The 137358-nt window shown below is 43.1% G+C and overlaps 4 protein-coding genes across 14 annotated transcripts; 2 read left to right on the top strand and 2 right to left on the bottom strand.

Moving 5' to 3' along the window:
• Positions 1-18556: 18556 nt before the first annotated feature.
• On the bottom strand, positions 18557-75112 carry LOC135520205 (DNA-binding protein SATB1-like). 11 transcript variants are annotated; one of them, XM_064945582.1, is made up of 14 exons: positions 74893-75112; positions 61484-61728; positions 59398-59574; positions 57126-57252; positions 54129-54252; positions 48816-48927; positions 46396-46473; positions 43647-44140; positions 41370-41597; positions 39442-39513; positions 38788-39018; positions 22905-23114; positions 22677-22718; positions 18557-21196 (listed from the first exon to the last, which is right to left on the bottom strand). In XM_064945582.1, the coding sequence occupies exons 2-14, from the start codon at positions 61701-61703 to the stop codon at positions 20600-20602; spliced, it is 2712 nt and encodes a 903-aa protein (XP_064801654.1). In that variant the 5' UTR covers positions 61704-61728; positions 74893-75112; the 3' UTR covers positions 18557-20599. The 11 variants fall into 11 exon arrangements, with proteins under 11 accessions (XP_064801654.1, XP_064801653.1, XP_064801656.1 ...); XM_064945581.1 differs by lacking the exon at positions 74893-75112 and adding an exon at positions 63255-64271; XM_064945584.1 differs by lacking the exon at positions 74893-75112 and adding an exon at positions 63255-64271 and having other exon boundaries at positions 39442-39516; positions 41385-41597.
• A 37280-nt stretch (positions 75113-112392) lies between these two features.
• Positions 112393-115575, top strand: si:dkey-82o10.4 (uncharacterized protein LOC797793 homolog). Its single transcript, XM_064945579.1, has 5 exons — positions 112393-112973; positions 113163-113234; positions 113407-113533; positions 113784-113928; positions 115073-115575. The coding sequence occupies exons 1-5, from the start codon at positions 112539-112541 to the stop codon at positions 115155-115157; spliced, it is 864 nt and encodes a 287-aa protein (XP_064801651.1). The 5' UTR covers positions 112393-112538; the 3' UTR covers positions 115158-115575.
• A 1533-nt stretch (positions 115576-117108) lies between these two features.
• On the bottom strand, positions 117109-124731 carry efhb (EF-hand domain family, member B). The gene is made up of 13 exons (XM_064945580.1): positions 124548-124731; positions 124329-124391; positions 123928-124071; positions 123329-123509; positions 123099-123209; positions 122730-122859; positions 122511-122594; positions 122307-122374; positions 121983-122137; positions 119641-119848; positions 119294-119515; positions 117834-118015; positions 117109-117546 (listed from the first exon to the last, which is right to left on the bottom strand). Exons 1-13 carry the CDS (start codon positions 124614-124616, stop codon positions 117400-117402), a joined length of 1764 nt encoding a protein of 587 aa, XP_064801652.1. The 5' UTR covers positions 124617-124731; the 3' UTR covers positions 117109-117399.
• A 1531-nt stretch (positions 124732-126262) lies between these two features.
• rab5ab (RAB5A, member RAS oncogene family, b) lies at positions 126263-133815 on the top strand. Its single transcript, XM_064945578.1, has 6 exons — positions 126263-126430; positions 127388-127616; positions 127842-127993; positions 131989-132111; positions 132249-132342; positions 132453-133815. Exons 2-6 carry the CDS (start codon positions 127451-127453, stop codon positions 132566-132568), a joined length of 651 nt encoding a protein of 216 aa, XP_064801650.1. The 5' UTR covers positions 126263-126430; positions 127388-127450; the 3' UTR covers positions 132569-133815.
• Positions 133816-137358: the final 3543 nt, after the last annotated feature.

Raw genomic sequence — 137358 nt, 5'->3', positions numbered from 1 at the left:
TCCCGCTTCATTTTAGCACAGAATAATAAACCATCTTCAGGGAATTGCAGCGGCTCTCCCCTCTCCCTCTTCATTTGGATACGCCACTGCCATGTCTCCCCCCCATTTACGGCAACTTTCTTTTTTACTTAGTTCATTTTAAATGTTTATACCTCAGGGAACACCAGTGTGTCACTGTAGTTGGTGGCCGTGTAGCTGCGAGCACAATTAAAATTCACACACACTTCCGTCCTCATTCCCTGTATGCTCCCGCGCTGCTACAGTGGATGGCACCAAGATGGAATGTTGTACATTTCTGATTATATGATGAATATATTTAGTCTGGAGGGGCCCTCTGAACACAATTAAGCACCCAGAACCCATAAATTAAACACATATAGGATTTCAAATCAGAATGATAAAAGATTAATCCACCTGACCAAGAGGGCCCTGTTCAACTTGTATATTCATTATGGCTGCCTGTAGGCCTAGTTAGTGCTGTGTAAAACCAGCACTGTCTTTTCTAAAGTCAAATGAATTAGCTACACGACACATTAGGCTCTTTTCCATCTTGCCACAGAAAAGTTGCTCCATTGTGGCAGTGGCACTCTGAGAGATGGCGACATACACAGTAATGTGTAATGTTATTATTTTAAGAATTCATTCACTTTCACACAACGTAATTGAAAGACGACGACAGGCTTCTATTCCCTTGGAGAATGATAATTCAGTAATGGTTCAATGGTAGGAAATGTCGAGGCACAAAAGGCCTTTTTATGGCTTTACTGAAATCAGGTTGGGGAGCTAAATGCTGTGAATGTGTGTGTGTGTGTGTGTGTGTGTGTGTGTGTGTGTGTGTGTGTGTGTGTGTGTGTGTGTGTGTGTGTGTGTGTGTGTGTGTGTGTGTGTGTGTGTGTGTGTGTGTTGAGATCAGGTCTGTATTATTAGACCATGTCCTGTCCAGGATGATGGCAATGATATTTTGTTTGCAAAGTATACTGTTTTGGTTTGGGTTCAAGCAGAGGTGTGTATTGCCAGGATATGTCTGAAAATGGTTGCCCTGATTAGTAAAAGTATATAAATAGCCTGCTGTTCTTTGTCCTTCCACATTTAATACTGTCACGTTAGTGTAATTAAATGTTTACTGTTCACACTATTTTGTATAAAAGAGAGAAGCAGAACAACTAGATGACTTTCATTCTCTTATTTAAAAGATTGTTCTATGTATTTATCTACAGTATATACCACAATGATACGAACAAGCCCCCACTCCCTTTCTCTGTGAAGAAAACAAACAAAAAGTCAGTTTCCTTTCCACTCTCTAACCTACTGCATTGCAAATCTCCATTGCAGCCTGCAAATAATCAAAGTCAAATATCCTTCAGCCAATGTAGTTCCCCCCCAAAATATGTCAAAATCCACCAATAGCCCATGAATAATAGGCCTTTCTCTGATTACTGTTGGTACTGATAGACTTTACAACCAACCTCTAATGAATTAGGTGTCACACAAAAACATATACAACATATTTGAAAAAGAAACGTTAGAAAAACATGTAAATCACCAAAACACTGTTACAACTAATAGTATGCATCCACAACCCTTTACTAAACTGTACTGCCATACTTAATTGGCCACAAGATGTTCTGCTGCTAACTTTAAGACAACGACATTCCCTCAGTTGAGTGCAATATTGTAGGCTTCACATGGTTGCATGTCACAGATTTGACATAGGAGAATGAATTAAATTGGAAGACACAACATAACTATGATACTGTGCTGGTGTTACCTGGTGAGCTGATTTCAAGTCCGTGGATATGATTCTTTCTCCCCTCTCACTAGGCATTGGCTTACTGCATGAGTGGCACATCCCCATTCCCCTGAAAAACCCAAATGGAGCTGGTGTAAAGTTTTTTTTGTTGCATTGTGTGTAAAGGATGGCAGCACGACTTCTGTCTACATGAATCTGAGTATGAATTTGCTGCCTGTAGTGCAGAGTTTGAGATAGAAAACAACAGGCATAAGTTCAATGTCTCAACTGCATCTGTGCCACACCATAATATAATACAATACAATACACAAATAAAACCATTTGTAATTCTCAAATCCTGAAAAAGTTGCAATATTTGCATAGAGTTATATAGAAAATGAATGCAACAGGCACCAGTTCTCAACTGCATCTGTCACGGTTTTCTGTAGGTGAAAGAGAGTCGGACCAAAATGCAGCGTGTCTATTACGATCCATGTTTAATAAAACTGAAGTAAACACGAATCAATATGAAAAAACAATAAACAATACACGAAAACTGAAACAGACTAATACTGGTGCAAACTAGCACACGACAGACCTAAGGACAAAAGGACAATCACCCACAAAACCCAACACCAAACAGGCTACCTAAATATGGTTCCCAATCAAAGACAATGACTAACACCTGCCTCTGATTGAGAACCATATCAGGCCAAACACAGAAACAGACAAACTAGACACACAACATAGAATGCCCACTCAGATCACACCCTGACCAAACAAAACATATAAACATACAAAGCAAACTATGGTCAGGGTGTGACAGTACCCTGAGGGGCAGCTCGGGACAGAGGGGCAGCTCGGGACAGAGGGGCAGCTCGGGACAGAGGGGCAGCTCGGGACAGAGGGGCAGCTCGGGACAGAGGGGCTCTTCAGACTCCGGCAGTGCCGGACAGGCGGGAGACTCCGGCAGCACAGGAGAGGAGGAAGGCTCTGGCAGATCCTGGCTGGCTGGCGGTTCTGGCAGATCCTGGCTAACTGGCGGATCTAGAAGAGTCTGGCTGACTGGAGGATCTGGAAGAGTCTGGCTGACTGGAGGATCCTGGCTGACTGGCGGATCTGGAAGATCCTGGCTGACTGGCGGATCTGGAAGAGTCTGGCTGACTGGCGGATCCTGGCAGACTGACGGCTCTGGCTGCGGCTCTGGCTGCTCCATGCTGACTGGCGGCTCTGGCTGCTCCATGCTGACTGGCGGCTCTGGCTGCTCCATGCTGACTGGCGGCTCTGGCTGCTCCATGCTGACTGGCGGCTCTGGCTGCTCCATGCTGACTGGCGGCTCTGGCTGCTCCATGCTGACTGGCGGCTCTGGCTGCTCCATGCTGACTGACGGCTCTGGCTGCTCCATGCTGACTGACGGCTCTGGCTGCTCCATGCTGACTGACGGCTCTGGCTGCTCCATGTTGACTGACGGCTCTGGCTGCTCCATGTTGACTGACGGCTCTGGCTGCTCCATGTTGACTGACGGCTCTGGCTGCTCCATGTTGACTGACGGCTCTGGCTGCTCCATGTTGACTGACGGCTCTGGCGGCTTCTTGCAGACTGGCAGCTCTGGCGGCTTCTTGCAGACTGGCAGCTCTGGCGGCTTCTTGCAGACTGGCAGCTCTGGCGGCTTCTTGCAGACTGGCAGCTCTGGCGGCTTCTTGCAGACTGGCAGCTCTGGCTGCTCCATGCAGCTCCTTGCAGACTGGCAGCTCCTTGCAGACTGGCAGCTCCTTGCAGACTGGCTTCAAGCAGACTGGCAGGTCTGACTGCTCCATGCAGACTGGCAGGTCTGACTGCTCCATGCAGACTGGCAGCTCTGGCTGCTCCATGCAGACTGGCGGCTCTGGCTGCTCCATGCTGACTGACGGCTCTGGCTGCTCCATGCTGACTGACGGCTCTGGCTGCTCCATGCTGACTGACGGCTCTGGCTGCTCCATGCTGACTGACGGCTCTGGCTGCTCCATGTTGACTGACGGCTCTGGCTGCTCCATGCTGACTGACGGCTCTGGCTGCTCCATGCTGACTGACGGCTCTGGCTGCTCCATGTTGACTGACGGCTCTGGCGGCTTCTTGCAGACTGGCAGCTCTGGCGGCTTCTTGCAGACTGGCAGCTCTGGCGGCTTCTTGCAGACTGGCAGCTCTGGCGGCTTCTTGCAGACTGGCAGCTCTGGCGGCTTCTTGCAGACTGGCAGCTCTGGCGGCTTCTTGCAGACTGGCAGCTCTGGCTGCTCCATGCAGACTCCTTCTTGCAGACTGGCAGCTCTGGCTTGCAGACTGGCAGCTCTGGCTTGCAGACTGGCTCTGGCGGCTCCATGCAGCTCCTTGCAGACTGGCTGCTCCTTGCAGACTGGCAGCTCCTTGCAGACTGGCTTCATGCAGACTGGCAGGTCTGACTGCTCCATGCAGACTGGCAGGTCTGGCTGCTCCATGCAGACTGGCAGCTCTGGCTGCTCCATGCAGACTGGCAGCTCTGGCTGCTCCATGCAGACTGGCAGCTCTGGCTGCTCCATGCAGACTGGCAGCTCTGGCTGCTCCATGCAGACTGGCAGCTCTGGCTGCTCCATGAAGACTGGCAGCTCTGGCTGCTCCATGCAGACTGGCAGCTCTGGCTGCGCTGAACAGGCAGGAGACTCCAGCAGCGCTGTACAGGAGGAAGGCTCTGGCAGCGCTAAACAGGCGGGAGACTCCGGCAGCGCAGGAGAGGAGGAAGGCTATGGCAGCGCAGGAGAGGAGGAAGGCTATGGCAGCGCAGGAGAGGAGGAAGGCTCTGGCAGCGCTGGAGAGGCGAGGCGCACTGTCGGCCTGATGCGTGGTGCTGGCACTGGTGGTACTGGGCCGAGGACACGCACAGGAAGCCTGGTGCGGGGAGCTGCCACCGGAGGGCTGGTGCGTGGAGGTGGTACTGTGTAGACCGGACCGTGCAGGCGCACTGGAGCTCTTGAGCACCGAGCCTGCCCAACCTTACCTGGTTGAATACTCACGGTCGCTCTGCCAGTGCGGCGAGGTGGAATAGCCCGCACTGGGCTATGCAGGCGAACCGGGGACACCGTGCGCAAGGCTGGTGCCATGTAAGCCGGCCCAAGGAGACGCACTGGGGACCAGATGCGTAGAGCCGGCTTCATGGCATTTGGCTCGACGCTCACTCAAGCCCGGCCGATACGCGGAGCTGGAATATACCGCACCGGGCTATGCACCCGCACTGGGGACACCGTGCGCACCACAGCATAACACGGTGCCTGCCCGGTCTCTCTAGCCCCCCGGTAACCACAGGAAGTTGACGCAGGTCTCCTACCTGGCTTCGCCATACTTCCTGTGAGCCCCCTCCCCCAAGAAATGTTTGGGGCTGACTCTCGGGCTTCCATCCGCGTCGCCGTGCTGCCTCCTCATACCAGTGCCTCTCCGCTTTCTCCGCCTCCAGCTCTTCTTTGGGGCGGCGATATTCTCCTGGCTGTGCCCAGGGTCCTTTACCGTCCAGTTCGTCCTCCCATGTCCATTCCTCTTTGATTTGCACCTTGGGGCGGCTACACTCCCCTGGTTTAGCCCAGGGTCCTCTCCCGTCGAGGATTTCTTCCCAAGTCCAGAAGTCCTTATTACGCTGCTCTTGCTGCTGCCCGTTACCACGCCGCTTGGTCCTGTTGTGGTGGGTGATTCTGTTACGGTTTTCTGTAGGTGAAAGAGAGTCGGACCAAAATGCGGCGTGTCTATTACGATCCATATTTAATAAAACAGAAGTAAACACGAATCAATAAGAAAAAACAATAAACAATACACGAAAACTGAAACAGCCTAATACTGGTGCAAACTAGCACACGACAGACAAAAGGACAATCACCCACAAAACCCAACACCAAACAGGCTACCTAAATATGGTTCCCAATCAGAGACAATGACTAACACCTGCCTCTGATTGAGAACCATATCAGGCCAAACACAGAAACAGACAAACTAGACACACAACATAGAATGCCCACTCAGATCACACCCTGACCAAACAAAACATATAAACATACAAAGCGAACTATGGTCAGGGTGTGACAGCATCCACACCTGTTGAATAGCAAATCAATATAACCTTTAGTGCCTGACCACTGAGAATAAAAATAATTTGTTTTGTTTTACCACAGGAAAAACAGTCTAGCAAAAATGCTTAACATGCTAAGCTGCATAGTTGGCAAAAATGCTAAAAACAACAAGTGCTAGCTCCTGTTCAAGATGTAGGCTACTAGTATTATGGTAAACATTCCATTAAGCTCACATACAAATATAACTTACTAAACAAACATAATTTACAAATTATGTTCGCAAGGAACATATTAGGCCTACACTACTTTTAAGTAGCCTAGAAACAGAACAATATTTACATACTTTTAATGTCAGAAGCAGATCAGAAAAACACACACCTTCTTCCAATGGGAAAGAGGCGGGAAAATAATGTTAAATGGTGACGTAACAGTTCACGGAAAACGGACTGAACCATTCTACAATTCTTGGTCGTCATATTTTCTTATACCAGCTCTGCTCAACTCAGATGACTTGCATGGATTTTAGAAATGAATGATACACCAGCATAGTCATGGGTAAAAGAGTAAAGCAATACCACAACAGATGATGAATTCAGAAATACAGTAACCCAAAGTAAACTAGCTCATTGGGCCATTCCAATCTATATAAGATCACTATGCTGAATCAAAATAAAAGCAGCAGTCTTGGTGTCATACCTGTTCCTGTTGTTCATAATAATTAGGCCAGAGAATCAGCACTAACACACTGGAATTCATCTTTAAAACATACGCTTTGGTTATTCAGTCAAAGCAAAATCATACCCAAAACGTACCAATCAATAACACAGCACAGTTCCGGGACATAGTGTAAATGTGCTACAAGCGAGGGAATTTATACCAAATTGTCTTGGTTTTCTATACTATCTGTTATACTTTTCCCTACTAATTGAGGCCCCCTGGGAAACACTGACACAAACATTTGTTCCTACTACTTTAAAGTGGGGACGGAGAAATAGCGGCGGTCCATGCACTTACTATAAATTCCTTGTTTGTTGCATTATACATTGCTCACCAATACACATTTTTAGAATGGTTATTAGCAGAGTATACATGATCCCAGTTTTAGTTCCAAGAAGCTGGCAATTTCTTCAACCGGGAAAGTAGATTGTGCTGTTTTATTGGCACATTAAACCATATTGCACACTGTAGTTGGATAGTGGAGAGTGCTAAAACAATGACATCATATCTGAATTCTGCCATCTTTATGCACATTCCGTTGACAATTACTTGCCTCACAAAAGTTACAATATAAAAGATTCAAACCTTTTGCCTTCAAACACTTTGGAGCAGAGACCGACAACAGAAAATGGATTGCATCATATGCATGAGTCCAAAACCACCCGGTATCATAGAATTGACTTGTTTTACCTTTTTTGAGCAACCAACCAACATATAAAGCCTTCATACCCAACTTCAGTATAGGTGTAAACTACAGATTCACGATAATGGTAGTAAAGGGGGCTATACTGTACCTGCACATTACACTTTTCCCCTTGAAATCCACCATTAATTAGCTATAAACATTTCTCCTTTATTTCTAATTGGCTCCTATTTGTCAAGATACAGTTAAAGAGAATGCTTAATTAATTAAACATGAAAGTAACACCTTCTGTGAGTGTATGAGAATACAGATGCCCCTCTGAAATCCTGGCTTCCATCAGATTTGTTCTCTTTACCATGTTAATTAGCACCTCACAACTGTCCCCTTTGCAAATGAGGAGTAGGTGAGGAGGTTCGGGATTTGATGACTTAAAATGCACAGAGCTAACAAGTTGTTCATCCCCTCCACAGCTGTTAAGGCAATTTACCCGCCTCTACTCTGAAGGAGAGGAGCATAGGGCCAAAGGCCTGGAGCATAGGGCCGAAGGCCTCACAACTGTTACAGCATCTTGGGAACCTGAGGAAGGCCGCAGCTAAGTCCACAAATGGGCCACAGTATAATATCCACCTGTAAATGATATTCATCGATACCTTACAATTCCGGAATTAGATCCCAAAAATGTGTGCTTTTTTATAACTTATGTCACTCTAGGAAAATTGTGAAAAAGCAATAATGAGTGAAGGTGGGTGTTAAGACCACTTGATTATTTTAATGAGCTCGGTTAGACCGTGGTGCATGTTATATAGCCGTATACCGGTGCATCGCAGCGTTTCCCATCTGTCTCTGTGTAAAGATGGTAAGAGAAGAGGAGTATCACACCTTCAGACCTCCTGCTATGTGGGTTGCCTGGTCCAGAGAGGAGCAGGTCAGGACACCTGGAATGGCAGATCCCTGTCTTAACATTAGCAGTATCTTATAGTAATACACAGCTATTAATTGAAACCTACAGTAGCCCAGGTGTGTCACATCTAGGCCTACTCTGTCCCCTATACCCTGACACATCTAGGCCTATTCTGTCCAATATAATCTGCCACATCTAGGCCTACCCTGTCCCCTATACAATGTCACATCTAGGCCTACTCTGTCCCCTATACTCTGTCATATCTTAACCTACTCTGTCACATCTAGGCGTACTCTGTCCCCTATACTCTGTCACATCTAGGTCTATTCTGTCACATCCAGGTCCTACTCTGTCCCCTATACTCTGTCACATCTGGGCCACATCTAGGCCTACTCGAATTAGCATAATAAAAAAATCCACATCTTTTTAAGATAGAGATATCTGGTTTTTGCATTTGCTCCATCTCAATTCACCTCGTCCACCGATGTCAGTCTTTTGCAGGTGGCAGAGCCACAGCAGTGTTTGTCAGACCATAAGACACCCTGAAAATCGTTATTCTACTGAAAACGTCTGTAGCTTCCGAATGGTTTGGGCTTCAAACTAAATTGACCCCTCTCTGGAAAGACGAGACATTCTATGACTCCCACAAGCGTCACGAGACTCATCTGAAGTCGGTACCGTCGATGTGCCAACTTCTGTCTGTAGCGTCCGAACAGTTTGGGCTACATACTAATATGACTCCACCATTAGAAGGTGAGACTCTCACTAACAAGTTTGGCTCTACGACACTGAACTTTCTTATATCACTCAGATATAGGACAGACAAAATATATTTCCTTTTCATTTATTTTTGCCATGTATGAATATGTAATTCAATACAATTCTATGGGCTAATAGCAGTAAGGACAAATTAAATCCATCAAATAAGTTTTAAATAAGAAACATTTATACTTATAGGGGTCCTAAAATTCAAAGAGAAATATGGTATGACCATCTTAAAACAATTCCATATGTTAGCTTAGTAGAAACCTGTGAATTCAATGTGAAATCAACAAAAAATGTATTTACGTTAGCTTAAAGTTGGGCGAAAGACGAAATGCCCATGGGATTGATGATTTTTTGCAAATCTAATCAGTTTTCCACATTGATTCAACGGCATCATACAGATTATTTGGGTTGAAATGACATGGAAACAACAATGATCCAAGCTGTTTTTACCCACTTGGGTCATCACTCTTTCCACAAAAATATAACGTCCCCAGTACAACACACCACGCCAATGTGGGTTTACAAAATAACCTCAACTTTGAATATATTAACTGTAATTCATGGAACAAGTGGTGACACACTACAGTTAGATAATGAAGCGATGGCGGTGAATTGTAAGGTGACTTTTTGCGTGGAGTCTGTTTTGCTCACTGCCTAAGTGGAGCCATCGAAACGAGTGGTTACTGTCGAGTGGTGTTGTTCATCGATGAGTTATTGCTTTAAAATGAACGCGGGGAGACAGGTTTAGAAAAGGAAAATGGGTTCAATGATTACTTCAAATAACAAGAGGCCACTTGAGCTATATTCCTAGAATGTGAACAACAGGCCACAGACTGTGAATAGGGATGATTTGTTGTTCAGCGTAATGCTCTCCCTCACCGGGTGAACAGTAAGTACTGTGAGGTTGTTTGCCTTTGGAGAGGAGAACCACGGGTAGATTCATCCTCCCATCCCATGGTTTGTGGGTACAATACCCTGCTGACCAGAGCTTATCCTCTTAAAGAGACATGTTACACAATGATGAGCGTATAGTGGGCTGCATATGTATGCAGGGTGAGGTTTACACATACAATTGTGTATCGAGTCCACTTCCTCGTGTTGACAGAAAATGCGTTGTTTATAGACTTAAAAGAAATGGCTACGGTGGGTCTTTCAACTGTGTAGTTGCTGGGGAACATTTTAATATTGACTGATAGACAAGGTGCTTGGACTTAAACAGTAGGTGCTTGGAGTTATTGTATTCAATGTATACAATACAGACTATGGCATTGTGTGAGCTGAGGTAAGTTAGTGCAGCTAAGCTCTGGGCTTCAGTGGCCATTCAGTTATTCCACATCTGGAATGCAAGGTCTACACACTGAACTGCTGATGCGTCAGAGAATACACTTCACTTTTACAATGATTTCTGCCAAGTCTTTAAAGACAAGCTGCATTTTTTTTAATGCTCCAGGCATCTATCTGTCCGTGGCTCCATGTCTCGCACAGCAGACATGACTTGTCAACACAGAGGTGAATAGCCTCAGTGTGCAGAGGAAACATGGTTATGCTGTTATGACTGCTTCACTTTACACACAAACGTTGTTTTGGCTGGGAGCAGAGAGGGTGATAAAAGAGCGAGATGTGCCTGTCTGTCCTGACGATAAACCTCAATATTGTAACAGGGATCAGTCAAAGCCTAGACAATATACAACTTGCCACTGACCTAAGTTTTCCCAGGGCAATGGATCAAAGGACATACGGGTAAACAAAGTCAAACGTGTGACCTATAACCTGTGTTTCCTGCAAACACTATTATATCCGTAAATGTGACCTCTATGTGACCTTTTTGAATGACATTACATGAATATGTTCAGTTTATAAACTATTCACTGAATTATACGTTTCTATCGTCCCGAAGAAAGAACAAATTTGAGCTCTATTTAGTGGGGCATTTCTGTGGCCTAGTCATCACTGTTTAGCACTGAAAGTAGTCCTTCAGTGGACTTCGCTAAGTTATAGCAATGCCACCTGAGTGAAAACATGTTTAGCGCATACTGAAAAGAAAATTAAAACATGATAATAAAATGTATTATGATAATATGGAGCCTTGTGCCAGTTTTTCTAAGAATGCATGCATATTCATGTAAGTGTTGCTCAAATTAATGTGCTCAGAAAGATGCTCAATCCCCCTGAGCTGATCCTATGTTTAATCTGCTCTGCTAAAAACTGATGGGCAAAGGGCAAGAGCGCAGCGGGGGAAAGTAACATGGCGATTGATGTTATTAATTCTCAAACCCTATCCTTCTGTTTCCGCTCCTTCAATTCGGAATACAAAAACAACATCTAAAACATTTTGGCTTTGCCAAACGATTCAGCAGGAGAGGAGAGGGATAACTTCCTGATATACACTGGGCGAATCTGCGGAGATCGCTAATCATTAGAATAACTTTATTAGGCTTTCTGCTGCATTTCCTGTTTGATTTACTGCGCAGTCCCAGAGGCTTGTAGGTATACTGCTGAGCCAAGGAGGACTCCTCTGCACGAGGCAGACCTGGCTGCCATTGTTGTGCAGCAACCTGAGTATAACGTCCTTATTAATCTGGAGGTAAACGTTGCAGAAACATTACCAAGGCCTTAGCCGATAAATCAGCACCACCGGGCTTTTAAATACAGCACATGCATGGCTTGGTGTGTAAATGGTGTGTTGTTAAATGATCATCCTCCACTTAGACCTCAGTGCGCTCCTCCCTGGCTTCCCCATTACTGCCTACAACAAGGTATCCTCTGCTGTTTCCAAGGAACAATAGAGCATTGTTGGGTTATTGAACCGCATTATGGGTTGGATATCTACATCTTAAAATAGCTTTCAGTACATCAACAAATGACAGACAGAACAGGGCAACGCTAGACCCACATTGGGTGCCAGTGACACAAATCTCCCTCGGAAAGTATTATTAAGGTGACTAGTATCTCTACCTCATTCCCACAATTGTAAGGCCATAGAGGGAAAAGTGGAAGAAGCCATGTCGCTCAACGTAAAGCTTCTTACATAGCCAATGGCAGTGGTCGAGGCCTGAGGTAAGGAGGTAAGGAGGCCACTGAATCATCAGAATCTCCATTGGAATTGTGAAAACATTGTGTCTATTTTTTTATGTGTTTATGAGATGGCAGTGTTATTTAGGGGCATGTTGCACCAGAGAATGTGTTAAGAGGGTATAGTGACATCTGTCAATAAAAGGCTGTGGGGGGCTTATAGGTGAAGGATCTTAATTTGAGTCAGTTTGCTACAGCAGGAAAATAATCCTGCAGCAACAGGAAATTATTGTAATTAATGGACATTTCTACAGGGTTTGATACATTATTCGTTAGGGCAAATTCTGACATTTCAACATGTAAACCTGAAATACACTACAAATTTGCATTTCCTAATTTGCAGGAATATTCTCAGCAAACAAAAGAGTGATCAAATTAAGATCTTACATCTCTTCCTTTTTCTTCTTCTTTTATTTAACCTTTATTTAACTGGGCAAGTCAGTTAAGAACAAATTCTTATTTAAAATGACAGCCTACCCCAGCCAAACCCGGACAACGCTGGCACCGCCCTATGGGTTCTAGCTCCCCCTCCTACAAAGACCGCCCATGATTATACTCAAAATCCTTCAATGTGCTGGAGATTCCTGCCCAAACCATCCCACTGCAAGTGTCAAAGTATTAGCTATCTGTATTAAATTGGTCGGCCCTAGCTTTTTGGTGACCCTAAGCAAGATTTGGTTTGGGGGTTCCCCACCTCGCAGGTAAAACATTTTAGTGGTCCACCCTTGAAGGGCGGAGAGAATTTTGTTAGTTTTAAAGTTCATTTAGTGCAATTATACACATTTTGCCATGGGGTGTAGAGAAAGTTTTGTGGTTTTAAAGCAAATTTTCTGTAATTATACACATTTTGCTATGGGGCGGATAGAGAAAATGTTGCAGTGTTTTAAACTACTTTCATGCCATTCTACACATTTTGCCATGAATTATGCCATGTTCAGATGATATCTGAGTAAAAGTGACAAAAGAAATCCATGTGGGCACCCTGGAGGTCAAGACCCATGGTCACGTGCCCTGGGTGCCTGGTCGATAATTGACCATGATTACTACATGTTTAGAAGCTGGCTAGACTAATTTACCAATATAAAAATGTTTTGCTGACATGGGCTAATTGAGTGACTGTCATAACAGTTGTTGAAACCTTGAGTGAGTTCGGAGTCCACCTAGCGGCCGGGGGCCCTAAGCGACCGCTTATGCCACTTATGCCAGGGGCCGGCCCTGTGTATTATACTACCAATTTAATAGAACAAATCTAACAAACTCTGAAACTGAGACAAACAAGTAGAGCCCTCGGTCAACACCAGTGAGAATGGAGTTGGACAATATGTTGGAGATAGCATGGAACTACACAGGTTAGACCCGTGTTAAGGATGTGAAGATATTAAAGCTTTTCATAGGTCAATCAAGTCAAAGAACTGTTTAAACTGTGTGTACTTGAGTAAGTGTGAGGTACGCCTTCTGTCGGTCTACTATATGGACCAGGGTTGGGGTCAATTCGGAATTTCCTAATTCAATTCCATTCAAACGATGAATTTGAATTAAATTTGAATTGACCACTCCCCACAGGAAGATGCAATTTGAATAGAATTAGAATTAAAGGAAGCATAATTTAATTCATAGCAATTCAAACCAATTGAGACATTTCACAAATCTTTCATCGTAAGGATGTGCAACTTATTTAATGCAAAGCTCTCATCCCTGTGCAACTGGGTCCTGGACTTCCTGTTGGGCTGACCCCATGTGGTGAGGGTAGGCAACAACTCCTCCGCCATGCTGGTCAACTCGGGGGACCCCCAGCGGTGTGTGCTTAGTCCACTCCTGTACTCTTTGTTTACCCTCGACTGCGTGGCCATGCACGACTCTAGCTCAGGGAGGAGTTTAGAGCCCTGGTGGAGTTGTACCGGGACAATAACCTCTCCCTCAATGTCAACAAAACCATGGAACTGATCGTGGACTACAGGAGACAGATCAGATAGAATGCCTCAATCCACATAGACAGGGCGGCTGTGGGAAGGGTCAAAAGCTTCAAGTTCCTTGGGGTGCACATCTATGGTCCCGTAACATCGACACCGGGGTGAGAAAGACACAACAGCGCCTCTTCAACCTCAGGCGGCTGAAGAAATTCAGCATGGCCCCTAAGACCCTCAAAAAATTCTATAGATGCACCATTGAGAGCAGTCTGTAGGGTTGCATCACTGCCTGGTATGGCAACTGCACCGTCCTCAACCACATGGCTCTTCAGCGGGTGGAGAGGTCATCCCAACGCACCAATGGGGGCACGGTGCCTGCCCTCCAGGACATTTGCAGCACTCAGTGTCAAAAGAAGGCCAATAAGATTATTAAGCACCTCAGTCAGCCGGGCCACGGACTGTTCACACTGCTACAGTCTGGCAGATGGTACAGGTGCATCATAGCAGTGCCCAAGAGGCTTGGCAACAGCTTCTATCACCAGGCCATCAGACTGTTGAACAGCCATCACTAGCCATCTACCTGCACCGTACTTTGTCCTGTACTTTTTTGCACACATACAGTACTCCCGCACACTCACTCACACAAAACACACACACAGCTCATACACACAGAGACCCTGCACTCATATACACTACCGGTCAAAGGTTTTAGAACACCTACTCATTCAAGGGTTTTCTTTATTTTTTACTATTTTCTATATTGTAGAATAATAGTGAAGACATCAAACTATGAAATAACACATATGGAATCATGCATAAACCTAAAAAGTGTTAAACAAATCTAAATATATTTTATACTTGAGATTCTTCAAAAAGCCACTCTTTGCCTTGATGACAGCTTTGCACACTCTTGGAATTCTCTCAACCAGCTGCATGATGTAGTCACCTGGAATGCATTTCAATTAACAGGTGTGTCTTAATTTGTGGATTTTTTAAAACTTCTTACTGCACCACTCAGTTGTGTTGTGACAAGGTAGGAAGGTATACAGATATAGCCATATTTGGTAAAAGAACAAGTCCATATTATGGCAAGAACAGATCAAATAAGCAAAGTACAACGACAGTCCATCATAACTGGACACAGCTCAACATCAACTGTTCAGAGGAGACTGTGTGAATCAGGCCTTCATGGTTGAATTGCTGCAAAGAAACCACTACTAAAGGACACCAATAAGAAGAAGAGACTTGCTTGGGCCAAGAAACATGAGCAATGGACATTAGACCGGTGGACATCTGGAGTCCAAATTTGAGATTTTTGGTTCCAACTGCTGTGTCTTTGTGAGACACGGTGTGGGTGAACGGATGATCTCTGCATGTATATTTCCCACCATAAAGCATGGAGGTGGTGGTATGGTGTGGGGGTCCTTGCTGATGACACTGTCTGCGATGTATTTAGAATTCAAGGCACACTTAACCAGCATGGCTACCGCAGCATTCTGCGGTGATATGCCATCCCATCTGGTTTGGGCTTAGTGGGACTATCATTTGTTTTTCAACAGGACAATGACCCAACACACCTCCATACTATTTGACCAAGAAGGAGAGTGATGGAGTGCTGCATCAGATGACCTGGCCTCCACAATTCCCCGACCTCAACCAAATTGAGATGGTTTGGGATGAGTCGGATCTCAGAGTGAATGAAAATCAGCCAAAAAGTGCTCAGCATATGTGGAAACTCCTTCAATACTGTTAGAAAAGCATTCCAGTTGAAGTTTGTTGAGAGAATGCCAAGAGTGTGCAAAGCTGTCATCAAGGCAAATGGTGGCTATTTAAAGAATATCAATTATAAAATACATTTAGATTTTTTTAACACCTTTTTGGTTACTACAGGATTTCATGTGTTATTTCATAGTTTTGCTGTCTTTACTATTATTCTACAATACAGAACATAGTACAAATAAAGAAAAACCCTTGAATGAGTAGGTGTTCTAAAAATGTTGACCAGTAGTGTATACTCACACACACACATACACACAAACACACAGCCAACACTGCTGTCCCATGTACAGTGCACTCAGACAGTATTCAGACTCTTTCCCCTTTTCCACATTTTGTTATGTTACAGCCTTATTCTAAAATTGATTAAATACATTTTTTCCCACATAGGTCTACACACAATAACCCATAATGACAAAGCAAAAAAAGTTTTTTTGAAGTGTTAGCAAATTAAAAATTGAAATAGCTTATTTATTCAGACCCTTCGTGATGAGTCTCGAAATTGAGCTCAGGTGCATCCTATTTCTATTGATCATCCTTGAGATGATTGAGACAATTGATTGGTGTCCACCTGTGGTAAATTCAATTGATTGGACATGATTTAGAAAGGCACACACCTGTCTATATAAGGTACCACAGATGACAGTGCATGTCAGAGTAAAAACCAAGCCATGAGGTCGAAGGAATTGTCCATAGAGCTCTGAGACATGATTTTGTCGAGGCACAGATCTGGGGAAGGGTACCAAAAATGTCTGCAGCATTGAAGGTCCCTGAGAACATAGTGGCATCTATCATTCTTAAATGGAAGAAGTTTGGAACCAACAAGACACTTCCCAGAGCTGGCCGCCCGGCCAAACTGGGCAATCGGGAGAGAAGGGCCTTGGTCAGGGATGTGACCAAGAACCTGACCGTTACTCTGACAGAGCTCCAGAGTTCCTCTGTGGAGATAGGAGTTCCTTCCAGAAAGACAACTATCCCTGCAGCACTCCACCATTCAGTCATTTATGGTAGAGTGGTCAGACTGAAGCCACTCCTCAGTGACTGCCGCTTGGAGTTTGCCAAAAGGCACCTAAAGGACTCTCAGACCATGAGAAACAAGATTCTCTGGTCTGATGAAATCAAGATTAAACTCTTAGCCTGAATGCCAAGCATCACGTCTGAAGGAAACTTGGCATCATCCCTACGGTGAAGCATGGTGGTGGCAGCATCATGCTGTGGGGAGGTTTTTCAGCGGCAGGGTCTGGGGGACTATTCAGGATAGAGGGAAAGATGACCGGAGCAAAGTAGAGAGAGAGATCCTTCATGAAAACCTGCCCCAGAGCGCTCAGACTGGGGCAAAGGTTCACCTTCCATCAGGACAATGACCCTCTGAATGTCTTTGAGTGCACAGACAGAAACGGATTTGAACCTGATCGAACAACTCTGGAGAGACCTGAAAAAAGCTGTGCAGCGAAGCTCCCCATCCAACCTGACAGAGCTTGAGAGTATCTGCAGAGTGGAATGGGTGAAACTCCCCAAATACAGGTTTGCTAAGCTTGTAGTGTTATACCCAAAAAGACTTGAGGCTGTAATCGCTGCCAAAGGTGCTTCAACAAAGTACTGAGTAAAGGGTCTGAATACTTACATAAATGTGATATTTCAGTTGACATTTTTTATACATTTTGTTGCTTTGTCATTATGGGGTATTGTGTGTAGATTGATGAGGGAAAAGAACATTTGGATCAATTTTAGAACAAGGCTGTAACGTTACAAAATGTGGAAACAGTCAAGGCGACTAAATACTTTCCAGATGCACAGTATATAGAGACACACTTTCCGTTTCTCTTCTACTGCTGTAGATATACTGCTGTACATATCATTTATAGTATATATTTTCAGTTTATATACGCATAGATTGCATTTGGATGACTGATACAGTGTTATTTGGGTTGTTAATTGGATTCGTTCTGATCTTTCTTGATTTCTTGTTTTTAGTTTTTTATTATTTATGTACTTGTTTGACATTTTAATGCACTGTTAGGAGTTAGTGACACAAGCATTTCACTGCACCCACTATAACATCTGCTAAACTGTGTACATGACCAATGAAGTTTGATTTGATAATACACACACAATTTCAGATATTAGTTTGATTGTAACTCAAAGATGCAAAACAGTATTTTTCTTTGTCATGAGATGTTAGATAATGTTCCCTTCTATACTGCAGTATTTGATCAAATTTTTCAGATATTTTTTAACATATTTTTATGGGAAATATGAATTATTGTAGACAACCCATAACAACATGATCTTAGAATATTTCTAGACCAGTGTACTTAAAATTGTTTTAGAATAATGAGTATTAAAAATGAAATGTTTCAAATTTATGCTACATGTTATTGGTAACCATACATTATGTCAAAATACACATTTCTATGGTGATAAATGAGCCATTTGAATTTAATCTAATCTAATTTCATTCTATTCTACTTTTAATCCAATTCTAATTCTGCTTCAAGCAGGGTGTGGTCAATTCAAATTCAATTCTATTTGAATTAAAGAGCCATTTGTAACACAATTCAGATTTGATCCCAACCCTGGTATGTACACTCTTAGAAAAAAGGGTTCTACGGCTGTCCCCTTAGGCAACCCCTTTTTGTTTCCAGGGAGAACCCTTTCGGGGTTCTACATGAACTCTCTATAGAAAGGGTCCTACATGGAAGCCAAAAGGCTTTTCTACCTGGAACCAAAATGGAACCAAAAAGGGTTCTTCAAAGGGTTCTCCCATGGAGACAGAACCATTTTAAGTTCTAGATAGCACCTTTTCTTCTAAAAGTGTACAGTGTATATTAAACTACTGTGACCATTTCCCCTTGAATTATAAATAACCTAATGTGCTCAAAAACTCAAATCTCCGGTGATTGAAGCCCTTAGAATCCCCTTATGTGAATATGTGATTCAAGCATCTGTGCATTTCTCCTTCTTTGCTTCAAACACACACAATGTTACACTGGTCTTTATTTTGAAAAATGAAAAAAAGAGCAAAACCTCGAGGGAATCCAGCCCAGACTGGCTGGCACATACCCGAGGGTGTTAACAGGTAAATGTAATTTCTGTGTGGAGCAGACAAACACCTGATTTCACCTGGGGTTCAGGGAAAGGTCAGGGCACCTGTGCTGTTTTGACACGTTATCTCCCTAAAGAGGGCTTCGTTAGCACAGGAATTAACACCCCACTTTTATTTACTTTTCGGATCTCACAGCTACTTCAGACGCTCAGGAGAGTATCAAGATAAAAGATGCAAGAGTGGAGCTCATGTACAGTGTTTTTCAAAAGTATTGGATATGCACATATTGTTAAAAGTGTTAACTTTTGCATAGAAATAAAAAAAGGACAAACATAAATTGTGATACTTAGAAGTATTACACTTTTTAGGATAAAAAATGAACTAATTTGACTGAAAAGTCGTTATATGTTGATACATACTGTTGAATATGGTAAGTGAAATCTTCTTCTATAGGTGCAAGTAGAGTGGTCACATGAATGGCAAGAATCTGGGGTACAATACAAACAGTTTAATTGTGTAATTAACAATAAAGAACCACTCCTAGTTAGACAATTTCTGCATAAAGAAACCGAGAAACACTTATAAAACAGTCAGTTGTAACAAAATAACTGGTGTTCTCATTGAAATAAACTCATGAAAAAGAAACACTTTTTTTATACAGGATATTTATACAGGAATAGCTTGAATTGGATTGTTAACCAAAGGAAGACACATTGCAGACATCGATATTCACACAGATTGCATATGTTTTTCTCTCTAAGGTGTTCTATAGGTTAGTCATTTACCTAAGCTTATTTGCATGATAGTAAAAATTGCATACAACATTAATTGTGAAGCTTGTAGCATGAGTTGCTTGACATACAGCACTTTTATAGGCAACCTTTAAAGCACATTGTCCATTTAAAACGTTAAGACACTTTTTGTTTTTACTGCCCATCAAAATTACATTTATAAATAGAAAAGGATCATTGAAAAACAAAAAAAAAGGCTATGTAACAAACTTTCCCCAAAAAGTAATTACATCAGAAACACTGCATGAACTGCAAATAAATAATGTAGAAGACAACAAAAAACAGAGTTTGTGATTCACATTTTTAAACTGTGTGGCTGATTCAGAAAGTACAGTGACAAAGGTTTTGCAAAATAATCTAATCGGCAGTGCCATATAGTACAAGGCATTTATTGGCATAGTTTCTTTAAGACTGTATTTTTTTTTTTTTTACAGTTAATATAATGTCTATATATATATTTATATTTCTTCCTAACAAATAATATGTAACGATTGAGCTATTCTCGGCGACGCACCTGGGGTGCGGTTTGCATTCCATAGTTTGAGTGATCCGTAATCACCGTCATGTTTTTCCGCATTTTCAAAGAATAACTAATTTGCCAGCAGGCTTCCAGACTTAGTACCTCATCATTAAGGCCTTGTCATCCACTTGGTCCTCGATTTAATATGCATTTAAAAAAAATCCAGTTAACACCACATACGTAAACACCTATCAAAGTCCTATCAAACTCCATGGGGGCTTCTTATTATAATATCAGTAGCTCAAAAAGAAAGGAAATCAGTGTAAAACAACAGACATTAAGTGCAGTCAGCAAATATCCACGGCAACATACTTAGAATAATTTTTTGTGCAGATTATTTAAATGATGCATCAGTCTTTACAGTGAATAATACAAGTTTTACAAAATCAGAAAAAGCAATACTTATTCGTATTACTGTAGTCTGTGGAACTGGGGGGGTTCCAGTGTGAGAATGCTAGCATTGCGTAGCCTTTCAGTCTGCATTGATATATAAATGCTACTCGTACGCATAGAGTCCAGACTCTGCATTGATAAAACCACTACTCTTTACTCTCGCAGTGGTTGCACTGCGCTAGCCAGACCATTACCCTTCAGCATTGATTTCAGTCTCTGTGTGTACAGTCGCACTACTCTTTCAGCAGTGTTCAGACTGGGGGATGCTCTCTCTACTCCTTGGTCTCGTGGTCAGATTCTGAAAGGGCCTCAGAGCGGGCCAGGTGCTCCTCGATCTTGATGGAGAAGATGGTGCTGTTGGTCTGTGTGCTCTCTTCCAGCTCCTTCAGCAGCTCGGCACTGCCCTCCCTGAAGTCCGACAGCTCCTCCTCGAAGGCCGGGCTGCTGCTACTGCTGTTGCTGGGTTCCTTGGGCGGCTTGGCCGGGTGGTTGACGTAGAAGCGCTGGTTCTGGAAGAACTTGATGATGGTGAGCTTGGGCAGGTCCAGCTGGGCCGACAGGGTGTGGATGGCCTCCTCGTCTGGGTACATCCCCACGTCCTGGATGAAGCTTTGCAGAATGCCTAGGGCCTCTTGGGAGATCTTGCCCCCGCCGGAGCGAGCCTTGGTGCCCCCGCCGCCGCGGGCCTGGTCCTCTGTCTCTGCCGGGGAGGCGGTGGAGGGCTGGCGAGGAGGAAGCCGGGGGCCCATGGGTGGTTGCTGCTGCTGCTGTTGCATGGGCTGCTGGGACAGTGGAGGCTGGGAGGGGTGCTGGAGGGACATGGGGGGCTGGTGCTGCTGCTGTTGCTGGGGCGGTTGATGGGTCTGAGACTGTGGTGGGAAAAGGAGGGTGGGGGGAAACAAGAGACAGGATGTTATCAGTGAACACTTATCGGCGACTTAATAACGCCTTTAATTCAACTCAATTGAGTTGTGTAGAATGGGCCCACTGTGTACAGAACAGGCGCTCTGCTGGAGGAATTTCCATGCGATATCTTATTGAATGTAATCAGTTCTTGGGATTCTTTTTTCATGCGGAAATTGTGTCTTTCATTGTGGGGTAGAGGCACCAGTACTCACATACAAACCTGCACGCACACACACACACACATGACACACACACACACAAACACGTACAAAGACACTGAGATGCTGGGAATTCACACGGAACCTGTCCATTCTGATTGGTACTGTCGAGCTTATCAGACCCCATTCAAATGATATTGCCAGACCGCGATAAACAAACTCAATGTGTGTACAATTCAAAACGCGATCACCGCCGATTGCCATGTGTGTGAGAATGCTAACGATGGCTTTGCTTTGCCGTCAGTATCCCGCTAGTGTAAACACATGACACATTACTCCTAAAATGTCTCATTGTTTGAGTGGAGGGAGGGTTGAGTGGGCAACTCGTGCTCTCTATTGAACACGCAACAGTTATTTTCCCCCTGAGTCAGACACACTCCAATTGGAGTTTGGTAATGAAGTTTAGAAAACACAGCACTTTACAAATAGCTTATCAGCCAGCTGCACATCTTCACTCAAAGATCCCATTTTACACTACAACACACATATAGGGAGCTTTAATAAGGGAAGGTTAGCCAATGAGTGCCGGCTTCTCTCCACATCTGTGCGTCACTGTTTTGCAACAGGTCTCTCTTGAGAACAAGCTTTTTAATCAGTCGACTGACCTAGGTTGACAGAGGATCAACGCCAACACCAATAAGTATTAAGAAGTGTCAGTAGTTCCTCTATGCATTACAGTACTGAAACATTTTACTGGAAGCCAAAGCATTTCTATTTCATTAGTGGTTAACTTTTCTGCGAAGTATCCCAAATTGGTACATTTTTTAAACTTTTTTAATCTGATATTAGTCTCGATGAGAAAAATCTGATTATGGTATTTCTACACTGGTGGTTTTGTATGGGACTGGCCATATGTTTCTGGCTAACAAAATAACTGATCAATCAGCCATTCAGCTGCCACTATGTTTAATATAAGTATTTATGTTAATAATTCACAATTTTTAAAGTTTAACGTGAGTCTCAGGTTTTTGTATTCATTTGCAAGCTGCCTTTTTAAAAAGAAAAATTAAGTTAAAAGTAAAAGTAACTTTAAAAAGTATTTCATTAAAAACAAACATTTTGACTGTTACTCTGTTTGTGATTAATATAGAGCTAATTTGTAGAAATGTTCCATTACTGCTGGTTTTTACGAACACCAGATAATTACAATGTAAACTAAGGGATAATACCGGTTGCTTATTTGAAATCACAACATAAATGATAGAATATAAATTCTCTCTCTCACCTGTAGTGGATCTGTGTGGGACATATACATCAGATTTGGGTTCTGTGGGTACAGACATTAAAGTTGGTGTTTGTGCTTGTGTATCTCCTCTCATCTTCAATGGATGTGTATGCGTATCCACTGCACATTGGTACGTGTGTGTGTATATGTGTGTGTACATGTCTATGTGTATTTATACGCTTGTGTGTGGGCATGTATCTATTAATGTGCACGTCATTGGCTCCTCACCTGCATGGGGTCAGTGGACATGTGCATCATGTGCGGGGGTCGGTCGGCGTGGTGCTGCTGCTGGCCGGCCGTGCTCTCCTGTTCGTAGATGGCGTCACGCTCCGCCTGGGCCAAGCTCAGGAAGCGGCGAATCATGGACAGGTTCTCCCACAGCGTACGGTTCTCTGGGCTGGGGTCCTCCTTCCAACGCAGCAGCTCACACAGCCAGCCCTTTACCGAAAGGAAACAACAGAGAGGTTTAGCCTAACCCTCCACTTCAACTGCTGTACTCACGCATGAAGAAACCCTAACCAGGGGCGGAGATTATACCCTTAGCTATAACTTTTAGCCCATTCCTGTAACATGCCAATATAATACAATTCCAAAGGCAGCAGAAGAACACATTCTGTGACCATTAGGTATGACAACATACAAATGTATGTAATATATTCACAGTATGTAGCATAAATTGAAGGACCCATTTAACAGTTCACATGACACATTATACTCTAGCCCAGCAGAGGGCCATGAGAGAGAGGACTGTAGTTACACAATATTAATTTACACAGGGCATGTATCTGAGAAGCCACAGTCAAAGGCAGCTTGTGTGTGTGACTGTGTGGGTGCAGCTGAGCGGTACAGTACAGTAGAGACGGAGCCCGTCGATGGAGCTCTGTGATGAGGTCCTGTGACTCAGTTATACAGCGCTAGATGTGGAGGGAACTCAACTAGGCCGTATGAGGGCAAGGGGGTGATCACCATGACAGAACTGAAGCAGAGGGTGAGAGAAAATAGTGTGAGATGAAGAGTAGATAACGAGAGAGAGAGAGAGAGAGAGAGAGAGAGAGAGAGAGGGAGAGAGAGCGAGAGAGCATGATAGAGAGCAAGATAGAGAGCAAGATAGAGAGAGAAGGGAAGAGAAACAGACAGAAAAATAGGGAATTTTAAATGACCATGGCTGAAAGAGAGCTGTAACGGGTGAGAAGGCAGAAGGAGGGAGGGAAGGAGGGAAAGCAGCTTCATTTAGGGAGGGTGAGAATGTGAGTGTCTGTGTGAGAGAGAGAAAGAGGGAAAAGAGGGAGAAAGAGGGAGAGGGAGTTAAAGAGGAGAGAAGGGAGAGCGATGAAGCTGTTCAGCCGGTAGTCTGTCCTGGCAGCGTGACAGAGCAGTACTGTAATCTCCCAGCCAGTGAGCGGCAGCACCTTTCATTTCCATAGGATTACACTGCGCGCACACACACACACACACACACACACACACACACACACACACACACACACACACACACACACACACACACACACACACACACACACACACACACACACACACACACACACACACACACACACACACACACACACACAAACACATACAGGGGCAGAGCCACACCACCACACTGCATGCAGGAGATAACTCAGCATTTCTGTTGTCCCCTGTTCCAACTCCTCCCCTAAGCCACATCAAACCCAGGAGGGTTTTGGAGAAAGCCGGGAGCAAGGGAGGGAGAAAGAGGGGGACAGAACAAGGAAGAGAGAAAGAGAGAAAGAAGGACAGGGAGAGAGAGAGAGTGAAAGAGAGAGAAAACGAGAGAGAGGGGTAGAAGGGACCTAAAGACTGCGTGCCCACCTTGTTCTTCTGCCACATTTATTGTTTCCTTTTTTAATTTGCATGCAGAGGGATTTGGACCGCGTTACCACTCTGTCTGTTGGTTTCCGCTGATTCGGTATTGAGGAACACCCCTCTTTTCGCCCCCACATGCCACCCCGCCTCTTCAGAGACAGAACTGAACCACACTACCAAGGCACGATGAAGTAATCCAACTCAAACACTCCCCAAACTAGCAGGATTAAACCCAAAGTACTAAAGTCAGTCAAACAAAAGGCCAACATGAACCCCATAGTAGGTCCTCACATAAATTAACTAGCTAGTTAAAAATAACTACAGTAAAAACAAGAGGTACATTCTTAATATGTTGTCACTATGCTATTTATATTTTGCTGAAAACTTGTTGATAGAATGTTCTACGACTAAAGTAAAGGACGTTTGACACAGAGAAGTTTACATTTTGCCCCCGCAAAAACTGGTAAAATTATCACAAAATTGTAGCTAATGTCAAAATGGCAGCTTCCCTTAGTTGTCCTCACACAAGTGGACAGTCAGCGTTTTCCCTGGTGGTTTAAAGAGCTGAAGTTGTGTTTGTGTTTGTCTAATTGCATTGCTTCCACAGGCCTGGCAGAAGCATTGATGGGAGAAAGAGAGGTGGGAGAGCTGGTCAGAGGAGGTGGCACTTGGCTCTCTTGCCAGCAAACTCAGGGGGGAAAAAACTTGGTTTTGGTCAAAAAAAAAAGTGATGTGAAAACTTCATTTGGAGTGAGGATTTCTGTCTAATAATCACAATGACAATGTGACGTGGTGGAAAAATCTAAAATGGTGTTCCAGTTTACCATAACCATTGTTTCAACTTCCACTTGAAATTGTGCAGACTATCAAAGCTTTAGATAGACTGTGCAGAAATGTATAAGCGGCATCAATTGGTGTAATAGTTATTGAGTTGGCTGCACAATGCCTGTTGTGTTACTGTGTTGAAACAGGCACTTTCAATAAGAACCAAACATCTCTGTTGCTCTGTGTACTACGTCTATATTGTTCATTTCCCCCCGAACAACAGTGTTTGGATATGCCGTACTTACACTGCTCACCAACTCTGAACTACCTCGAACTCTCTCAGAGTTAGTGAAGCGCTCTCTATAAATAAAAATGTATTATTCATAATGATTAGCATGGAGAATGGAGCCGTGAGGAGAGTGACCACCCTGCCTGTTTTTTCGTCCAATCTGACCGTCAGCACAGGGGGCTGAGGGGGCGAAGAGGTGCAGAATGACAGAGTAGTAAACTCCTCAGCAGCAGGCTTCACGCAGCCCAGCAGAGCTCCCATTGTATAGCACAGTATAAATAGCAACCAGGCACTCTGATTTATTTCGCTCCCAACACAATGGCTGAATTCATGCGCAAGATTCACCCAACTATGCAGCGGCACACCGTACCATGTTTGTGTGTGTCTGCAGCAGTCACAAGCTGCCAATGAGAGCATAGGCCCGCTCTGTCAGGGAACAGCCCGGTATTCACCCCTCTTCCCTTCCCCTCCCTCCCTTCCCCCTCCACAACATGGACGCACACTACTGCATCAATAAATAACACCCTGCTGTGAAACCCTGTATGGAAAAGACAGAGAGAGAGAGATAGAGAGGCCTGCCTCCACAGTCACACGGCAGGGCCAACACCTATCTCTAATCTCATTTGGTCATTATCAGCCCCATCAGTCCACCACCGAAAAATAAGCCGGCAGATGTCGACCAACTCTGATTCTCTTTTTGTTACGGGGGGGGGATTATAACACAATCAAATTGAATATGGTGCTTTATACAATCATTGTCTACTCTGAAACAAAAGCACATTTGACCTTGTAGAAGCAAAACATATTTTACGGGAGGGGGAAACAAAAACAAAAACCTGTGACAGAAAAAGATTGCAATCCATTGTTGTGGCTGGACTTGTGGAACTTGTCAGAGGAGGGATTGAGAGCTGCAGAAAGCTGCAGAGAGCCAGACTCACATCTCTGTGTCCGAGAGGGAGAGAGAAATAAAAAGTAGGAGAGACAAAGCATTATTGTCTTTCCCTCCTTGAACCTGGCATAGGGCCCAGCTCCACTAGCAGACAATACTATGCAGATAAATGCAGCTGATAACACAGTATGTTCAAACCTGTTTCTCTTCTGCAAGAGCGTACACCTTAGAGCGAGTTCACACAGTTACGTGCACTGGGTTGTAAATACGGCACCATGCCCATCTGTTGACGGGAAATGCCGACCTGCTTGATGCTCGGCATATGTGAATCTCCCGCAACAATAATCAAAAATTGACTGTGGAAAACAGACCCAATGTTTTGTGTGTGTAAGGAAATCTTAATATGCAAATAAGGCAGGTCCGAGCGCCTATTCAAATAGTCTTTGGCGTGGAGAGAAGAGAGGGGTGGGAACGAGGAGGAAATGGGGTCGAGGCCCTTAATTGAACTCAACTATTCTTCCCCGGGAGAATTGGAGGTCTAGCTACCATGTGGCCATCCTGAAAAGTCCTACACTCTTAGCATGCATTCCCAGTGCTGACTAGAGTTGGGATGCCTTCTACCCATCTCACTCATTCCATAATTAAACAATGAGTAAAGATTTTGAAGCAAATAAGTACAGTAAGTAGTACAAATAAGTCAAATCAAATCAAATAGTATTTGTCACATGCGCCGAGTTTAAAAATAATAATAAAATAAAATACACAAGAATGAAGCTATATACAGGAAGTAGCAGTACCTGATCACTGTGGAGCTATATACAGGAAGTAGCAGTACCAGATCACTGTGGAGCTATATACAGGAAGTAGCAGGACCAGATCACCGTGGAGCTATATACAGGAAGTAGCAGTACCAGATCACTGTGGAGCTATATACAGGAAGTAGCAGTACCAGATCAATGTGGAGCTATATACAGGAAGTAGCAGTACCAGATCATTGTGGAGCTATATACACTAAGTAGCAGTACCAGATCGATTTGGAGCTATATACAGGAAGTAGCAGTACCAGATCATTGTACGAGGTATTTGAGGTATATATGTACATGAAGGCAGGGTAACGTGACTCGGCATCAGGATAGATAATAATAAGGTATTTGAGGTAGATATGTACATGAAGGCAGGGTAAAGTGACTAGACATCAGGATAGATAATATTAAGGTATTTGAGGTAGATATGTACATGAAGGCAGGGTAAAGTGACTAGACATCAGGATAGATAATATTAAGGTATTTGATAGATATGTACATGAAGGTATAAAGTGACTAGACATCAGGATAGATAATATTAAGGTATTTGAGGTAGATATGTACATGAAGGCAGGGTAAAGTGACTAGACATCAGGATAGATAATATTAAGGTATTTGAGGTAGATATGTACATGAAGGCAGGGTAAAGTGACTAGACATCAGGATAGATAATATTAAGGTATTTGAGGTAGATATGTACATGAAGGCAGGGTAAAGTGACTAGACATCAGGATAGATAATATTAAGGTATTTGAGGTAGATATGTACATGAAGGCAGGGTAAAGTGACTAGACATCAGGATAGATAATAATAAGGTATTTGAAGTAGATATGTACATGAAGGCAGGGTAAAGTGACTAGACATCAGGATAGATAATAATAAGGTATTTGAGGTAGATATGTACATGAAGGCAGGGTAAAGTGACTAGACATCAGGATAGATAATATTAAGGTATTTGAGGTAGATATGTACATGAAGGCAGGGTAACGTGACTCGGCATCAGGATAGATAATATTAAGGTATTTGAGGTAGATATGTACATGAAGGCAGGGTAAAGTGACTAAGCATCAGGATAGATAATAATAAGACTATTAAATAATAAAAATATAGAACAGAGTAGCAGCACCATATGATGAATATAAAAGTGTGTGTGTGTGTAATGTGTATGTATGTGTGTTTGTGTTGTGTCGGAATGCGTGTATTTGTTATGTGTGTGTGTGTACGTATGTAGTGTACGTGAATGTGTGTGGGTTTTGTGTGGGAGTGTCAATTTAGGGTGTATATATCGTCTAGTGAGTGTGCGTAGGGTCAGAGCAGATAGAGTCAGTGCAGATAGTTCAGGTATCATTCATTGACTATTTAGCAGTCTTGCTATTTAGCAGTCTTTGGCTTGGGGGTAGATGCTGTCTTAGAGTCTATGGCTTGGGTGGCTGGAGTCTTTGGCAGTTTTTCGGGCCTTCCTCTGACACCGCCTGATATAGAGGTCATGGATTGCAGGGAGCTCGGACCCAGTGATGAACTGGGCTGTCCGCACCACCCTCTGTAGGGCATAGCGGTCAAGGGCGGTGCATTTGCCATACCAGGCGGTGATGCAGCCAGTCGGTGATCAGGCCTTCCACCGTCGGGTTGTCAGAAAACTTGATGATAGTGTTAGAGTCGTGAGTGGCCATGCAGTCATGGGTGAACAGGGAGTACAGGAGGGGACTAAGCATGTACACCTGAGGATCCCCCGTATTGAGGGTCAGCGTGGCAGATGTGTTGTTGCCTACCCTCATCACCTGGGGCCGGCCCATCAGGCAGTCCAGCATCCAGTTGCAGAGGGAGGGGTTCATTCCCTGGGTCCCAAGCTTGGTGATGAGCTTGGTGGGAACTATGGTGTAGAACGCTGAGCTGTAGTCTATGAACAGAATTCTCACATAGTTATTTCCCCTCTTGTCCAGGTGGGAGAGGGCAGTGTGAAGTACAATTGAGATTGCATCCTCTGTGGACCTTTTGGGGCGATATGTGAATTGGAGTGGGTGTAGGGTGTCTGGGATAATGGTGTTGATGTGTGTTATGACTAGCCTTTCAAAGCACTTCATAACTACAGATGTGAGTGCGACAGAACAATTGTCATTTAGGCAGGTTACCTTAGAGCTCTTGGGAAAGGGGACAATGGTGGTCAGTTTGAAACATGTTGGGATTACAGACTGGGACAAGGAGAGATTAATAATGTCAGAGAAGACACTTGCCAGCTGGTCTGCGCATGCACCTTGGTATTCTGTCTGGCCCCGCGGCCTTGTGATTGTTAACCTGTTTAAACGTTTTTCTCACATCGGCCACGGAGAGCGAGATCGCACAGTCATCTGGAAAAACAGCAACTTTCACGCAAGGCACAGTGTTATATTCCTCGAAGCGAGCATAAAAGGGATTTAGCATGTTTGGGAGTTCTGCATGGCTGGGCAACTCACGGCTGTGTTTCCTTTTGCAGTCCATTATCGTCTGCAAGTCCTGCCACACACAACAAGCATCGGAGCCGGTGTAATAGGATTCCACCTTCCTCCTATATTGTCCTTTTGCGTGTTTGATGTCTCATCGGAGGTCGTAGCGGGCTTTCTTGCATGCGTCCATGTCCGTGTCCCATTTCTTGTAAGCGGTAGCTCTCGCCCAGTAGGTAAAGCCTGGTTTTTGCTTTGGATATGTTCTTATAGTAACTGTGGGGATGACATTGTCTACAGTGCATTCGGAAAGTTTTCAGACCCCTTGACTTTTTCCACATTTTGTTACATTACAGCCTTATTCTAAAATGGATTACATTTAAAACAAATCCTCAGCAATCTACACACAATACCCCGTAATGACAAAGCAAAATCATGTTTTTAAACATTTTTGCAAAACAAAAATACCTTATTTACGTAAGTATTCAGATCCTTTGCTATGAGACTCCAAATTGAGCTCAGGTGCATCCTGTTTCCATTGATCATCCTTGAGATGTTTCTACAACTTTATTGGTGTCCACCTGTGTAAATTCAAATAGTTGGATTGCCTTTGGAAAGGCACACACGTGTCTATATAAGGTCCCACAGTTGACAGTGCATGTCAGAGCAAAAACCAAGCCGTGAGATTTAAGAAATTGTCCGTAGAGCTCCGAGATTGTGTCGGGGCACAGATCTGGAGAAGGGTAACAAAAAAATGTCTGCAGCATTGAAGGTCCCCAACACACCCTGGGCTTCCTAGAGCTGGCCACCGGGCCAAACTGAGCAGTCGGGTGAGAAGGGCCTAGGTCAAAGAGGTGACCAAGAACCTGATGGTCACTCTGACAGAGCTCTAGATTTCCTCTGTGAAACTGGGAGAACCTTCCAGAAGGACAACCATCTCTGCAGCACTCCACCAGGCTTTTATGGTAGAGTGGACAGACAGAAGCCACTCCTCAGTAAAAGGGACATGACAGCCCGTTTGGAGTTTTCCAAAAGGCACCTAAAAGACTCTCAGACCATGAGAAACAAGATTCTCTGGTCTGATGAAACCAAGATTGAACTATTTGGCCTGAATGCCAAGCTTCACGTCTGGAGGAAACCTGGCACCATCCCTACAGTGAAGCATGGTGGTGGCATCATCATGCCTTGGGGATGTTTTTCAGCGGCAGGAACTGGGAAACTAGTCAGGATCGAGGCAAAGATGAACCGAGCAAAGTACAGAGAGATCCTTGATAAAAATCTGCTCCAGACCGCTGAAGACCTCAGACTGGGGCGAAGGTTCACCTTCCTACAGGACAATGACCCTAAGCACATAAGGCTGTAACGTAATAAAAGGTGGAAAACATCCAAGGGACCTGAATACTTTCCCGAAGGCACTGTATGCACTTATTGATGAAGGCCGTGACTGTTGTGGAAAACTCCTCAATGTAAGTATACAGCTATTATGTTTTGTGATTGTTTTCAAGATTCACCTGAAGTAATTGGTAACACAAGTCGAGTGAACTGTGAAAGAGCTCACGCAGATGTCTATGTGCACCACTGCATTATTTACACCAGGTCCTGGGGTTTACTCACTGATCCTGCAGGGGATTGGTCTGCACATGGAAATACACGGTAATACTCTTGACTGTTCATTACTCAACCATCTGACTCCCTGCAATAGAACTCATTGGACTGGGGCCTGACTGTCCACGAGCATTTGTACTGTAGAACAAATCTATCAATTAACACTCTTTAGAAACAACAAATTAAAAGTGATGATTTGTGTTGAAGGATTTGTACACAAAACAATCCAGTCAAATTGTGAATCCTAAGTAGGAAACATATTGCTCAACAGAATACAATGTAATCTGTTATTTAAATGCCTTATTTTGGACATTTATACAGAGTTTAACCTGTAGCTACATAAAAACATGCATTAATGTTTTGTCAAAGTGGAATTTCTTCGAATCGGTTGCCAGATTGGTTACCTAACCCCTTGCAGGAGTGTCAAGAGTAGAGTATGCATACATACCCACATCTTCTCAATCTGAAACAAACAAGGCAACCTGTTTCCCTGCATTCATTTTCAAATTGCAACATGGGAAGTCTTGACCGACACATTTCAGACTAAGGTATATGATGTCAAAGACACCAGCTGGGAAACATGTGATATCAGCGTTTACCGAGTGAAAGGTCATGCCCTCTCGCATCACAATGCGCCAGTTGCCAACAATAGCAGACTCGAAAATCTCCATTGCACATATGCTGCGGAGTGAAAGCATGATTATGCAGGAAACGTTCTCTTTCTCAGCATTTACTCTCAGAACAATGGCAATCGGTTCATCGTCACAGAATGTCGCAGTTGCAGTATGAATTCCTAAAATGGGAACACTTAGAACTGGGACAGAACGACCAGAGCAGGTGAATAAAAATGTAAAAATCCTCAAATACAGAACTTGACATATCTGTGCTCTGCTCTGCCAGGCTACAAAATAACAAACCAAACACTATGTTGTATGCCGGGTCTCTTTGTCAAACATTAGGAGGCATGTTCAGTTGACTGTGGAAAAAATATATCAAGCTATTCCAGTTTTGAGAACTATTAAATAACAGAGAGAGAGTCCAGTAAAATCTCTTCAACATTATAGTATCCCTCAGTTTACATCTTTTATGGAGTCTACAACAGTATTGAGGCAGCTACAGAAACAGGAGAACAAGTAAGAGAGTGAATGAATGCACAAAGGACCGCCAACTTACAAAAGAGGAAGAGAGAAGAAGAAAGTTTCAGAGCTAAGCAGCACCTGAACAAGGAACACACCAATCACCTACGTGGAGTGTTATTCCATCAATTATAAGCACTTGATTGATATTTAATTCAAAGCTGGAGTTTAATTGCTAATATCAGAGCATAATTAAGCTGATAAATCATGGCTGATCTTAGTGAATTATGGATTAAAATAGCAGAAAACCTGCAAATTGTGTATGTCAGCTAAAGCCGTATCTGTAATTGGTCTACAAGTCTGCTTTCAGATGGAAGGGACTGTTACATTTGCTCAAATCTCCAAATAGGGTCTCAATGAATGATATGTATGAGGGACGTCTTAACCCTCTGTATGAAATGAGAACTGATGTGGAAAGTCATAGCTATACAGTGTGAGAAGTCTACTTTGTGGCATCATGTGCGTAGTAAGAGAGAGGAGAGAGACAGGGTCTGAAGAGAAACAAGTAGAAGGAGAGAGAGAGAGAGAGAGAGAGAGAGAGAGAGAGAGAGAGAGAGAGAGAGAAAAATAGAAAGCGGGAGTACACAAGCACTCGAATAGGTCCTGATGTCTCCCCATGCAATTCCTCTCTCTCTCTCTCTCTCTCTCTCTCTCACACACACACACACACACACACACACACACACACACACACACACACACACACACACACACACACACACACACACACACACACACACACACACACACACACACACACACACACACACACACACACACACACACACACACATACACATCCCCACGCTGCATCTGCCGGAGCTAGTGGCTGTAGTTAAATTGAAATATTTCCCGGCGTGTGTCAGAAGCATGCAGAATGGTAATTATGACAGATCTGATTAGGCGGGCCGAGTCGGGCGGCTCCGGGCTGCAGGTGCGACCTTGTGCATTCCTGCGTGTGTAAATAAAATTAATTACAAGCATGGGGGCGCGCGGCGCGTGACATCGGTGTGCACGGGGGGGACTCCCACAGGGGGCACCCTAATGGAATATTTTCCCCGAGTCTAATAATACAGTTGGTATTGACTTGAGGTAATTAGGGGGATCATTAAAGCGCTTTTCCCGGCGTATTTGCCTGCCTGATCAGATTAGCCAGAATGGGCCTCAGAACAAGCCCTGTGTGGTCTGTCAGAGGAGATAGTGGGAACGGGCTGGGGCTGGAGCGAGGCTCTCCCCACACTGTTAGCCCGGCCTGGGAAGGAGAAGCAACGGGGGCGTGGAGGGAGAGAGCGACCTCAGACTTCGGACAGCAGGGGGCAAATGTCGGGGAGTGAAATGTGGGGATAGAGGTAGGTACAGTAGGTGTGATGGAGTTGGGCAAAAGAGCAGAGAGGAGGAGAGAGAGAGAGAGAGTGTGTGAATGAGAGAGAGAGAGAGGGGGGGGTGTGAATGAGAGAGAGAGAGAGAGAGAGAGAGAGAGAGAGAGAGATCGGGTGTGTGAATGAGAGAGAGAGAGAGAGAGAGAGAGAGAGAGAGAGAGAGAGAGAGAGAGAGAGAGAGAGAGAGAGAGAGAGACCGGGTGTGTGAATGAGAGAGAGAGAGAAAGAGAGAGAGAGAGAGAGAGAGAGAGAGAACCAGACAGTTGAGTAGTACAGTAGAGAGGTATGTGCATGCTCAGTGGGGGGAGGGGGGGTTAGAGGTGGTTGATGAAATGAGAGGCAGTGGGTTAGGTGCTGGTGGGGATTCCTCTGTCCATTAAACAATTACAAAAATGCTATTTTCAGATGGAAGAGGAGGAACTGCCTTTTGCAACATAATTCATACACTAAATTAATTATTCAGACATCTGGGTCTCCGGTTCAAGAAATTGTCTCTTTAATAATATAGAGGATCTGCCACCGTTTCCCTGGCAACCTAATAACCAAGCAACCGGATAAATAAATAAATCAATTAATAAACAGTCGTGGCCTTTATTTCACTTTTGGTGATGCTCTCTCATTTCTAATCTCCCTCAGGTTCGCAGTGAGAAAATCCGGAGTCTGTAAACAAACAATGGAGATTTTCTGTTGGCCGTTACACCACAGAAACAGAAGTGAAACTTTGGGAGGTGATTTATAACTTCACTCTGAATCAGCCCTATAACAGCACCACAGTCATATTATCCATGAAGGAAAAGGACTTCAAAAGTTATAAACCCCTCACATTTTTTATCTTTAGGTTCATGACTCATGGTGTAGGTGGTCAAGCCCAGTTTCTCCCTAGGCGCTTCCTGCTTCAGAAGATCAGATATTATTCAATTCTGTCAAAGCAGTGAGTCTACGTTCCAAATATCATCTCCCGTAACATCTGCCCTTTAGACTCAGCAGAGAGAGGAACCCAACATTTCTGGTGAGAATTGATTGACAGGTTTGGTAGGATGGGAGGGGTCCATGCATGAGTATTAAGGAGGTGGTTGGGTCATATGAGTGGGATGGATGTACAGCGTTCAAGCTGTCCCAGTCAAAAACAACAACACAGATTCCACTAACCCAGGATATGAATCATTTCAGAAATTATAGGCAGGGGGGGCAGGTCCAGTAATTCCACCACCCTCCTCCTCCCCTCCCTCTCTCCCACTCTCCACCTTTCCATTCCAGACCAGCTAGGCAGTCAGTGTCCTCCCCCCCTCCCCCCCGGAGAGCTCCGTGCCAGGCGGGCGCAGGGTGACAGATGGCACACACCAGCCCCCCCCTCCCTGCACCAACCCCCGGTGGCGCAGCGGCGGACCAGATCAGTGCCATTCTGTCTCATTAGAGCCTGGCTAATTAGCGTAGCCTCTTCCAGGGAAGAGAGAGAGAACGAGTGACAGAGAGGGAGAGAGAGATAGGCACTTGGTGGTGGCGTTTCTTTTTGTATTCCACTGGTCACTCTGTGTGTGTGTGTGTGTGGGGGGTATGAGTGCTAGCCCTGTGGCGCAGGAGCTCCCGGATCGCTTGTTGTGTGACAGCAGGGACTCTGATACAGACAATCACAGCTCCCTCTCAGGATGTGTGTCAGGCAGTTTAGACACCAAAGCCATGTCAGTGGCTCCCCACGGCTAGCCTCCCGCCGCTAGCCACCCATCGCTAGCTTCCGCTCCTTTAGCAGCCAACAACATACAGCTAGCTAAACACCCTCTCTGTTAGCTTAGCCAATACGGGTAGCCTCCATTTCTTTAGCTAAAACAGATAGCTACCTAGCCACCACCTCTACCGGTGCAGCTTTGTTAGCAGTGACAAGGGCTCTCATCAAAATCTAGCATCCATCTCTCCGAACGCTATAACTAAAGGGGCGTCACCTAATGCTAGCTGAGGATTCTGGCGGCATTGTCTCCTGTGGCTGGCTTCAAACCAATAGACTACATCATCAACAAAGGCTACCTCAATACTATAGTTACCCTCTATCAACCTGCTCAAACTAGTATACAGCACATCTCCCACAGCTGAATGTTGGCTCTACTTTGAATTTGATAAGAATGAAATTTGATACAAATGAAATATGAAGGGTTACTGGATTCTATCTTAATGTAATGTATAGCTGTACAAATTAATCAAAATAGGCTGCAGTCTCAAGATATCCTGTAGGCTGCATGACTGAACCTGATGCCAACCAGCAGCGGAATGGAGATTTTCAATTGTACTTACTCACTGCACCCAAAATGTTGAGGTTAAAAAGGTAAGCTAAATGCTACTATGAATATGAGAGAGAGACCTACCAGTTAAAGACTGGCAGAAAGAGAGGTCTGCTGTGGTTATGAGCCCTGAGAGGGGACAGGATGGCTGTGTTCCAAACCCCATCCCCCACACAACACACCCATGCACACCACACGCACACACACACACACACACACACACACACACACACACACACACACACACACACACACACACACACACACACACACACACACACACACACACACACACACACACACACACACACACACACACACACACACACACACACACAGTGTAAGCCAATCTCACACACTGGAGTGTAAGCCAATCTCTAAACTCCTGCTTAGAGCTCTCCCACTCAGGGGACCACCACTGCTCCCACCCTCTCCCATTCCACAGTCCTCTGCTCCCCTTCTCAGATCTCCTCCCCTCTTCTCCCCGCTCCTCCTTTCCCCTCCTCTCCTCATTCTATCTATCTTTCACAGTGGCAGGGCTAGACGAGGCAAATGCACACACAGACACACACAATAGCTGCCTGAGCCAAGCTCTCCTGTCCTCCAAACCCCCAACATTCGCCAGCTCTTTCAGGGTGGTGGGCAGCATACATGCAAGCGTGCGACCACCGAGAATTCCTGCACTGTGCCGGGGTGGCAGTGGGAAGAGGAGGCATGGCACACCAATCAGACACGCATGTGCCAGCCTCCGTATCGAGACTGAGCCTCCCCGCCCCCAAACCCCCGTTTCTCCTGCCAGTCTGCACCCCAATGGATGGACCCTTCCTTCACCACCACCCCCCACCACCATCCACCACCACCAGCTCCTCACTCCCTCGCCCTCGCCCTCCAACCCCAGCACCAGCAACCCCCACTGGGCTAAAGTGCAGGGCCTGGGTCTCTGGTTCTGAGTCTGGGCCTGGTGCGGAGTGGAGCCGCCACTGCCCCCGGTGGTGGTGTGGGCCTGGGCCGGGAGGGGCACCAGCTGCCCGGGGAGCGCCCATTATGAGATGGAGCCAGAGATAAGTGCTCTCCCAGGCCCCCTTTCACAGGCATAATTAGCACACTTCTTATCTGCTGCTCAATTCACATTCACACCCTCCGCCTCCATCGCCATGAATGGTGAAGCAGGGCGACGAGAGAGAAACTTAGGAGAGGAGAGAGAGAGAGAGAGAGAGAGAGAGAGAGAGAGAGAGAGAGAGAGAGAGAGAGAGAGAGAGAGACAGAGAGAGAGAGAGAGAGAGGGAGAGAGAGAGGGAGAGAGAGAGAGAGAGAGAGAGAGAGAGAGAGAGAGAGAGAGAGAGAGAGAGAGAGAGAGACAGAGAGAGACAGAGAGAGAGAGAGAGAGGGAGAGAGAGAGAGAGAGAGAGAGAGACAGAGAGAGAGAGAGAGAGGAGAGAGAGAGAGAGAGAGAGAGAGAGAGAGAGAGAGAGAGAGAGAGAGAGAGAGAGAGAGAGAGAGAGAGGGAGAGAGAAAGAGAGAGAGAGAGAGAGAGACATAGAGAGAGAGAGAGAGAGAGAGAGAGAGAGAGAGACAGAGAGAGAGAGAGAGAGAGAGAGAGAGAGAGAGAGAGAGAGAGAGAGAGAGAGAGAGAGAGAGAGGGGAAAGACAGTGGAAACCTGTTCACTCACAAATGATAATCCTGAGAAAATATTTTTTTTTCTCCAGCTCTTCTCTCCTCTCCTCTCTTCCAAAAAGTCTTTGAACTCCTGAACAAAAACAATGGTTTGTGCATCAAACTGCAATTTGCTAAAACAAAGGTATCTGGCCCTATAATCATCGCAATCAGCGGAAAAAAAACAACCTCCACAGATATTTCCAGATAATTTGGCCCCTGTTTAATCTATTTTCTTTTTCTTCATCAAGTAACAATTGTGGAAACATTTTCAACTCCACCGATATATGAACCCTTTAATAATAACGGCTTGCTCCGCATTTCTTTAATTAGTTTTAATAAGAGTTAAACTGATGGTAATTTTGCTCACACAAGCCGGTATTCAACGAGTGGGTTGTTCCCTGGGCGAGATAACAGGCTCCGCTTTAGCTCAGAGTCATTCAGAACACAGCTAATATAAACAGGTTTGTTTTGTGTTGAAACACTGTCTGCTGTTCGCTAAACCCACAATAAAGGAGACATATGTCATTATGGCGATAAATCACCAGTCGGAGAAGAGAGGAGAGTTGCACAATGTGGCGCTTCAGTTTTTGAACCCCCGAACTGGTGAATGTCTCCAGATCTGGTTTTATATCGTGTTTTATTCTTTTGTTTTCTAATGTTTCATCAACCACACTGGGAAGGAGCCAAAATGTCTCCTCGACAAGTCCAGGCATGAAATTAAAATATTAGCTCTGTAAATATTGATGTGTGCATTATATTTGAAGCTGGAACATCCACAGAACTGTAACTAATAGTTTAATAACATACGTTCTCAATAATATCGCCTGAGACATTCTTTTGTTCTATATTTTGTTTAAATGTTGAGTGCCAATTTCTCACAGAAATGATACAAGTTTCTCGGTTAACCCTCTTCTACTTCGTGGCACAGTGGAAAATAATACTTATTGTCTGTGGTGTTGTTCTGCAGGTCTGTGTGTCTGTACCAAAATAGTGCTCGTATTGGCCTCTGGCCTAGAATTGTATGTTATGTGTACCAAAATGGCAACCATAGTCATGGCCGTTACATGGTACCTGACTCTTGGAGGCGGCCACCTTGGCAAACAGAGCCTGGGAAACCTTGGCCCTCTTCATCTCCTGCTGGATCTCGTCATAGATGGAGGAGTTGATGTTGAGGATGCAGCTCTCCGTCTTGCCGTTCCACTCGCTGGGGAGCGGAGAGGCCTTCACCTGGGCAGGGTAAGGGGTGTCAGCAAAAGGGTTGGAAAACAAGGTGATGCTGCCGGGTTTTCTGGATTCGGGGATCTGTCCAGGTAGATAAAGGAGGGAAAGTGAACTATGTTTAAAACATGGGAGACCATTTCAAATTCAATTCTTTCATACATTTCATAATTTCTCTAATTAACTTCACTTAACATATATAAGAATATATAAGAAAACATATTGGTAACACTTTATAATAACGTTTATGAACAAGCATTAATAAACAATTGATGAACTATTAATAAATATGTTTTTATTCATTGAATTACTTATTAATAAGCTATTACATTTATAACTAAATACTTAATACTAAAATTCTAATTTCTAAAAGTGATACGAACAAATCATGCTACTATTTACATAAAATGTCACAACATACATTATTACGATAACCATGAATAACAATGTTATTGATACAGTACAGGAAGGGTGAAAGTGTCACAAAGAGATGGTTCATTTGCTTACAGGAGAGATGCCCACGGGGATTCTGGGGTTCCAGTCCTCAGGTCTGACGTTGTTACAGTCTTCTCTCCTGGGCTGCTGGGGCAACAGAGACATGTTTGTTTAGTTCCACCCTCAGAAAAGGGATTTAACAACACACACACGCACACACACACAACAACAAATTGTTAGGCTGTATCAACACAACGGTAGTATATTACATGTGCAATGACAACGTTAGTACACTGCAGTCTCATTGATGAAGCTAAACTGATCAGAAATCAGATTGCAGAGAGACACATGGAATTGAATCAACATTATTCCGTGGCTTGTTGTCATTCATATGCAAAGTCCAGAGGAAATCCTTTTAAAACTTGTGTGAATACTGTATTTTTTAAAATATTTTTGTAGGCAATAATTTCATTACTCAGTATTAATCTTATCAGTTTACAAACTTGCCCAAAACAATCAGTAAAAATCTCAAATAAATGTTTAACGCATATGCCTAGACATTTAACAGCCATTTTGGTGATTATGAAAAGATAATGGACCCAAAATTTGTGGTAAACTGGAATGTCTTAAGATTCCTGGGCATATTTTTTAACCATTTATGACTCAGTAGGCGAGGGGTGTCAGTGTGTGTACTGACTACCAACATTTTCCTTAGTAGCTGTAATTGCTAAGCCTTGGACATGCAGAGACCGGTGAGGGCATTGAAGCCCCCCAGGGGCACACATGAGAAACATACCACCGCATCATTTTTTAGGAGGCCTATAAAAGCCTCCCTGTCTCAGCTCAATTGCCACCCTGACTGATTTATGTGGCTAAATCTCCCAATGCATTACTTGATACTCTCTAGGAGCTGTCAGTGGGAGTCTGGCATATGTCCAGGCCAGGGCTAGTCCTACCATGATAGGACTCAGTCATATGTGAAGGGAAGAATAGAAAAACGCATATTAGGGCTGATGATCATATAATACAGTGATGTTTCATGTTCAGCAAGAAGTAAAAAACGGTATAGTAAATGGTGGAAGTTTAGATGTGACCTATCTAGAATCAACCCGTTATAACAAAACTACAAGGTCTGTGTGTCCTGTACTGCCCCATAAAATGATGCTTTTAGAATACAAACTGAAATCCCTGGAATTTGACTAACACAATTATTCAATCCAGAAAGGTGTGTGCACCTCCTGATCCACATGTTTGAAATGGACGACACTGAAATAAACAGAATTAGGGCCTGAACAGAGGTATGTCTGATAGCAGAAACATGGTCGAGTCTGGTCAACGTGTCGTTGTACGAGGGACATCTCTCTCTCGCTTTCTCTCTCACTCTGTCTCCCTCTCTGTGTCTGTCTCTCTCCCTCTATCGGCTCTCTCTCCCTTTTTCCATGTCCAGCTTTCACAGCCAACTGACTGTTGAGGAAGACCTGTGAACTGCAAAGTGTCCTTTTCCAAGTTTAAAAGCACTGGTTCAGAGTGTGATTCTTCCCTTTCCTTCCAGTTTTGTAAGGACGGCCACTGTGATCTGGCCATGCAGTAAAAAGGGCCTCCCTGTTTGGCCAATGGGTGGCACAGGGACATTCTCACTCTCCCAAATAAAAGGCAGTCTTTAGTCTGAGGCTGAACAGAGGAGGTCTTTGTCTGGCTCTCTCCGCCCCAGACACACTCGACCGCACTCAAAATGTGCTTAAGTGGAAAAGTTGCCACATACCTGTCCAATAAAGGACTTTGATTGTGGGAGAGACAGTGGAGAGCTGGTGGTCAGGCAGTTGAATGAGGAAGTGACTGACTGACAGACTGGGGGAGATTCACTAATCCACAGAACTTGTCGTCATTGAGTTGCTTCCTATTTTAAGAGTGGGGTGGATAGTGGCACTTGCTGTACAACTTAAGGTCAAAATAAATGTGTTTGTTCGTGTCCACGCTGCTCTGTCTGTGTGCATGCTTGCCTGTTCGTTCCATACCTGCACTGGCCGGGTGGGCGGGGTGCTGATGAGTGGTGCAGGTCCCATGGCCGAGGCAGCCGTCAGGCTCCTTTCCCTCTCGTCCTGGTAAATACGGTCTCGCTCGGCCTCGGGCAGCTGCAGGAAGTTCTGCATGGCCCGCAGGTTGACCAGCAGAGACTGGCTGGCCGTCTTAGGATCCTCCTCTTTACGCAGGATCTCAGACAACAGGCCCTGGGAGGAAGAGTGGGAGAGCGAGAGAGAGAGAGAGAGAGAGAGAGAGAGGGAGAGGGAGAGAGAGAGAGAGAGAGAGAGAGAGGGGGAGAGGGAGAGAGAGAGAGAGAGAGAGAGAGAGAGAGAGAGAGAGAGAGAGAGAGAGGGGAGAGGGGGAGAGAGATGGAGAGAGGGAGACAGAGAGGAGAGAGAGGGAGATGGAGAGAGACAGAGAGAGAGAGAGAGAGAGAGAGAGAGAGAGAGAGAGAGGGAGAGGGAGATGGAGAGAGGGAGACAGAGAGGGAGAGAGGGAGATGGAGAGAGGGAGACAGAGAGGGAGAGGGAGATGGAGAGAGGGAGAGAGAGAGAGAGAGAGAGAGAGAGAGAGAGAGAGGGAGATGGAGAGAGAGAGACAGAGAGGGAGAGAGGGAGATGGAGAGAGGGAGACAGAGATGGAGAGAGGGAGAGAGAGAGAGAGAGAGAGAGGGAGAGGAGAGAGAGAGAGGGAGATGGAGAGAGGGAGACAGAGATGCCCTATTTGTAAGCCCTGAGAAGACTCATACATTGACATCACTACAGGAACTTCATGTCCGTTGTGAACATTCTGTTTCTACTAGTAAATGAGGATAATGTAACTATTACAGCACATCGACTCAGTGAGCATCAGTGTAGCAATCAGTGTATCCGCTGTTCCTTTTCAATGGCTATGAATCCTGTCATTACGGGAATCACTGTATTATCAGGACTGTTTAACTGAGGCTTTTCATCCGCCATTGCAAACACACTGAGTGATCCATTTTCAGCTTCTCTTCTTCAATAGGTGTGTGATTTGGAAATAAACAAAATGATTTTGTAATAAACAACTTGACGTCAGTTCTGTTGATAATTACACCAACTACCGGAGCTGGAACCAGTGGCTCCGCTGTTTAACTAATGGTATGGTAGTTTAAGAAAACACATTGTGCTTGTGACTTAGTGAAACACTACAGAACAATGGAATAAATTAGCTTTATGACGGAGCCAAGTATGTATAACTAGATAGAGGTATCAACTCTGAATGGGGAGACAAGCTTTCATACTGACATTGAGTGCATGTCACAGGTATTCTGAAGATTGTGCGAGAATATGTGTGTGTGTGTGTGTGTGTGTGTGTGTGTGTGTGTGTGTGCAATTGTGTATGTGCTTGTATGTTTATTGCGCCCGGCCATCAACCCTTTCCATTAATCTCCCCAGTCAATCGGCCGCTTTTACAAAAAAGGACCGGCGAGCTCCCGTGTGTCCGCCCCGCTCTGCGTAGACACCATCACACACATTATTAACACGAACGGCAGAAACAGGAAGAGAAAAAAAAAATAACGCACAATAAGTAATACAAGAGGAGGCTCTCAAAAGGCACATTACGAACTCTTCATACCGGAGAGATAAGGCTGAAAGGAGAGGCTTGCCAATTTGCACAAAAACACCACTGTCTGCTTGCTATCCACTTAACTGTTTTTGTGGAGAGAGCGTCGGTACGCACTGATTCTAATAGATTCTTATCAAGAGGTTTCGCACACAACTTCAAAGTGGCGGAGGAGTAATGAGGTTTGCTGCCACCTCCCCCAAAATATGCAGAACATCTTAAGACATTATCTCTGTCAGGGCCCTGCTGTGCTGCCTGCCTGTGAAGTGAAATCACATGTCTTAGCGGAGGGAGAGCAAGCCGTGACCGCGCCTGATGCTCTGACGTTGCGGCTTGCCAGGTGTACGGTAGCTTTTAAATTGTTGTTGTTGTGGTGCTAGGTTGTTGTAAGTGGTTATAAGATTAACTGTTTTGATGATGGCCTTCGACAAGAATGCAGAGTTTGACTTTGAGGCACTACAACTCAAAACAATTCTGTCCTTGTGACAGATGTGTCAGAGCGCTTTGTCAGAGTGCTTTGGGGAAAGACAAGAGTTGTGTATTTTTGAATTTTCAGTCCTGGTAGCACATAATACTATCCTGAGATGTTGCAATCTTTCCCTAAATCTCCTATTGGCATCAATGTGTGATTTATGCCAGAGTCAGTGTTAAATTCTGCCCCTCCTCACCTGGGTCCTGTTGAAAGCCACGCGGGCGAACACGGCTTGGGAGATGCCGGCCCTCTTCAGCTCATCCCTCACCCACTGGTATATCTCCATGGACACCTCAGTGTTGCTGGCTACCTGGGGCTCCAGGGGCTTGGTCAGGGCATTTCGGTTGACCGGCGGGTGGTTGAGATACTGCTGCGACAGCGACTGCTGTGCCAGGAGCCGGTTGACGGCATACTGCTGGTTGAGAATCTGGGCCATGACCAGCTGCTGGTTCACCAGCTGGGGGCTAATGGGGGTGGACACCAGGCCTGGGTGGTGCAGGCCGGGGGGGAGCTGAGCCGGGCGGCCGGGGTTCTGGCCCCCACCATGGGACGGAGGGGGCAGGGGTGGAACCGGGGAGGAGGGGGGCTGCTCGGCCGTGTTGCCCGGGATGGGCTGTTGGGAGAAGGTCAGATGGTTGTGGTTGTGGTTGGGGCCCGGAGGAGAGTGATCGGACAGGCCATCCATGTCTGCTGGAGGAGGGGAAAGAGAGGGGAGGCAGGGGGAGAGGAGAGAGAGGGTTAATTTAAACACTTTGAATACTGGCTGAAGAGTACAGCAGAAAATGTCCAGAAAGAATATACCAATGCACACTGTCCAACCCACTCAGATGAGTAAAACAGACTTTGAAATTGAAAACAGTGCATCAGGCTAAATCTCTAAGAAACAAAACTTTACAGCCTCTGAACAAACCTGTGTCCCTGTGATAAGACCTAGCTGTTCAGACACTTGCCTGTCTAAAAATCCCCAGCCTAGATTCAGGCCCCAGATAAAGGGCCTCAGTGTGCGACCTGCAGGCAGCCCCCAGAGCCTTGGCAGCTCCCGAAATTAGTTTAGAACGTCCATGGCCCAATCATGTGAGCAATAAAAACAAGTGTGTGTGTGTGTGTGTGTGTACGTATGTTCGTGTGTGTGTATGTCTGCACATACTGGGAGACAGATAATCCCTGAATCGCTCTTTATGTCCCTAATTATAAAACAAGGTACGGAAGCTAGCCAATATGACATTTTTTTGGGACGGCCTAAATATAACCCCAGGGAGAGGAGGGGAGAGATGAGAGAGCGAGAGAGAGCGAGAGCGAGAGAGAGAGAGAGAGAGAGAGAGAGAGAGAGGGGGGGGGAGCTCTACAGTATAAGGAGCATCCTAGACATGACCTCTTCCATATGTCAGCCTGTTCAGGCCTAAGGAAAAATGAATGTACTATTTATGGTGTCTCTCTCATTTTGGGAATATTTAAGTCCATAATGGCAGCTTGTGAGTATTTTGAGCTCTGTCTAAATTACAAGTCTGTGGATGAAAATAATCATTAAAAAAAATCTAAGGGGATATCAAAGTGACTATGAGTGAATGTGAGGTTTTGTCAAACTGGATCTGCTAGAATCTGCTGAGGTTTTCTATCTAAAGAATTCATACAGATTTAATCATTTACATTCACTGAACTTAAAATAGTATCTCTTAAATAATCCATATAGTACCATTTACACCTGGATGTGTGCAACTGCCAACATGGGACCCTAAAATCATATTGAATCAAATAAATCATATTTCTGAGAGGCACCAATTGGTGTTAGGAGGAGAACATTTTCCACAAACTCAATATTTCAGCGGTATATAAAAGATTTGAGTGCCTGGAAGAGCTCCAAAAATCCACATAATAATCACAAATATAGCAGCATATTTTCTTAACTGTCAGGGAACATAAAAACTGGCCAAGACCGTTCTTTTCAGTATTTGTCGAAACAAATTATTAAGAAGGGGGAAAAAAACGTGGTAATAATTACATCTCTCCCATAATCCCCGGCATTCCCTGGCTGTGATGATTTGCTCTTGTCTCTCTACTCTGTGCTCACACACATTGCTGGGGGGCATGCTCACAAATACACACACACACATACTGAACGCACACAAACACAACATTTCCATGAAAAAAAAGAAGGGAAAAAAGGGTGTCAGAAAAGCACGTCCGGCCCTGGAGAGAAGGCCTGGTGGGGAATCCTGCTTCAAAAGAGCCCCACATTAAACACACAATGGGATGTGGGCTGAGGGAGGGAGGGAGGGAGGGAGGGGGAGGGAGGGAGGGAGGGAGGGAGGGAGGGAGGGAGGGAGGGAGGGAGGGAGGGAGGGAGGGAGGGAGGGAGGGAGGGAGGGAGGGGGAGGGGAGGGAGGGAGGGAGGGAGGGAGGGAGGGAGGGGGAGGGAGGGAGGGAGGGAGGGAGGGAGGGAGGGAGGGAGGGAGGGAGGGAGGGAGGGAGGGAGTCCAAAACCCCATGGATCTCTTGTCTCCTGCTGGATAGGGGGACTGCTCTCACACTTCAACAGAGTAGAGACCACTTTGCTGGGTCCCATAGAAGCAGACTCTGACAGCAGAGACTGTCGACCAGGGCCCTTCAAAGTGTTTAACCAGACGCATTTTCAATTACAGACAGTGTCTCGATGTAAGGCAATGTAACTACACTGCCCATGGTGGTAGACGTATGTTTATGAAACTACAGTGGCACTGAAGCACAAAGGAGAGACTAACACACTCCCTTTTAACAGTGCCCTCTATGCCATCGCTGCCACTCAACGGGCACGCATAGTAGGCATCCTTTCATGAATATTAAGGTTGAGAGTGTTGCTGTGGGCGACAAACAGTCACCTGTGGGGTGCCAGCTTTTGCAGGGACTGGTTAGGGACACAGTGCAGTGTGTGTTCCCACAGACGGTATGTGTTTAGCCTCGTGACGTACCTAGTGTGTTGGCACGCGGGCTGTCGTGGAGGACACACGTCCCCAGGTAGCCCTCCAGCTGCGAGGGTTGGCGCATGCCTGCACAGATGTGTGGGCAAGATGGGCAAACACACACACACACACACACACACACACACCACACACAGAGGACAAGACACACAGTGCACAGGTGAAGAGAGAGAAAGAGAGGGTTAACACCCCATACCATCTACATGATACATGACCAGGGGAAGAAAGGGTTAATGTGGACATAAGGGATGCCACAGAGTTGATACCCACTATGCTTCACCTCATATCCCATGTACACATAAATATCACATTCTAAATACACACAGGACTGCTACTTGAGATCCTACATTCTTTATGTACTCTTCCATAAACCATAAAGAATGCTACGTAAAATGTGTGTATGTACACAAGTGGATGGGTCGGGGGCCAGTGGTGTTACGTGTCCATGATCAGAACATTGTCCACAGGCAAAACCATGAAAACATTCTGCTTATATCTTGACCAGCGGCGATTCCTCAGAGGAGGAAGGGTAAAACTATACTTAATATATTCACATCACCAAATACCTGATTAAAATACACTGTTTTGTAATGAAGATCTACAGTAGCCTCATTAGCACTCTGTAGGGTAGCACCATGGTGTAGCTGGAGGACAGCAAGCTTCCACCCTCCTCTGGGTACATTGACTTAAATACGAAACTTAGGAGGCTCATGGTTCTCACCCCCTTCCATAGACTTACACAGTAATTATGACGACTTCCAGAGGATGTACCTATCAGAGCTCTTGCAGCATTAACTGATATGTTGTCCACCCAATCATAGGATCAGAAATCAAAGGATCTAGTACTGAAAGCATAAGCTACAGCTAGCTAGCACTGCAGTGTATAAAATGTGGTGAGTAGTTTACTCAAAGCGAGAGAAAGACAACCGTTTAACAAATTTGAACAAATTAATTTATTCAAAAATGTAAGAGAAGCAGCAGAGAGAGATAGCTAGCTATATTTTGTTGTATTTTTTTCACTTTCACTTTAACGTACTTAGCTAGCTAATGCAGTTAGCTAATTTAGCCTACTCAAACACCTGGCTCAAACAGAGAGGTCAGCCAGTGTAACTGCTAAACTGCTTGCTGTACACTGTACTGCGTGATTGTAGCAAGTTTACTAATGTGTTAATTCTAGTAGCTATGTTGACTATGACATTAGCTAATATGGTGACAACAATGTAGGCTGTGTGTAGCAGTTAACGGTTCTGGTATAAAGGTTTGGCTTGGAAAGGTTTTTTTCACCTGGTCACAGACAGCTGATGTGTTGTGCACTGAAGTCCACAAGCGAATGGAAAAGGTGAGAGGAGGGGAGTGCGTATATTCGAGAAGGAATTATACAACGAGCAAAGTGATGATGCTGTTTGTATGTGGCTGCTATGAAAGTGAACTGTGTGTGCGGATAATCAGGGGTATATTCACTCCGCCGATTCTGTTGAAAAAACGTTTCTTAAACGGAAGCAAATGGAACAAAACGGCGACAAATCTACCTGAATTTGTCCAATAGAAACTCTCGTTTGGAACTGTTTGGACTAATGATAACACCCTAGATCAGCTAGATGCAAGCAAGAGTGTGCAAGAAGGTATTGAATCACTGTCTTTCATCTTGATTACTAGTAGCCTAAACCTATCGATGTTACATTGAGCTGGGTGAATGGAATATGAATGACAGTCGTCTAATATGCTGTAATAGAAATAAGGCCAAGCTCATAAAAAATAAATCGTCCTCCTTAATCTTAAACAGCACCGACCACCACTGAATGTAATCAACATGAGCACTAGCTTGTATAGGAAGGTGGATTTCTACACAGTAGGTTGAAACCAATACTCTAAATGACTGTATATTAAACTCTATTAATATGACTGGTATAGTATTTCATGACCAAAACACATCAAATAGACAGTATCTGAATTATGTGACCTAATTTCCAAACAGGGACAAGGAGGACTAACTGAGTTATCTAAAATACAAAGCCAGCCTTGTTCTACTTTGTCAAGGAAAAACAGATAGACTTCAAACCAGATGATAGCCAGGAAAATCATCCCTATGTCATTTGTAGGTAACCAAAACAGTATTCATAAACAAAGGTCGCAGACCTCAATTTAGACTGTGATTTGACAGCTATTACTGAATACTAAACTACATCTGATAAGCAATAATAGATTACTATGAATGGATTCAGGAAAAAACGGTGAAAACATTGTGCACCTGAGCAGTGTACAGGGAAATATCTGAGAAGAGTCATCATTAGATGATGTGATTAAAATGTGTTTAATGTACCAGGAAGAGGGGGGGGGGAACATGGGGCAGACGTATTGGAATGGTGATTGGAGGGTCTGATAAGACAGTGTTAGTGTGACATTTTGCTTACCCATCATATCTTTTGTCTTCTTGAAATGTTTATACCAGCGCCCAAATTCCTGACACTTCGCCGCCGACACATTTGCATAGTAAGTGCTGTTCACAATGGAGGAGATCATACTCTGAAAGAGAGATATTGGTAAAGAGAGAGAAAACCTTCAGGATCTGCAATGTGCACCATGAGGGCATTTATTAACGCTGGTGTGACGTGCACTAATACTGTGTTTTCTTGTCAAAATGAACAAAACATATCGGTGCACAAACAACAATATTCTAGCAAAGACCATGTTTTATCAGTCATGCACAAATCTTGGTCTTGTCTTTCCAAATGTAAAACAAATCAAAATGAAATATAAGAGGTGTGTCCCTTTATAGCAAATGCCACAGAGTTTGAGAGAACCTTTCTGGGATGGCTTCACTGAATTAGCAGCCTTGTTGATATCAGGGTGCAGTACTACGGTAAAGAGCAGTTTGCTTTCAAAAAGTAAAATAACAAACAGACTATTAAAAGTTAGCATCTGGAAATCAGGCAATGTAAACAGATGACTCTTCTTTTTTCTCTCGCTCTCCACAATATGTTAAAAAACATCTTCAAGAAATATAAAGCTTTATATCTGTGCCCTCTCGCCTTCTCCACAATTGACTCTACTCTTCCTTATTTATATCTCGAACGCATTCCTCACAAACAAGGCACCGTTTTCTTTTCATTAAATGTTTTAACACCTTCCTGGCCTGCGGGTGAATAGCAGGAGGAATTGTTTTGATTGTTATAAATATTCAAAAGATGAAACCATCTGTTTTCAAATTACAGGTATGCCATCTTTATCATATCTTTAATATGAGCACTTGGGGACGGGAGGGAAACCTTCTGGCACAACAGCACTTCAGTGAACAACACACGGTGCTGGCAGCAGAGCCGCAACCACATCTCCCACTCCTCCTCACCGGAGATGGAAGACGAGGGAGGATTGAGTCTGCTGCTGTGGATCACTATGGACCTGAAGCTCACCTCCTGACCTCAACATCACTACACAACCAGCATACATTACAAGCCCGGTGAATGCGGAATGATCATTGAGGATGAGTTATTGAGGATCTGACAATTGAGGATTGGTATCTTCAATAGTGTTAACAGAAAATGGCACATACGGTACAATATATCAGCTGAACCCAGTCCATATGAATGCACTATTTTGGTGAGTACAGTATAGTCCGTATTGTGGCATAATGGGAGCTATTCCGTGGGCGTAGCATGTTGCATTTACAGTATCTGGGCGAGGCAGAGCCAGCTATAGCAGGGCCCACCCAAGACACACTGCCTGTGTTCCTCCATCTTTGACACAGATGTTCTAATAAACGGTCCTCATTAATCAGGCATCTCCCTCCATACATCACGCCCTCTCACTGGGGCACACACACACACACACAGACAGGTACACACACACGCAGGCACAGACACGGTACACACATTTGCCAAGTCGTGCAGATAACCACCGCCACCTCGCGCCCACGAAGCCTCTGCCAGCCAGCAGCCATCTACAGGTAGTGTTGGGTACTGTGTGGCACCAGGATGCTGCCGTCTGACTGCCCTGGGCCCTTTAAGTGATAGCCATCTACAGGTAGTGGTGGGTACTGTGTGGCACCAGGATGCTGCCGTCTGACTGCCCTGGGCCCTTTAAGTGATAGCCATCTACAGGTAGTGGTGGGTACTGTGTGGCACCAGGATGCTGCCGTCTGACTGCCCTGGGCCCTTTAAGTGATAGCCATCTACAGGTAGTGGTGGGTACTGTGTGGCACCAGGATGCTGCCGTCTGACTGCCCTGGGCCCTTTAAGTGATAGCCATCTACAGGTAGTGTTGGGTACTGTGTGGTACCAGGATGCTGCCGTCTGACTGCCCTGGGCCCTTTAAGTGATAGACATCTACAGGTAGTGGTGGGTACTGTGTGGTACCAGGATGCTGCCGTCTGACTGCCCTGGGCCCTTTAAGTGATAGCCATCTACAGGTAATGGTGGGTACTGTGTGGCACCAGGATGCTGCCGTCTGACTGCCCTGGGCCCTTTAAGTGATAGCCATCTACAGGTAGTGGTGGGTACTGTGTGGCACCAGGATGCTGCCGTCTGACTGCCCTGGGCCCTTTAAGTGATAGCCATCTACAGGTAGTGGTGGGTACTGTGTGGTACCAGGATGCTGCCGTCTGACTGCCCTGGGCCCTTTAAGTGATAGCCATCTACAGGTAATGGTGGGTATTGTGTGGCACCAAGATGCTGCCGTCTGACTGCCCTGGGCCCTTTAAGTGATAGCCATCTACAGGTAGTGGTGGGTACTGTGTGGCACCAGGATGCTGCCGTCTGACTGCCCTGGGCCCTTTAAGTGATAGCCATCTACAGGTAGTGGTGGGTACTGTGTGGCACCAGGATGCTGCCGTCTGACTGCCCTGGGCCCTTTAAGTGATAGCCATCTACAGGTAGTGTTGGGTACTGTGTGGTACCAGGATGCTGCCGTCTGACTGCCCTGGGCCCTTTAAGTGATAGCCATCTACAGGTAGTGGTGGGTACTGTGTGGTACCAGGATGCTGCCGTCTGACTGCCCTGGGCCCTTTAAGTGATAGCCATCTACAGCACAGGAGCTTATCAGTGTCCCCCCGGGAAGTCGCAGAGGGACGTTATCTGCCCCAACTATCTACTCCACTTTCCGTCATGGGAGAGAAACGCATGAAAAAGACACGTTGGTAAAATCCTGCCATGGCCTGCAAGCATATGCACACACATACACATAAACTAACTAAGACACCGTACACACACCCTTTTCCTGTTCCTTAGCTCTGATTGTGGCTAATATCTTGCCCCCCCCAAACATCTAAAACTAATTACAGTCAATTCCACACCAATTGGGTTAAGCGTCCCCACCCCTCCCCACACACACATGTACGCACGCCTGCGCACACACACGCACACGCACACATACACACCAATAGGCCCTACTGCTACCTCAACCACTAGCAGCCTTAGAGCAGAGCCCAGACTCACAAAGATGGCATTTGATGGCTTTTTGCTGCTATGCAACAGGACAGCTGCTCTGTCAGGGCCACCCAGTGGGCGAAGGAGGGGGGGCAGAGTGGCGAGGGGGGCCTCTTTTGTTGCCGTAGTTTCAGAGGAGCCTGGGGTGGACGGGAGTCAAACTTTTTAGTGAGACCTCATCTACTTTTCCTCTATTACATTGGAACTCCATCTGAGCGCAGTGAAATGATATTCCACTGGGAACAATAACAATGGCCACAGTGGTGAACACAGTCTCTTTTCTCTCAGCCCCTCCTCCCCTCTCTTGGAGTTGGAGTCTCTTCAGGGCATTTGTAGGCCAAACACACAAAGCATGACTCCCGCCACAAAAGAATGAACTAAATGTTTGACAAGACACAGAACAAAGGCGCCGTTTTTTCAAGATGGCCCACCCTCTTTCTTTCTCTCTTTGAGCCCTGTTCTGAGGTAGGGTTCATTCTCTCCCCCAAATTCTCTGTTTGTTAACCTTTCTCTCCCCAGGATTACCCTCCTGAATATCAAGGAGACACTAATCCTATAAAAGCTGCCAATCTTCCTTGCCTCCGAATACACCCTTTCCTCTCCCCGGGCGCTGTTGGCTTCCCAGAAGCCTTAGGAGCGCTGCAGCCTCTGTGGCTTCTCACCTGCCGCCCATCACATCCCCCTCAGGCACTCTCATCAGAGACCCTGAGCCGGAGTTTAATACTGATAAGAAACAGCGGTAGCCACGCAGGTCTAATACTGGGCTCAATGGCCCAAATGAGTCTTATAGAGAGACCTATTAAAAGCAACAACACACCTCTCTGTGGGTATAGCAATGCAGAACCCACTGTGTAACATTTTGAAGTCGGCCATCTGTGAACCCCTACAATGCGAGTAAAGGGATCGCTGCTTATAGTATATCAAATATGATATTTGGGATTGACAATGCACATCTCAACTACCATTTCATATTTCAGTTAGCCTGTAAAACAGACACTCTTACTTACTCAGAGCGTCTTACAATGAGTAAATAACAATGGCTGAACAACAGAGTAAAATCGAGCAGCGATGCTATCCTCTGAGCCTGCGCGGTTGGACCGCACCACAGAGAGGGGTTGACATATGGACCGTAAACAGGGTGATTACCGGGCTGAGGGAGAGAGGGAGGGAGCGGCGGCTCGGCTCAGCCTGAACACCGCCGGGGGACTCTTTACATCATCACCACGCTCTGCCCGGCTAAACACACACACCACGGGCCTCTGGGTGACCATACGGCAGCCTCGGTGAGGGGAGAGTCCACTGAATACCGCACTCCATAACACACACACTCCATACCGTAAGAGCTCACACACACACTCCATACCGTAAGCGCTCACACACACACACTCCATACCGTAAGAGCTCACACACACACTCCATACCGTAAGAGCTCACACACACACTCCATACCGTAAGCGCACACACACACTCCATACCGCGCTCACACACACACTCCATACCGTAAGCGCTCACACACACACACTCCATACCGTAAGAGCTCACACACACACTCCATACCGTAAGCGCTCACACACACATACCGTAAGAGCTCACACACACACTCCATACCGTAAGCGCTCACACACACACTCCATACCGTAAGCGCTCACACACACACTCCATACCGTAAGCGCTCACACACACACACTCGTAAGCGCACACACACACACTCGTAAGCGCTCACACACACACTCCATACCACTACACACACTCGTAAGCGCTCACACACACACTCCATACCGTAAGCGCTCACACACACACTCCATACCGTAAGCGCTCACACACACACACACACTCGTAAGCGCACACTCCCAGACGGCTCCTGTGATAAATATACGTCTGTTTCTTTCCTGCAGAACAGCTTCTGTTATGAGCTATGAAATATGACGAAAGCTGAAATTCTATAGAGTCAAGCTACTTGAATAGAGAGTGAGTGTATTACATAATGGTGAGAGAGAAAAAAAAACTTTAAAAAAACATATTTCTAGCCTGACGTATAAAGAGGAAAATCAAGATTATTCTGGGTTGGTCCATTGTTTACCCAACAATAACCCTGCATTCAATCAACAGTACTGCTTCTGCAAATGAGGGAGGAAGAGAAGGGGGGGGGACGTTTATCTATATGGACGACAATGGGTATTGATTTGGATTTTCTATGGCAATTCTCCATCGTGTTCCACTCTATCAAACTCTGGGCATTTGAAAAAGGGACACTGGCAGTCTTTGGCAAATGGAATAGTGGGGGTTTGTGGACGGCTCCAGCACCTGTGATAAGGGACATTCTTTTGCCAGAGAGCTCTGGTTCATGTCTTTGAGTAACTCCTTGAGGGCATTTCTTACTGTAGAGTGGGTCCACTGCTCTGGCGGCAGGTCCTCCAGTTTAGGACAACTGTGAGACGAGATAGGAGGTAGGAAGAAGAGATAGAGGGGGAGAGAGAAAGAGAAAGGGATGAGAGTGGGGGGAGAGGACAGAGAACAGGGAGATTGAGACAGGGGAAGGAGGAATAGAGAGAAGGAGAGAAAAGAGGGCAGAGAACAGGAGAGAACAGGAGGAGAAAGTGAGAGAGAGAGAGAGAGAGAGAGAGAGAGAGAGAGAGAGAGAGAGAGAGATGAGCACAGGGCCTTGCTTTCCTGCTGCAAGCGCCCCTCCAAGACAGACAGATTTCATTTGGCGCATCAAGCAGATGCATCTGGAGATTGCTCTCTCTCTCTCCCTCCCTCCCTTTTCCCTCGCTCTCTCTCCTTCCCTCTCTCTCTCCTGATTGTTCTGATTAGTTAATTACTTTATACAACACATCTGCTGTATTGATGCATGAATTATACATCAGCTGCATGTGGCGACTATTATTTCATGTTACTTCTACCTTCCTGGCTCGATGTGCTCGGCGAAACAATTTAAGGTGTTACCGGCTAGATTTCTGCAACGGGGGGAAAGGAAATAACAACATGCCACACGTAAAAACACGCATTTTTGATAAAAAAGACAAAGAATGTATGCGTCTATGCGATATACAGATGAATGTACTCTATTTACAGACAAGTGGACCCCCCTTTCAAACCAGATCTTTTTAATGAGGGGGAATTCGAAAGAGAACAAGCAGGTCTCCAGTGAGAGAGCCCCGTTCGCTTCAGATAAGGATCTCTCCATGTGATCAAGCATGCGCAGACGTCACGTGTGTGGGACATATGGCCGTGTTCGCATTGCATGCATTCCTGAATTATGGCAACGACAAAAGAAACGCGTGAACCACACACTCCACAGTTGGTATGGGTGTCTATTGAGTTTATGTGTGTGTGGTGGGGGAGATGGGTTGCTATTGTCTTAAAGGTTATAGGTACTTTGATATGTGTAATGCATATATAATAAACAGAAGGTAGATTGGTAGAAGTTAGAGGATTTAAAGATAGAGGGCGAACACACACACACACACAACACACAACAAACACGGCTCTGGTTAAGGCTTTGCCAGAACACCTTAAACGGCTGTAGCAGCTAGAGAGCCTCTGGGGAAAGCAAAGGAACAGAGGGGAGGAAAAGAGAGGAGGGCGAGTGGTGGAGACAGACAGCTATCCATGCAGACACACAAGCTTGCTGGAAATAAACACAACCTTCTGTGTCCTGGCTGGTGTGTGTGCAGAGGAGGAGGGAAAAGAGAAGGAGGGAGGGAGAACAACCTGTGTGTGTGTGTGTGTGTGTGTGTGTGTGTGTGTGTGTGTGTGTGTGTGTGTGTGTGTGTGTGTGTGTGTGTGTGTGTGTGTGTGTGTGTGTGTGTGTGTGTGTGTGTGTGTGTGTGTGTGTGTGTGAACAGCCCCCCAGAGGGTTGCATTAGCAGTGAGCTAGTGAGGGTAGGGCTGAGTGTGTGCAGCTGGCACAGGCCTCTACACCAGCAGTACCAATCTCAGTGTGTGTGTGTGTGTAGTCTGTGGCTGCTATGTGGTCTGTAAACAGTATGTGTGGGTTGTGTGGCCAGGTTGGTCATTAGAAATAGACGCCGATTTTGGATGTTTGAAAACATCCTGAGAACGTCGATATATGCCTTCCTCGGCTCTCACCAAAAAAATCTAAAATAAAGATTGCCCAGCACTGGGCGCGGACAGATGATGATCGGAGCTGGAGCTTAGACCACTGTGCTACTGCAGTTCACAAAGCCCGAGCAAGCCTTGAGAACACTGTGAATACTGATGATACCTGATGGTAATATTGTATCGTTTTTTTATTATTTTGTTGTAGCCCTTTCCTGCAATAGTGGCCTCATAGGTAGAATGCTATAAATACTTTTCATAATTTCATAATTAATATACATGCCTTTTTTTAACACCGAAAATCTGTGTATCTATTTCAAACAGTTTTGATATATTTCAGTCTTATGTGATGTATATAAAGTGTAAAATTGGGATGCAAACTCAAAGTAGATTTGTTTAAGACACTCTTGTGACCCTGATTTAACCCACTGCAGTAAAAGGTTAAGCCTCCCCAAACCATAGCCCTAACCTTAACTATTAATACCCAAACTGTTAACCTTTGAGTTGTTTCTGTTTTAACCCTGTAACCATGTGGAATAAACCCTGTAACCATGTGGAATAAACCCTGTAACCATGTGGAATAAACCCTGTAACCATGTGGAATAACTCCTGTAACCATGTGGAATAAACCCTGTAACCATGTGGAATAAACCCTGTAACCATGTGGAATAAACCCTATAACCATGTGGAATAAACCCTGTAACCATGTGGAATAAACCCTGTAACCACACACAATGAAGCATCAGAAATAGACATTCATCCATAACACGTTGAACTTCGAAGGGATACTATGACATCTTGTTGGTTTGGCTACTGACTGTGGTCAACGTAAATGGTGAGTACAGCTTTACAGTAGGTGCTATGATGAGCAAACCTGACTGCCATGCATGGTTTTTGTATGGACTGGATAGCTACCATTGCTATGTTCAGCCCATCCATCACTATCAGGTGTATGGCTGGATTCCAGGTATGTCTTTGCTGTTATGACTGCTGCAAGGTCTGTGGCTATTATGCTAATTTGAGCTAGTGTGGAAGCATAGAAAGCAAATGGTAGGCCTATGTGTTGGGTGTTTAACCCAAGTTAACTAGGTACGCATGCCACACTAGACTGGCATAGGTGGGTGGTGGGGTCAGGAGGGTGGTGTGGTTGGGTACTTCACTGGACTGGCATTGGGTGGGTGGTTGGTTAGGTGGGTGGTTGTGTGGGTGGGTTGATTGGGCAACAGGGCGGAGACTGACCTGTGCAGCTGAATTTTCAGCGTGACCACATGGTACACGTCCTGCAGCATGTCAGCCACGGTGGCGTCCGGCGCGTCCGTCACGTAGGACAGTGGGACCGGGTTCCACTTGCCCACCTGAATGAGACCTGCAATGGAAAGAGAAACACAAACACAATCAAATGGTAAATGTTATGTTTCTCACGTTTAGACACATACAGATAAACATTTAGAATAATTGACTGATTCTATATTTTACCAGCAAGGTCACATTAAAGTTGACATCTCCCCCCCCCCCCCCAATTGTGTTGCTGTATGATAGACCTGCCTGTAATAAAGGGCAGAGGCACCTGGAAGTAGCCCAGGTCTGTGTGTTGCAGTTGCAGTCAGCTGCAACGGGTCCCACCTTCACTCCCACTGAGTGTTCTAGCTAGAGGTTTACAGAGCAGAGAGGCCCTGAGAACTCCTGAGAGGCATGTAGTTACATCCTCTGTCTGGGATCAATGTCAGCCTACGTTACTGAGCCTTCAGATCAGCTGGGAAACTATTGGAGGCCTGGACAGCTAAGGCAGTTGTGTGTGTGTGGGGAGAGTGGGGGAGTGGGCAGTGTGTGTGTGTGTGTGTGTGTGTGTGTGTGTGTGTGTGTGTGTGTGTGTGTGTGTGTGTGTGTGTGTGTGTGTGTGTGTGTGTGTGTGTGTGTGTGTGTGGATGGATGGATGGATGGATGGATGGAAGAATGGATGAATGGATGGATGGATGAGAAGGGGGGCAGTGTGTGTGGGGTAGGTTATGGGAGAAGCCAAATCATAGCAGGGCAAGTTCTATAATTCGTGGAGCGGGCATGTGCCTGAGTTTATATGTGTGTGTATACAGTTGAAGTCGGAAGTTTACATACACCTTAGCCAAATACATTTAAATTCCGTTTTCACAATTCCTGACATTTAATCATAGTAAAAATGCCCTGTCTTAGGTCAGTTATGATCAACACTTTATTTTAAAAAGTGTTGAAAAAAGTGAATGTGAATGTCAGAATAATAGTAGAGAGAATTATTTCTTTCAGCTTTTATTTCTTTCATCACATTCCCAGTGGGTCAGAAGTTTACATACACTCAATTAGTATTTGGTAGCATTGCCTTTAAATTGTTAAATTTGGGTCAAACGTTTCGGGTAGCCTTCCACAAGCTTCCCAAAATAATTTTGGTGAATTTTTGCCCATTTCTCCTGATAGAGCTGGTGTAACTGAGTCAGGTTTGTAGGCCTCCTTGCTTGCACATGCTTTTTCAGTTCTTTGGCTTGCAAGCCTCATCCTTTTTCCTCCAAACATAACAATGGTCATTATGACCAAACAGTTCTATTTTTGTTTCAACAGACCAGAGGACATTTCTCCAAAAATGACGATCTTTGTCCCCATGTGCAGTTGCAAACCGTAGACGGTCTTTTTTATGGTGGTTAAGGAGCAGTGGCTTCTTCCTTGTTGAGCGGCCTTTCAGGTTATGTTGATATAGGAATTGTTTTACTGTGGATATAGATTATTTCGTACATGTTTCCTCCAGCATCTTCACAAGGTCCTTTGCTGTTGTTCTGGGATTGATTTGCACTTTTCGCACCAAAGTACGTTAATCTCTAGGAGACAGAACGCATCTCCTCCTGAGCGGTATGACAGCTGCGTGGTCCCATGGTGTTTATACTTGCATACTATTGTTTGTACAGATGAACGTGGTACCTTCAGGCGTTTGGAAATTGCTCCCAAGGATGACCCAGACTTGTGGAGGTCTAAAATTATTTTTCTGAGGTCTTGGCTGATTTCTTTTGATTTTCCCATGATGTCAAGCAAAGAGGCACTGAGTTTGAAGGTAGGCCTTAAAATATATCCACAGGTACACCTCCAATTGACTAAAATGATGTCAAATAGCCTATCAGAAGCTTCTAAAGCCATGACATCATTTTTTTTAATTTTCCCAGCTGTTTAAAGGCACAGTCAACTTAGTGTATGTAAACTTCTGACGCACTGGAATTGTGATACCGTTAATTATAAGTGAAATAATCTGTCTGTAAATAATTGCTGGGAAAATGACTTGTGTCATGTACAAACTAGATGTCCTAACCGACTTGCCAAAACTATAGTTTGTTAACAAGAAATTTGTGGAGTGGTTGAAAAACAAGTTTTTATGACTCCAGCCTAAGTGTATGTAAACTTCCGACTTCAACTGTATGTGTATGTGTGTGTATCTGTGTGTGTGTGTATGTGTGTGTGAGCGGGTCATCAATAGAGTGGGGGCTTGTGCCAGTCCTACCTTTCGCCTGTGCCGCCGAGCTGTGCGAGTAGCCCAGTGACAGAAGGGCCATCTCGATGAGCTGGTTGAACAGCATGTCTTTCCTGACCAACACAAACTCGGCGTGCTCCTCCTTGCTGTCAAACTCGATGGGGCTCTCGTAATGCTCCACCACGCAGAACACAGGGAGCATGTTGCCTGGAGAGACACAGAGAACACAGCGGGGGCTCAGACATGACAAATGGTGACCTTCAATGGGGGGATTAATATTACATTTAGACACAGCTGATACAGTCAGACTACCTCTATTCATGAATGAATGAATGCCAGTGCCATTCGTATTATCAGTGACAGCACAATGATAAATATTGTATTGTTTTTTATTAGAATTTCCATATTAGCCTTATTCACATTGATAGAACTGGTAGTGGTAGCGGTAGTAGATGTAGTGGTACTGTGATTTTAGTTATTCAAACATGATCAATGACATCATGATTAGAGTAATGATTTCAATGTCCTTAGTCATTATTAATGATATCATTATTCGATTTGAACTGAAGTCTAAATAAATTGAATGTTGTTCAGATGAATCTTGGCCGATCTCTGCTTTTAATCACTTGTTGACTGAGATCTATTGATACATTGTCAAGGAGTTCAGATCACATTAGACTGCTTCTGCCTCTGCTGCAACCCCATATCACCTTCCCATGATGCACCGCTCCAAATCCCAACACTCCAGTGCGCCCTGAGGTTTACTAGTCTGTGTAAACACTGCACTGCTATTAGGTAGAAAACGAGGAATCCTTGTCCAAAGACGTTGCACTGTGCAAATTTCAAATTATACCATTTGGGTTAAAAACGGCTTTAGATGTTTCGGTGACTTGAGTTTCGGAGCATCATCACTTTTTTGGTTAAAACGTTCCTCTATAGCCTTCAGTGGTGATGATATGCAGCACATTTTCATGGAGTTTGAGCATTTGCAATGAACAATATTTCTAATGTCCGGCATCCTGAAGATGCAAACATCTCTGACAAACAATCAATAAACGGGGTAATCACCAGCAGATGCCAGGGAATGTGCTGAAACGCTGCTTCTCTCCCTGATTTTAATAGATAGAGATCTAACAATAAAGACTGCTGTGTAGGTTCATTTGGGGATCAATACAGTCTTTGTTTTCTTGGAACGGAGAAAAGCCCATGGTAAATATTATTCAGCTCAAACAATGCCCACTGTGGCCATGCGAAACTTCAGCAACAGATGCTTCTATAAATTTCACAATTTCCTCTCGAAAAAGGCTAAAAATATGCTGTAACGTTCTGAAAAACGCGAGGACAGAGTGATGTAGGGCCGGCCTGAGGATGATGATTGGGGAGGAAAATGTAACTTTCTCAGCTGGTGTTTTGCAACAGATGAGACAGGAACCAACTACGAGTAACAGCGCATCAAGACACTCAACGCAACATTCTTTGGTTCCAAAGTCCCCACAAACACAACCGAACAAACAGACGAGACATAACGGCCAACCGCTAATAAACTCATGAAAGTCTGCAGGTCTGAATGCTCATATCTAGCCCCAAAAATTCATAAAATAATAACATTATTCATGTAATGATCAGGCCAGTAGTTATATAAGAAAGTTATTTCATCATCTCAAAATAAAGGCCCTTAAGTGGGGGACCTACATTCTCTATAATAAACAACAACAGGAGAGATAAACAACAACAGGAGAGAAACAGTGATGCAGTGCTATGCAGAATAACACAGTAATAATTCTCAAACGGCCTCGGTATGAACAATGGGTCTTCGTAGATAGGCCTAAGCGTGGGTGTGCGCAGATGACTAAGGGAAATTTAAATCGGTTTGCGCAGGAAGATGGAAACAAAACCATGGCACTTGTGAACCATGAAGACATTATAATTGTAAATACAGACAGCACACACACACACTTACAACATTCCACCTCTCTCACATCTTGCCAAAAACACACAGGCCATAATTTGGGCCTACTTGTACTGAGGGTCCTTTTGAAATGTCTGAGAGTAAATATATTGCTATCTCACACACCTACACACATAAACACACACCACCCTGACCAGTGTCACTCACCCCTCTTGTGGCAGTTCTTGAGGAGGTGTCCCGAGGGTTTGTAGGGTACCCCGGCCAGCTTGGCCCCCGTGCTGCCCAAGCGGGCCCTGCCCAGGGGGCTGCCGTTCTGTTCCAGCCGGGCCAGCTTGGCTGGGGGGGCCTTGGAGTCGCGGTCACCCATGCTGTTGACCAGGTCACAGTTCTCCTTCCCCAGGCACGCCTCGCTGAGATGGTCCATCATTCTCGGCACCTCTGCTCACTATCACCTGGGAGGAGATAAGACAGGGACAGTCTGGGTGTTCACTAGCTGGCAGAACATTAGGGGGTTTCATGGACATGTAAGGCCTTCACACAGTAAGCACATCATATTCAAATGCATGATATGAAGTATGCCAAATTATCTTTTTATGGTTGATTGTTTGGACTTTGAAAAGGTTAGAAAAAAGAGGGTGATAACTTGTCAACATGAACATCTATCTATGGGAAAAAAGCACATTAAAAACATAACAGTTACAACAATAACTGCCAATTCTGTGCTTTCATTACTTGGCACTCACAATGTTTCGTGCCATCGTAATGTTCCCATTTTTCAGAGCATGTATTATGTATGTCTGTCCCACTACGGATTCCCATATGGTGGGCAAACAAGCACATTTTTGTGCAAACACATTAATTTGCAGAAAGATTCCACTCTGATGATTACTGCAGTTCACAGCACAGGCCCACAAGCCTTGCAACAGTGAAGTGAATGCTGAGAGAGTAGAGCTAAACATATTCAGCCTGAGTCACTTTCAGAACACCCCCCCCCCCCCCCCAAAAAAAAAGAAACAAAATACCAGACAGGCTTTATGGGGAAAAAGCATAAAAAGGCAAAGGACCTGAAGAACATTGTTATGACAGAGTTGTATCACATGTGCCTAAACAGGACATGATATGAGGAAGAAGAATTGTGAGGGAGGTCTCTTTAAATTTAAGAGAAGACTACAAAATGTGAGGTAAAACTAAATGAAAGCAGTACCATTGGAAAGAATGCTGACTTTTTATACCTTTGAGCCTATCAGAAATTAAAAGTGCAATCAGAAAAAAGAATGGACAGAGGACAAGGTGAAGTCTGACATGCCAGAAACACCTGATTATTGAAAACACATTTTAATTGTAATTTAACCAGGCAAGTGAGTTAAGAACAAGTTCTTATCTACAAAGACAACCTACCGGGGAACAGTGGGTTAACTGCCTTGTTCAGGGGCAGAACGACAGATTTTTACTTTGTCAGCTTGGGGATTCGATAAAGCAACCTTTTGGTTACTGGCCCAACACTCCAACCACTAGGCTACCTGCCGCCGGCATACACAGCCACCGACTGCGGGAAGCACACAATCAACACCTTGACAGTCTCTCCAAACTGAGTGACAGGGTTAAACACCTAATACACACCATTTACTTAGCAACATTTGAATAAGTATCTGTTATGGTGTTTCATTTTTTTAAATAAAAAATAAGGCTACATTCCGTTGGGTTATTATACAGTGTTTACATTGTGTAATAGAAAGTTTAAAAAATATATTTCAACAAAAACTGAACAGGTCAAAATAATGTACCTTCCCACCAGAACATAAATGATCATGAACTATCTCATTCATGATATGCAATGAAGCAACTAATTGTTTAAATAGGGGCAACAGAATCCAGACCCGGATATGGTGGAGGTCCAGGGCAGGATTTCTGAATGACCTTTAAAAAAGACAAGCAAGAGTGCAAAACACAAGTTAAGTTACATTTAGGGCAAACCAACCTGAAACTCAGCACTTCAAAACTCGAAAGCATATAATGCAGTCTTGGTGAACGATGCCTTCTTCAAGTTTTGTCAAGGGAAAGAAAACTTCAATGTCTGATGCTTTCTAGGTTTAAATGATCGGTCCTCTACAGAAATGTGTTTTTCTTTTGAGAGATGAAAGGTTGATATACAAAAGAGCAACCCACATCTATATAAAAGAAGACGTCGAGACAGACTGGGATACGATAACATTGGTAGTGAATTAAGTCTGTACAGTATAGCCTAAATAAATCGAATTATTTGCTCACTGGAAAAATAGTAATTCTTACGTCTTATTAGAAGTAGCGGAGGAAAATAACACCTGATACAATAAACTGGATAACTGTCTCGAGCATAGTCCATCGGTTACAAGTGCAACGAGTTAACACAACGTATCCACCACGATTATCAGTCAGTCGTGAATAGAACATCGGATAGTGTTAAGCTGTGCTGAAATCTGTTATTTCTACCAGTCGCGAACACTCCTGATGTATAAACGCATACAAAAATAACGTGTATTCAATAAATTCGGCTTCTCTAGAATTTTTTTTATCGACAATGATCTGCTATCTCATGTAGAGACGATGGCGCAACGATATGCACACCCATGTTAAAAAGTGCGATTTACTTTCCAATGTCGAGTTAAGGCTTGCTATGGATGCATAACAGCTGCTTGCGATGTGTGTTCTTTCTGTTGGTTTGATTTGCGTCCGGACGGGAGCTCTTCTTTCTTTCTCGCTTTCCCCTTCTGTGTCCCCATTAAATTATGAGTTGTATTGACTCATCACTCCCCTTGCTGGTGCTGCCTGTGCTTTCCCTTTCTCCTCCTCATTTCAAATGAAAATACCCCCAAAACAAGACGATTTAACCCGCATGTCGAGTGTTGAAGGCAGCCACCCGCGACAGCCGATGTCCAGGCGGAGTGTAGAACCTAAAATAAAGTAAAAAGTGCAAAGAAAACAGAGGATGGTGCGATTTCCGGCTGTGCGCGCAGGAATTTTTAATCAGCTTGATTAGAGTGAGGCGGTTCTGCATTTATTACTGAATAACACACACACACACACACACATGCACATACACAGAGGCGCGCATAGGCTATACATATTCGAGATGCTATGCGAATGGACATTATATAGGCTACAGGAGGACCATGTGGAAATTGTTAAAATAGGCCGATATAAACCGCACATCACTGAAATGCTATCTGAGAGAGCACAATAGAATAACTCCCATGCCGTTTTGGCTATTGATCTACGTCAGTCCTGAGTAGCCTACTCGACCCGTAAGCTATTCTTATTGTGCATACAAATAAATAAACAAACAAACAAAATTGGTCTCCCGAATAATAATAGGCTGTTTGTTTATTACATGGTTATTATTATTTTCCCGAACTTTTCCCATAATAGAGATGAATAATAGCCTACAATAATAATGCCAGAATCTGATATTATGATTATTGAAAATAGATTCAATCTGTTAGGTGTGAACACAAGCCTGTTAACTGTGTTTGCATATCACTTAGAGGTGCCTCGCTGGCTGAATATGTCTTATTGCTACAGCACACATCATAGAAGTAGAGAGTGGTGAGCAAAAGCTGTTCTGGTGCCTTTCTAAATAGCTTATGTCCACAGTGCATTCATTGCACACATGCTACGAGCAGCCCTACACACGGGTGACAATGCAATAGAGAGCATAGCCAATCCTCTACTACTAAAAAGATTGGATTACGGTACTGACTTTCCCTAACCACAAATATGACACTGTCCTAACCTCGTACAGGAGAGAGGGGGACTGGGAGAGAGTGCCACCTTCCCAAGACCCTAAAGGCGCACCTCAAGGACCTCACTGTCAAAGTAGGTGCCTTACAACTTCTGTTGAACAAAGTATTGTCTATAACGGAAAGCAATGTTGCTGTCTGTTACTATATACATCACAACGCAATTATTCTCGCTCAAATGGGAATGTGCACAGCACAGAACTGCTATAAAACATATGTCTGTACAAACAACGTAGAGATAACATCAATTATCACACAGAATCAAAGAATGTACATCATTACACTTATCCTGCATACCCTGAGATAAAATACTATTCTACATGAAAGGATTGTCAGCAGGGGACAATAAACAAAAACAAATGTGGGTGCAAATACTTTCAGAGACAGACCAAGATATTAGGTACAGTATATCAGGCATGTTGTCAACACAACATGAAAACAAGGCAGTCAGGACTCAGAAAAAAAAGCTAAAAAGGAAACCAACCAAAACAGGATGCATTAATACCTTGCAAACCATAAACACAAACTCTAAATATGCAGTGATTGCCTACCTCTTTGGTAAAACACAGAGGAAATGTTGCATATAGAAACAAAATGTTGTGTATATATATTGTACTATTTAGTCATAAACCATGGTAAGGCCTATAGCTCCCAGAAATGTTAAGCCAAATCATAAATCTCCTCCCACACAAAAAAAACCTGTTGTTTTGTCAATAACACACATAGAGGCGAGCAGAAGGAGATATCTGAGGGGAAAAGATTTGTCATAAAAAGTCCAACTCTTCAAAAGAGGGTTTCTCTTAAATTCCTGAGAAATGATTCCTAGAGATGAGACATCTTGAGCTCAGGGAAACTCTTGGTTCATACCTGTTTACGGCGTTTTAAGCCAAGAAGGTGTTACTTTATGGTGTTCAAGATTTGTAAGGATTGACCCAGCAGATGACCTCTTTATCATATACAAATGTGAGTGTTTGGTGTTTTTTGATATAAAGAGCACCCGAGTCACTGTATTCCCAATTAATGTATTGCTGAAAAACGTTTGAGCCGGAAGTAAACAGAGCAAGGTAAGATTCAGCGGTATCAAGTTGAGGTAGAACACTGTCTTGAGTAAACAACAACACCTAGCTGAATGTCAGTCACTTTCAAAGCAGGGAGTCTGTGCTGCCGGTAAGTGATGCTGTCCCATGTCTGTGGCCTGTCACCGGAAACCCATACTGTATGCTCCAATGTTAAAACCTTACTGAGGTTCAAACTAGTCAGGTGTATGTCACAATTCAATAAACTTAGTAGCCTATCTATAAAATGTTGGGTTATACAGAGATGTAAAAACTGGCTAAACTGCTAAATTCATACAGCATTCATCAACAGAGTACTGCAGTATTACATTGTTTTAATCAAGTAAGGTGCATGATAATAGAGATGAAAAGGACAAAGCGATATTCTGGGGCTATTACTATGTTATTACAGTGTTACAGTGTTACTGCTGGTGACAACAACTATCAATCTTTTGGGGTCAGATCCGTTGCTCATTTCACATGATATCACCTGTAATAGCAGGGTCAAGGTTTGGGAAAGTTCAAAGCTAAATACATCAAATGTTTATTATCACAATCGTTTTGCGAGACAACACATGACACTTTCTGTACATTTGGTTGGGTGTACGTTTTCATATCTGTCAGAGTGGGCATGGAAACAGAAATAACAGCGAATGCGAGCTGTAGTCGGGCAAATTGTTATCTGCCGTGACGCAAGCAGCCACTGTCATTTCCACTGTGATTGTGGGAGACCATCAGAGAGCATTGATAACCCTGCCAGCCAGGTTCTGGCACTGCCAACAGGTGCTGCCACTGCCAGCGACGTTGGCACAAACATGGCTGTGAAAACCCTCTGACATCCAGAAGGGCACAGATTTGCACTGACTACACCACTGAATCAACAGTACTGATTATCAATTAACATATAGGTTTTTGTATCAGAGAGAAAAAAATATTTTTCACACTGAAAGGCCTCTATCAATACCAGCTGATTACAAACACACTATTGTGATAGATTTACCAGGGCCAAGGCATATGTGTTATTACATGTTTGTAAGAGATGGGTGATGTCATTGCTGAGCTCCTTATTGTGAAGCAGTGGTTTGACATGCACATCTTCAATCAAATAAACGATGACAACACAGTGAATGTCTTTAAAGATATACCTCTGTTAAATAGTGTAATACTTGAGCCATATGATTTAGTTACAATATTTTACAACACCTACTCATGATCCCTTCTAGTGTGCTATCAGCTTTGCCATCTTTTGCACCACCATATTATATAACCTTACAGTTATTGCCATATTGTAGCCCCTTCTTTGACCCTCACTATACCATCACATAAAATATTCATGAAGTCTCTTGTTAAATAATGGAGAGAAAATAAGTGCGAGGTCAGTTTTAACCACCCATTTATAATCTACTCTTTAACATGTTAAGATCCTGCGAAAGAAAGTGGCATGTTGGCTTAGCGTCTAGGACGACGCGGTTTCTTTGTTGTCCCAGACGTCGAACACGTCAACACACACAGTATGTAGGTGCTGTGATGTCTTCATGCTCACCACTTTAATGGGCATTAATATGATTATTTGGATTATCTAATACAATTGAGTCTGTCTGCGTCTTAGCAGTGTGTGAATACTAACAGCATGGGGTAATGCTGTCAGTGCAGACCTCAGCTTGCTGTGTTGGATCTGGGAAATATGAAAGCACACAAAAAAAGAAGGCACTAATAAGCCAATGAGGAATTCAATAATCTGTGTATTATTAATATTGGTGTGAATGTGTCAAAACATTATTATAGTACATGCACAAATTCCCTCTCCACTAATGAGATATTGTTTATACAGTAGTAGGTATTTGCAAGAGTGTGTTTGCATTGAGAGTGTGTAGACAGCAAACCAATTACCAAAGTCACATGAAAACTTGAAGAGGATAATGTCCGGTGCAAATTGTTTTAATTGAAGGGACATTTCCAACAGTACTGCATGGCGTGCCACATATACAAATGAACTATTACTAAAAAAGATCCTTTGAGTACTCAGTCGTTAAGCAGTGAACCTGAATGTGCAAGATATTTCATATCAGCAATGGCTAGTGTTCTTTAAACTGAACGAGTTGTAGGCTCTCTATTAGACCCTCATAGTCAGTATGCTTTTGAATTAAAAGTGAAAGAAGGTCAAATTCTGATTTGGCAGTGTTGTGTCAACGTCGGAGAAGGAGAGTGAGATTCAAATGAACACCAATGTCCAAAGTAGAACCGGACGACGCCCCCTCCCACTTACAGGAAGACCTTTTCACTTTCCTCTGAACAGGTCTCACAGTATGCGTCAAGTCGTAGACGCCGGCATCAAAGAGTAACAGAAATGAGACGGTGGAGATTGTGAGAAGCCGCACGCTCTTGCAAAATATACTATTTCGCCTCACAGGAACGGACCTCTGACGCCCACCGCTAGGACGATGTGTGGTGTGCACTGTCCCCCCACACACGGAAACACAGGTTTCTCGGTATCCGAGAGTGAGCTGGTCTCGGCTCTGTGTCTGTCTGGGCCTATATGCATCATAAGGTCAAGACCACTGTCCCGAGCCACAGCAGCCGTAGCGACAGTGGTGCCACGACGATGACCGGGCCATGATTAACACAGGGCCAGAGCTGGCCTCCTGTTAGTCTGCCCACAGGATCTTTAATAATGATTCAAAACAAATGATTGTGTCCCCGAGGCTGGTGAGAGGACCCTGTATCGGCTTGTTGATCCCCCTTCACTTTTATCGAATTATAAAACAAATTAGTCACAGAACAATCAACTAGCATCAGTTTCAGGGCCTTGGAAATGACTTTTCTGTCACTGGTTGCAGGGCCAGTGCTCATCACATGACTGAATAATTAGAACTCTAATTTCTGCCTCGTGGATTGCAACACATCAACAATTAATAGCTAGAGAGACAGGGTTGTGTGTTTCGGAAAGCAACACTGAAGATGGCTTTGTCCACACTTTGTTGTTAAGCTACACAGTGAGGGGGAGGCTAAAGATGTTGCAAAGGATGCCATATACTCTGCTGTGGAGGATATGTGAAAGGACAATACTACGGTTGGTGCAGGAGAACTCTTAAGAGGGTTAAGTGAATGTGGGCAGGTGATACAATTATTTACTATGCCCAGTACACAGAAAGGCTACTGAGCCAACCATTCCATAGGCCTGGGTGGGAGCATTGGATAAGGAATGCAAACTTGTCAATGCAGTTTTATCTACATATTTTCCTCTGCACATTTAATCTGCAGTCAAAGGATTCATCATCCACCACTGTACAAAACATTTGACAAGGGGATGGTTGAGGTTGTGTTTGTGTGTACAAGAGAATACAGTATCGGTTGAAAATGTTTCATCGGAGTATGTGGGTGGGTATTAAACAACCTGATCTTAGCAGGATGCGAATTCCACCAAAGCACTCGGTTCCTTTTTTGTTGCATTATCTGAACAAAGGATTCAGGAAAACCTACACAGATCGGATAATGACAAGCATAAAAATAAAACACAATCACATTTTTTTCATGAAATCAAAACATATGTTGGGCCTGAAATAAGGTGATTTGAATTATAAAAAGTTCAAGGTATCAGTCAACATGCATTTTAAATTGTGTTTGTTATGGTGCCGTGAAGCATGCAAACAATTCAATATTTTTTACAGAAGTGTCATTTTGCCAAACCGTGACAGAATCGACATGACAGACTTTGGTTATTTATCTCTGTGGAAAGACAGGCTCCCCATTCAACCAAACAGTGCTGATTGTGAGGACCAGAAACAATGCAAGCTTTTATCGTTAAGCCAAGGAATCTGGATCAACAGTATGCAAAGCATATGCCAAAATAAATTGTTTTCAACATGCTGGGGCAACATATCCCCCTTTTAAAGGAGTCTCAGATCATGGCAAAATGTGCTGTAACTGCAGTTGCATACAAGCACACATCCATCCAGGGTGGTATGTCTGTAATTGTCAGGCCCTTTTACATGTTTGACACTGAGCCCTGGAATGTGTAAACAATCCCTATTACGACAAAGACCTTTTACCAAAACTGGTTGCAGCATGTCATCAAAAAGTCTCAGATTCATTGTTACCTTTGTTCTCTATTAGCAATCATAACAGACCTATTTCAGAGGAGGTGGAATCCCCAAAGAGCCACACATCAAAAAACCAGACAGGCCTCTTATTTACTGGCGACAGTCTAATAAATGCATTTGCTGGCAGCTAAACAGGTATTTACTCTCCCCTTTACCACAGGTATAATTTGACTGTTTGCTGAGCTGTTATTTCTACAGTGCTAATTATCGAGGGTGGTAAAGACGATTAATGGTTTTAGCCTAGATATCAGTCTCAGCACAGCGAGACACAACCCAACTCTAAACTCTCCAAGTACTTGGCTGTATGGATTGTAATAATGTCGAGATCTTCGTAGGAGGTATTTTGAACAAGCCCCAGACTCTGTTCGCTACACCCTAACCTGAAGCCATCGTGTAGCCTGCAAAAGTCTGGAGGTTTTACCATTTAGAGTCCACATCTTTTTTTCTTCTTCAAAAACAAGCTACAACTGCAAGAAGCTTGAGTGAATAATTTCAAGTGTCAGTGTTGTTGAGTGTCATTGAGCCTTCATCATGTGTTCTTGAGGAGAAGTTCCACCTCAGTAGCAAAGAGGAAACCTCTATGATGTACTGTACTGCCTAATTGGTCTCTTAGGGTCAATACATGAACTGAAGAGGTTGTTTCCTCTCGCCCACCTATTATGTACGTTAGTATCTATTACTATGTTCTTCCAACCCTATATCCCTTACCACAACCTCTGTTCAACGGCTGTGAGGACCTCATCTGAAAGAGCACTATGAGTTGCACACCCTACTCCTGTCTTCTGTACTGTATGTTAAGAGCAGCAGCCAACGATCAGCTGAGCCTGCAAAGCCTCCGCTCCCTCAGAATCTTCTCCCGTATGCTAGAGCGACCTGACAAATGAGGTGGCAATTATTGGCGATGTGAGACAAAAGTGCCACCAAGATGAGTAGGGTGGAGAGGAGAGGGAGAGATCCCCTAGGTGTGTTTCTAACAGTTCTCAAACAGTAGGTTTGAGTTCCTGCTATTACAGAGCAGTCAATAACAAAGACGCGCGCTACTTTCACTTTGGTGCACTGACAAATAGAACCCGACTTTTGATAACCTCAAAAACATCTATAGGCAAAGACAGGCAGTTAAATGTCTTGGTATTTCTTCTGCTTTCATTCTTGATAATTGATCGCCTTATGGTCATTATTACATGTCATAGGAATTTGCAAAAGGGTATGTGAACATGGAACAGTTATGGCACAATGATAGGCTTCTTCTGAGCATGACTATTGGATCTGTGTCCTGTTAGGTATCTGGACTGTTAGCACTGTGCTCGCCATCTGACTTGTGCCGTTCCTGTCAAATAAGGTTAAGTAACAGATTTGGGTAAAAGATCAAGGAATGTGTGTGTGTGTGTGTGTGTGTGTGTGTGTGTGTGTGTGTGTGTGTGTGTGTGTGTGTGTGTGTGTGTGTGTGTGTGTGTGTGTGTGTGTGTGTGTGTGTGTGTGTGTGTGTGTGTGCGTGTGTGTGCCACTTTCACAACGGCTAGTGTTAAGACTGGTTTTAGTAAGCAGAAAGTGAGACTGAGAGGGCTAACAGCAGTGCTCAACGTTCAACGTTCAGTCTTTCATCTTAAACAGGACTTACAAGAAGTGACACGGTCGCTCAAACAGGAAAAGGGCTGTGACATTGTTCTGTGAAATAGTGACCACAACAGCTCCTCAAACAGTGAGAGATTTGACAAGATACAATCACCTCTATTAAAACCATAACCTGGTTTCCCCCAGCTTGTGCCACTTTGACATCTTAAAAAATGCATGAGCACTACTAATGGCAGGACTATCACACTCTTAGCATACAGGACTATCACACGCTCAGCATACAGGACTATCACACTCTCAGCATACAGGACTATCACACTCTCAGCATACAGGACTATCACACTCTCAGCATATAGGACTATCACACTCTCAGTATACAGGACTATCACACTCTCAGCATACAGGACTATCACACTCTCAGCATACAGGACTATCACACTCTCAGCATACAGGACTATCACACTCTCAGTATACAGGACTATCACACTCTCAGCATACAGGACTATCACACTCTCAGCATACAGGACTATCACACTCTCAGCATACAGTACCATCACACTCTCAGCATACAGGACTATCACACTCTCAGCATATAGGACTATCACACTCTCAGCATACAGGACTATCACACTCTCAGCATACAGGACTATCACACTCTCAGCATACAGGACTATCACACTCTCAGCATACAGGACTATCACACTCTCAGCATACAGGACTATCACACTCTCAGCATACAGGACTATCACACACTCAGAATACAGGACTATCACACTCTCAGCATACAGGACTATAAGAGTCTCAGCATACAGGACTATCCCACTCTCAGCGTACAGGACTATCACACTCTCAGCATACAGGACTATCACACTCTCAGCATACAGGACTATCACACACTCAGAATACAGGACTATCACACTCTCAGCATACAGGACTATAAGAGTCTCAGCATACAGGACTATCACACTCTCAGCGTACAGGACTATCACACTCTCAGCATACAGGACTATCACACTCTCAGCATACAGGACTATCACACTCTCAGCATATAGGACTATCACACTCTCAGCATACAGGACTATCACACTCTCAGCATACAGGACTATCACACTCTCAGCATACAGGACTATCACACTCTCAGCATACAGGACTATCACACTCTCAGCATACAGGACTATCACACTCTCAGCATACAGGACTATCACACTCTCAGCATACAGGACTATCACACTCTCAGCATACAGGACTATCACACTCTCAGCATACAGGACTATCACACTCTCAGCATACAGGACTATCACACTCTCAGTATACAGGACTATCACACAGTCAGCAGTGGAAAGCATTATGTTTACGCTCTAGTTGTAGTCTAATCAACTTCTTCTATAACATATGGCATAGAAATATTAGACATACAAACTTTTGCTCCTTTAAAAGAATACTTAAAACCTGACTATAAGATTACTTAAAATGTAACTATGGTAAATGCAATCCCCCATATTATGCTGATTTTACTTGATGTACCTGTGGAATAATTGTTTTAATAAATACATGTTTTCCAATTAGCATTATTTGACTAATATTAGCTGATATAAAGACACAATAACATTTTTCAGGGCTGAGACAATAGACAGCTTGATTACCTATTGGTGATCAGTGATTCAGATCAGATTCATCTTTGTCAGCAGCAATGCTAGTGATTATGGCTTGTCAAGAACCCAAGCCGTACTGAGATATATGAAAGAGACTGTCGAACCTGAACAAAACCACAACACAACTATGCCCACACAATCTCACAATGGCACACTACAACTTCCCATAACTGCCCTTACACACACACTCATCTGGATCTTAATGAAAACACCTGATCAGCACAATTACAAAAACCTCAATTAGACAAAAACTCAAGGCCATCATTACTACTTTTACCCAATATGCTCACTATCAGCTGCAATACATGTTGTCAACTCAACCATTGCAAAAGGGGATATTCAATATGTTCGCAATCTACTTGATTTCTTAATTTATTATTTGAGTTCCATTAGGCTACAAGGCAAGCTATTATAAAGCCATTCCCAATCAAGTGCAGCGTTAGATATATAAGTCGTACGGTATAATAACTATGTTCTCTGACTATTAAAGCTCACCTATTGTTTGAATCCTGGAAAATATAAAGTTATCTGGATAACTATCTTAAACTATATGGATTAATTGGAATGTGTGAGTTCTGTCTTAAAATAAGCATAGACTCAAGTTTGACCGATTATAACTTGACTTCATAAAACACCCATTGGCAAAAAAAAGGAGGGGAAATCATGGCCTGTTGGTACAGGGTAATAGACTACTTAGCCTACTTGTTATTAACACGCGACGCATACTGTCACTTTCAGAACGTATATAATTAATCTAACAGCATGTCAAACAATTGTCGCGACAAAAAAATGTACTTTTGTCAAAGACACTGTTATCTATGCCTATATACAGTTGTATAACAATAAAGGTGACTAATGTTTTTCTATTGTGGTTATTCCAAGACATCACTCAAAACAAATACTGGTCATGTAATGCATTTTTCTAGCCAAGTCTGCAGGTAGGCTATAGGCTACATCACGGAACTGAAAAGATAAGGAAGCACAGAGTTGGTGCGTTCCCTCAAGATGCGCAATATACATGAATCGGTTTAACCTCATTCATGGGTGCCTATTAAGTCTGGAATATGCCGAGTTATTATTTACAACTGAACTAAACGCGACACAAAAGTATAGACATTTACATATTATAGCCTATTCTAGTATTACATCTATAGCCTATCATAAATCATGCACTCAGAACGTAGAGATTGTCTTCTCTAAATAGAAGACATAAACGTGCCTATATTCAGATGCATTTTGGCCTTTAGTCGGTTATCGAGAAGGGCCTGAAAACTGTTGGTCAACTGACTTAAATGCTTACTGTCAAAGTCTACTTCCGTTCATTCAAGGAACGTTACATTTTTAAAATAGGTGGACATTCCAGTCTGTCGGTAGCCTACAAAATAGCAAATAGCAAAAATAAGCAGGTTCTGTTGAATTGAAAGAGAGAAAAAATGAATTCAGGAGAAAATGTCACAATACCTTCAAAGTTAGCAGTTACGGTGATGCCTCTTGTTTTCCATCAAAAGTTCAGAATTCTAATAGAGTCTGTTCCACCTTGACGGATCCAAAACTGCTCAGGAAATTCCTACGGTTGAGAGGGACACACGAGCTGTCAAAACTGCACTCGCAAAGACTGCGCAAAGCTGAACTTCGGAGAGCCAGGATTGAGCGCAAATGCGAGCAACGTGTGCTGCGCGAGTGTGCTAGATTTGAGTCTCGGCATGAGAGGAGGGTTTCTTTGAAAGGGTGGCAGGTAAACGAACCGCCCCTCCCCGTTTCTGATGCTCAAATCGATGATTTGCCAGCTGTGGCGCAGCTTGTCTCGTGCCCCACTTTGGTTTTTACAACGCTCTTCTCCTGGTGCGCTCTCCAGGGTCTCCAGGGAGCTCGACGCGGGAGTAGCAGATAGGAGCCGACTGCCAGGAGAGCGTTCACACTCATTCATTTTCATATCTATACGCCACATGTTTGGGTGTCAAGAAAAACGACTGATAATATAAAACATTGCATGTTCATAAGATACATTTGTTTGAGGGTGCGCATAGCCTATTTTTTTTTAAACAATGGTGCACGGCAAACAGATCATTATATTGTCCAAACTCTCAAATTGGTCCTGTCGGATAATATGACACTATAGAGGCTTCCGAGGCAGTGGTTTGTAGTGTTGGTATCCAACCTGGTCTCAGAGCACAACATCAAGGATCAAATCAATTACAGCACCGGTTATCATAGCCTAACATTTCATCCATGGTTAACCAAACAAGCGATAAAAGAACCACTTCATTGTTTCATTTCCATCAATGTCTGTTGAAAACATCATTAAAACTGCTATACGAGACAAACTTGTTGAAAGGCTTTTGCATTGCAAAGATAACACACACACACACACATTTAAAAATAAGAGTAATTACATTTACAACGAATAAAATGTAAAAATAACAATAATAACATATAAATAATATAGCCTACTTTCTATGTAAGAAAAATGCCTTTGGCATTCTATACCTACCATTTAAATCACTTAAGATAACAAGCTGTTGCTTCAGCCATAGTTAATACAAGTAGCCGAAAATTGCGCATTGATGGCTGCTGTATGGCACAATCGAATTGAAAATCGTCTTGTGGTCGATAGAGTGCCACCTATAAGGCTTTATTAGTCCAAAGCTAATCAAATACTGAATTAGATTTTCTATCTAATTGTACTCTATTAGGTTATTGGATTATGCCTGTTTGAAAATGTGTTAACAATTTAACAAAATGCGGTTGGAGGGATAGGTGTTGAGAAAAATAAATAAAATGTACGTGTATTTAATTTGCTAAAAGTTAATTGCAGTCTATATAAAACAATTTAAATGAGTTTAGCTAAATCCTATAGTTTCACATGTATAAATATAGTAAGGGGTGGGTTGAAAATATAAATGCAGTGGGTTGAAAACATTTTGCCAATGTGAAAACGTGCGTAATACTTTGTAAAGCATAGGTAAATACATGTAGGTAACTTTGGTATGTTTCATAATGTGACTTAAAAATGAGTGATCGAAAGACTAGCCAATGATGACCATGCACTGCAAAGGGAATGCATTTGTAAACATTCAAAGGAACAGAGTGGTTGTATAACATGACCAAACTATGTAGCCTATGGGCAAGAAGACGTGGTCATTTAATTGTATAATTGCCTTTTCCTCAGAATCTGTTATCTAATACATTTTTTGTAATAAGGCTAAATGTACTTCTAGGATGATGTAATGAGGACTGTTTTTTAATCCTATATGATAGTCCTATATAGTCCTATATGATAGTTACAGAATGTTCTCTCTCTCTCTTGTGTGTGTGTGTGTGTGTGTGTGTGTGTGTGTGTGTGTGTGTGTGTGTGTGTGTGTGTGTGTGTGTGTGTGTGTGTGTGTGTGTGTGTGTGTGTGTGTGTGTGTGTGTGTGTGTGTGTGTGTGTATGCGTGTGTGTATGCGTGTGTGTATGCGTGCGTGCGCGAGTGAGTGAGTGTAGAATACATTGTCTGGACTAAGTGATTGACAATTTGATCTTTGATTTATTATTTTAATGTGCACACAGAGCTACCAGTGGCTGCAGCTCAACATAAAGAACTAAACTAAAATCACAGAAGGAGTTGTATCATAACAATTACTTCACTGGTAGGCCTACTACTTTGTAACAATTAAGATTGAGTGTAATGTTAACTATTTCAACTGGTTGCAGGATATATATGGATGCAGGTTTATTGTAAGGCACAGGAAGAAATACTTCTCAGAAAGGTGTTTTTGTTGTGGGTTTGGAAATCCACAAAAGCCATTTTGGTTTCATGATGAGTTATATCTGAAACCGACATTTAAAACATCAGTTTTCTCCATATGATTCACGATTGCACGCACATTTACTGCACTCTCATGGGAGAATGAAGTGGGTTCCAAAGTTACAGTTAAAGGGATTCGGAGGTTATGTTTTTTACTGTTATTTTATGTTTAAGTTTGTAATTTGCCTCAGTAGAATTTAAAGATATGGATAACAAACAATGCAAGTATTTACTCAAATATAGGCTATCCTCAACTTGATGAATTGCTGAAGCACTGATATGTTTTTCCCACTTTGGCCACAAGGGGGACTACTATGACGTTGGCATCAGACAGATGACAGAACTCAGAGGACGGAAGCAGAAACGTGATGACCTTTTCGCCCCATAATCCTGATCTTTCACTGATCAGTTTGGGGACATTGTATTCAATTATTTTGCTTTTCATCTCATTGACCAAAAACCACACATTAACTTTACAAAACTGCTAAATGTAATGGTAATATGTTTGAAACTGTAACAACTGTATAATAACTATCTCTATAGAGACATTACACTTTGATAGTTGTGAGTATTGGAGAAGTATTACGTATATTCCAAATAGCAATGATAATGTATATCATCAACTATTCTGCACTGAGCTATAGTAACATGGAGACCTCTCTTGCTAGGAATATGGTTAAAAAAACAGAGATGTGAGAAGTGAAGTTAACACAAATTATGATCAAGCAACACCATGGGCTGGGTCCATGAAACATTTTAATTGTCTATGTTTTTCTGAAGACAGTAAACAGTACTTTTAAGATTACAAGGGTTCAACACTCCAGAATTAATGTTTCCAACCAACTTAATAGCAAGACATCATTGCATTTCCACCAAGTTGGTCTATTTTAATTACAGACTATTTTCTACTGAACGTAATTTGTCTAAAAAAGATGCCTTGAGCCACGAGTCAGACGTCTCGTCTAAATCTGGAATGTGTTTTATTGTTTTGATTTTGCGGTTACTGTTTACTGCTCGCTTGAGTTACTCTCTTTCATAATTAACTTCTCATCACCTTTTATGCTTAACAAGAATTCCCGAGGAATCCAAACTAGCACTTGTCATCTACTTGTGTTTTCCAGCATTTCATGTTGTTTACTGATAACTTCACTATTTCACAGGGCGAACTCTATTTTCACCCCTTACCAATCAAAGAGGTAATGTGAACTCAATCCCCCCCTACCCTCCCTCCTTTGTAGCCTCTACCTTTCCCCAATTCTGTATGTGGCAATGGGACCATAATGTCTAACTGGATGTGTTCTGCTGTGTTAAACATGCTCACAGCCCAGATGAAACGCTATTCATCCTCATTCATCTGCTCCCTCAAGATGCTGCTGTGCTCCGTCAGGGAGGACTCTGAAGAGGAGAACCAAGCAGAACAGTAAGCTGACCCACAGAGGCCCTATCCAAACTGCACATGCCTAATATGCCTACTGCACTAATGGTGTGTCAGTCAGTCAGGTTCTCAGTAAAAGTATTTATCACGTCTGTTTACCCACTGGTTGTTAATGGCTGCTAAATGTCAGTAAAGTGTATCAAATACAATTTATTGTCCATTAGTTACAGCGAACAACAGAAATGTGTCTTCAGCTCTGTTCTCTCCCCCCCACCCCCTAGACATCACTTATACAGGTGAGATGAGCACAGCATCAAGATGCAGTGCAGAGCATGTTGTGGGGTTAAGGGCCTTGCCCAAGGGATCAACGACAGGGGAATGTCTTGAGGATGTGAACCCAGCAGCCCTTCAGTTGCCAGATCAATTCCAACTGTTTTTTCCAGCGCCTGTCCTGGGTTTCATACCTGCCACCTTTTGGCCACAGGTCCAACTCTGTAGCCGTTGGCTAACTACCGCCCCAAGTGTATGGCTACACACTCAGTCAGAGAGGTGTTGTAATAACAGACCATTCAACAGTGCATTTCATTCCCATGTTATCCAAATTAGTCATGTGAGACCATCCTTCCAAACCTCTTCTAGTTGAAGCCTGGGCTTCCGAGGCTAAATCCATACTTACTGTCACCTTTATGCTTCCTGTAAGTGAAAAACAAGACAAAACAATGATCTTTCAGTTGTTGCAATCCCATTTACATGTCAATACTCACTTGCTCAGTTATTGGTAGGCTATAAGCTGAGTTTACAGTATGCCATAGACAATGACAGTAAGTTCCGTTGATTAACTCTCCTAGTAGTTGAACTTTATCTAACCCGCAGCCCTTCACTCCGAGCTGCCTGGTCTGACATGTCTGCCAATACAAAACATTTGGAGTCCCCACAATGCCCCTGTCTGTGTGTTTGACATGCATCTCAGCACGGCGCTCCAGTCACAGCAAGACATCATATCTTCCAGGAGAGTCTATTAGCCGTGCTTAATTAAACTAATGTAATTAGACAGATCCAAACTCACACGACTGAATCGTTGATAAGGAAGCGGCCATGAGAGGAGTAGTGTTGCCACATCCCCTGGCTAGGCATTATTAATGGTAGTCCTACCTATTCCACAGTAATACGCTCCTCGCTGAGCTTGAGAGCTTGTGTGTTGATAATGTGTCTATTTGTGAATTAAATGCTTGGGATGTAGCCTACTGTATCTGATTTTGTAAAACTAACGATGGATAAGGGTTGATGGAACAAGCCATGTTCATATTGTTAACAAGAAAGCTTGCGACTGGCTAATTACATTCATTTTGTCAAACATATGTTGGGTGGGTGGGCCCAAAGGATGCTGACAATCAATGACTGATGAACACCAAAGGAGATTTTCTCTCTGTCATGATTTTGATTTGTTTGGAGTCATTGAGAGTGAATGAGTCATTGAGTGTGAGTGAGTCATTGAGAGTGTGAGTGAGTCATTGAAAGGGTGAGTGAGTCATTGAGAGTGTGAGTGAGTCTTTGAGAGTGTGTGAGCCATTGAGTGTGAGTGAGTCAATGAGTGTGTGAGTGAGTCACAGAGTGTGTGAGTGAGTCATATTTTGTGAGTGAGTTACTGAGATTGTAAGTGAGTCATTGAGAGTGTGAGTGAGTCATTGATATTGTGAGTGAGTCATTGAGAGTGTGAGTGAGTCATTGAGAGTGTGACTGAGTCATTGACAGTGTGAGTGAGTCATTGAGAGTGTGAGTGAGTCATTGAGAGTGTGAGTGAGTCATTGAGAGTGTGAGTGAATCATTGAGAGTGTGAGTGAGTCATTGATATTGTGAGTGAGTCATTGAGAGTGTGAGTGAGTCATTGAGAGTGTGAGTGAATCATTGAGAGTGTGAGTGAGTCATTGAGAGTGTGAGTGAGTCATTGAGTGTGAGTGAGTCATTGAGTGTAGGGTACTTTAAGCCTATGGCCAGGAGTTTAGCTTGACCATGTGACCTAATTTCCCTTGCTATTGAGGGGAAATGAGTCATCACTCAATTCAACTGACTCCCAATTACCAACACATACTGGACTGTGTTACTTACTGTAAAAAATAAAGATTTACAGTACAGTATTAGTCGCAGTACAGTAGCAGTACAGTACAGTGCATTAGTTGTACAGTAGCATACAGTGTATTGAGAATGCCAGAAATAACTCTGCAAATTAACAGAGTTCCAAAAAGTAACAGGGGAGCACATTGAGTTACAATTTGAACTTTCTCTGCTCCTGCATCTCAGGATATGGTTGTTGAAGTCGTTTAACAATGAACTCATTACTAAAGGGCCAGCTAAACTCAAGATATCCAGGGCATTGGATTTTTTCCTATCCTATCTCAGAACAAAATGAGGACCTTGACTTCTGCCAGGGCATGAAGTAATATGCCCTCGTACGTTATTGGGTGACTCGCTATTCAAAGTAATGAGGTCGCCAATATGTCTTCCAATAGTTTACTCATGCAATTACCAAGAGTTACTTTCATACATGTCATTGTTTTTATTTTGTCAATATGTGAGACAGTAAGAGCGTCAATTAAGTGAAGTCACATCTGACTAAATATAAAGTAGCCTACACTCCAGATGACATGGATTGTATCACATCGCTCAAATTGTTTGAGAGAGAAGAGTAAGAAGTCTGTATGGGTAGAGATGTGAGGAGGGTGGAACGTACTGAGAGATATATTTACACTATTTGGTTATGTTGAGGAGCCACGTCAAGTTATTCCACATAATAATATAGGAGTGGAATGCATGATGTAACCATGGCAACGTCTGTAAGCATCAGGGCACACCTGAAGCCAATCAAGGGTGGGATGGTGTGATGGGGGGTTGGGGGGGGGGGTGGGGGTGAACGTGTCGCAAGTGTCAGCTTCATTAAAGTCATCAAAACACTTCAACCTAGCATTTAAGGCCTGATTCAATTAACATTTGTCCTAGAAGATAAATAATTGAGAGAATAAAAGGTGTCCGTGTTAATCAAATCTTACTTTCCATACTTTCTTTGCTTTATCTTTGCTTCCATACTTTGCCCATTGCAATGATGCAACTGTCAGCAGTGTAAAACTCCTGTGTAAAACCTTTAAATGTCGCTGCATGTTGACGTAAGGCTTGTGCGATATAAATACTATGTGGCAGGTCATTTCTTCGCTTCCATACTTTGCCTTATTATACGTTATGCCAGACTGTTGTACTCTACAATCATACAGAACATGAAACATGAAATGCCAAAGTAGCATTAAATGATCCATAACATAGTATTTACTGTGCCTTCATAAAGTATTTACACCCCTTGACTTTTTCCCTCATTTTGTTGTGTTACAGCCTGAATTTAAAATGTATTCAATTTAGATTTTTGGGTCACTGGCCTACACACAATAAAAGCTGAAATGTCTAGAGTCAATGATTATTCAACCCCTTTGTTATGGCAAGCCTAAATAAGTTCAGGAGTAAAACTTTGCTTTATAAGCCACATAATAAGTTGCATGGACTCACTTGTATGCAATAATAATGTTTACCCTAATTGTTTTGAATGACTACCTCAAAAAATACAAGGCAGACATTGAATATCCCTTTGAGCATGGTGAAGTTATTAATTACACTTTGGATGGCCTATCAATACTCCCAGTCACTACAAAGATACAGGCGTCCTTCCTAACTCAGTTGCCGGAGAGGATGAAACCGCTTAGGGATTTCACCAAGAGGCTAATGGTGATTTTAAAACAGTTACAGAGTTAAATGGCTGTGATAAGAGAAAACTGAGGATGGATCAACAATATTGTAGTTACTCCACAATGTTAACTTAATTGAAAGAGCGAAAAGAAGGTAGCCTGTACAGAATACAAATATTCCAAAACATGCATCCTGTTTGCAACAAGGTACTAAAGTAATACTGCAAGAAATGTGGAAAAGCAGTATTACTTTTTGTCCCGAACACAAATCCAATAAAACACATTACTGAATACCACTCTACATATTCCCAAGCATAGTGATGGCTGCATCATGTTATGGATATGCTTGTAATCAAGCAAGCACAAGCAAAATCATCCACTGGTTCAGAAGAAAGGTCTTTGTTTCTGGACATTTTGAGCCTGTAATCGCACCCACAAATTCTGATACTCCAGATACTCAAGTAGTCTTAAGAAGGAGTTTTGTTGCTTCTTTAATCAGGACAACAGTTTTCAGCTGTGCTAACATAATTTCAAAAGGGGTTTCTAATGATCAATTAGCCTTTTAAAATGATAAACTTCGATTAGCTATCACAATGTGACATTGGAACACAGGAGTGATGGTTGCTGATTAATGAGCATCTGTACGCCTATGTAGACATTCCCTAAAAAATCTGCCATTTCCAGCTACAATAGTAATTTACAACATTAACAATGTCTACACTGTATTTCTGATAAATTTGATATTATTTTAATGGATAAAAAATGTGCTTTTCTTTCAAAAACAAGGACATTTCTAAGTGACCCCAAACTTTTGAACGGTAGTGCATCAATAAGATATTTTTGTATTTCATCTTCAATACATTCACAAAAAGGGATTGTGGGGTATTGTGTTTAGCTGTGTCAGAGAAAAAACAACAATTTTAATCAATTTTCAAAGCACTGTATATCACATACGCGTTAAGTCAACATGCAAAGATGATACTTCATTGCACTGGGTCCTGCTGAGTCCTTCAGTCCCACCATCTCCACATTAACACTATCCTGTGCTGGTTTACCCATACAGTAACCCTTCATCCCTCTATGCTCCAAGTTGCTTCTGACAGCAGCTTAGCCTCCTTCCTCCCTCCTATTAAACCCACACAGGGGGTGTGGAGGGCCTCAGGGCATCAGCACGCCCCTCCCCTGCTCCTGGTTGCCCCCGGTGACGGCGACAGAAGTCTGTAATTGCCACCTCGTCAGACGACTTCATTAAGGCCAGTATTGTCTGTGCAGCTGAACTGCAGAGGATGGAGGGAGACAGTGACAAGAGGAGAGAGCGAGAGGACCCACAATGCAATTACTGCAATGCTGTGACAGGTGGGGCCCACATCCACCATGTCTATTGGGCCATCGCGCATGCTGGGGAGTACCCGGGTAGACGCGTCATTTTTCACCCCCCTGTCATTAGCTGGTAATGATTGGATTATTTTGCAGATGAATTGCGGTATACGTCTTACTCACAAACACTTCCTCGAGATATTAATCAAAACCATCAAGGCAAAGCAGTCGGAGAGAATTAAAATAACAACATGTCTAAATAAAAAACGACAGTAATCCCTCAATGTGTTTGTAACTCCTTGGATATATTCGTGTTGAAGTGGCGCAGTCTCGGTTGAATTATTGTGTTACTTGTGACAGTTGTTATGAAATGATATATGTCTCCAAGTAATTATCTATAAGAATATTAAGTCTCACAAAGGAGAAAGCCGTTGCTACTGCGATAGGCAGACAACGAAGAAAACTCAATGCTGATAACTACCTTTGATTCAGTGAGTGCATTTAGATTTAGAAATAACAGGTGCTTTTCATTGTACTCGGTAATGTGACTTTAACTGTCAACTAAAGCCAGTTGCACTATAATCTGAACCAGGCCTCACTAATGACATGGGTACATTATACACTTCAATACCAAAATGGCAATTATTCTACAGTTAAGTATGGGTCCATTTTAAGCCATCATTGACTGGAACCCTATGAGAGAGGGATGTGATGTGAAGGCAGGTGAACTCCCTCTCTCCAGCAGGCCAGCTCCACACATTCCCTTCATCCTTTCAAATGACACGTGACTGACATGGCCCTCGGTGAAAGGATAGTATTATAGTCATCCACTGCTCTGGGAAGGATCCGTGGGGTGGTTCAGCCCATGCCAAGCGCTTCAGTTGGCCGAGAGCCCCCTGGGAGGATGGGGCTTAAGTCTCCATGGGCCAGTAAGCCCACAGGCCCCATAGCCCAGGGAGAAGCAGCAATTCACGAGAGCACCTTGGCAGTGGGGCCCCCCTTGCCTTAGAACTGCTGAAGCTAAAAGATGGCTAATGGTGGCCAAATACAGTGCGAGTGAGTTTGGGATATTGGGGAGCGTGTCTTTAGGTTCATCTGGATTGGCGTCGATAAGGAGCCTCAGTCGTCCTCCTCTTGCTATCACTACCCTGCACGGGGTGAGAGCTGAGTGTGACTGTCAGTTTCTGTGTGTGTGTGTGTGTGTGTGTGTGTGTGTGTGTGTGTGTGTGTGTGTGTGTGTGTGTGTGTGTGTGTGTGTGTGTGTGTGTGTGTGTGTGTGTGTGTGTGTGTGTGTGTGTGTGTGTGTGTGTGTGTGAAGGTGGCATTTGATGGGGGACTGGCAGCCCATCTCCTAGATGCCAGCAGTGAGCCGATGCCACACCAAACACATTCCTTTCACAGAGAACAGAGGCACGGTCAACACCATGCCAGCACTCGGGCCCTGAAGTCATCCCCCTTCTCCTCAACTAGAGACTGTCAGTGAAGGCATGATTGTCCTATGGAATATGTGGGATATGAGAAGATCACATGTTGAATTAAATCAACGGAATTATGTAAGTGGCAGGTTGACAAAAAGAGAGGGGTGTAAAAAGGTTTGATAAATACATCAATGTGACTGCATTGAAACTTTTCTGTCCAATGTTTTGCCCAAACGTGTGCTATTAGTCCATAGAGAGGAGAATTCGGAGTACAGAAGTGGCTCTTCAAATCCACAGATTCACAGAGAAAGCCATGAGCATCGCATATGACTTTTGGGGGGTGATTTTCTTTGTGAGGGTGTGTTCCTGGAAGGGACACTGAAGGGGAAAACAGAAGTCCATAAAAGCTATTCAAACAAACTTGTTAATCAGTCACTCAAACTTAAGTATTCCATATTTCAGATCATTTCAGGGGTTGCGGGGTATTCAGCCCTCAGAGCCCCAATGCTCTACCAAGGCTTAAGTGATGACATGGAATGATTATGGCACAGTTAAATAGCGGTGTAATGAGCTAATTAGCCCTATTGACACCCATGGCTGTCTCAGTGGTAGATCAGGTATCCTTTACACAGTCCTTAATCACAACAGATAATACTATTTAACCCTGAGATGCTAAAGCTGGGCAATGGAGACCCACAGTGATTTCTGTATTCAGATATTGTAATTTTAAACTCTGATGCATTTTAATAAAATGTGCTCTTCTTGTATCCTCTAAACATGTGTACATTCATTTTCAAATCAATGTTTATTGTCGGGAAGAAAGATAGTACTGAAAACCTTTCACAAGCCCATGTTACTGTTGAGACCTCTATCTCATGTAAAAAAATATATATGCTAAAACAACTTCCTAAAGTACAAATCTCACAATGAAACATATCTTCTTCATTTTTTGTTCCTGACTTGTTTGATAAGATTAGAACAGATTTTCTTAGGCGCCCCACGTGGGGCCCCAAACGCGAGTTTGGGAACCACTGTACTAACCCCAATGTACTAATTTCACTTTCTCTTCTCTTTTTGTGTTGTTTGATGTGATTTCATGGAATAAACCCATGCTATTTTACACAGAATGGCATGTGAGGAATAAACAGAAACGTTTTGGGCTGTTTCTCAGTTCACTTTGTACCTTGAATTCTTTGTGGTCTAGCAAAGTACTGGAACAATTGTGTTGAGGTACTTCAGGTAAATTGAGGGCGTTCTGAAAATAATTACTGCCACAACAAAGTATGGGAAAGTTGAAAGTATTTGTTCAATTCAGAACCATTGTACTAACCTCTATCTCTGCTTGCTTCTTCTCTCTCTGTCTCCTCTGCTTCCTACTGCATGTCTTGCAGCCAAGGAGCCAGGTTTCTGGTCTAGAAGCATGGTTTCAAATGCTCCTATAGTTTTGCTTCAGTACTGCAGTTTAACTGATGCCCGGCCCAGAATTTTTTTTCCATAGACAGACACATATTTTATTTATTTTACCTTTATTTTACTAGGCAAGTTAAGAACAAATTCTTATTTTTAATGACGGCCTAGGAACAGTGACTGCCTGTTCAGGGGCAGAACGACAGATTTTGTACCTTGTCAGCTCGGGGATTTGAACTTGCAACCTTTCGGTTACTAGTCCAATGCTCTAACCACTAGGCTACACTGCCGCCCAATAGAGAAGACAGATTTGAAAATTCCTAATAAGACACTTGAGTCATCACCTCCGTGCACAAAACATCGATTGAATTGTTCAAATAATAGTTGCTAAGGCCTATTTGTGTTCTTCATAACTCACAGTCGAAGATATTCACATTTTATATTCATCCAATGTCTGTCAGGTTTTTAGATGATGTGATGCTAGGGCTCATGTGATGTTGGTCAACCCACATATACATGGTCCATGAATCGGCATATGAGAACGTGAGTAGATTGCCTTGAAAACAACAATTGGACATCTTGGATGCAGTCTCCAGTTCTTATTATACCTCAGTGATTGCAGCCTGCCTCAGCCTCACCACTGAGCGCCACATCACTGTCTGTCTCAGTAGCCTACTGTAAAGCAAAGTCATTATGAGAACTTCGTATCCAATTTTTTGCTCCAGCTGAGGAAGGCCCAATTTAACGTTAACTTCTTACTTCATCCTTCTAGTTGGCTAAGTAATACGAGCCAACAGTGTGTTCAGAAAGTATTCACACACCTTTGCTTTTTCCACATTTTGTTGTGTTACAGCCTGAATTTCAAACATATTAAATTGAGATTTTGTGTCACTGATCTACAGACAATACGCATTAATGTCAAAGAGGAATTTTGTTTGTAGAATTTTTTTTAAATGAATAAAAAATGTAAAGCTGAAATGTCTTGAGTCAATAAGTATTCAAACCCTTTGTTTTGGCATGCCTAAATAAGTTCAGGAGTAAATATGTGCTTAACAAATCCCAAAGTATGTTGCAAGGATTCATTCCGTGTTCAAGGATAGTGGTTAACATTATTTTATACCCCACACATACAATTATTTGTAAGGTTCCCCAGTTGAGTAGTGAAGACCAGGGAGGTTTTTCAAAGCCTCGCAAAGAAGAGCACTTAATTACTAAAATATCTGAATATCCCTTTGAGCATCGTGAAGTTATTAATTACACTTTGGATGGTGTATCAATACACCCAGTCACTACAAAGTAACAGGTGTCCTTCCTAACTCAGTTGCCGGAGAGGAAGGAAATCTGTCAGGGATTTCACCATGAGGCCAGTGGAGATTTTAAAACAGTTACAGAGTTTAATGCTGTTATATTAGAAAACATTTTGCAAGCTACTCTGTCTGACCTTCTGAAAATGTCACTGTGTTCTATAGGCCTACACATAGCAAATGATAAATGTACACATATCGTCGTCACCCATCTACCTTAAAAAGTAAGGCATGATCGCAAGCATCAATCTGTTCAAATTGCACACGAGTGTAGTGTGTACATACAAACTAAGTTATTCGACAAAAAAATATCCCCTTACGAGGACATTGAACATGGTTGACACCAACGTTCCCTTTAAACTGGGACTGCCTTGTAGAAGAAAGCAGAAGAAATACAAGTCTACTGAGAGAAGCACGAGATTGAACATCACTGAACTTTCTAGTTTTCACTGTTAGTTAACACTATTAATGTTTCCCTTTGCTGTGGCAATGGTGATTGAATCAACACAATATTATCCACTTTAAATGCAACATACCGAAACAAAATGAACTATGCAAGACTCCGAATGCAAAACTATGTAATTTTGTTGTAGGCAGAACACATTGGAGTAGGATTCCATTGCACAACTCAGCCCAACTCAGCCCGCACTCTACACAGACCAGTGCGGCATAACCAATCAGAGCTGCAGTAAGCCTATATTATTTTGTTCATATCATTTTCTAGTTAGTGAGTTATTATCCCACATATAGATCATTTGTAGTCAGCAATGGGGGAGTGATTGCTTCCTACAAGAGCACAAAACTTGTGAGTCAGATAAAGAGATTTTACATCATCATTTTGAAAAATGCTTGAATAAACTAAGTAGCCAATAGGCAGAGGGTAGCTAACATAATTTGTCTGATTCTCTGTCGTAATGGTATGGGAATAATAATGCATTTTATTTTGGAAAGTGGTTTCTTGCATCAAACAACACAACAACATTTTCAGTCACCTCCTTGTCTGAAGGACAAGTGGATAAACATGTTAATGTCAAGCCCTACATGTTCTTTTCAAAAGTCTCATGGAATGTAGGGCTACATTGAAGACCACACATTGGCTGCTACTGTAGGATGAATGATAGAATAGCTGTTTCCATGTTATTATGGGATTTCCCCATTGTTTTGATGTTAGGCCACTTTGGTAGGCCTACATTAATAACAATAGCCACAGTAGCCTACTTGGTCACTGGTGAAACTGTAATTTAAAGCGGGTACAGCCTCGTACGCTGGAAGTTGCACAGAGAAATGTACTCAGTGCCGAAAAAAATTGAGGGAACATTGGTTGACACGGATGCAGATCTCAAAACAAACAAAAAACACAACTCATTTGAGCGAGATACCGTAATATGAGCGCAACACTGGCAGAATCCTATAGTTGCAAGATGAAGTACATTTTTTATCAGCTGCTGTCCCACTGGACACGGCGAGTGACTGCTAGACTGACTGTCTGTTTCTCCTAGTGGCCACCTGGGAAGACCAATTAGGCGTTCCCATGGAGAGCGATGTGGCCCTAATAACAAATGGAAGATGAAGAAGCAGAATCAATTACACTGATGCTGACCCCCAGAAGGAATGTGACTACGAAAAGCAAGGTGGTACACAAAAACATTTGTCTCAAGACAACATTTGGGATGAAATATGCAACTTTTCAATGCAAGGCCTTTCTAAAGTTATGATGTGAACCATAAGAACAGAGGAGGAAATAGTCCGTGAGTTTATGTTGTACACAATGCACAATGCACTGTAATGAGATTTCAATAATGCAGTTTTGGGTCCAAACCACTCTCAAACTTTGGCAGAATGCATTTTGTTATACCCTTGTAATCGTGATGGCTCAATCCTTACTTACTTAAATGGATTGCAAACCTAAATCCTCTGGAATTTCAAATAGCCACTGATTTAAACACTTTAGTGACAGTTATCTTCTCTAGACTTAAACCTCCTTTGTAGTGATACAATGCATGGCTACATTTTTGACAAGGAAATTAGATAAACACATTCTCACAACCCATTTCACTTCATGTTTTGGAAAAGGTATTGCAAAAAAACAAATTCATTGAAGAGATATGCAGTGCATTTTGGGTGATTTCCTCTCATTTATGTTTCGGAAGCCGTCAACAAGAGAGATGGGAAGGATAATGAAAAGTTTGATTATCTAAGTTGCAACCAGTTTTTTATACAATCATTTATACAGAAATGTAATTCTGAATACAGTTCTCTTAATTTTACTTTAATTAAACAATGCTAGTACTTTCAATGACCAAATGTTCCCACACAGCTAAATGGAAGGCCCCGAACCATTAAGAAGAAAATAAAGTTGGTCCCAGGAGGCTGTGCTAGAATCTTGATCTGCCGAAATGACAGCTGATGGCTTAAAAAAGATAATTAACTTTTCAATTAGAGCTGCATCTGACATTGCCGTGGTGTCTAGTCAAGCAACTAGACTGCCGTTTAGGGAGACTTGGGTAATAGATTGACACACTTTGCACTATTTAGGCATTTGAAAGATGTTTTTCTTTTTATTGTGAGCATTGTTGTGCTTTGAAACTTTGTCAGATATTGTATTTTTCCAAAATATGTTTGCTATTAGCTCTCATAATGACATAGAGTCTGGAAAATTATAGTTATAAATCCAGTGAACACTAATAAAATCCTAAATCCAAGCACTGTTTTTTATTTAAACCACTACTTTTACCCTGTTTATCAAGTGTTGGAAAAACGTGTCAATAATCAACTGACTGGATTTCTTGATGTTTATGGGATTCTCTCTGGTATGCAATCTGGTTTCCGCTCAAGTTATGGATGTGTCACTGCAACCTCTTCAATGATGTCACCATTGTCCTTGATTCTAAGCAATGTTGTGCTGCTATTTTTATTGGCTTGGCCAAAGTTTTTGATACAGAAGACCATTCCATTCTCGTGGACTGGCTAAGAAGTATTGGTGTCTCTGAGGGGTATTTGGCCTGCTTTGCTAACTACCTCTCTCAAAGAGTGCAGTGTATAAAGTCAGAAAATCTGCTGTCTCAGCCACTGCCTGTCACCAAGGGAGTAACCCAAGGCTCAATCCGAAGCCCCATGCTCTTCTCAATTTACATCAACAAGATAGCTCAGGCAGTAGGAAGCTCTCTCATCCATTTACATGCAGATGATACAGTTTTATACTCAGCTGTCCCCTCCCTGGATTTTGTGTCAAATGCTCTATTACAAAGCTTTATTAATGTCCAAAAAGCTTTCTCTACCCTTAACCTTGTTCTGAACACCTCCAAAACAAAAGTAAAGTGGTTTGGTAAGAAGAATGCCCCTCTCCCCACAGGTGTGATTACTAACTCTGAGGGTTTAGAGCTTGAGGTAGTCACCTCATACAAGTACTTGGGAGTATGACTAGATGGTGCACTGTCCTTCTCTCAGCACATATAAAAGCTGCAGGCTAAAGTTAAATCTAGACTTGGTTTCCTCTGTCGTAATTGCTCCTCTTTCACCCAGCTGCCAAATTAACCCTGATTCAGATGACCATCCTACCCATGCTAGATTACGGAGACATTTATAGATCGGCAGGTAAGGGTGCTCTCGTGCAGCAAGATGTTATTTACTATTCAGCCAGATTTGCCAGCAATGCTCCTTATAGGACACATCCCTGCACTCTCTACTCCTCTGTAAACTGGTCATCTCTGTACACCCGTCGCAAGACTCACTGGTTGATGCTTATTAATTAAATCCTCTTAGGTCTCATTCCCCCCTATCTGAGATATCTACTGCAGCCTCCATCCTTCACATTGAAACACCCATTCTGATGGGCCTTCATTTCTCAGAACAAGAATAAACTGACGAGTTTCAGAAGAAAGTTCTTTGTTTCTAGCCATTTTGAGCCTGTAATTGAACCCACAAATTCTGATGCTCCAGATACTCAACTAGTCTACAGAAGGCCAGTTTTATTGCTTCTTTAATCAGGACAACAGTTTTTAGCTGTGCTAACATAATTGCAAAAGGGGTTTCTAATGATCAATTAGCCTTTTAAAATGATACATTTGGATTAGCTCACATAACGTGCCATTGGAACACAGGAGTGATGGTTGCTGATAATGAGCCTCTGTATATGTAGAATATGTAGATATTCCATAAAAAATCTGCCGTTTCCAGTTACAACAGTCATTTCCAACATTAACAATGTCTATACTGTATTTCTGATCAATTTGATGTTATTTTAATGGACAAAAAATGTGCTTTTCTTTCAAAAACAAGGATATTTCTAAGTGACCCCAAACCTTTGAACGATAGTGTATATATATATATATTCTTTTCATCCCAGCCCCTGTCCACGCAGGAGGCCTTTTGCCTTTCGGTAGGCCGTCATTGTAAATAAGAATTTGTTCTTAAACTGACTTGCCTAGTTAAATAAAGGTTAAATAAAATACATCAATAAAATAAATAATACTCATACATCCACTTGTTGTAACTATCACATACAATATGTACAATCTTTCCATGTGTTACTGGTGAGCTATTTGAGCAATATTAGATGAAATATCCTAGTCTTTTGTTCCGAAGCTACAGTATCTCTTGAATGTGTTGTTTTCAATTAGCTCATGATTCCTCATTTCCTCTTAATATTAAGGCCCACACTGTGTTTTAATTGAAGTGGCTATGTGGCTGTGTGCAGTGACGTGGGGACAATGTGCTAGCTCCGCACTACTCATTAGCCTGACTGTGGCATACACCTGGGGTTCATCCAAACCAGGGGTCAGAGGGTAGGGGAATTTGTACGATAATTATTGACAAGCAGATGTTATAAAGTCATTTATGGTAATGCAATCATAATAAATGGCTTTTGTTGCTGGGTGGGGAGTGGGGGGGACTTGATGTGGGAAAGGGCGGGGAATGGGGAGGCAGTTTATATTTTATTAAACAAAGCTGTCCAAGTGACTACTGAATATAGGCGAAAGTATGCGGTGAAAGATGTTACACACACACACACACACACACACACACACACACACACACACACACACACACACACACACACACACACACACACACACACACACACACACACACACACACACACACACACACACACACACAAATGTATTTTGTTAATGCACCATACATGCTTAGGAGTACACATTTGTTTATATTCTGAGAACTCAGAGGATTTAAGGCCAGAACATGGCCTACATTTATTATCCATAGAATCCTGGTGGGGTGTTACGCTGCAGGTAGCATTTCCCCTCGTGTGTCGAGACTAAAATGTCGTACTTATTCTAATTGACAAGAGCATCTATGGCAACACCGTCACTTGTGTACAAAAATAACCCCACGCGAGGTGATCTGCACAAATCAGATATAAGGACCTAGACGGGAGAAAGCGGCATGTGTAGTTGCTTTTACATATTGTCAGTAGCCATAAGACAACACTATCTGTCTCTCGAAATGTGTCAGGAATTACCACCATTTGAGCCTCCTATTCCAAAAACATGCATTAACCCCCTCCTTAGGTGCAATAGTTCTTTTTAGTGTGAGCAAATATCGCAGCGAAGCAGCAACCTGGCAGCTGGCTGAGTATTGCCCTGCACAGGAAGAAAGCATCCATGTTATCATACACACACATGTGGCCTGGGTAAAGATTAAGCCGTATTCATCCCTGGCTGCTTCCTTCTCCTGCCTCAGTCCATCACAGATATGGCACCGATTCAGCCGGAGAAGCAGAAGAGGTGCCACGGATTTCACGGTGTTCCCAAATCAGGCCGTCTGGAGACACGGAGTTGTGCGGCACTGCTCGCAACTCGCTTTGGCTTTCCCAGGATCAAAAGCCCCCCTATTCCGGAGTTTGGAATTTTTTAAGATGGAAGCTTCGACAGAGCTCCCCGCTCCCCTACACAGTCCCCTGTTGTGTGCCTGGAATTGGGAATTGTCTGCTGATTCATGCTTTCTGTGGACTATTGTTTGGGAACATGTTAATATTTGCTGTGAGTTTTAGGGGAATGGATTTAGTTAAATGAAAGAAAGAGGGGAAGAAAGAGAGTGATCATTTAGCATGGAGAAGTGCGGGATCATTGCATGTCCCCGCTGACATGTGCATTATCACTGAATAGGACTGGGGATCAGTGTGTATGTTGGCCTTGACTTGGGGAAGAGGTTTACACCCCTCAAGCTACTTAGAGGCCCTGTCAATGCTAAGCCTTTAATAATTCCTGCAGTTCCCTTAAAAAAGAGATACACACAAAGGCGAGACAAAGTCATGAATGCTTGTATATGGTAATAGTAAGGCCATGCTGACAATGAACCTCAGGCCTTCACAAAGATCCCTCAGCTACTGGGAGTGGCTGCTAGGTCACATCAGTTCCCTCATAATAGCGAACCTGCACTAAGTACCCTGTAGTTTTTCCCTCAGAATCACTGGAAATTCTTGGAACTAAATGTCACAACTGATTGGCTGTAGTGACAAGGTACAGCGACAAGGTGAGGAGATAAGAGAAAGAATTACTGGACCCTTCTGACGCTATCATATTTCACGGTCATGATCATCGCGATGAATAGAAGAACAAACAGTTCAAGTGTGGGACACAAAGGTATACACGTCAGATAACATTAGACGAATACTGTTCCATCTCTCCGAGTAGAACAACAAATGTAGAACATCAGTGTCATTTAATCATACAATAGTCAAAATTGAAAGTACGTGGCGTTAGACTCGTTGAAAGTTGATTTAACTGCTATTAAATGATAAAAATACCTTTCTTCTCTGACATTTAAAACACATACTTACTTAGGGGATTTTATTTTTTAGAAGGATAATAATTAGATCAATCTTCACCACACGTACAAGACGGTGATAGTTAGCATTCTTTACTTTCGTCACAATATGATTGAGGGTAAAATATGATTTACTAGGAGCAACCCAAAACATAGAATTCATACATTCTATTTAATTATGTTTTCCTAGATATCTCAACAAATCAAAGTTACGCCAAACCAGGAGTCACTAATCACACTGGTGTACCCAGGCATAAACGATGCAGTAACCCATCTGAATGTTCAAGGTGACGCGGTGTCATGTTGTGTTGTGTTTTCTAGGCACTCGCTTCACCAGTCACGGATTAGAAGGGCAGTTTTGCTGCGACGGTGACTCCAAAGTGTTTTCCCTGTGTCAGTAACATTTCATTTTTTCTAAAAACCACTGGTGCAGTATATTAGCCATAATTTATGTTTATCATCTCTTGTGCCGTAGTTGACTTCAACAAACCGTTTAATACTTAAGCTGGTGCATATGGCTCCAGTAATATCTATTCTGCTTGGAGGAGCACTTTAAAGAGTTTCAATCATTTCTTTGGGCCAACACTAATGAATTATGTCACCATAACCGCAATCTAAAAGTGCTTGGGAACCAGTGAGGTAATTATCTAAAGACAGGAAAGGAGACATTTGGGGGGCTAGGGAGAGGAGTGAGGACGCCTTTGAAGTGTACAGTTGAAGCCGGAAGTTTACATGCACTTAGGTTGGAGTCATTAAAACTAGTTTTTCAACCACTCCACAAAGTTCTTGTTAACAAACTATTGTTTTCGCAAGTCGGTTAAAATATCTACTTTGTGCATGACACAAGTCATTTTTTAACAACTGTTTAGAGACAGATTAATTAACTTATAGTTCACTGTATCACAATTCCAGTTGGTCAGAAGTTTACATACATTAAGTTGACTATGCCTTTAATCAGCTTGGAAAATTCCAGAAAATGATGTCATGGATTTAGAAGCTTCTGATAGGCTAATTGACATCATATGATTCAATTGGAGGTGTACCTGTGGATGACCTACCTTCAAACTCAGTGCCTAATTGCTTGTGAAAATCAAAAGAAATCAGCCAAGACCTCGACATTTTTTGTTGTTGTAGACCTCTACAAATCTGCTTCATCCTTGGGAGCAATTTCCAAACGCCTGAAGGTACCACGTTCGTCTGTACAAACAAAAGTACGCAACTATAAACATCATGGGACAACGCAGCTGTTATACCGCTCAGGAAGGAGATGCGTTCTCTCTCCTAGAGATGAACGTACTTTGGTGCGAAAAGTGCAAATCAATCCCAGAACAACAGCAAAGGACCTTGTGAAGATGCTGGAGGAAACAGGTACCATATCTATATCCACAGTAAAACAAGTCTTATATCGACTCCAAAACAGCCATTAAAAAGCCTGACTACGGTTTGCAACTGCACATGGGGACAAAGATTGTACTTTTTGGAGAAATGTCCTCTGGTCTGATGAAACAAAAATAGAACTGTTTGACCCTAATGACCATCATTATGTTTGAAGGAAAAAGGGGGAGGCTTGCAAGGCGAAGAATACCATCCCAACCGTGAATCATGGGGGTGGCAGCATCATGGTGTGGGGGTGCTTTGCTGCAGGAGGTACTGGTGCACTTCACAATATAGATGGCAACATGAGGGAGAAAAATCATATGCATACTGTATATTGAAGCAACATCTCAAGACATCAGTCAGGAAGTTAAAGCTCGGTCACAAATGGGTCTTCTAGATGGACAATAACCCCAAGCATACTTCCAAAGTTGTGGCAAAATGGCTTAAGGACAACACAGTCAATGTACTGGAGTGGCCATCACAAAGCCTTGACCTCAATCCTATAGACAATGCCTGGGCAGAGCTGAAAAAGCGTGAGCGAGCAAGGAGGCCTACAAACCTGACTCAATTACACCAGCTCTGTCAGGAGGAATGGGCCAAAATTCACCCAAGTTATTGTGGGAAGCTTGTGGAAGGCTACCTGAAAAGTGTGACCCAAGTAAATCAATTTAAAGGCAATGCTACAAAGTACTAATTGAGTGTATATAACTTCTGACCCACTGGGAATGTGGTGAAAGAAAGAAAAGCTGAAATAAATCATCCTCTCTACTATTATTCTGACATTTCACATTCTTAAAATCCTAACTGACCAAAGACAGGGAATTTTTACTAGGATTAAATGTCAGGAATTGTAAATAAACTGAATTTAAATGTATTTGGCTAAGGTGTATGTACATTTCCGACTTCAACTGTACTTATCAAGATTCCTTGGGAAGATTGTGATGTGTAAGGTGTACTTATTGAGTACTATGGGTTGTTGAAGGGCGAGAAGCTAGGATTTTATGAGGTAATTCAAACAGTCAGACTGTAACGAGTTTCTTCTAACTCCTCCCTGACGAAGAGGTGGAACAAGGATCGGACCAAAATGCAGCGTGGTTAGTTAGATACATCTTTAATGAAGATGAAACACAAACAATACAAAAACAACAAACGTGGAAAACCGAAACAGCCCTATCTGGTGCAACAAACACAGAGACAGGAACAATCACCCACAAACACACAGTGAAACACAGGCTACCTAAATATGGTTCCTAATCAGAGACAATGACTAACACCTGCCTCTGATTGAGAACCATATCAGGCCAGACATAGAAATAGACAAACAAGACATCCAACATAGACTGCCCACTCAGATCACACCCTGACCAACCAAAACTTAGAAACATACAAATAAACTATGGTCAGGGTGTGACAGTACCCCCCCCAAGGTGCGGACTCCGGCCGCAAAACCTGAACCTATCGGGGAGGGTCTGGGTGGGCATCTGTCCGCGGTGGCGGCTCCGGTGCTGGACATGGCCCCCACTTCAACGTAGTCCTCCCCCACCTTGTCTGCTTCCGTGACCTCCTAGCCACGGCAACCCTACTAAATAACACGGGACAGAGGGGCAGCTCGGGACAGAGGGGCAGCTCGGGACAGTGGGGCAGCTCGGGACAGAGGGGCAGCTCAGCACTGAGGGGAAGCTCGGGGCTGAGAGGAAGCCCAGCACTGAGAGGCAGCCCAGTACCGAGAGGAAGCTCAGCCAGGCAGTTGAATCCAGCAGATCCCGGCTGGCTGGCAGTTCTGGCAGATCCTGGCTGACTGACGAATCTTGAAGAGTCTGGTTGACTGGCGGATCTGGAAGAGTCTGGTTGACTAGCAGATATGGAAGAATCTGGTTGACTGGCAGATCTGGAAGAGTCCGGCAGATCTGGAAGAGTCCGGCTGACCGGCAGATCTGGAAGAGTCCGGCTGACTGGCAGATCTGGAAGAGTCTGGTTGACTGGCAGATCTGGATGAGTCTGGTTGACTGGCAGATCTGGAAGAGTCTGGTTGACTGGCAGATCTGGAAGAGTCTGGTTGACTGGCAGATCCGGAAGAGTCTGGCTGACTGGCAGATCCGGAAGAGTCTGGCTGACTGGCAGATCCGGAAGAGTCTGGCTGACTGGCAGATCTGGAAGAGTCTGGTTGACTGGCAGATCTGGAAGAGTCTGGTTGACTGACAGATCTGGAAGAGTCTGGTTGTCTGGCAGATCTGGAAGAGTGTGGCTGACTGGCAGATCCGGAAGAGTCTGGCTGACTGGCAGATCTGGAAGAGTCTGGTTGACTGGTAGATCTGGAAGAGTCTGGCTGACTTGTGGATCCTGGCAGACTGACGGCTCTGGCTGCTCCATGCTGACTGACAGCTCTGGCTGCTTCATGCTGACTGGCGGCACTGGCGGCTTCTTGCAGACTGGCAGCTCTGGCTGCTCCATGCAGACTAGCAGCTCTGGCAGCTCCCTGCAGACTGGCACCTCCTTGCAGACTGACAGCTCCTTGCAGACTGGCAGCTCCTTGCAGACTGGCAGCTCCTTGCAGACTGGCAGCTCCTTGCTGACTGGAAGCTCCTTGCAGACTGGCAGCTCCATGCAGACTGGCAGCTCCATGCAGACTGGCAGCTCCATGCAGACTGGCATCTCCGGCTGCTCCATGCAGACTGACAGCTCTGGCTGCTCCATGCAGACTGACAGCTCTGGCTGCTCTATGCAGACTGACAGTTCTGGCTGCGCTAAACGGGAAGGAGACTCCGTCAACGCTGTAGAGCCGGAAGGCACTGGCAGCGCTAAACAGGCGGGAGACTCCAACAGCGCAGGAGAGGAGGAAGGCTCTGGCTGCGCTGAACAGGTGTGAGACTCCAGCAGCGCAGGAGAGGAGGAAGGCTCCGGCAGCGCTGGAGAGGTGAGGCGCACAGTAGGTCTGATGCGTGGTGCTGGCACTGGTGGTACTGGGCCGAGGACACGCACAGGAAGCCTGGTGCGGGGAGCTGCCACCGGAGGGCTGGGGTGTGGAGGTGGTACTGGATAGACCGGACCGTGCAGGCGCACTCTTGAGCACCGAGCCTGCCCAACCTTACCTGGTTGAATACTCCCGGTCGCTCTGCCAGTGCGGCAAGGTGGAATAGCCCGCACTGTGCTATGCAGGCGAACCGGCGACACCGAGCGTAAGGCTGGTGCCATGTAAGCCGGCCCAAGGAGAGGCACTGGGGACCAGATGCGTAGAGCCATTTTCATGGCATTTGGCTCGACGCTCAATCTAGCCCGGCCGATACGCGGAGCTGGAATAGAACGCACCGGGCTATGCACCCGCACTGGAGACACCGTGCGCACCACAGCATAACACGGTGCATGCCCGGTCTCTCTAGCCCCCGGTAAGCACAGGAAGTTTGCACAGGTCTCCTACCTGGCGTAACCATACTCCCTGTGAGCCTCCCCACCAAGAAATTTTTGGGGCTGACTCTCGGGCTTCCAACCGCGTCGCCATGCTGCCTCTTCAAACCAGCGCCTCTCCGCTTTCGCCGCCTCCAGTTCTTCCTTGGGACGGCGATATTCTCCAGGCTGTGCCCAGGGTCCTTTTCCGTCCAATATCTCCTCCCAAGTCCAGAAGTCCTGTGATCGCTGCTCCTGCTGCCGCTGCTTGTCACCACGCTGCTTGGTCCTGTTGTGGTGGGTGATTCTGTAACGAGTTTCTTCTAACTCCTCCTCTGACGAAGAGGTGGAACAAGGATCGGACCAAAATGCAGCGTGGTTAGTTAGATACATCTTTAATGAAGATGAAACACTATAAAAATACATACAATACAAAAACAACAAACGTGGAAAACCGAAACAGCCCTATCTGGTGCATCAAACACAGAGACAGGAACAATCACCCACAAACACACAGTGAAACCCAGGCTACCTAAATATGGTTCCCAACACCTGCCTCTGATTGAGAACCATATCAGGCCAGACATAGAAATAGACAAACAAGACATCCAACATAGAATGCCCACTCAGATCACACCCTGAACAACCAAAACATAGAAACATACAAATAAACTATGGTCAGGGTGTGACACAGACAAATGTTCTATTCTGAAATCAAATATATACTTGATGTTTTCAGGGTCCTACCATTACCTCAATGCCCTTTTACTCCATAAAGAAGTGTTTGTTTGTCAGAGTGTAACTCTTCTGTATATACTACTGTTATGGTAGGTAGGCATGAATAGTATTCACAGAACACTTCCTATTCCTAGCCCTCCTCCCATCTATAACCTACACGTACACAGTCAATTACACATCTACTGTAAGCATGGCTTATTAGATTTTTCATTTGGCAAACACGATGACAGTTGGAATATAACCCCTCACCCCTGAACAATTCCAATATAATGGAAGTTACCATCTCTGTGGTTATATGAAAGGTAGATGCTCTAGGTTGTTGAGTAAGTATTCAGAGTAAGATCAGGGTCCTGGTTAAAAGTATGCTTGCTCATCCTCCACTGGCTGGCTGGAAATAGTCCCTCGTCTGCCAGGAGAGTGGAGATTAGCACCAGATAAACACCAGTTCTACTGCGTCATTACTGTTTTCATTCATATGTATGCTTCAATTATATTTCTGATTTGTTCTTTGTGATCTTCTTTCTGGTCATAATGACTGACTTCTTTGTTTGATATGTTTTAGGACTAAAGCCATCTTTGAATGATCCTGTTACAGTAAAGCCTATATTTACAGCTTTATACATGTTCAAAAACCAGTCAATTTAACCTAGCGGAAATATTCTCTGAAATGGCAACATGCTGTAAAATTTCACCCAAACCAGCAGCAGGTACATTATAGACCCAATATGAAAAATAAGAAGTGTGCAAGGTGGCCTTGGCCGTCTTACAGAAGGTGTAGAGGTGGAATGCGTTTAATTAAAGCTTCAAATATTCATTTGGCAAATATATCAAGGTTCCAAACACAGGCCCAGAAATGGCAAGCAGGGCTGGCAGGCGCTCACAATGGAGGATGTGAAATGACAGTAATCCGTGAAAAAGAGCACAAATGTATAGAATGTATTTTGAACCCTCCATTCCCCATCTCTGATGTCTTTTGGTTTTATTTTTGGTAAGAGGTTCAATAGCCTTGTACATTCTCACAAAATATCACTCAAATGCCTTACTATGATTTTTAAACTTCACATTCATTTTGGGTTCATTGCACTGCTTTTGGGATAAAAATGCAAAGATTAACAAAAATATTTAAAAATATATATATTTCTAATTTTGAGCAGTTATTATAATGTAATAAACATATTTGCACTTTAAAGTGTTATATTAATTTATGAAATATATTTATTGTAATTAATATATATATACTATTATTGTATTATACAATATGTTACTTTTGGAATAGACATGTGCACAATACGTTACTTATATATAAGAAAAGTGATTAGATATTAAGTGGAAAATCATCTATACACAACCATATGTATTTTCCATTAGATGTTGAGGCCTCATATGACCATTCAAAAGGCAAACACGCTAGGACCCTTTTATGAAAGATACCACATCCTGCACAAGAGCATCACAGTGATGTGCGCCTGACTAGTACTGTAGCCTACATCACTGAGCTCAGAGACAGAGACAGGTGAAGAAGGTGCACCGGTACACTTCCACTTCCTGTGACAACGAGGTGCTAAGGTGGCCTACTTTCTCTCTGTGTCACGTCTGCCAGTGCACTGTTGATGTAATCAGCAGATGGGGGGCAGAGGGGGGGGGGGGATGTAGACGCTCTCAGAAGACCACACCACACAGTGAATGAGAGCCCTGCTCGTGCCAACGCCTCCGACATGAGATTACATCAGACCTCCGCCACTCTCTCACCCACCTCACCCACTCATTCGCCCAACCGCTACCATGTAGCTACGCAGCCAGAGCTCAGAGCTGACATCACACACTAAACAGAGAGACAATAGGCAGGTATCAGTGCATTGGAGAAGCATGGGCGGTAATATCATATGGAAGTAAAAACTAGGCAGAAGCATACCACCACTGTCCTACATTATGTGCACAAAAGCCACAGACGTCATTCTTCTGATTTTTATATGTATGCTATGAAGCCTTGTGCATTTATAACAAATGTTGACATTCTGACAGTCAAATAAGTTAATTTACGTTAAAGAAAAAGGCCACAAATGTCACAGTGTGACTGACTTGAATCCGGGTCACCTGCATGACACAAGGCTGATGTAGCCCTCCGCACTACAGCCTAGACATTCACGTGGAGAGCCAACTTCAGGTAAGGTTATTCATCACATGAGGTGTTACCTCCGTTACACATGACAGCTGTGCTGTAGTTAAATAACCCTCACGGAGAAAATCAAATCAAAAATCAAATCAAATTTTATTTGTCACATACACATGGTTAGCAGATGTTAATGCGAGTGTAGCGAAATGCTTGTGCTTCTAGTTCCGACAATGCAGTAATAACCAACAAGTAATCTAACAAACAATTCCAAAACTACTGTCTAATACACAAATGTAAGGGGATAAAGAATATGTACATAAAGACATATGAATGAGTGATGGTACAGAGCAGCATAGGCAAGATACAGTAGATGGTATCGAGTACAGTATATACATATGAGATGAGTATGTAAACAAAGTGGCATAGTTAAAGTGGCTAATGATACATGTATTACATAAAGATGCAGTGATGATATAGAGTACAGTATATACGTATACATATAAGATGAATAATGTAGGGTATGTAAACATTATATTAGGTAGCATTGTTTAAAGTGGCTAGTGATATATTTTACATAATTTCCCATCAATTCCCATTATTAAAGTGGCTGGGGTTGAGTCAGTGTGTTGGCAGCAGCCACTCAATGTTAGTGGTTGCTGTTTAACAGTCTGATGGCCTTGAGATAGAAGCTGTTTTTCAGTCTCTCGGGTCCCAGCTTTGATGCACCTGTACTAACCTCGCCTTCTGGATGATAGCGGGGTGAACAGGCAGTGGCTCGGGTGGTTGTTGTCCTTGATGATCTTTATGGCCTTCCTGTAACATCGGGTGGTGTAGGTGTCCTGGAGGGCAGGTAGTTTGCCACCGATGATGCGTTGTGCAGACCTCACTATCCTCTGGAGAGCCTTACGGTTGTGGGCGGAGCAGTTGCCGTACCAGGCGGTGATACAGCCCACCAGGATGCTCTCGATTGTGCATCTGTAGAAGTTTGTGAGTGCTTTTGGTGACAAGCCAAATTTCTTCAGCCTCCTGAGGTTGAAGAGGCGCTGCTGCGCCTTCTTCACGATGCTGTCTGTGTGGGTGGACCAATTCAGTTTGTCTGTGATGTGTATGCAGAGGAACTTAAAACTTACTACCCTCTCCACTACTGTTCCATCGATGTGGATAGGGGGGTGTTCCCTCTGCTGTTTCCTGAAGTCCACAATCATCTCCTTAGTTTTGTTGACGTTGAGTGTGAGGTTATTTTCCTGACACCACACTCCGAGGGCCCTCACCTCCTCCCTGTAGGCCGTCTCGTCGTTGTTGGTAATCAAGCCTACCACTGTTGTGTCGTCCGCAAACTTGATGATTGAGTTGGAGGCGTGCGTGGCCACGCAGTCGTGAGTGAACAGGGAGTACAGGAGAGGGCTCAGAATGCATCCTTGTGGGGCCCCAGTGTTGAGGATCAGCGGGGAGGAGATGTTGTTGCCTACCCTCACCACCTGGGGGCGGCCCGTCAGGAAGTCCAGTACCCAGTTGCACAGGGCGGGGTCGAGACCCAGGGTCTCGAGCTTGATGACGAGCTTGGAGGGTACTATGGTGTTAAATGCCGAGCTGTAGTCGATGAACAGCATTCTCACATAGGTATTCCTCTTGTCCAGATGGGTTAGGGCAGTGTGCAGTGTGGTTGAGATTGCATCGTCTGTGGACCTATTTGGGCGGTAAGCAAATTGGAGTGGGTCTAGGGTGTCAGGTAGGGTGGAGGTGATATAGTCCTTGACTAGTCTCTCAAAGCACTTCATGATGACGGAAGTGAGTGCTACGGGGCGGTAGTCGTTTAGCTCAGTTATCTTAGCTTTCTTGGGAACAGGAACAATGGTGGCCCTCTTGAAGCATGTGGGAACAGCAGACTGAGATAGGGATTGATTGAATATGTCCGTAAACACACCAGGCAGCTGGTCTGCGCATGCTCTGAGGGCGCGACTGGGCTGGTTTTCTTTTTGTAATCCGTGATTGACTGTAGACCCTGCCACATACCTCTTGTGTCTGAGCCATTGAATTGAGATTCTACTTTGTCTCTATACTGACGCTTAGCTTGTTTGATAGCCTTGCGGAGGGAATAGCTGCACTGTTTGTATTCGGTCATGTTTCCAGTCACCTTGCCCTGATTAAAAGTAGTGGTTTGCGCTTTCAGTTTCACGCGAATGCTGCCATCAATCCACGGTTTCTGGTTTGGGAATGTTTTAATTGTTGCTATGGGAACGACATCTTCAACGCACGTTCTAATGAACTCGCACACCGAATCAGCGTATTCGTCAATGTTGTTGTCTGACGAAATACGAAACATATCCCAGTCCACGTGATGGAAGCAGTCTTGGAGTGTGGAATCAGCTTGGTCGGACCAGCGTTGGACAGACCTCAGCGTGGGAGCTTCTTGTTTTAGTTTCTATCTGTAGGCAGGGATCAACAAAATGGAGTTGTGGTCAGCTTTTCCGAAAGGAGGGCGGGGCAGGGCCTTATATGCGTCGCGGAAGTTAGAATAACAATGATCCAAGGTTTTGCCAACCCTGGTTGCGCAATCGATATGCTGATACAATTTAGGGAGTCTTTTTTTCAGATTAGCCTTGTAAAAATCCCCAGCTTCAATGAATGCAGCCTCAGGATGTATGGATTCCAGTTTGCAAAGAGTCAAATAAAGTTTGTTCAGAGCCATTGATGTGTCTGCTTGGGGGGGAATATATACGGCTGTGATTATAATCGAAGAGAATTCTCTTGGTAGATAATGCGGTCGACATGAGGGCTTGTGCAAGGTGGCACACATTGTAAACACATGCAGATTCATTCGGCATTACATTTCTCTAATCTGGCTGTCCATCATCAGTATCACCCTGGCAACCTACAGTAAGTGATCCATTATCTTCATGACACATCAGTCTGTCTTTAGGTCACAGAGACCCTTGTTTATGGAGCTGCAGCCTCCATTCTTCAGCTCTAATGATGGGGATGGGTCGTGTGTGTGGAGGTATGGGAGAGACTGGGGAGGGAAGGGGAGATTGTGTGTATCTGGGGGAGTGGGGGTTCTTATCATCCTGCTTGGGGAAAAGAGGGAGGGAGAGAAGGATGGAGATGGAGGAGAAGGGGAAATGGGGTGAGGGGGGGCTGATAATGCCTGATCTGTGCCACGGGGCATTTAATGCTGGGAGAGAAGCCGGGATGGAGGGGGGGGGGGACTGGTGGGAGGGGGCATTGTCTGCTGTGTCCGTGTGTTATAGGATTGAGCTCAAGTTTCTTTTGTGTTGGCATTTTGTTGAGGGATTATGTTCTTTGAGAGAGTTGTGCAAGCAGGCAGGCACACAGCGTGGAGGCGGAGAGAGCGCTGGGAGAGGGGGGAAGGACGTCTTTGTTCAGTGCAATGATCATGAACAAGACAGATAGCAGAGTGTGTGTGTGTGTGTGTGTGTGTGTGTGTGTGTGTGTGTGTGTGTGTGTGTGTGTGTGTGTGTGTGTGTGTGTGTGTGTGTGTGTGTGTGTGTGTGTGTGTGTGTGTGTGATATATATAGAGAGAGCGTGATAGATAGAGAAAGAGAGAAAGGGAGAGAGGGGGGAGAGAGTGAGGGAGAGAGAGGGAGAGAGAGGGAGAGAGAGAGGGAGAAAGAGGGAGAGGGAGAGAGAGAGAGAGAGAGAGAGAGAGAGAGCAAAGCAAGATGTCAGGACATGTAACCAGCCATGTAACAATTTTAAATCAATTTGGCTCCTGAGAGGGAGTTGCTCTCCGCAAAGGAATTTCCCAAGAAGCAGTAAAAGACTTTTATTCTATCTAAATAGATATCAATTACATAATCGCTTTTTTCTCCCCTCAGTGCAGACTGCCACGGGGAAGTTAGTCACCCTGTGCAGAGTAATTGAGCTCATACATTATGTTGCAGGCCTACTATTGGTTGTGACATTTTCTTTCACATTGATCAAATATAGTATAATATTCATGGCCCCTTTATTTTCTCTAGCATGATCTCCCCTGATTGGCAATCAACAGTTTTAATGTTACTCAATGCCCAATTTATCCCTCGAAAACAGAAAACTGTTTATATCCAACTGTTACGCTAGTTCGTCCATCTCTGAAAGCGATGTTACTTTTCTCATTGATCAGATACAATATGATAGTGATGTGCACAGGTGATGTTTTATAAGCTTCAATATAAGAGGCCTGATCTATCTCCTCAACATTCAGTTGACTGCTTTCTTGACAGGTATCTTTGGTAAATTCATCCTAAAACATACAGCACCTAGAATGTCCATTCATAATAAAGAAATGCACTTTGGTGGAGTTACCTTTTTTGTTACTCCCTCTTGGTTTCCCTTCATATTTCCTAACTTGTTAAAGCACCACATGGTACATTTGCATAGGATAACCAACATATAGCAAATCATTTGCATGCCTGAAAGTATACTTGAGTAACCGTAATTACACGTGACACCAATTACTCTGTTACTTTGTATTAAATTATAATGGAAAATTCCACTAGAGAATTGGAGCCTAATTGCATCTTAATTTACATAATTTTGCATATTAATCACATCTCAGATGAATAATAAATTTCAGCGGATTTTTTAATTTATGCATAGATACAAAATCGAGTTGAAAAAATAATTTGTGATGGAAAAAAAATCAGGAACTATTACTTAGAGCATTTGCACTCATTTCTCTCATTAACCTGCACCAAAGTTAAGGAGACATCTTTGCTCAGAATCTTGATCAACAAGCTCTAAATTATTTTAAGATATATTTTGGGAAGGACAAATAAAATAAATATATGATTTATTTTCCTGAATCTATGTTGTGCTTTCACTTTGAGCTTTTTCTTGCAGGTGACTGTCACTCCAATTTCAATTTCTAAATGTGGATTTTTAATTTCTCCTTGATCAACACACCTTGGCCGAGGATTATGCAAGTGGTCACTTGCCAATAGACAGATAATACATGCCAAACCTGTAGTGTACATGGCATAAAAGTTATTGCAAGAAAGTTGTGTTAAACAGTGAAAGCAGGCTGTTCGGTTGTATAAGCAAAACCAGCGTTGGTGTGCTGCTAACAGTATAAGTCCCTCCATTGTCCCTGTCCCATGCCAGGCTCAAACTAGTGATCCTCTTCTCACAAAAGCACATGAACACCCTCCTTGACGACATACTAACAACGGCCACAGGTCTTGAGGAGAGGACGCACATTTAAGGGGAGAGGACGCACATTGAACACGCACTCAGAAGCCCTCATGTTTCGTTCAATCATTACAGTTAAGCCTAGGCCAGGGGTTTTCAAACCTCTCCTCGGGGACCGCAGCCATTCAATGTATTTGAACAATTCCACAGCTACAGTAGCACACCTAATTCCACTAGTCAACTAATCATTAAGCCCTTGATTAGGTGAATTCAGTGAGCTAGTTCAGGGCCACAACAGAAATGTGAAACGTCTGCAGGTCCAAGTATGCTCGGACAATTTGTAGAAGAAGTATGTTTTTCGATTGTTTATCCAAATCTTTAATAAAGACAGATAGCAGTTATGTGTTTCAACAACAGTGATTTGTAGTTCACTATCAACCTATGGCATTCATCAAATAAAATAAAATAAAATTTATTTATATAGCCCTTCGTATATTAGCTGATATCTCAAAGTGCTGTACAGAAACCCAGCCTAAAACCCCAAACAGCAAGCAATGCAGGTGTAAAAGCACGGTGGCTAGGAAAAAGTCCCTAGAAAGGCCAAAACCTAGGAAGAAACCAAGAGAGGAACCAGGCTATGAGGAGTGGCCAGTCCTCTTCTGGCTGTGCCGGGTGGAGATTATAACAGAACATGGCCAAGATGTTCAAATGTTCATAAATGACCAGCATGGTCCAATAATAATAAGGCAGAACAGTTGAAACTGGAGCAGCAGCACGGCCAGGTGGACTGGGGACAGCAAGGAGTCATCATGTCAGGTAGTCCTGAGGCATGGTCCTAGGGCTCAGGTCCTCCGAGAGAGAGAAAGAAAGAGAGAAAGAGAGAATTAGAGAGAGCACACTTAAATTCACACAGGACACCGAATAGGACAGGAGAAGTACTCCAGATATAACAAACTGACCCTAGCCCCCCGACACATAAACTACTGCAGCATAAATACTGGAGGCTGAGACAGGAGTTCATTTGTGGACAACAGTGCCTTTCAGTGGCATGACATGGGAAAGACTTGACTAACAAACAGAGTGCTGATGAGGCAGATAAGCCCTCAGCTTCTTATAACCACAATAGGATGATAATGACTGTCTTAAAGAGCAATTCTACCACTTGTCAACCTCGTTTTCATTATCTCCAGCCCAATATTAGTGTCTATGAAAATAGCGCATTTCATTGTTTCAGGAGAAAAATTATAAAGTTAAAAAGTTCTACCCAATGACATCATCAAAAGTCAAAACATTTTAAAAACAGTCATTTTCAAACACTATGAGTTTCACTGTGATGTGGGGAGCAAGAAAATACAAAACCTTGTTGCAGGTTTTGAAAATCACTGTTTTTCTGACTCCTGAATCCTACCCTGTGATCTCACAGATTTTCTTGGGGGGGTGGGATCTTTCTTCTTATCTTTTTAAGTACAGATCATAGAAACACGCTGTTATCACATATGTAGACTGGTATGGTGCTCGAGATAATGAATATGAGGTTGAAAAGTGGCGGAATTGCCCTTTAAATTTGATCCATTGGATTTGCATCTAAAATGTGGATATTGCATTGATCTTTCTTTCTTTCTTTCTTTATTTTATCCCCATACATAAAAAAAACACATTCATTTTACATGAACATATGAAGTGTTTCAAACACATGTTTTCATGCTATCACATGTGATTTTATGTGAAGTTAATGATAACACGTGACAATATGTAAAGCAACATGTGATAACATGAAACTGCACACTAAAAAAGAGGTGCTATCTAGAACCTAAAAGGGTTCTTCCGCTGTCCCCATCGGAGAATCCTTTGTAGAACCCTTTTGGTTCCAAGTATAAACGTGTTGGGTTACTTGTAGACCAAAAAGTACTTGGAACCAAAAATGGTTATCCTATGGGGACAGTTGAAGAACACTTTTGGAACCCATTTTTCTAAGAGTGCACATGAGAAGTGTTCAAAAGACACTTTTTCACATGATTTCACATGTGAAATTTCATGTGAAATAATGTGATTTTTCTGTAAGGGTTTATTTGAACTACCCATCTAGGCCTACAGGGAATTCACCCGACCTCAATCACCCAACCTCAACCCAATTGAGATGGTTAAAGATGAGTTGGACTGCAGAGTGAAGGACAAGCAGCCAACAAGTGCTCAGCATATGTGGGAACTCTTTCAAGACTGTTGGAAAAGCATTCCTCATTAAGCTTGTTGAAATAATGCCAAGAGTATGCAATGCTGTCATCAAGGCAAAGGGTGGCTACTTTGAAGAATCTCAAATATAAAATAGATTTAGATTTGTTTAACACTTTTTTCTTACTACATGATTCCATATGTGTTATTTCATAGTTTTGATGTCTTAAATATTATTCTACAATGTAGAAAATAGTAAAAATAAAGAAAAATCTTTGAATGTGTGTGTCCAAACTTTTTAATGGTACTATATATATATATATATATATATATATATATATATATACATTTTTATATAAAAAAACAAGCATAACTTCTCAGAAAACTCTTGACCAAAATCCAAATACTTCTAAAAAAGCATGGTCAGAAAATGGCTGCTCTCACACAAATACACTGTAGACTAGTAGGGCCAACAGCAACGAAGCAGTAGCCCAATGACTCCACACAGTACCTTCGGCACAAAAGCTCTCATCTGGACACTAAGAGACTAAGAGAGATTAAAACTAACTGGGCCTGATGGGACAACTCAGAGTTTCTGCTATTTTCTGTCCATATAGTTCTCTTGGATGGGAGAAAGACGTGAGGCAGGCAAGGATCAACGAGGGAGGGCGTGGTTAGATCAAGGCATTTCTCTACTTTAATGTGGATTTCAATGTTTTAAAAATATTTTATTTGCTGGCCTGTTAATGGGGATGTTTTATTGACAACGTTGCAGACAAAAGTGGCAAAAGAGATTATGGCTTTACCAACTACAATTCAATTCCAAACTGTTGCCTGAACATGAAGGAGGCATCATTCTCATATAGAAATAGTTTGGCAATTGTGTGTAATCAGAGCAGCAATAGATTGTATTATTTTTGCTCCATTCAACCCACAGATGTAAAAGCATTTTAAACTGACATGGATAATTACTATAATACTCTCAGAAAGGTTTCCATATCTGAACGCAATTTCAATAATCAAGTGCTGCGCTAGCAATTATTTATCAATAAAATGACTTGCAGAACTTAAAGGGGTGTGGACACATGCAGGCGTCTCTCCGCTTGTTTTCATGCGTGGGAATATTATCTCAAACTAGAATATATTATCCGATTAATTCGCCTGAATACTAAAAGGAAATTGAAATATCAAGCAAACACAAATGTTCGTGACCTGTAATCACCAAGAACAGCGGGAATTTAATTATGTTTTGGTCTACTGATCAAATTTCAGCTTTTGAGACAATGATTTTGTGCACCTGTGCACAAACATCCGACTGAAAACAAAGCTATTTGAACACAGTTGTATGTTTACTCAACCGTTGCAGTGTTTTTTTCCTCTCTCTTTCTCTCGCTCTCTCTCACACACACAATGTAGGCCTAAGCATTTGTGGGCCCCACAATTGTGCTGCTCCTGTACTCCCTGTTACCCATGACTGCGTGGCCACGCACGCCTCCAACTCAATCATCAAGTTTGCAGACGACACAACAGTGGTAGGCCAGATTACCAACAAAGACAAGACAGCATACAGGGAAGAGGTGAGGGCCCTGACGGAGTGGTGCCAGGAAAATAACCTCTCCCTTAACATCAACAAAACGAAGGAGCTGATTGTGGACTTCAGGAGACAGCAGAGGGAGCACGCCTCCATCCACATCGATGGGGCCACAGTGGAGAAGGTGAAAAGCTTCAAGTTCCTCGGCGTACATAGCACCGGTGATTTAAAATGGTCCACCCACACAGACAGTGTGGTGAAGAAGACGCAACAGTACCTTTTCAAACTCAGGAGGCTGAAGAAATTTGGCTTGGCCCCTAAGACCCTCACAAACATTTACAGATGCACCATTGAGAGCATCCTGTTAGGCTATGTCACAGCCTGGCATGGCAACCGCACCGGTTAGCCTAACGCATCACCGGGAACACACTGCCTGCCCTTCAGGACATCTACAGCACCTGGTGTCAAAGGAAGGTCAAGAAGATCAACAAGGACCTCAGCCACCTGAGCCATGGCTTGTTCACCCAGCTACCATCTAGAAGGCGAGGTCAGTACAGGTGCATCAAAGCTGGGACCGAGACACTGAAAAACAGATTCTATCTCAAGGCCATCAGACTGTTAAATAGCCATCACTAGCCGGCCTCCACCCAGTACCCTGCCCCTAACTTAGTCACTGTCACTAGCCGGCTTCCACCCGGTTACTCATCCATGAACCTTAGAGGCTGCTGCCCTATGTACATAGACATGGAACACTGGTCACTAATAATGTTTACATACTGTTTTACCCATTTCATATGTTTATACTTTATTCTAGTCAAGTCCAACCTATTCAACTATTGCTGTACATACACTATTCTATCCACATTTCCTGAATGCTCAAATTCTAATAGTTCACCTAATTTCAGTTTATGTAAAAACAAAACAAGCAAGTATAATGTAGAGAAACATTGTACCATCGAAACCACTATGAAATATATGTTCCATAACCAAAAATGCTGTATTTTAATATGTTTGAAGCTGGTGTACAAAACTGAAAGTAAAAGATGCAGAAACGAAACTTAACAATGGAAAGAATAAAAATAGCACATAGAACAGATCTACTGCTTCTTAGACATGCTTTCAATAAGGATGACAGATCTTGAACTCAAATTTCTATGTGCATTTGGTCGTCACCCAAAAAGTGACATATCGCAGCTTTAAAGGCATGGTTCTGGAATGCAACGTTTTAGAAATAAGACCTTACAGAACTTCTGCAATCAAGGTTCCATGGGGAATATTTTACGCTCAGAAACTTGCATATTTTCTCCCGACAATTTTAGTTGTGGAACTATCCATGTACAAGACTGAATTGTAGACATTTAGTTCCCTCTACTGGATATTGTAGGTACAGTAAATGTTGTGTATTTTCCATAAGGATTATGGGTACAGCATCGGACAGTTACATAAATTTGCCGGAAGAACAACACAGGAGAATGCATATTGCTTTCTATCCAAATCCAGAATGAAAATTATACTATATCGTTTTGCTTTCGCAGGTGCGTTGGCATGATGCAGCGGTTTACATGTATCGCCACGTGCCGTGAGCTCCGCGGGTTAGTAAAGCGCTCATACGTGTCATCGCTGGCCTCCACCTTGAATAGGACCTGGACCTGTTCCACAATGCCAAAACATCCCCTATGCCGTTCATCGACGTCTATCTATACGTGCACCGCGGGTCCGCTTGTAGAACCGACCGCACGATGTAGCTTGCATAACTTGCGGCGACAAAGTGGGGTTTTCTCCCATGAGAAATACAGACACTACTGCACAGAGAGCGAGAATGAACGGAAGCGCACTGGCGGCCATGGTCATCATGGCATCACAGTTGTCGGCATCCCTGATCCACTCACGTGGATTCGGAATAAAGTCCACATCTACCTGATAGAACTCTATTTTCAATTGGGCATTAACAATGTGGAATTTGACAATGGAGTCAAGCAGGTATGGTTTGTCAGGTGTTATATATAGGCTGCTCTTTGGTATATCATTATATCCCTTATTGGATAAGGGTTATGTCAGTTTTATGATAGGGTCATAACTCACTGTATTCATCATATATGTTTGGGATATTAGAAACTACACATTGGCAAATGTGAACTAGACACTTGACTGACCTGGTCTTTGCAATAGGCACTGGTCCATGTCTCCACCATGATGTCCAATGGCAACTTTGAGGAGCTGAGAGGGTTGGTATCAACAGAGGTAGCCTACTCATACCATCTCCAAAGTCATATTTTATATTCATCTAAACTATAGTCTATTGTAAAGACAAAGTGTTGTGTCCTGTTTTAGATTCCTATCAGTTTTCTGACGAATCAATGGCCCCAATTATAGCCATGTCCCATAAGCTGTGTCTTATCTGGTTTCATTTCAGATGGTGGTCTATGCGCAACAGAGGTGTAGGACTCTCTCAGAAACCCAAAGAAGACATCTAGCTATCTCATTGGACGATATTATATTTATTCTGCCAGAGGATGTTTCCATAGTTTTTGATTCAAATGGTATTGCTGTGTGTGTGTGTGTGTGTGTGTGTGTGTGTGTGTGTGTGTGTGTGTGTGTGTGTGTGTGTGTGTGTGTGTGTGTGTGTGTGTGTGTGTGTGTGTGTGTGTGTGTGTGTGTGTGTGTGCGTGTGAGCGTGCGTGTGTGTGTGTGTGTGAGTTAGTGTGATGCATAACTTTGTCCTACTTCACTGTTTCTGTATATTTGTATTTTGTTAACTCTCTGTTTTCCTGCTTCCTCTGTTATTCTCAGGTAGGAAGTTTTGCTTCATTGTGATGAGGTTCTGGCATATGTCCACTGCCGATGTTCCTGAGGACCCGGAGAGTACCAAGATATTCAAAATGGCCGCCACTGAAGAAGATGGCCCACAGAAGAAGATAGTGACAGCTGTCTATGAGTAAGCATGGCATCCAACTAATCAATATTCATTTCACACATCCAAATGTTTGTATTATAATTATTAAGTCTCCCTAAATTTTACTTAAATATGTTTAAATATGAATTAAATACTTTTTAGTGCTGTGTCTCCACCAATTCTTAATCTCTATCTTGATGGATAAACAAAGAGATTTGATATGCGAGAGTTTGTCAATATTTTCTTTACTTTCTCCATGTCTGTGAACCCACAATAAGTAATGGAAACATTTAACCAAGAGACTTAATTTTCTGCATCTCATAGAGAAAGGTTGGGGGAAGTATGGAGGCATACAAACCTCTACGTGAGATAGTTAGTTATATTGTGTATAAAGAAAGCACATTGTAGTTGCTCTTGATTCTTTTATATTTTTTTGTATTACGTCTCATAGTATTGCGGTGTGTTATGACAGCCATGTTGACAGTGTAATTAATGTGTTATATCACTTCCTAAGTGCTATAAAAGTACGCCTATGGATAACCAATTGAAGAGAAAGTTTCAGTGCTGTAACTTCTGATTTGGTCTGAATCACTTACGCGATTTGCTCCAAGCACAATGACAGGAATTAAATCCACCTCCGATCCACCGAGTAGGATCAAGCTTCTGCTCCCATTCCTGATCAGAAATCCCGTTAGGAATTGGACCACGCGGTTTGGTTGTCATACCTAATACCCACCTATCTAGTTGGCCAGAATCTCACTCTCATTGTTTCAGGTCTTAAACTCTTTCCTAAAAGCCTGTCATACTTCCTATGTTTACCCTTTCATTGCTGAGACAGTTTGGCAGGATAAGAGAGCTCTGTTAAAAGACGCTTCACCTTATTTTCAAGGTGATGGTGGGAAGATTAGTTTGGTTGTTTGTCAGCATTGGTTTCAATGGTCTTCCCTCAGCTGTATGGAAACAACTTTTCTCATCTTCAAAAGTATACTCGATAAAAAATATTTGTCGTCACACTCTCTTGCTCTCTCTCTGTCTCATTCACTCTACTTCTTTTGTCGCTTTGCAGAGGTGCTAAAACACCATAGAACAATCTAAAGCAATTCCTATTAAATCTAATTTTAATGTGTTTTTCTCCCTCTTCCCCCTTTCTCTCTCTCTCTCTCTCTCCCTCCATCTCTCCTCTCAGATTCCACCGGGAGCTGACTAGGGGAGCTGAACCTGATTGGACAGTCACTAACATCTGGCACTGGCACTGGAAACAGATTGGGTGATTGGACAAGACCCATGAACACCTCTGTCACCAGGATACAGCATCAGACCAAGCATATACAGCACCGTTTACCTAATTCAGTTCCGACAACATTCAACTCAACAAAACACTATTAACCGACAGGACTTCAATCAGCAGGACCATTGTACTCAGCCAAGCGCACCCAAACTCAACTGAACCATTACAAGTCAACAGAAGAGTCACCTTGAGTCCTAGCTGCTTTGTAGGGTGGACTGGATGGAACCAGAGCCCTACACACTGAAATACAGACGTATTATTGCACCCTAAGTTCTCCAATCTGAGGTTTGTTGAGAACAATAGACTTTATCTGAATCTCCTCAGCATGAACAATTAGTGCCTACAATATCCCTGCTGTTACAGTTTGTCCCAGAACAAAATAAACTGCTTCATGGTGATACTGTATGAGCTTTTGTCTCTTTGAAACAGTATCACAGGTTTAAACTGTTGTTCTGTATTGTTCAGAAACAACTTAGTTGTCTAATTATTCAGAAGTAAAATTGATGCCGCATAGCATCTATAAAGGTAGGACACAATTAATAAACACAACAATCCTCAGCAGAAGGGGGCGATAGTGTTACACACATCACAATATGAATGAGTGTTTATTGAAAGCTGTTGGATAATAACTGGCAAGTCCCTTTATCCTCGTATAGGTGTTTATATGATACACATTTTACACGAGTGACCTCGGTTTAGTTTGGGGAGAACAAGGATAGGATAGTATACACATACCGGTCCCACTTTAAAGGAAGTACAATGTGTAAAGGCTTTATATAGCATAAATGCTTCACAAATAATCTATGAGCACATGTCATACAAAGTGTGTTATGTCACATTTGGCAATTCACCCTGCAGTGGTAATGGTTATGTCAACTTTTATGCATCAGTTATAGAGTATGACAGATGCTTAGATGATTTGTGAAGCCTTTATGTCGTGCTAGGAAGCCTTTATGTATGCTATTTAAAGCCTTTTTAAGTTGTACTTTGTTTCAAGTGGGACCCAAATATCTTACATTATGATTAAATATCTCAAAGGAATCAAAGATGTCAGTGTACTGTAATGTATTATACCAGTGCCAAAATCAAACATCCTCTATTAGGCCGTCATTTTAAATAAGAATTTGTCCTTAACTGACTTGCCTAGTTAAATAAATGTTAAATAAAATACAATCTAAAAAAATAACACTGACAGGCTATTGAACCCTGTGTCATCCAATTCTGTCAACTCTTAAATCACACTATTAATGATGCATCAAATAGAGAGACAATTCCTTCATTAGTAAGCATTCATTCATGCATAATGAAATATGGGTGTGGATTATTATAATTTCCAGGCGTGGTAATATGGGCAGGTGCGTAGGGGGTTCTGGTTAGAGACGCTTCCTGGTTATTCCTAATGTGATTATGAGTGTGGATCGCTTTACTTATGTTAAAATGCTAGTGAATATGTTTATAGCATATTAGCCAATTCACCACGCCAGGGTGTCAGATTGTTAAATGGCAATTTACAGTAGTAGAATAATTCAAGTGATAAAACACAGACAAAAGCTAATGTGTTGTGTTTATTATTAACACATATTTCTGTGTTGTTGGGATTTGACATGGATTAGTGTATGCACACTCTACCTTTTATTCATCTGGTTATTCAAGTTGATATTGTTCTCCAAACAATTACTTCAATATGCCGTCAGTACAGTAGGTGGGTGTTTTCGCACGCCTGTGTGCATGTACGCACCCCTGTGTGTTTGTGTGTCTAAGGCTGTGGCCACATATTGAATTAGGATTAACAGATTGACATTATAACACTGACTAATAAAAGAGTAAATGTGTGTGTAAATCTAATCAAAGAGTGCGACAGAATAAATAGGACTTCAAATGATAAGATTCCGATGGCATGATGGTACTCATAATTCTCAATATTTACTTAGGTTTCAAGAGTAGATACTGTGTATTATCACATGCAGGAAGGGTAAGCATTCAGTTAGCAGTAGTTAGAAGCAGATAAGAATGTATTACTTATTCTAGCAACAGCTTATTGCTCTCAACATAAGAAAATACATTATAGTCCACAATCAAAAATAATTTTAATGACAGTTAATATGACAATTAATAGTTATTCTCACAGGAAAAAAAGAAGTATAACACTTATGTAGTATATGTAATACTTGAAGTACATTATTTCACAGAATAGATACTGAGGTGGTAAAAGATACTATTCAGATTTAATTAGCTTGAATTTCCTTTAGAACGTCCCGGAAAATCTCCACACACACGTCCCCAGTGGGGTGTCTCATGGATGCCAGCTTCCACACCTCCTCAAATGTCTCCGCGGAAATACTCACGCCCACATTTCGGAATATGTCAGCAATCTGAAAAGGAAATTGAGGCGGAAATAAGAATCAGAAGATGTCTTTCACAAATGATTTGCTTATGCTCCGTCCTATTTCAATAACATTTTGTGTCAATCAATTCTCCAATGGCAGAATTGTTCATACCAATTATAATTTTTTTAAACAACGTTTTTCTCCTACATTTTGAATGCTGTAACAAAATCCCACATGGTACTGTATGTCCCAGTGCTATTCTATAAAATCTACTAGACCATATCTTTCTTTCTCTCCCTTGATTCTTCAGTGGGTTCATTGGTATTCTGTACCTCCTCTTTGGTGCGGGGGCAGAAGAAGTGCTCCTTGTGGACTCCCCTTAGAGAGTGCAGCGTAGGATACAGGAGGTCAAGGGCCGTGGTCTGGTCACCGTAGTTAGTGCGGTCGCTGACGCGCTTGATCCGCGGGGCCGCTAGGTCAGTGCGCACTGTGGGAGTCCCGTACCTACGATAGTCTATGTGGAAAGATGTCATAATTATACAGTGAGAATGTGATTCACACAATGTAGAGAAGCAGAGGGGAAAGGACTACCAGTCCATTGTAATGCAAAGATACAAATGTCAGAAATCGTGTGCTGAATCTCGGAGAAATGTCCGTCCCAGATTTTTTGGGGGAGAAGTATGGGAATTACACTACCATTCAAACGTTTGGAGTTTTTGAAAGAAAAGCAGATTTCTTTTGTCCATTAAAATAACATCAAATAGATCAAAAATACAGTGTAGACATTGTTAATGTTGTAAATTACTATTGTAGTTGGAAACGGCTGATTTTGATGGAATATCTACATAGGTGCACAGAGGACAATTATCAGCAACCAACCCTCAAAACACCAGTCTCAACGTCAACAGTGAAGAGGCGACTTCGGGATGCTGGCCTTCTAGGCAGAGTTGCAAAGAAAAAGCCATATCTCAGACTGACCAATAAAAATAAAAGATTAAGATGGGCAAAAGAACACAAACACTGGACAGAGGAACTCTGCCAAGAAGGCCAGCATCCCGGAGTCACCTCTTCACTGTTGACGTTGAGACTGGTGTTTTGCGGGTATTATTTAATAAAGCTGCCAATTGAGGACTTGTGAGGCGTCTGTTTCTCAAACTAGACACTCTAATGTACTTGTCCTCTTGCTCAGTTGTGCACCGGGGCCTCCCACTCCTCTTTCTCTTCTGGTTAGAGCCAGTTTGCAATGTTCTGTGAAGGGAGTAGTACACAGCGTTGTACCAGATAGTCAGTTTCTTGGCAATTTCTCGCATGGAATAGCCTTCATTTCTCAGAACAAGAATAGACTAATGAGTTTCAGAAGAGAAGTATTTGTTTCTGGCCTTTTTGAGCCTGTAGTTGAACCCACAAATGATGATGCTCCAGCTACTCAAGAAGGACAGTTTTATTGCTTCTTTGAAATCAGCAAAACAGTTTTCATCTGTGCTAACAATTGCAAAAGGGTTTTCTAATGATCAATTAGCCTTTTAAAAATGATCAACTTGGATTAGCTAACACAACATGCCATTGGGCACTGTGTAGCTGTCCAGCTACACAAGTAATTTACAACATTAACAATGGCTACACTGTATTTCTGATCAATCTGATGTTATTTTCAAATGGACAAAAAAAATGTAATGTAAAACGGTAGTGTATATCAAATTCTTCATGCATCTTTCACCTAAATATGTATTTACTGTAATTTGAGGTAAACCTGGACAGTGAAGTGTTACAAGAGAACACAACCACAACTGACCAGTTGTAGGGAGACCACCCACGACAGCCCGGATGAGAGAGGAGGAGGTGATGAAGCGGTCCTGGATGGTCCTGGGTCTGTTGAGGGTCTTGGGGGTCTTCAGCATGCTGCCCACCTCTGCAGGCTCCAGATCCTCCGGTCTGGCCAAAGCCTCTGAGGCTGCAGGTCTCACATGGAGAGTCTCTCTCTGCATGTTATCTGGGGCTGTGCTGGTCTTACACTCTGAGGTAGAGTTGTCAATCAAAAGGGAATAGAATGACTGCCATTCCACCAATCACAGAACATTGACTTGAATGGGAATGAGCCTTCTAGTAATTATATTTATATGCTTAGACACTGTAACTAACCACTGGTCAGAATGCGCTGCTCCACTTTACTGATGGGCATTTTGTCCTTCCAGTTGAGGAAGTTGGCAAACTCCAGAAAGTTGATGAGTCCGTCTTTGTCCACGTCACAGTACTCCATCAAGTCATCCAGCATCGGCCCACTCAGGTCCAGGTTAAACTGACGACACACGTCCTGCAGGTCCTCCTTGTCGATCACACCCTGACCCTTCTGTGGAGTCGCACACATACACACACAAATGCACGCACGTAGCACACACACAGACAGACTGAACAGAGGTTGTGTCTATCTCAAACCAACATAATATTATCAAAGACAGTACAGTATGAAGATATCTAGAAACTGATTCACCAATAGAAATCCCAGATCATGCTTGTATGCGATGTCATGGCAATGTTGGTTAGCTAAGCTCATGCGCAGAAACATCTCAGGTCTAATGGTAGTCTCACGCCAAACTGCGCATGTGCAGGCAATCAAAATAGAGGCACTCCTTCGATATTAAGTCGTTTTTTATGAAAATGTGTCAGCCACTTTCAAAGTTGGAGTACTAACATGGTCAGCTACTTTCGACATTGGCTTGAATCTAGGTTGTTCCTTTAGATTCCAGGAAAATCAACAACGAAGGAATCATTTTTCACTTCTCCCATTGACTTGCGGACCCCAAACCCATGTCTGGTCGGCCGAGTCTGCTTCGCAAAGCTTTCCCAGAAGTATTGTGATGTTGTGCCTTGGGTTTAGAAATTCTGTGATATTATCAAGTTAATACAGTATATACAGTGCATTCAGACACCTTTGCTTTTCCCACATTGTTACGATACAGCCTTATTCTAAAATGTATTAAATCGTTTATTCCCCCTCATCAATCTACACACAATACCCCATAATGACAAAGCAAAAACAGGTTTTTAGACATTTTTGCAAATGTATTACAATGTTTTTTTTTAAATCTACATTTACATAAGTATTCAGACCCTTTACTCAGTCCTTTATTGAAGCACATTTGGCAGGGATAACAGCCTCGAGTCTTCTTGGGTATGATGCTACAAGCTTGGCACACCTGTATTTGGGGAGTTTCTGCCATTCTTCTCTGCAGCTCCTCTCAAGCTCTGTCAGGTTGGGTGTGGAGCGTCTCAGCACAGCTATTTTCAGGTCTTTCCAAAGATGTTAGATCGGGTTCAAGTCCGGGCTCTGGCTGAACCACTCCAGGACATTCAGAGACTTATCTCAAAGCCACTTTTGTGTTGTCTTAGCTGTGTGCTTAGGGTTATTGTCTTGTTGGAAGGTGAACCTTCGCCCCAGCCTGAGGTCCTCAGCACTCTGGAGCAGGTTTTCATCAAGGATCGCTCTGTACTTTTCTCCATTCATCTTTCTCTCTATCCTGAATAGTCCCCCAGTCCCTGCCGCTGAAAAACATCCCCACAGCATGATGCTGCCACCACCACCATAGGGATGATGCCAGGTGTTCTCCAGACGTGACGCTTAGCATTCAGGTCAAAGACCAAAGAATCTTGTTTTTCATGGTCTGAGAGTCCTTTAGGTGCATTTTGGCAAACAAGTGGGCTGTCATGTGCCTTTTACTGAAGAATGGCTTCCGCCTGGTTACTACCATAAATGCCTGATTAGTGAAATGCTGCAGAGATTGTTGTCCTTCTGGGAGGTTCTCCCATCTCCACAGAAGAACTCAAACTCTGTCAGAGTGACAATCAGGTTCTTGGTCACCTCCCTGGCTTAGACCCTTCTCCCCCAATTCCTCAGTTTGGCCAGGCGGCCAGCTCTAGTAAGAGTCTTGGCGGTTCCAAACTTCTTCCATTTAAGAATGATGGAGGCCACTGTGTTCATGGGGATCTCCAATGCTGCAGACATTTTTTGGTACCCTTCCCCAGATCTGTGCCTCGACACAATCCTGTCTTGGATCTCGACAGAAAATTATTTCGACCTCATGGCTTGGTTTTTGCTCTGACATGCACTGTCAACTGTGGGACCTTATATAGGCAGGTGTGTGCCTTTACAAATCATGTCCAATTAATTAAATTTACCATAGGTGGACTCCAATCAAGTTGTAGACACATCTCAAGGATGATCAATGGAAACAGCATGCACCTGAGCTCAATTTCGAGTCTCATAGCAAAGGGTCTGGATACTTATTTAAATAAGGTATTTGTTTTTTTATTTGTAATACATTTGCAAAGATTTCTAAAAACATGTTTTTGCTTTGTCATTATGGGGTATTGTTTGTAGAGTGATGAGGATTTATTTATTTATTTAATCCATTTTAGAATAAGGCTGTAACGTAACAAAATGTGGAAAAAGTCAAGGGCAACCTTCCGAATGCACTGTATGTTACCTTGTCGTAGTGCCTGAATGCCTGCAGCAGGGAGTTAAAGTGGTGGAAGTTGACCTTCTTGAGGTGCTGGCGTACAGCACTGACCAGGGTGCGCCGTCTGTCTGTGCCTTTCTGGTACTCTGCTGGAGGGGTTGAGTGGAGAAGGTCACCTGCACCTGTGGAGAAAGTTAAACCAAATTCTTCATCTTCAAACTTACATTTTGGTCACCCCTCTAGACTACATTATAGCTTGCCCCATTTTTACCAATTTCATACTGGCATTGTAATAGAAAACTCAGTGTCCTTTTATGAATGTGTCCTTTTATTAATTCAAATTTGACTCACCAAAGTCATCTGGCCGCATCAAGATTCCAAATGTGTGACCTGCTGGCACTTTCAATGTGTCTGCTATGCTGTAAAAGGCCGGGAACAGAGGAATTAAAGCTGCTGTAGTAGCTTGGCATGAGTTGTGCAATACACAGGTCTGGAACGTACACTGAACAGGCATTTAACTAGATCTGCATTAAAGAGTTAATGTGATAGACTTACGGGTCATGCACTTTGCCAATCTGTGGCTGTGTCCTTTCCCTGAAGTCATCACATCTCCGAGAAACAAACTTTGCACTGTTATGCCTATTGGAAAAATAGCAGTAAACAAATCAACATTTGATGTCATGACTATTGGCAATGCATTGTGTGACACTGAATGGTGATGAGCGATAAGAAGTCAAGTGTTTTGAATAAACATTAGCTAGGATAAGTGCTTACTTCTGAGTATCACACAACCAGTGGAGAGATTTGGAGACACTGCGTCCATCGTTGTGGTGGGGAGTAGGCACTCCGAACCTGCCCTCCTTTCCATAATGGCTCCACATGTATTTCCTATCAACCTGTTCACCTGGGACGCAACACAGTTATGATGGATTTACCCAGGCTAAAATCAAACAGAGAAATATCGACTTGTGTGTTTAACCACTGGCTATGGTGTTTCTACAGAAATGTGTCTGAAAATTATGGGTGTTAAATCAATGTGTTAAACAACATGTTGAATAGCATATAAATGACTTTCAAGCCAAAATGAAGTCCCCATTTGAACACTGTCAGAACCAAAGAGAGACAAATGTCCACAATACTCACCGACAAAGTAGGCATTGTGGGAGCGGATATAAGACTCGTGTCCCTCCTGAGCCTCTGTCGCCACCTGCTCTGCACTTTTAGGTGGGTTGATAATCACACCTGCAGCTACACCTGGATCAGAAGGAACACACTTGTACATGAAGGCTTGTGGATATGTCTTTCAGTCATAATATGAATGTTTATCGTGACACATTGTAGCTTCTAGGGTCTTTCTTTATTGTCTGACTCACTTTTGGGGGATTTCACACCAAATGTGGCGTTGCCAATGTCGAGACAATTTGGAAGCCCAGGGCTTTGATCATGTGACCTGCCCAGGGGGGCTTTTTGATTGGTGGAATACCCAGCTTCACTGAGCTGATGTAACCTCTGTTGAAAGATGGTCTTAGGTGGTGGGTTGATCACTAATCCACCCTGTAGGAAATACAGGAACAAATGCAACCATACCAATTCCATGAATTAATGTGTGGATGATCTCTACCATGTTAAATGCATCTACAGATGTAGGATCTTCATTTTAGCCAGTTTGCTACAGCAGGAAAACAATCCTGCAACAACAGGAAATTTGAATTATGTGGATTATAATTAATGGACATTTTCTGTAGCGTTTGATACATTTTTTTGTTAGGGCAAATCAAGTCTGGAAATTAGAAACTTTAGAAGCATTTTTAAACCATGAAAACACTACAAGTTTGCATTTCCTGTCATGCAGTAAAATCTTTCAGCAACAAAATAGTGATCAAATTAAGATCTTACATCTGTAACATGAAAACCTGAGGCTAGTTAGCTTAAAACTCACTATACATGTCTGTTTATTTAGGCCTCTACTCACAGAAATAGAAGCTTGGCTGCTCACTCCATGAACTAGAGTACTGGCAATATCAGGGTCGTTGGCTTTCCCATGGAACACTCGGATAGCCCCTGCACCTGGGCGTGTTGTGTTGAGAAACTTCCTCACTACTGGTGGGGTTTGGGGCTTTAAAAGGAAGGTGTGAGACAGTGAATATACACCCACACAAACAGACACATGCACTTGTGCACAATCCCCCCCCTAAACATGCTGCTGAGGCAAAAAGGAGAATGACAAAGGACTGCACTGTATATCCCAGGCACGTCAGATCCTATTGTATATTGCCATTCAGGACAGTTTGGTAGTGATGTTAATTCAGTTAGTGTGTTGATCTAGCTATATCATATTTATGTTTATTATTTGGCAGCACGATCTCAACTTACCTTGGGTGATATTTCTTGTAAGCAAGTCTTAGCTCTGTCACCTACAGGAATAAGTTTCCCAGCCTAGGTGACATGGGGATATCATAGACATACAGTATGGTAACATGCATTTACAGTAGACCGCATCATATACGCACATCTTGCGAGATAAAATAGTTACCAGATGAATCAGTCAAACGCAAAGAAATAACTAGGCTACCAAGCCTATTTGCTTGTTACCCTTCGAATATTCGGTAAACTTTCGGTGTATTTCCAGGTGTTGGTTGCATTCCTTTCTATCATATTCATATCATTAGCGTATCAACAAGTTGTTATAAAAATTATGTAGCCTACTCAACACGGGTTACATGTCTATTTGCTAGTTACAATGTTTCATTCTGAAGAGAGAAGCTTAAGATGGCTAACGTTGTATCAAATTCCAGGACATTCTGATAGAATGTTTATCTCGAGTCACATGGCAACCGCCACTAGGAAACCGAGGCTTTGATCTGATTGGCGCTATAATTATAGGCTTACTGTGCAAGTGTTCTAGAATAAAGACACCAAAATTCTATCTTGTTATAATTACTATGGCAATAAAAATAAATATATAATAAATAAAAATGTTTAAAAAAAACGTTTTTTTAAATGTATTTTTTACTATGCGGGGAAAATATGACTCCAGCGGAAAGAGGTCAATCGAACTCGATCAAAACAATGGAATTGACATGGAAACGCGTGGGGAAAAGATCCGTGAGGGAAATATCCCAATCTTCTCATTGCCTCCCAGCAAAATGTGCCTACATTTAGGCTATTGTTTGTGTATTTCACACTATGTTGAGGTAAAAAATTGGAGTATAATGCTTGTATAGATGTCAACCCCAGCACATGTTCATGTCATTGTCACCAATCAACGACAGACTACCACTACTGATTTCTGCATGCTAGCTATGCTAACCAGTTTATCTGAAAGGGAGTTAGCATTCAGCAGACACTTATTCTAAACCTGAAAAGGGACAACTTCTAAAGCAAAAACAGCTAAATATATCCAAATCGGACTCAAGTAACCACATTGTGGGCCTTCTACAATGCATACATCATGACGGATTTGTTGGATGTGCGCCAATCTGGGCAATGGAAACTGCGTTCCATTTACCGCATCTATGCTGATTTATGTTATGGTGATTTAGAATGTATTGAATAATTAAAGTTTTTGTAAATAAATAAATATATATATAATGTAATGACTTGTCTTTGAAACTGATAAATGGAAACAATTTTTTCAGACCCAAACTAAGAAATGTTAAATAAACAATGGTTAAATCCCAACCAACCCCAATTAAGGACCTGTATGATTATGAACATTGCAAATGCATGCCCATGTTTGCCTTCAGCCTACACTTTGGCAGTATGGCATGTTATGACATAAAGTTGCATACGTCATATGTTACAAAGATTTTTTTGTGAATTAGTTAGCACACTTGTGTAACATTTCCTCTTTGCCTTATAAAACGATTAGTTTCCCTGATCCTTTCATTAAAGAGCCAATCTGCAGTTGCTACATTGATTTTTGGACTTGTAAATTAATTATATGTACCAATTATTTCTTTAAGAATATAACTTATAAATGCCTATTGAACTTAGTTCAACTGACGGACCCCATCAGAACCCTAAATATACGTTTGTTTTACTCCAACAAAGTAAATGTAAACAAACGTTGTATAACCTCAAAACATAGTTCAAACTAAATTGTTGATACCATGGATGGCCAGTCCTTGTATCCATAGATCTGTCTATTAATTTGAGAGCTGTTACATTTCTCCAGTCCCATACCTCAGATTTTACCAAAACAGTGGCGGGGTGTGATGAACGCGTTGTTGTTTCAAGTGCAGATTGCCCCTTTAACACGTTCACAAATTGGAACACGAGTGTGTGATTGGTTTATGCTCAGTGCTACGTAGCCATTCGATCTATCATCATACACTGTGCCATGCAAAACAAACGGGAAGTTGGAAGAAGTGGGAAAGGGACAAGTTTTATGAAATTTCTCGCCCTGTGAATATATTTGAGTGGAAATCCATTCAGCTACCTAGCTAGCTAGTTAGTTAGTTAACTCGGATAGGGTAAGTAGATATCATTCTCGCTAGCTGATTTACCGGCAGAACTAGCTTGCCCGGCCGAAAGCTATGTTTTGTTAACTGGCTCACATCAAATAATAAACCAACAGAGTGACCCGTTCATAATCTACTGTTGTGAGTTGGTCATTGCAATGTATATGTATATGTGTGGCTAGCTTCCTAGTTACTACGTAGTTGCGTGTGTGAAGCAGGGTGAGGTGTGGTTCAACCTTAGGTAGTTTACGAACAGTAAGACCGATAGCTTTCGTGTACGCGCTAGCTTAGCGAACTAGCTAAATTATTCAATATACTGTGTGTAGTTAGCTAGCTATAGTAAACTAGCTAGCAGCTAACAGTATACGTCATGCCACCTAATCTAAATAAAGCTAGTTATCTATCTGTACTTGGCTGGCTATCTAGCGTGAACTAGCTAGCCAGCTAACCAATTTGTCTAAAACAAGATTGGATCAATGGGTGGGACTGAGAAAGCCACTCATTATTTTGACGGACACAGTGCTTGTTGATAGCAAGTTTGAGCCGCCATCCTAACTGACTAGCTAGCTAGTCAACACTGGTTATTAGTGGGCAAGACTGACGTAACACGAGTTCGAACCACATGTCTTCACTGCAATTATTTTTGGCTAGACATGGGCTTGTTATGTTTACTTGTTGGGTCAGTTAAGAAATAAGTGTAATATAGTCTTTGTAAACAAGTCTAACGTTACGAGCTAATAGCCAAGTGAACGTCGTCGTCACATTTCCAAAGATGAGTTTTAAGTAGCTACATCCTGTGATTCAATGATATTACAATGATGATCGGAGACAAAGCTAATTGAATAATTTCTATCCAATTAAACGTCAAAGTTGATAATTATGTATTATTTTGTATTTGTTTTCCACACACTACTTTATTCACTGTTGATCTGTTGACAATTTAAGTAATGTGACATCTCATTTTGGCAGTTCTAGGAGTGACCATTCAAGCAGTACTTCTGCATCCAGAGCAAGAGACTGGGGTGTAAGGAAATGGCAAGTAGGGGTGGTGCAACACGACCCAATGGGCCAAACACAGGCAACAAGATCTCCCAGTTTAAATTAGTACTCTTAGGGGAGTCCGCTGTGGGAAAGTCCAGTCTGGTACTTCGTTTTGTCAAGGGCCAGTTTCATGAATTCCAAGAGAGCACAATTGGAGGTAGGCTGATCTGACATCTTCTATTCATGTGTTAGTGGAATGGACATAACCCAAAAACCACTATATTTTTGTCCTGTGGTGATTCTCACTACATTCTGTAGGTTATGCAATCTCCCATGATATATATATTAGTCCATTGTTGGAAACTGGACAGCCAGCTGTTTTTCTTATAGCCTACTGCAAACAAAATTCTAAATGCTGCAATGACTGTTATTCCCCTCTCAGCTGCCTTCCTGACTCAGACAGTATGTTTGGATGACACAACAGTCAAGTTTGAGATCTGGGACACAGCTGGTCAGGAGCGCTACCACAGCCTAGCACCCATGTACTACAGAGGTGCCCAGGCTGCCATCGTGGTCTACGACATAACTAACAAAGTGAGTCAGCAGCCGGGTTTATGCACTCTGTCACACATTATAAGAGACTTATAAATTAGGTACAGTGCATTTGGAAAGTATTCAGACCCTTTCCCTCAATCTACACACACTGTCCCATAATGACAAAGCAAAAACAGGGTTTTAGACATTAACATGTATTAAAAATAAAAAACAGCTACCATAATGACAAAGTGATTAAAAACAGAAATACCATATTTACATACATTTGAAGTCAGGGGTTTACATACACCATAGCCAACTACATTTAAACTCAGTTTTTCACAATTCCTGACATTTAATCCTAGTAACAATTCCCTGTCTTACGTCAGTTAGGATCACCACTTTAATTTAAGAATGTGAAATGTTAGAATAATAGTAGAGATTTATTTAAACTTTTATTTCTTTCATCACATTCCCAGTGGGTCAGAAGTTTACATACACTCAATTAGTATTTGGTAGCATTGCCTTTAAATTGTTTAACTTGGGTCAAACGTTTCGGGTAGCCTTCCATAAGCTTCTCACAATAGTTTGGGTGAATTTTGGCTCATTCCTCCTGACAAAGATGGTGTAAATGAGTCAGGTTTGTAGACCTCCTAGCTCACACACGCTTTTTCAGTTCTGCCCACACATTTTCTATCGGATTGAGGTCAGGGCTTTGTGATGGCCACTCCAATACTTTGACTTCGTTGTCCTTAGGCCATTTTGCCACAACTTTGGAAGTATGCTTGGGGTCATTGTCCATTTGGAAGACCCATTTGTGACCAAGCTTTAACTTCCTGACTGATGTCTAGAGATGTTGCTTCAATATATCCCCGTATTTTTCCTCCCTCATGTTGCCATCTATTTTGTGAATTGCACCAGTCCCTCCTGCAGCAAAGCACCCCCGCAACATGATGTTGCCACCCCCGTGCTTCACGGTTGGGATGGTGTTGTTCGGCTTGCAAGCCTCCCCCTTTTTCCTCCAAACATAATGATGGTCATTATGGCCAAACAGTTCTATTTTTGTTTCATCAGACGAGAGTAAATCTATCCCAAAAGTACAATCTTTGTCCCCTTGTGCAGTTGCAAACCGTAGTCTTGCTTTTTTTATGGCTGTTTTGGAGCAGTGGCTTCTTCCTTGCTGGGCGGCCTTTCAGGTTATGTCGATATGACTCGTTTTACTGTGGATATAGATACTTTTGTACCTGTTTCCTCCAGCATCTTCACAAGGTCCTTTGCTGCTGTTCTGGGATTGATTTGCACTTTTCACACCAAAGTACGTTAATCTCTAGGAGACAGAACGCGTCTCCTTCCTGTGCTGTATGACGGCTGCGTGGTCCCATGTTGATTATACTTGTGTACTATTGTTTGTACAGATGAACGTGGTACCTTCATGCGTTTGGAAATTGCTACCAAGGATGAACCAGACTTGGAGGCTTACCATTTTGGGGTCTTGGCTGATTTCTTTTGATTTTCCCATGATGTCAAGCAAAGAGGCACTGAGTTTGAATGTAGGCCTTGAAATACATCCACAGGTACATCCCCAATTGACTCAAATTATGTCAATTAGCATATCAGAAGCTTCTAAATTCATGACATTATTTTCTGGAATTTTCCAAGCTATTTAAAGGCACAGTCAATTTAGAGTATGTAAACTTCTGACCCACTGGATTTGGGATACAGTGAATTATTAGTGAAATAATCTCTGTAAACAATTGTTGGAAAAATTACTTGTCATGCACAAAGTAGATGTTTTAACCGACTTGCCAAAGCTATAGTTTGTTAACAAGAAATTTGTGGAGTGGTTGAAAAACAAGTTTTAATGACTCCAACCTAATTATGTAAACTTCCGACTTCTACTGTAAGTATTTAGACCCTTTGCAATGACTCGAAATTGAGCTCCAATGCATCCTGTTTCCATTGATCATCGTTGAGATGTTTCTACAACTTGATTGGAGTCCACCTGTGGTAAATTAAATTGATTGAACATGATTTGGAAAGGTGCACACCTGTCTGTAAAAGGTCCCACAGTTGACAGTGCATGTCAGAGAAAAAAACCAAGCCATGAGGTCGAATGAATTGTCCGTAGATATCCGAGACAGGATTGTGTCGAGGCACAGTTTTGGTCGAAAGGTACCAAAACACTTCTGTAGCATTGAAGGTGGCCTCATCAGTGGCCTCATCATTTTTAAATGGAAGAAGTTTGGAACCACCAAGACTCTTCCTAGAGCTGGCCGGCTGGCCAAACTGAGGAATCGGGGCAGAAGGGCCTAGACCAGGGAGGTGACCAAGAACCTGATTGTCACTGTCAGAGCCTGAGTTCCTCTGTGGAGATGGGAGAACCTCCCAGAAGGACTACTATCTCTGCAGCACACCACCAATTAGGCCTTGATGGTGGAGTGGCCAGATGGAAGCCCCTCTTCAGTAAACGTCACATGACAGCTCGCTAAAGGAATATCCGACCATGACAAACAAGATTCTCTGGTCTGATGAAACCAAGATTAAACTCTTTGGCCTGAAGGCCAAGTGTCACGTCTTGAGGAAACCTGGCACTATCCCTATGGTTGTGGCAGCATCATCCTGTGGGGATGTTTTTCAGCTGCAGGGACTGGGAGACTAGTCAGGATCGATGGAAATATGAACAGAGAAAAGTACAGTGAGATCATTGATGAAAACCTGCTCCAGGGGGCTCAGGACCTCAGACTGGGGTGAAGGTTCACCTTCCAACAGGACAATGATCCTAAGCACACATCCAAGACAACACAGGAGTGGCTTTGGGACAAGTCTCTGGATGTCATTGAGTGACCCATTCAGAGCCCGGACTTGAACTCGATTGAACTTCTCTGAAGAGACCTGAAAATAGCTCCCCATCAAACTTGACAGGGTTCAAGTCAAGTGTGCCAAGCTTGTAGCGTCATACCCAAGAACACTTGAGGCTGTAATCTTTGCCAATGGTGCTTCAACAAAGTACTGAGTAAAGGATCTGAGTACTTATGTAAATGTGATATTTTTTCTTCTTTAATAATACATTTGAAAAAATTCCTGTCTGTTTTTGCTTTGTCATTATGGGGTATTGTGTGTAGATTTTATGAGGGGGAACAAACAATTAAATCCATATTAGTATAAGACTGTAACGTAACAATATGTGGAAACAGTCAAGGTCGGAATACCTTCCGAATGAACTGTATAGCATTAGGTACAGCTGAAGACATTTTGTGAAAATTTAGCTGGAGTTTGAAGATTATGCCCTATATAATAGGCCTAGTTGAGAATCTGAAGAAAAGATTGAGAAAAAGGCTAGCCTCATTTTGCTGACATGTTTTCAAGCACTTTTCTGTAGTTCTTAGATTTGACAAGTCTAAAATATCCATATTCATTTAATTTGGTCCTAACAAACCTGTTACATCTAGGGTACTTTTGTTTTAACAACTTAGTTGAGGGGCTGTCAATGTTTTGACCCCTAGTTGCACCACACTTTCCCAAACCATCTTCCTGTTCAATGTGTAAATGTATATGTTATGTTGTAAATGTTTCTGATACCCTGTGCCGCTATTTTGGCCAGGTCTCTCTTGTAAAAGAGATTAACAAACCTGGTTAAAAAAATAAAAGAGCAACTCCAATGAGATTCTATTTGGATCCCCATGTCTGATTTTGCTCTATTTGCTGAGACGTTTGCTGGGAAGTTGTTAGAACATTGTATTCCATGGAAATAAGATGTCAAAAGAGCTTGGTTTTCTAACTCAAAGTTTTGTACATAAATCTTAAGCCAATGTTTGGAGCAGAGCATGACTTCAACTCAGCAATATGATACATCTCGTTGACGAACTCCCCATACATGTAAGCTGGGGAACATTATATCTAATTGTCATATTTTATAGAAGTTCTCCTTTAACGAGACCACGTCTTGTATATCCTGCAAAGTCAATCGCATAACCAGGGAATGAAGGGAGTGGTTGTTGTCATTCTTCCGCAGGGACCTTGTTATTTTCTGACTTAATCTCTCCTCTGTTTGCCAGGAGTCCTTTGCACGAGCAAAGAACTGGGTTAAGGAGCTTCAGAGACAAGCCAGTCCAAATATTGTAATAGCGTTGGCTGGGAACAAAGCTGACCTTGCAAACAAACGAGCATTGGATTTTCAGGTTTGTGCCAGTGAATTTGCTATTGAACATTACACTGCTAATTTTATTCTCATTGGAGTCATCATACAATTTGACCTATAAGGCAGTTAAACACAACATTTGTTGCATATTGACTGATTTTGGTGGTTTTCTTCCAGGATGCCCAGTCATACGCAGAGGATAACAGTTTACTGTTCATGGAAACATCAGCAAAGACCTCTATGAACGTTAATGAGATGTTCATGGCTATTGGTAAGTGTTTTATGTTCCATGTTTATTACACCGAGTTTGAAAATGTTAAAGATTCTATCAATCTGATAATAGATACACCTGTCATAAAAATTTTCCCTATTGCTTCACAGCAAAGAAATTACCCAAGAACGAGCCTCAAGCTGTCGGAGCGAACAGTGGACGGAACCGGGGAGTGGATCTTACGGAGACAGCTCAGCCAGCCAGCCGCTCCTGCTGCAGTACCTAAACCTGGCCCACTCTTCCTAACTCTGAATCACGTCTGGACATGGTGTTCCCCTTCCTGACATCAGACCTTCCACCTCTCGTCCTTTCTCCTGGGAATAGCTGAAGACTCTGTATAGCTGCATTTCTAATACTTTGTTTGGTTTTACTTTTCATTTTAAAGTGTATATCAGTATAATGTATGCATGTATCACTACAAGGCCTAAAACATTTTTTATTTTTTATTTTTTTACTTCAGTTGGAAGACTAGCCCCTACAAGAGAGAGTAAGCAGTGTGTGTGTGACTGATTCCCTGAAGAGAAAGTGTAACCTAGGTCATAGGGTTATTGGACTGGGGGTAAAAGTAAGTTGATTGTCCTTCCTTCCAGCCAGAACAAATCAAATTCCCCCATTGTGAAATGCCTGGAGGCTATGACAGTTTGTACTGGGTATAATACCATTATTGAAGCAGTGTCAGGTAAGGACTATCAAATCAAGCATTCCCCCTTGCACCTGCTGCCGAGACGACGACATCTCCGTCTGCAGAGAAGTTTGGCAAGAGCATCCAACGCCATTACACCACTGGCCCACTGCAACCGGTTGAATAGGATAAAAGGGTGGTCTTGTGATTGGATGGCTGGTGACTTTGCAAGTTTGTCACATCTATGATGACTGCCTTGTGCATCATGGGAAGTCCTTCTTCAAACCACAATATTCTCTGGTTGATACATTGATTTAAGGAAGAACACTGAGACAGTTGGACATGCTCAGACAAGTTTTGTAAAATGTCTAGTCCTTTGTTTCCCCAAACTGTTATTGTTCAGTTATCAACTTGTCAGAATTAGTGGTGTTTAAAAGTAGGCCTCAAACCATGCACCAACATAAGTATTGACTATTACCTATCATCAGTCTGTGGAATATTACTCTGTTATATAGGGTGTTGCAATGTTGTCTTCTACCAATACAGCTTGGAGGGCATAAATAAGCTTGTCAGGAAAGTATCTAGAGATTCCGAACAATTTTACAGTACACCAATGTAGGTCTAGGTCTGCTATGGGTTTGTTACCTTGTCACAAACAAACTGGTTCAATGCTAATCAATGGTGTTCTTTTTAAATATGTAGTGTTATTAACAATTCAATTGTATCTCCTGTGTCTTGTTACTTTTCTCAATGGTCTGTTCATATTTGAGAGGACTATTGCATTGCACAATTGTTGGTTATAATTTTAATTAATGACTGGCCATTACAATTTATAAAACTGATGCACTGTGTCGGACTTGATAACCTATTGCCTCAAACAACCGGAAGTGGTACTAACTGACTGGTAGTCTTTCTGAAGCCAGGTGGATTTAACAATGTCAAACATGACTAGTGAAGGACTGATCAGTTTGAGTGTCAGGGTACAAGTCAATAAATTAGGTATATTGTATGCCTTTATGTTTTTGATATCACAAGAAATGCAAGAGCTATTCATTCTCTGCAAAACTTGAAAAATTGGTCTGAAGTTATAATTCTGTATTTGTTTGGTTTGTCAACTCCTTTGAGAGTGTTTTCTCTGAGCACATCCAACCCCTGAATAAGTATGACCATGACTGAAATGTTTTCCTTTGAACCTGAGACCAACACTGTGTCCACTAGCTCTCTACAAATGTCAGCTACAAGGCACTCGTAGTTCAAGGTGAGATTCTTCAGACTGTCAGCCATAGTTCCCTTCACATTGACCTCACTCCTGCTGCAGGACTGAGGATTGATGTCTCTGTTTCCTCTGCATTTGCATATCTCTAGCTACCCCCCATAGTCTCTGGCATGTCCAACTTTGGTGGGTTGTCCTCATCCTTGACACTGGAAGGTTCTTCAGTATCAAAAGTAGATGACCCTGGTCTTGACTGAATCTGAAACGGACGAATCCTCAACAGTTTGCATGAGGCACAGGGCCTTCAATGTTAATTTCTGTTGAGTCAACTCAATGACAGTCAGCTCTCTCAGCCACTGCGTGATCATCCAATACTTCGCAGAGGCCACTGGACGCTAGGACCAGCAGCTGGTTAGATGGGTCTGTGGGCAGCGACACAGAGTAAGGCACAGGGATGACTGACTTCAGCTTGTGATCGCCATAATGACTAAGCACTCGGGTGGCCTTGGTCAGCCCCTCCACCAGACCGTGCCGTTTGTTGATGCTGATTGTCCCTCCGGACCAGAGGATGTGTTTGCGCTCCTTAGGGTTCAAATTTATTTATAAAGCCCTTACATCAGCTGATATTTCAAAGTGCTGTACAGAAACCCAGCCTAAAACCCCAAACAGCAAGAAATGCAGGTGTAGAAGCACAGTGGCTAGGAAAAACTCACTAGAAAGGCCAGAACCTAGGAAGAAAACTAGAGAGGAACCAGTCCTCTTCGATTATAACAACATGGCCAAGATGTTCAAATGTTCATAGATTACCAGCAGGGTCAAATAAAAATAATCACAGTGGTTGTCGAGGGTGCAACAGGTCAGCACCTCAGGAGTAAATGTCAGTTGGCTTTTCATAGCCTATTATTCAGAGTATCTCTACCTCTCCTGCTGTCTCTAGTGAGTTGAAACAGCAGGTCTAGGACAGGTAGTGTGTCCAGTGAACAGGTCCCGGTTCCAAAGCAGCAGGCAGATCAGTTGAAACTGGAGCAGCAGCACGGCCAGGTGGACTGGGGACAGCAAGGAGTCATCAGGCCAGGTAGTCCTGAGGCATGGTCCTAGGGCTCAGGTCCTCCGAGAGAAAGAAAGAGAGAATTAGAGAGAGGATACTTAAATTCACACAGGACACCAGATAAGACAGGAGAAATACTCCAGATATAACAGACTGACCTTAGCCCCCCCGACACATAAACTACTGCAACATAAATATTGGAGGCTGAGACAGGAGGGGTCATGTGGCCTCATCCGACGATACCCCCGGAGAGGGTCAAACAGGCAGGATATAACCCCACCCACTTTGCCAACGCACAGCCCCTCTCCGGAGAGAGAGAGGGGAACCGACCAGGCAGCGACAGCAAGGGCGGTTCTTCACATTCACACTCCTGGAACAGACTACACTTAATCATAGGACCTACTGAAGAGATGAGTCTTCAACAAAGACTTGAAGGTTGAGACCGAGTCTGCGTCTCTCACATGGGTAGGCAGACCATTCCATAAAAATGGAGCTCTATAGGAGAAAGCCCTGCCTCCAGCTGTTTGCTTAGAAATACTAGGGACAGTTAGGAGGCCTGCATCTTGTGATCATACGGCAGGACCAAATCGGAAAGATAGGTAGGAGCAAACTCATGTAACGCTTTGTAGGTTAGCAGTAAAACCTTGAAATCAGCCCTTGCCTTAACAGGAAGCCAGTGTAGAGAGGATAGCACTGGAGTAATATGATCATTTTTTTTGGTTCTGGTCAAGATTCTAGCAGGGCTGATTTTAGTGTTTAGCACTAACTGAAGTTTATTTAGTGCCTTAGCCGGGTAGCCGGAAAGTAGAGCACTGCAGTAGTCTAACCTAGAAGTGACAAAAGCAATTTTTCTGCATCATTTTTGGACAGAAAGTTTCTGATTTTTGCAATGTTACGTAGATGGAAAAAAGCTGTCCTTGAAACAGTCTTGATATGTTCGTCAAAAGAGAGATCAGGGTCCAGAGTAACGCCAAGGTCCTTCACAGTTTTTTTTGAGACGACTGTACAACCATCAAGATTAAATGTCAGATTCAACAGAATATCTCTTTGTGTCTTGGGACCTAGAACAAGCACCTCTGTTTTGTCCGAGTTTAAAAGTAGAACATTTGCAGCCATCCATTTCCTTATGTCTGAAACACAGGCTTCCAGCGATGGCAATTTTGGGACTTCGCCATGTTTCATCATAATGTACAGCTGAGGGGCCTCCCGGGTGGCGCAGTGGTTAAGGGCGCTGTATTGCAGCGCCAGCTGTGCCATCAGAGACTGGGTTCGCGCCCAGGCTCTGTCGTAACCGGCCGCGACCAGGACGTCCGTGGGGCGACGCACAATGGCCTAGCGTTGTTAGGGAGGGCTTGGCTGGGCCGGTAGGGATGTCCTTGTCTCATTGCGCACCAGAGACTCCTGTGGCGGGCCGGGCGCAGTGCGCGCTAACCAAGGTTGCACAGTGTTTCCTCCGACACATTGGTGCTGCTGGCATCCGGGTTGGATGCGCACTGTGTTAAAATTCAGTGCGGCTTGGTTGGGTTGTGTATCGGAGGACGCATGACTTTCAACCTTCGTCTCTCCCGAGCCCGTACGGGAGTTGTAGCAATGAGACAAGATAGTAGCTATTAAAACAATTGGATACCACGTAATTGGGGAGAAAAATGGGTTAAATTAAAAAAAATGTACAGCTGTGTGTCACCCACATAGCAGTGAAAGTTAACATTATGTTTCCCGGATGACATCACCAAGAGGTAAAATATATAGTGAAAACAATAGTGGTCCTAAAACGGAACCTTGAGGAACATCGAAATTTACAGTTGATTTGTCAGAGGACAAGCCATTCACAGAGACAAACTGATATCTTTCCGACAGATAAGATCTAAACCAGGCCAGAACTTGTCCGTGTAGACCAATTTGGGTTTCCAATCTCTCCAAAATAATGTGGTGATCGATGGTATCAAATGCAGCACTAAGGTCTAGGAGCACGAGGACAGATGCAGAGCCTTGGTCTGACGCCATTAAAAGGTCATTTACCACCTTCACAAGTGCAGTCTCAGTGCTATGATGGGGTCTAAAACCAGACTGAAGCTTTTTGTATACATTGTTTGTCTTCAGGAAGGCAGTGAGTTGCTGTGCAACAGCTTTTTC

Source organism: Oncorhynchus masou, chromosome 29 (assembly GCF_036934945.1).
Source record: "Oncorhynchus masou masou isolate Uvic2021 chromosome 29, UVic_Omas_1.1, whole genome shotgun sequence".
NCBI lineage: Eukaryota > Metazoa > Chordata > Actinopteri > Salmoniformes > Salmonidae > Oncorhynchus > Oncorhynchus masou.
Note: the sequence above shows the minus strand (reverse complement) of the source record. Positions and strands in the feature narration are given on the sequence as shown.

Excerpts from the sequence above, each read along its gene's own strand:
- LOC135520205 (XM_064945582.1), bottom strand. The coding sequence starts at position 61,703 with ATGATGGACCATCTCAGCGAGGCGTGCCTGGGGAAGGAGAACTGTGAC. Across the intron at positions 44,141-46,395 it reads CCCGCGTGCCAACACACTAG|CAGACATGGATGGCCTGTCC; the intron begins GTACGTCACGAG and ends CCCCTCCTCCAG. Across the intron at positions 21,197-22,676 it reads CCCACACAGATCCACTACAG|TCTCAGACCCATCAACCGCC; the intron begins GTGAGAGAGAGA and ends TTCCCACCACAG.
- si:dkey-82o10.4 (XM_064945579.1), top strand. The coding sequence starts at position 112,539 with ATGATGCAGCGGTTTACATGTATCGCCACGTGCCGTGAGCTCCGCGGG. Across the intron at positions 113,235-113,406 it reads GAGGGTTGGTATCAACAGAG|ATGGTGGTCTATGCGCAACA; the intron begins GTAGCCTACTCA and ends GTTTCATTTCAG. Across the intron at positions 113,534-113,783 it reads CATAGTTTTTGATTCAAATG|GTAGGAAGTTTTGCTTCATT; the intron begins GTATTGCTGTGT and ends TGTTATTCTCAG.
- efhb (XM_064945580.1), bottom strand. The coding sequence starts at position 124,616 with ATGAATATGATAGAAAGGAATGCAACCAACACCTGGAAATACACCGAA. Across the intron at positions 124,072-124,328 it reads TACAAGAAATATCACCCAAG|CCCCAAACCCCACCAGTAGT; the intron begins GTAAGTTGAGAT and ends TTCCTTTTAAAG. Across the intron at positions 123,210-123,328 it reads TGGTGTGAAATCCCCCAAAA|GTGTAGCTGCAGGTGTGATT; the intron begins GTGAGTCAGACA and ends CTTCTGATCCAG.
- rab5ab (XM_064945578.1), top strand. The coding sequence starts at position 127,451 with ATGGCAAGTAGGGGTGGTGCAACACGACCCAATGGGCCAAACACAGGC. Across the intron at positions 127,617-127,841 it reads CCAAGAGAGCACAATTGGAG|CTGCCTTCCTGACTCAGACA; the intron begins GTAGGCTGATCT and ends TTCCCCTCTCAG. Across the intron at positions 127,994-131,988 it reads TCTACGACATAACTAACAAA|GAGTCCTTTGCACGAGCAAA; the intron begins GTGAGTCAGCAG and ends TCTGTTTGCCAG.